The 144,179-nt window shown below is 36.9% G+C and overlaps 1 protein-coding gene across 3 annotated transcripts; it reads right to left on the reverse strand.

Moving 5' to 3' along the window:
• Positions 1 to 36,208: 36,208 nt before the first annotated feature.
• Positions 36,209 to 111,041, reverse strand: HYCC1 (hyccin PI4KA lipid kinase complex subunit 1). 3 transcript variants are annotated; one of them, XM_046670155.1, is made up of 12 exons: positions 110,860 to 111,041; positions 78,360 to 78,438; positions 71,882 to 71,983; positions 67,159 to 67,338; positions 65,990 to 66,070; positions 65,387 to 65,502; positions 64,906 to 65,001; positions 59,832 to 59,948; positions 56,793 to 56,880; positions 56,119 to 56,278; positions 41,856 to 42,151; positions 40,925 to 41,053 (listed from the first exon to the last, which is right to left on the reverse strand). In XM_046670155.1, the coding sequence occupies exons 2-11, from the start codon at positions 78,408 to 78,410 to the stop codon at positions 41,883 to 41,885; spliced, it is 1,260 nt and encodes a 419-aa protein (XP_046526111.1). In that variant the 5' UTR covers positions 78,411 to 78,438; positions 110,860 to 111,041; the 3' UTR covers positions 40,925 to 41,053; positions 41,856 to 41,882. The 3 variants fall into 3 exon arrangements, with proteins under 3 accessions (XP_046526109.1, XP_046526110.1, XP_046526111.1); XM_046670153.1 differs by lacking the exon at positions 41,856 to 42,151 and having other exon boundaries at positions 36,209 to 41,053; XM_046670154.1 differs by lacking the exons at positions 41,856 to 42,151; positions 71,882 to 71,983 and having other exon boundaries at positions 36,209 to 41,053.
• Between the last annotated feature and the right edge of the window lie 33,138 nt (positions 111,042 to 144,179).

Raw genomic sequence — 144,179 nt, forward strand, 5'->3', positions numbered from 1 at the left:
GTTATGACTATTATTTGCTATGATCAATAAATGGACTTCCATTTAAAAAGCCTAGATGTTGGGAGTATCATATTACGTCTGCCTCACACTGGTTAAGAAGAAAGTAAAAATTAGAACAGCTCCTGAAAGCTTTCAGTTTTCTATTTCTTTATCAAGTCTGATGACTCAGATTGAACTGGAGCTTTTTGTAACAGCCAGGTACATCCTTCTTGCATAAATGAGAGAACATGTGGCCCCCTATTACAGTGCCCTGCATATAGAGGACCATCCACTGCGGTTAGTAACAGGAGGAGGAGTATATATTCTATTCTGCTGCATGACGTCTACCACAATGAGAAGAATCTTTAAAAGTAAACTGTATATTGAAAGGTATTACCAAACTGGAAAGCAAAACAATAGATAGTTTTCATGTATGGTTAAAAAGTTTCTATTTCACTGGACTAAAGATAACTTGTGCCAGGAGACAAGAAACCTCAAGTCCCTTTGGGGCACTCTTGGTGTTCTGAGCACCAAATTCCAACATGGTGAGGGAGTTCACCACACCAACAAACAATTTTTGGACACTAGCAGGGTGTCCAAGAATTCAACTCAATTCTGACACTATCTGCCCAGAGATAGATCAGATTCCACAGGTTAACGGTTCAGTCCCACAACACAAGACTGCCCCCACCCCCTGCACTGCCCCACGTCTTAAAATGCCAGTCGCAAGCCCCAGCTGTTACCTTTGTTTCTGACCAACCAGCCACAGATTGGAGGGTCCAAGGAGTCCCACCTTGAACTTCAGACGCCAGTTACAAGCCCAGGCTGTTACTACACTTCTGACCCAGTGACTCTAAATCAGGGGTTCCCACGACTCCCTTCTTGGGTTTGATTGATTTGCTAGAGCAGCTCATAGAACTCAGAGCAACATTTTACTTACTAGAGCACCGGGATACTATAAAAAGATACAATGCAGGAGCAGCCAGATGGAAGACATGTATAGGGCAAGGTACATTGGAAGGGGCGCAGAGCTTTCACGCCCTCTCTGGGTGAGCCATTTGCCCTGCATCTCCACCTGTTCACCTACCTGGAAGCTCTCTAAACTTCATCCTTTTGGGGTTTTATGGAGGCTTCATTACCTAGGCATCATTGATTAACTCATTGGCCATTGGTGATTGATCCAACCTCCAGCCCCTCTCTGCGCTCCCTGGAGGTTGGGGGAAAGAGGGGACTTAAAGTCCCAACTCTCTAATCACATGGTTGGATCCGGTGGCAACTAGACCCCATCCTTAGGTGCTTTCCAAAAGTCACCTCATTAACATAGCAAATTTCTTCATCACTTAGGAAATTCCAATGGTTTTAGGAGTTCTGTGCCAGAAACGGGAAGGAAAGCCAAATATATATATCTCTTATTATAAATCACAATATCAGAGGCACCATTTACCTTTCTGATAAACAGCAACATGATATTGTGAAGAATGAGTTTTAGTTTTACTTTCGTTTAAAATCATTTCTTGGGGCCTGCCCCGTGGCCGAGTGGTTAAGCACACATGCTCCACTGCGGTGGGGCCTGGGGTTTCACTGGTTGGAATCCTGGGTGTGGACATGGCACCACTCATCAGGACATATTGAGGCGGCGTCCCACGTGCCACAACCAGAAGGACCTGCAACTAAGATATACAACTATGTACCAGGGGGATTTGGAGAGATAAAGCAGAAAAAAAAAAAATCATTTCTCTTACCTATTGAAATGGAGCAATTTCCCCTCCACAGAAAAAGGGGCATCTGTGCAGTAAATAGAAAGTAGCTGCCATATCCTCTCTTTCTTGTTAAGAGAACATCAATTTTGTTCAGGGAGACAGTGCACCCATAGCCCAAGGGGATGAATCACAATGGATGTAAGTCACTTACTGCCATGCCATTTCCCAGATCCCCTGTAGCTAAGATTGGCCTCTGACTGTTCTAGCAACTGAGATGTAAGCAGAAATCTCCTGGGGGCTTCTAGGAAAGATTTTGCTTCCAATAAAAAAGGCAAGTGCAAGAGGAGAGCTTGCTTCTGCTGTTCCCCACCCACGCCCCTGCCTTCGAATGTGGCTATGATGCCTAGAGCCACAGCAGCTGCCTTGCAATCACGAGTTGACAGTGTCAGAAGCCATTCAGCTGAGAATGACAAAGCAGATGAGCAGAACAAACCGAGGTCTTGACAGCATCACTGAGCTGCTGAACCAACCCTGACTGGATAACTTCTGGACTTCCTGTTTAGTAAGTAATGAATGTTCTCTAAGTTTCAGCCCTTGTCAGTTGAGTTTTCTTTTACTTACAGCCAGAAACATTTCCAGTTGATACACAGATGTTCAATGACTGCCCATATACCCAGCATCTAAATTTAACTATTGCTAATATTTACCATATTTGCTTTATCTCTGTGTGTATGTGTATTTTCAATATAGGTTGAAAATAAGTTGTAGACATCATTAACACTTCAGCACATATCTCCTAAAAATAAGCACATTTTCCTCCATGACCACAATGCCATTATCCCTGCAAAAAATATTACTAATTCTCTGATACTATCTGAGACCTGGTCCATACGCAGTTTCCCCTATCATCCCCCAATATCTTTTTTTTTTAAAGATTTTTTATTTTTTCCCTTTTTCTCCCCAAAGCCCCCCAGTACAGCGTTGTATATTCTTTGTTGTGGGTCCTTCTAGTTGTGGCATGTGGGACGCTGCCTCAGCGTGGTCTGATGAGCAGTGCCATGTCCGCGCCCAGGATTCGAACCAACGAAACACTGGGCCGCCTGCAGCGGAGCGCACGAACTTAACCACTCGGCCACGGGGCCAGCCCCTCCCCCAATATCTTTTTGTGTTTAGAGAAAACTTCCATTTAAACGGTACAAATGGGACTTGGGATTTGTTTTACTTTTTCTTCTTCTTTTAATCAAAAAGGAAGATTCACCACTCCCTCCTGTAACAACAAACTTTCATTCTCCAGCTCATTACGGCTTCTGAGCTCAGGAGAGTCCCTGGGAGGAGCTGAATAAAGCTTTGGAGTTAAGACTGTCACAAATCACCTGAGAGCCTCAGCCACATATCTTCCACAAGTGTTGTACGACTTCCCGTTTGGACACTTAGTTGAGATCACGCTCCTGGTGCACTAACGCGCTTCTCAAGCAGACAGAGAGGCAAAGGACTGGGAGCTGTTAGTGTGGAGCAAAGCGTCCTCTCCATGAGGAAGGCTTCTCTAGTTTGGGGACCTGCTTTATCTCTCCTCCCCAAACAACCTATACATCCCTCTCCACAACTGACATGTAACAGTGTGAAAAAATGAACAGGAGATGACTTTTTTTACCCACAGTTGTAGTAATTGTAATGCTAATTTTGTATTTGAAATAGTCAACACTTTTTATAGATATAATTAGGAAAAACTAAGATGCCCCCACCCTCTGGAAGAGAGAGAGATGAGAAAACAAAGCTAATTGTTTTGTGACATTTAAATGAGTGAGATCAATGGAGATTTATGTAGAACATTGTTATGTAAGAGGACAAATGTTGCTTGATTATCTTTGCTTGTTTTTTTAACCTCCCATTTTACTTAATTAAAACCACTATGGTCAGAGGAACTGTGCAATTTCAGACTGATGATCAGGATGCAGCAGCATGGCCTCCCCAGAGCCACCGAGGCCGTGTGCCCTCTTTCTCAAGTAGAGCTTTCCAGGGTAATGTCTAACCAGAGACTTAACCTAAACCACTCTTCTCTCTCTTTATTCACCTGGGGCTTGCGGTTTCAGACTGTTGTTTTTTTTCCTTTTTTCCATTTTCAGCATCATTTAATTCTCCCATCATTACTACACGCTAGGAGAAAAAGATTTTAAGTAATGAAAAATACATTTAAACTACTATAGTATGGTCATAAACTGGAAGAAGTCAAGGGACTTTAGCTTAATTCCAATTGGATTCCTCCAAAACCATTAATATTTCATTTATTTCAACTGCAGAAAGTTAATTGTGCAATTTATTATAAGGGCTTTATTGCATATGAATAAAGTCACAGTGTTTGCTGTTGACAGATAGAGACCTATTATTAACACTCACAACCAATTATTTTGTGGGAAACATTCAGCTAGCTATAATCAGGGACTCACAAACTTATCACCCACAAATATGGTTAAAGATAGGTTTTGACTAAATTATCTGTGTTACCATTCAATCTAAGAACAATGGTATAAGTAATTTGTCCTTCTCTAACATGTTATTTTTTGAACTTTAATTTTTCAAAAGAGTGAATTTATTAAGCTTGGCATAACTAAGGCAAGTCATAAATAAAAGCTTTGTTACATTTTCACAAACATATATCCCAGAGAAGCAAATGCTTGCTTCTGCTAAGGACTATTTTACTTCTAAATAGAGTTAAAACAAGGAATTTCTAAAACTTTCACATTTTGCTTACTGAACACAGACAACAGGAAGGTTTGAATCTTTGTATCTTTCGCTGGACTCCCGGAGGCCGTATGGAAAGATGATTTACAAAGCAATACGGGGAATGGCTTCTGAACCCCACGCGGGACACGCTGCCATGGACCACTCTGAGTGGAGAGTACTGCGGGTGCAAATGCTTCCTGTGGGCTGTCGAAAGAGAGGCCAGCAGTTTCTGCCGCCTGTGACCTCTCAGCACAATGCAGGCTCTGGTGAGGGGCTCTTCTGGGCCTGTAGGTCGCTGCACTAGGAGGAGAGGACACACCGCCTCTCTTGCCTCAATGTGGACAAGGGTAAGCGATGTCCAAAGCATCCCTGTCTTATAAAAACCTAGGACACATGCAGGAACATTCGTTAAGATTCTTAAAGAAGAAAGTTTTATTTTGCTCTTTGAAAGACATCAGAAATTGCTTAGAGGCAAACATGAGCTGGCCCTCTGCAGAGCTAAGTGGCTACAATCTCCAGGTGGCCTCCATGCTTAGAGAGTGCCCTCTTAGGACCATGGCTCCCCAGGTCTTTCCAGGGCAAGGCTGCCCAGCATCTTTCTCTTTCTCCCTCCGGGCTTTGAAGCATTGATGCTCATCTGCGGTGCCCTATTCCCTTGGCAAACGGTGCTGGCCGGGCCCTAAACAGATGAATCCTACTAAAGGTTAATGCCAAGCAAAAGTTTTGGGCTGGTCCTCCAAGGTTGATTGGCCTTCTTTCCAAGAGCAATGCTAACTTCACCAAAAGGTTTTCATTTTTTTGACAAGAATTTCAGGAATCAGTATTTTCTCTTGGGTGGAGGAGGGTAGGATTGGGGGTAGTTCCAGTTCTTGGGTTCTTAACGTAATGGATAACATTTAGCCGCATCTGTGGCCAAACAAATTTTTTTCCTTCCCAAAACCTTAGAGCATTGAGTGAAGGATCCTCAATGTCCTGATTCACTTGGTAATGACCAAAAATATTTCTCTCAGACAGGCTCGGAATCTTAAGACTGCCTCCATGTTTGGTCCATACATTGTGTCTGTAGGTAACGGCAGTGAGTTAGTTGAGAAATCTAACAGAGCTCTTACATTACAAACGTTCTGCCAAAGAAAGCCAAAAAGATACCAGGAAAGCATTCAATTTGATACATTCCAGGTAAATTATTTAAATTTTTCTGCAAATGCTTCAGCCTAAATAAATGGTTTTGTTCACAGAAATGTGTATGGTACCACATATTTGTCAAAGCTCCTCGCCCATCTGAAAGGACTGTAGTCCTGGCAACTGGGAGGCTGGCAGTGCAAAATAAGCCCATGAGGGCAGGGCCCATGTCCGCTCTATTTACCACTCTATCCAGGTTCCTGGCACAGGGCTGGGCACGGAGCAGGCACTTGAGAAATGAGCCCATTTGCTGTATACACAAATGAAAAAATATAGCAATAGCACTAGGTCTGAGCTTGTAGGGCAAAGAAAAGTACACATCTCCATTTCATCTTTGATGTACACATGTGTAATGCCATGTGGAGGAAAAAAGGAGCAGGTGAAGGTTTTCTTTTCAAAAGGAAAATATTCACAAAGCATATATTGGAAATTCCAAAATATTGAAACTACAGTTGGTTTCCCTAAGGGTGAGGCAGGAGTCAAAAATGCACTCGAATGCAGCGCTCCAGGCAGAAACTCTCTGGCACTTGGGAACGGGAGGAGAATGTTACCATACTTCATGACATGGCACACACACAGTATACTATAGATGTATCTATACACATAAATATACATATGCCCTACACACATACAGATATACGTAAGTATATGCACAGTATATATATTTAAATGAAGATTCCTGTGATCTACCTCAAACTTTGCATGATAAATCAGAGATGCTTTGGTCATGAATAGAGAAATAACGAAATAATTCCCAAAGTTTGGACGGAAGTGCAAGGTGGGGAGAACACTGTTCCTTATTTAGTATAAGATAACCAGCTTCCTAAAAAGTACCTTTCTCTACATGAACTATAAAAATCGTTTCAAAATTTACCCCTCTATGCTTTCCGTACCTTTAAGGAACAAAACTGACACATCCAAAGTCAATATCAAAAGAGGAGAAAAGGGGGGCTGGCCCCGTGGCCCAGAGGTTAAGTGCCCGCGCTCCACTGCAGGTGGCCCAGTGTTTCGTCGGTTCGAATCCTGGGTGCGGACAGGGCACTGCTCATCAAACCACGCTGAGGCAGCGTCCCACATGCCACAACTAGAAGGACCCACAATGAAGAATATACAAGTATGTACCGGGGTGCTTTGGTGAGAAAAAGGAAAAGAATAAAATCTTTAAAAAAAAAAAAAAGAAAGAGGAGAAAAGGGATTATTCAGTGGCCCCCAGAAGCCAGCTCTTCTCTCTTTTAAAAGACATTTCTTACTGTTGCTGTGGCTTTAAGTAAGAGGAATTGGTGATTGGGAAATTGTTGTGAGGTTTGTACGTAATAGCAGGTGGGTTTTTACTCTCCAAAGGAGGATAATTTTGCCCTGATACAATTACACACTTGGTTCAGTAACAAAGCAGCAATTGAAACCTTTTATTAAAAGGCTCAAAGGAGCACAAGGAGGAAGCGATGGGGAACCAGATCAGACAGGAGGTCTCCCCAAAGGTGGGCACATTCCAGTTTAGACCAGTCCTACTTTCCAGCCTGGCTGCACTCCTCCTAAGATGCTGGTGCTCAGCTTTCCTCCAAGGGCAGGAACTGCTGACACCTGGGCCCAAGCACAGACTAGCCAAACTGCCTGGGTTCAGATCCAGGCTCCTCCACCCACCAGTTGTGTGGCTGCGGTCAAGTTCATTACTCTCTTCAAGCCTCAGTTTCTCACCTCTAACGTGGGGAGCATAAGAGCACTTACCTCACAGAGTGGTTATGAGGATTAAACAGGGGTGATGTAATGCATGAAGGTGTTTAGGAGAGTGTCTGGAGTGGAGTTTATTATTCAAAAGAGCATATCTATTGCCATTTATCATTAGCAATATCGCATTTTCTATCATCATCATCACCATCATCATCATCATTATTATATTCAAAGAGTGTGGTCTGACCTGATGTAAAAGTGTGAAACGGTAATGAACAGAGGGAGAAGACAGTAAGTAGTTTGGGGAAGATAAGATTAAACCCCCAAACACTCCCTCTCTCCTTCCTCTCTAAGCCAGACCATCCCTCTAAAGCATTGGGATTAATCTAGGCATTTCCTTGGGGTTAAGGTAATAAGCTGAGTCCCTCCAAGCATGATCCATGGTGATAGGAACAAAGCCATCAGAGTGACATAGAGCATAACAAAAAATGTAGTTTTACTCTTTTAATTCTTAAATAATTAGTGCATAAATAGATTCTCCTCATAAAAATTCAAATAATATAAATAAGGACAAACTTTCCTTGACCACCATCCCAATTCTAGAGCCCTCCTCAGAGGTAAGCGCTGTTGTCAGGGTGGAATGCAACCTTCAGACCTTTCCCATAGACAATATGCATTGTTCATTTTGGTTCACATAACTGGACTCTTACTCCATAAATGGACTCATATACTATTTGGCAACTGCTTTTTTCGTTCAATAATGTCTGGAGAAGTTTTCATGTTAATATACATAAATAGTTTAACCTTATTCATTCTTTTCAATATGCGCCTATTCCTAATAATCACAATGGATTGATTCAACAGGTCTGATAAGCGTCCGTCCCTTGCCCCCTTCTGTCTGTTCTGGAAGCAGTTGCTTTGTGGGAGAAATGTCACTAGCTTGGGAGTCTGGAGATTTGTTCTTTGGTTCTAGCACTTCTAATTAGAAGTGAGATCTTGAGATAATCGTTAAGACACTCTGAATTTCAGTTCCCATATCTATTAAATGAGAGAATTAGATTACATGGTTTCTAAATCCCCTTACAGCTCTGAGCATCAGTGTTTTGAGTATTGAGACAGAAAAGCGACCCCTTCCATTTCATATTGGAATGAGGAAAGTTGTGTGAGAGGGAAAAGCTGATGATTTCTGAAGAGGTTCTTTCTGAAAATAGTTATATGCTTTCCACAAAGTTAGATCCATTTATAAAATAAAGTCTGGCTCACCTCATTCTTTTAATGTACACAGAGTATTCAATAAGATGAGGACTTTGGCATCACAAGAGTCAAGCTATTTTTGAGTAGTCACAGAAGTGCAAATTCCTCTGGCAGAATTTAGTTGAAAGTCACTGCAGCCGGGCTGTTTATTGGGGATGGAATTAGGGTGTTAGAGGGCAAATTTGGGAAAGTGAGTGCTAAAAGGGAGAGATTTGAGTGCCCTAAAAAGGTTTGTTCAATTATTTATTCAATATTTATTCAGCGCCCACTATATCCAGTGGTGAGGTTTATTAAAACAAAGAACGAAGATTGTTAGCCTTTGTGCTTCCAAAATCTCAGCCATTGCCTGTTCTCCACCCAAAGGGTGTCTGCATTACGGAGTAGTTCTCTTGCTCCCCAATCCATCTCCAAGGTACTTCGCTGCTGGAGAGTTCAGATGAAGCCTTGAAGAGCTGCTTGTCAGCATGTCTTTTTAATGATTCCCTTCAATCCCACCACTAATGTTTTAATCAGTAGAGGAGAGAGAACCATTTTATTGCTCTTGTCAGTGTTTCTGGAATGTATTTTTTAAGTTATCATTACTGACACCAAAAAAGAAATATTCTTTCTTCAGAAAACAGAACACCGGGACCTATTATGGTGTGGATGAGCAGTGATAAAGTTTGGTGTGTTGGGGGAGGTTGAATGTGAGGGTTGCACTGTTGGATGAGGTGGGGAGGGAGACCCAGCAAACTTCACCCCCCTTCCTCCCTTTACTCTCTGAACTGCAGTAGGTTGTAAAGACTTGGGGAGTCCATAGCATGACTGCTCCGCATCCTCCGGTGCTGAGCCTTCAGAGAAGCTGAGTTCCACTCTTTTGCCCCACACTCCCACATTCTGTTGGTCCAGTTCACATCCCCAACTACATTCCCACTCCCTAGAGGTAGTCCCAGAGCTCCAAGGTTTAGGGGCTCCTGAATTTATTTCTCACTTCACTCCCAGGATCAGCATTGTCTACGGGGTTAGAGACACAAGCACAGAACCTCCCAACCTCATCTGCTTCTCTAGTTGACTGAGGAAGTCGATCTTCAGCCTCTGGCCCTTAGACTCCCAGCCTACCTGCATCAAACAGAGTTATAGTACAGCCAGCATTGGAACAAACCCCAGTTTTCTTTCACAGAATGCTAAACACAAATCCATGAAAGGCTGAGCAAATCTTCCCTTGTCCCATCTCCCACCCACCCCCCCAGCCTCTTCACACTAACCACAACAGTTTAGAGCCTGCAGAGATGAAGGGTAGTGGTCTTAAGTAAAACTGTAAGGTAGTCCCATTGGGGTTTTTTGCCCCCTTCCACATATAGTGTCTCCCCCTGTGCCATCCCACTGGCCCTGGATGCTAAGGTCTTGATTCCAGACTCCCCACTTCAGGAGAACCTTCTCAGCCTCACCAGTCATCACAGTGCCCCTTCCCAGGGGCCTTGCTAATGGTCCAGACCACAAAGAAAAGGGTGGGATAGACGCCTGCATCCTCATCTCCGAGCCCTGGGAAGAGACGTCTGCCCTATACCTCCCAAGGGAGTGACACTGTAGAAGAGGGTCGGTGAAGGCAGCAAGGATTTAAAAGATTTGTCTTTAATGGTAGATGTCAAAGACTATCAGAGAAAGGGAGTGTTTTAGGTGGTAAGTTTTTCTGAAGCACCTCAAATCTCCCCACATTGCCCTGCTTATAATGAAAATTCATTTTTCTATGAGTTTTCCTAATATCTGTTTTTAGCCTCAAAACTGTAGAGCTGAAAACAGGGAATGAAATTTCCATATGCCTGCAATTCAGCCACAGAAAACAGACTGCAAGCTATAAACTGTCTTTTATGTAAGCTGAAAACAAGTTTAATTATCAGTAAATTAAAACTGAATTATATGGACACTTTGGCAAAAACACTCTGGAGTTTAAAAAGCAGTCATTAAAACCACTATGTCTGTGTTAGCTGAAATTCTCAAAAACATTCCATATAGATTGCTCCTATACACTCCTTTTCTGAAAAATCACTCGATTTATATTAATTTGACATCAGAAAAAACTTTGACTGTCCTAATCTTAAAATTTCCCTTTTAAGTGAAAATATTTAAATGATTGAAAACAAATTTCATTTTAGACAAAGAGTTAAAAATACACATATATATTATGTGTGTGTATTTAATAATTTTTTTAGAATTATATTTTGTTTCCACTATGACTAAGAGCCTTCTAGATATGACAGAAGAATACGTGAAATTGAAGAAAAAGTCTAATGTTCTTTCTTCCTCATTTTCATTCATTTGCACCCCTTTCCACATTACCAGACTCTGTTAAAATTTAGTTCTATTTGAGGCATTTGTATGTAAATGCTAGCTTGCCAAGACAACTCCAGAGGTATTGGGGAAAATTACAGAAATCTAAAAGCTATGCAAATAGTCATAGAGAAAGATCTGACAAGTTCTGAAACCCATCCCATGTCCCACTGAGAGCTGAGACCCCTGAATCCCACAGGCTTGGGGGCTGCCTCAAGTTAAAGGCCCTCCTTTCACCTTTATCCCTCCCTGTAAACTGCTTTGCGTTTTTGACTTAACTGCTATGTAACTTTCAGGCATTCTTACCACTTTTTTCCTCACGTCAACCTTATTTTGCCCCCAGCAGTGAGGTAAACAGACCTGAAAAGTTTTGGAAGTGTCATTTCCACATTGCAAGTCATCATATCGCATCTGCTGAAATCCACTCATCGCGCCTCAGCCAGCTGTTGTAATTTTATTTTCCACTCTTTCGATCTCTTGTGCACCCTGCTATTTCCCTCAATGATAACACGCAGGAAACGGCGTAGGGCAAAGATAGCAGCAAATGCCAGCAAGGCAGAGAGGCCGTTTTTATTACTGTGATTTCCTTATGTTGTACACACTGTGATATCCAGCTAGACGAGCTCTGTGGCTAATGTTATATTCGAAAAAAGAAAAGATCTCAAGTTCTTCAAAATTTGCATTCTCAAAGGCTGTCTTCTTGATTTTCTATATTTTAAAAACAATCTTCTGAAAACTAAGATCGGATTTAAATCGGCTTTGCAAATTCCAGCAAGAAACTGAATCCACATCACTTGAGGATCTATTCTGTCGACTTCCCTTGCTTCCCCCTAGCCAAAAAGATAAACCATTTAAAAATTTTTTATAGTTACTTGAAAAAAAATTTTTTTAAGTATTCAACATACGGATGGGTAGGCTCCCCAGGAGTTATGGTGCAGAGGGAGAAAGGGACAAAAAGATACAATGCCAAGAACTGGAAGAGGAAAATTCATAACTTGAATTTGACTCTAAAGAAATGGACGCAAAGTAAACATTAATGGACAGACTGCAATTCTGCTTTAGTTATTTCTGAACTAATCCTAAATTAACTTGTTCAAAATGACCCCTTCAGAGCTGTTTTAAGGGCACACGGTTCGTGGTTGCATGAATTCCTTTCATATGTCAATCAAGCAGCAAGCCTTAAAGCTTATAGCTGACTAACAACACGCGCACCCTAGGACGAGAGGTGGGCTTTGGTTTCAGTTTACCTGCAGACTCCTGACTTTATGAAGTCTCTGAGAGTGTCTGCACCTTAGTTTTGCCTTTCGTACAGTTCTCTTTGGTTACTGCATGGGTTAAAAAAAAAAAAAAATTCCACAGAGCATCCCCTGGCAGAGAGAAGAAAGGCCTTGTTCCATTCTCATCTCCATCCTAAGTTTCTCTGCCATCCGTATTTTTTTCCTTCCCAAAAAGGAGTCTTCTCTGACACTCTGGGAGTTCAGAATGCAAATCTACCCTTTATTAGCTCTGAACATTGACCAAGTGACTTAACTTCTCTAAGCCCCGCATATCCAACGAATATTGTTACCACATGCCAAGCAGTTTTCTAAGGGGTGAACAAGACAAAGCACCCACTTACTAAGCTCTCATTCTTATGAAAGGAGAAACAATGAACAGATGGACAAGGAGGCATTTAACACAATGTCAGGTGGCACTAAGTACTGTGAAGAAAAGGAAGCAGCGTGAAGGGAAGAGAGTCAGCCATCAGGAGAGCGCTCTCTGGGGTGTGAGGTTGGATCCAGACTAACTGAAGCGAGGGAGTGAGTCATATCTGAGGAGAGAACAGTGACAGATGGCAACAAGCTTGGCCTGTGCCAAGGATGGCAAGGAGCCAGTGTGGCTGGAGTGTGATCAGTGCGGGGCAGAGGAGACGTGGTCAGGGAGGTCTGTGGGTCAGGGCATACATGCCCTATGGGCCACTATGGGACTTTAGATTTTATTCAGTGACAGGAAGTAGTTGGAGAGTTTTAGCAGAGGAGTGAAATGATCTGATTTCATGTTATAAAAATGGCTCCAGTTGATTTCATGGAAAATGGACTATATGGGGGTAACCACGGAAGCAGAAAGACCAGAAAGGTGGTTATAGCAATGGTTCTGGCAAGCCATGATGACGGTGGTTCACTAACCTATAATGTGAGGAGGATGGTAGCAACAACTGTGTGGTGCTGTTGTGAGAATAAAGTGAAATAACACATGTAAGTAACTTATAGCACCTAGCACGCAGCAGTAACTCAGTGTTGGCATTATTATTGCTACCACCATGATCATTTTGGGGTGATTCTTCTACCCCAACTGGTAGCTGCTCTACTAAGCTTTGGCACTCCCCTTGCTTGAGGGATTCCAAATACTCCTTTATCTCCTCTAAACATTTCCTCCCATGTCCCACGGCAGCCTTGCGTACAAGAGGGCTTATGCGTTTGGTCAAAGATGTTCAAAATGCTCTCTCAAGACTACTTTTATTCATTGTGGTTGTAAATCCTGCCACTTCTGACAGTAGAGAGGCAGCATGGTAGAGAGCTCTGGTATGGTACCGCTTCCCAGGGGGCATCTGGTAATGTGGGGTACCATTTCTGCATGTCACAATGATGGGAGACAGTGCTTGCACTTAGTGCGAGAGGTCTGGGGATGCTAAATGGGACAATCCTGCACACTAAATGATTTTCCACCCAAACTGGCAATGCTGTCCCACTGGGAAACACTTAGGTAGCAGGAGAGTCTCCACGCACCTTGTACACAGCCCGACTCAATGAAGCTGTGCGGGAGAGTGGGGGAGCCCTGGGGATGCCAGTGTAGAGGAAAGGGCATTGAGCTGAGGGTCTGGTCTCAGCAAACATTCTAACAATAAGAGTCATGTGAATTTAGATATTCCATTCATTGTTGTTGAGCATCAACTTCCTTATTCATATAATGGGAGAGTTTTTGTTGACTACCTCCTTGCAAAGTTAAGGAAATTCAATAAGTTAGTGCCTCTGTATGCATGTATTAAATTATAAATCATCATAAGGCTGAACAACCCATCTCTCTGCACACACAATTTGCTAATGAGATAGAAAACACAGCCTCTGCCCTAGAGAATTTATAATTCAATCATCACTAACAAAGAGCTACAAGCTCCCATTAGAGAAGAAAGTAGGAAATGTGCTTTCAAAATCACAGGCCTGGTTTTCACAAACCAAATATTTTTATTTAATTAAGCTTTGCAAATGCCAATTCTTTTTTCCCATAATTTAAGCATATTTTCCCAAGTATATTCATATTATACTAAAACATATTAAGTAAAAGATATTCAAAATGCTACTTAGGCTTTTTAAAACAAAATTACAAGTAACTGTTTATGACATCTATCTTCTTGTAAAAATGGGAAAGGAAACAACTCAAAGGCACAAATTAAGCTTTTTTCTGTTTGCTTTGTTTTCGTTTTAATTATTTTGATTGTCTCCTTTATAGCAAAATAATCTCATTGCGAGAAATTCTGATCTGCTAGAATAAAACTGAACTGATCTTTAATCAAATTTCACTTTTGTAGCCAGAAAATAGCTACTTCTACGCATTCATTCATTGTTCACTCTCTCATTAATAGACTATAATTATTATCTACCACAGGCCAGTTGTGTACAAACTTTCAAAATTTATTCTAAAGGGCGCTCCTAGCCCAAGTAAACAACAAAGTGGGCATATGAAGCATGGGGCAACAGCCACTACAAGGGAGACTTGCCGTAATTCTTTGAAGGGGATATTTTTCGTTAGTAAAATAAATTATTAATAACAACAAAAAAAAAAAGGATTGTGTTAAAATGTTCTGAGGTTAAAAATTTGGCAAACTAAGTATGTTAGATAAGATTCATTACTGTGGCAGACACTAACTCTTGTTTACCTTATATTCTCTCCCCTGCTTTCCCGCTAACAAACACCAATTTATCCAGGTAGCAGGTAGAGACCTTTCTGTTTCAGTGTAGATGGATTTCTCCTCCATTTTCAGAGTATGAATCTTAATTTGTCTAACCCATGCACTACCTGTGGACAATGATTGCTATAAAGGTAGTGATAAGATTCAGCTTTAGACAATGAGATGTGAATAGACATCTGCTAGGTGAGCTTCCAGGATAGATTTTAATCCACTGCATTTAGAAGACAAACTCTGATTAGAGATGTATCTTATAATTCCTAGGGCAACCACTAAAAATAATAACAACACAAAGAGATATAGCTAAAATATCAACGGATAAATTAAAATGGAATACTAAGGAAAAAAATTTTCAAGCAAAAAAAAAGTAGGAACAGAAGAACAAAAAGCAGAAGGTACAAATGAAGCCATGATGAAATGGTAGCTCCAAATCCCACCATATCGATAATTATCTAATCATTTCATTTAAAAGGCAAAGATTATCAGAATGGATAAAAACGCAAGTCCCAACTACATGCTCCCTACAAAAGACATACTCTAAACAAAAGGACACAAATAGGTTTGAAAAAATGTATAATAAAAAAAATGCCATCAATTCTAAAACAGTGTTTAAGCAGCCCAGATGAAGTCAGAAAAAAAGAAAATAAACAAAAGCAGAGGGAACTAATAGAGAACAAAAAGTAAAATGGTAAACTTAAGTCCCAACATATCCGTACTTACATTAAATGTAAATATGCCAACTAGAAGGTAGAATACCAATTACAATGCAGAATAGAGCAGAATACAGTCCAGAAATAGATCCATACATAGATGGTTAACTAGTTTTTTTAAAGTGCCCAAGCAATTCAATGGGAAAACATATACATAACTATAGCAACATACCAACACTATTTAAGCTTATGTAGAGATGAAGTAATGTGAATGCCAAGGAATTGATTAAAATAAGAAATGTGATTTGACTAAATTTCCACTTTAAAAAAGATAAATATCTAGATTAAAAAAGAAATACAACAAATCTGATGTTTTCAAGGGGCATCTTAGAAACCAAAATAGATAAAGGAGCTAAAAATTAGGATGATCCAAATTGTAATCAATCTGAATTTTCTTGATACAAGAAAAGTAGGGATTACTATCATGATCATGAGTAGACTAGATTTCTTAGCAAAAGCATTAGGAAGTAAACGAGTTCCCTGTATGATTGTATAAGGTATATTAAAAACAGAAAATCTAACAATACTGAAATTATATGTTTCAAACAATATAGCAACAAAATACATCAACAACAAAGTGCCAGAAATGCAAGAAGAAATGGAAATAAAAATATAGTTAAAAATCTCAACACTCCATTTTCAGAATATGACAAAACACACATAAAGACAAACGTTTTCTTAAAAATTAAAAGTTGAATAAAATAGTGTATTAATAACTTAATTTGTTAAAAAACTTAACGGCAAGGCAAGAAAACATACATTCTTTTCCAGTTACCATGAGTTTTTCACAAACTGTAACCAAATTTTGGGAAACCATGATATAACTGGGAAATGCACAATGGCAGAAATTTTACAAACCATACTCAGATCACAACAAGATTGTATGTGACAAGTGTAGAACTTAAAAGTGTCCAAATGGAAGAATGCTTCAACATGCTTTTCTGATGCTTAGCTAAATCACAAAATAATACAACATACAAATACATCATGTCAAAATTTACGAGATATTTCAAAAGCAGGACATTAAGGACAATTGTACTGTTCCAGACGTTTCTAGTGCCAAGAAATAAAAAGAGAAATATCAACTGGGTTTCAACTTTAGTCTTAGGAAAAACAAACTAAATAGCAAGCCAAGAAAAAGCAGGAAAAGGGAAATAATAAAACTAAGAGTAAACATACACTAAGGAGAAGAAAAAATAAAATTAATAACACTAACATTTGATTCTGCAAAAAAATAAAAACTTTAACCAGAGACCTATTAGCTCAAATAATAAAAAGGAAAAAAGCACCAATTATTAGAATTAAGTATTGCATAAAAAATATTTGTTGAAGAATAAATTAATAAAAGCATAAAATAAAAAATATAAAAGAAAGTTAAAATAGGAGAAATATAATTTATATTTGTAATGTATATAAAGTGAACATGGCAAAATGTTAATGTGTTGATTCTAGGAATCAACATTTCTGTAAAACTGGAAAATTTTTATTATAAAATCTTGGAAGAAAAATTAGAGGAATATAATTTTCTTAGATTCTAACAAATTTTATTACTACCTAGAAGTAGACAGCTATAAAAATACTATAAATACAGTAGTAAAGCTGATAAAACAAAAACAACAAAGCAGATAACATGGTAAGACCAATAAAATATAAAATGTAAAAATTATCAAACCCTGAAGAAAATTTAGTAATTGAAATCCTAAAAGAATTTGTCTTTGGGACCCCATAATGCTTATTTCGGGACTGCAAAGTAAAATAGAACATGTTCATCATGCTTTCAAGAAGAAAAGGGTATAAGTCACCTCTTAAAAGAAAATGTTTTATGAAAGTCACCATGTTTGATTTCTTCTCATAAGAATTTAATATCTTTAAAGAAAATTTGCCAAAAATAAAAAAACTACTATAATCTCGTCTTTATTTTATATAATTCTTGCTAATATTTTCCCAAATGCACATATATTTTTACATGGCATTATGCATTCTGGTTTTTCACATAGGACATCAAATATGTTTCATTTCCAATGTTATTTAATAAAAATGAAATATATTAGTTATGGAGGATTTCTTCAACATGATTAATAATTTCTCTATCTAATAAAATGGATTTATTTACAGGAAAATGCAAAACTCTAATAGAGGGGAAAAAAGGATAAATTTATGAAGACATATGCCTTGTTCTTGTCTGAGGGGACCAAGTAAAATATTATCATGTTCACTAAGTTAGATTCCGTTAAATATCACTTATAGTCTCCAGCCTACTCTTCTGGCAAATTAATAGTGAAATCTATCTAGAAAGACTGGTGAACGAGACTATCATACAATGCCATTATTATTCGATGATGATGATGATAATGATGACTAACAGTAGTAGCAGTAATAGTAATATCCTCGTAATCTTAATGCTGGCACTCTTTTTTCAGAATGACATTTACTCCCTGACTCAGAACAATTGTTTCCTTCTCCAGTGACTCTTCAGTCAAAAAGAGAAAATTTGCACACCAATGTCAACAAAGAAGCAGTGTGAGGCAGGAATAATTCAAGAGGAGGGATGGAAGGCCTTTTAATACATCAAAATCTGCTGTACTGACTCTGAAAGTAATTTCAAACAGGTTAGCACTAAACATTAAAAATTATTCTAAAAGCTAGAAAAAAACGGATTGGTATATTTAAATTGGCTATGGAAGAATGATATATTACAAAACGGAGGCCATTTTCAGACATAATTAAAATATAAAATTTTTTAAAAGTATAAAATATTAAAAGAAAAGCAAAGAGATAAATATGTAATAAACTCCTGATAAAGTTTACTATCCAAATTATTGGACAACAATTTCAAATATATAAGATTAGTACCTTATTCTACTTGATTTATGGTCAACATGGAAAAACGATTTACACATGCAGACACCAAATTACCAAAACGAAAAATGCACAGCCTTGGTGGATTTCTTTAACAAGGAAACGGACATTTTAGGGCATGATTACACATCTATTAAAAACTAAAAATGAATCAAAGCTCAAGATTGGAAGCATGGTTGGTGGAAGCTGGGAGTGGAGGGTGAGGAAAGTAATGCGTAGATGCTAACGCATAGATGTAACACATGATTTGCAGCGATGCTAAGTTTTTATTGTTCAGAAAATCTACCTATAAATGAGCCGTAGAAGAACTAATGTCTTTAACTTGGTAATTCCACTTAGGGGACTATACAAGCAATAATTTGAACCAGTATGTTCAAAGTGTTGATATAACCCTGGACAAGTCATTCAAGTACTCTTGGTTTTGTTGCTCTAACCGGATGTGATGAGTTGGGCTGAAGCCACAGTTCTCACATTTAGTGTGCAAGTCAGTCATCTGGCCAAGACTGGTCCAAGCTTCTACTGAAGAACAGTGTGTCTAGGAGAGGTGGGGAAACTCCCCTTTTCTCCTTACTTAGTTCAGATAAGACATGCCTGGATTTTTAAAAACAAACTTTTATTATGAAACAAAGGTGAAAAATAAAAAAGCATCATCACTTGGTGACATCTAGCCAGAGAACGGCTGAGGCTGGTACATTACCTTGGTCTCTCCAGGTGACCTCAGCACAGAATCCCTCAGCCCCTTCACCTAGACCCTTGAATCTAGAAGATCTGCTAGAACAGGAGAGTCAACAACTATGCGAAAAACAGTTATTGAGGGCTTTCTAGGTGTCAGACACTTCACTGAAACAACTGTTTTCCTGGGCTTATCTAAACAAATCATCATAAGGAAATATCGCGAGTGTGTATAACATTTTGAAGCGCACACAGGTAGATCCAGACTGACGTGCTTGTTAAAATGCAGATTCCTGTGTTCCACTCTCCACACGCATTACCTGATGACCCAGAATCACTGTGGATGACTGCAGGATGAGGAGCTCTCGAATATGATGTGCAAAATCTTACTAAAATGGGTAAATTTTCATATTTTAAGTTCATAAGAAGATTTATTTTAGTAATTTGAGAACTTCGGGAAATAACATATGTCATTACATTTTCCTGGTCAACTAATTTTAGTTAAATTCTAGTGAGTTACTATAAGAAAGTATTTCAAGAATATGCTTACTCTTTCTGAAGTAGGTTCACTCAACCAAAAAGAAAAAAAACCTTGCAGAAATCCTCAAAAATTATGTTGCGGTTATTATTTCATGTTAATATTTATGTTTCACTATATTAAACTAGCTACTCAGTTAAGGCTTATCTGTTTAGACTTTTACATTTTGAGTACATGGCTTTTAGTTTAATCAAAGCCTACAGCTGATAAAATTTCAGGGAAAGGGTAAAGTAATAACCACACCAAAGTGCTCACTTACACAGGCTTTGGCTTCAGGAACAGAGGAAGAATTTCATGATCTTTTGGCTTTGTATGATAGCATCTGGGGACAATTACTGGAACTGGATCTCAGTGGTTGCCACCAAATTGGTGGCTGCTTAGAAACCCTTAACTCTAGAAGGTATCAGGTAAACAGGGTCCTCGTATGTGGCAGCAGCAGTATGTAGGTTGTTTTGTTTTGCTTTTGTTTTTTTGGCTCATTTATTAATTTTTAATCACAACCAATTGCCCTGGTATTAGAGCTCTATTTGGTTTTGTTTTTATACCAGACAATCTTTGATAATAAGTCTCTATGTTTTAAAAGAAAGTTGTAGCAATGTCTTTGGCAGCAGGATAATTTACCCCAAAAATAGTCCCTGGAGAGAAATCATTTATTGTTCTCATGTCTACATTAAAGTCCAACTTCTTTGAAATGTTTCTCCTCCTAGTACTATATCTTTGAAGTGTATTCTAGCTAAATGTTTCTGGTCATATAGCCCCAACTTAGCAAAGCAAGATATCCATCCTTTTTTCAAAAGGAATGAAGAATGAGATAAGAGGAGACAAATGTATTTGAAGATTGGCTAGTGATAATATCATAAACGTATGGTGATTGGCTCCATAAGAGGAGACTACAGAACATTTGCAAGCTGATGGCAATGTTGATGGCATTTCATCATCTAAACGTAAGTGAAGGTTCCATTTCTAGGATGGCAGCATGAGGAGCTCTGAGGACCTACTCCTCAGTATACAAGCACAGTTGGTGAAAACTATCTAAAAAACAACCATTTAAATTCTCTGCAAATTGCCCTAAGGGCATACAGAAAGTGAAGAAACATTTGTTCATGAAAATCTACTAAAACTCTGAAAAAAAACAGAAAGGGATTTGTGTTATGACACTTTCCCTCCCCTACGACTCACAGATCAGCTTGACAGAAGCTCCATTCTAGGTGGATATGGCCAAGAATATTGGGGTCCCTCTTCCCTCAGCTCCCCATCAAGGGTCAATATATCTCACCAGGAGGACTGGCCACCAGCCTTTCTCATTCCCTCCTACTCCAAATTCAAAAGGAAAAATTCCTGGAGAGTGCAGCCAAGAGGTTGGGGCTCCATTCTTCCACTCAGCACACAACCATAGCATACAGACTGTACCCTAGATGTAGCAGGGCAAGAATACGGGGGCCCCAATCACCCTTTATCCAGCTCACTCAAAGGCAGAGGTACCATGCCAGGACAGGCAAATCAGAAAGATCAGAGGCTACTGCCCCACTCAGCACCCAGAGTAGTGCTTCAGAGATTTTTTTTTCCAGAGGAGAGGGAGTTAATAAGAAAAGAGAGCTCCAAAGCTTTCCCCAAAGTAACTGATTCTATTTGAAACAGAGGGTGGGAAAGTTCAAGCTAAGAGTGGTCTAGAAAACAACAGCTCCTCTTAAGAACAACAGTGAAACCATAGGCCAGCTAATTTACCAGAGAGACCAAGGAATGTGACATGTAAGAAATGTCCTCCTGGGATCAGAAAAAACCTCAAAGACTGACCTCAAAAACTACTCCTACCTGAATTTAATTGGATCAGACTGAAGAACAATTTGTGTCCCTAGTATTGTTGAAAACAATAGAGAAATTAGCTAGTAATTCATGGAGCCTAATAGTTGGGTGTGGTACCAAATGAGGCAGACAGCTTAACAGAGAGACCAGGAGAAAGGCAGTCAAATAAAGCCCTGCTAAAACCATTGTCACCCCAACATGGCTTTGTACATGCCCAAGGCAGTACCCTCCAAGGAGTGATACCATGCAACAATGGGAGAAAACAGACTTCACTAAAATAATCTAGCCAAGTCTCACACACACACACACACACACACGACAACAACAACAATAAATAACAAAAATAAGCCCCAGAAGGAGGGGAGGGAAATCAGTATCCATAGTCACAATATATTACCTATAATGTCCAGTTTTCAACAAAAATTATGAGACATACAAAGTAACAGGAAAGTGTGGGCCATACATAGGAACAAAAGAAACCCATGAGAGGGACCAGGTGTCAGATTAACAAACAAAGACTTCAAAGTAGTCATTATAAATATGTTCAAAGAATTCAAGGAAATAATTATAAAGAAGTAAAGAAATTTATGATGACAATGTCCCATCAAATATAGAAAATCAATAGAGAAGTAGAAATTATAAAAAAGAACCAAATGGAAATTCTGGAGTTAAAAAGTGGAATAAATGAAATGAAAATTCATTAGAGGAGCTCAATGATAGATTTGAACTGATAGAAGAAAGAATCAGTAAATTTGAAGGTAGAATGATAGAGATTATAAAATCAGAGGAACAGAGAGAAAATAGAATGAAGAAAAGTGAACAGAGTCTCAGAGAAATATGGGACACATTTAACTGAGTGGTAAGGAGTGTACCAGAAGGAGAAAAAAAATGAAAGGAGAAGAAAACAATATTTGCAGAAATAATGGCTGAAAATGTCCTGAATATGTTGAAAAAACATTAATCTACACCTGCAGGAAGCTCAACAAACTCTAAGTAGCATAAATGAAGATATACAAACTTTGACATATGATAATAAAGATGCTAAAAGACAAAGACAAGAAAATCTTGAAAGCAGCAAGAGTAAAATGTCTCATCATATACAAAGGAATCCCAACAAGATTAACAACTGACTTCGCAGCAGAAAATGAAGGCCAGAAAGCAATGGGATGTCGTACTCAAAATGCTGAAAGAAAAAAAACTGTGAACCAAGAACCATATTCAGCAAAAATATCTTTCAAAAATGAAGGCAAAATAAAGACATTCCCAGATAAAGAAAACCTGAAAGAATTCACTGCTTGTAGACTCACCTTACAAGAAATACTAAAAGAAGTTCTTCAGGCTGAAAGCAAGTAAACCCAAATAGAAATTCTAATCCACATTAAAAAAACAAAGACATGGATAAGGGCAATAATGTAATTATAAAAGTATATTGCAGTATAAGTGCATGCTGCTGCTTCTTTATTCTCTGATTTGCAAAGCAATTGTATAAAACAGTATGTATATAATTGTGCTCTTGGGCCTATCACATACAGAAATGTAATGTATTTGGAAATAACACTACAAAGGGGGTGGGCTGGAGCAAAGTATTGGAGTAAGAAAATGACACCAGATGGTAAATCAAACCAACAAGAACTAGGGAAGAGTACCAAAAAGGTAAATAAGAAGTTAAAAATAACAAATGCTATATATACATACTTTCTCTCCTTTCTTTTCTCAGCTTCTTTAATAGTCATAAAATTACATAAAGTAATAGTTATAACAATGTATTCTTGGGTTGATAGCATATAAAGATTTAGTATGTATAACAATAATACCACAAAAAAGGGGGAAGGGGAAAAGGAATAACATTTCTATAGCTCAATGGAATTAAGTTAGTTTAATCTGAAACTGATTCTGACGTGTTAATATGTATTTGGTGAGCTCTAAAGCCACTACTAAGAAAAACTCAAAAGCCTATAGTGAAAAAAATAAATGAGTTAAAACATTACCCTAGGAAATGTTCACTTACTGCAAAAGAAAGCAGAAAAGAAGAAATGGAGGAGCAAAAAAGACACAAGACATGGAAAACAAAAAATAAAATGGCAGGTAAATCCAACTATATCAATAATAACATTAAATGTGAATGATTAAATGATCCAATCCAAAGGCAGAGATGGTCAGACTGGAAAAACACAAGATCCAATAATATATTGTCTACAGAGTATACATTTTAGATTCAAAGACATAAATAGGTTGAAAGTAAAAGTATGAAAAAATATGTATCATGCAAACAGCAACCATAAGAAAGCTGGAGTGGCTATACTAATATCAGACATAACAAAATTTAAAACCAAAAAAAAAAAAACTAGAGATAAACAGTGACTCTTTATAATAATAAAAGGATCAACCCATCTATAACCCATCTATAACAATTATAAACACATATGCACATAACAACAGAGCCCCCAAAATACATGAAGCAAAAGCTGGCAGAAATGAAAGAAGAAATATACATTTCAACAATAATTGTTCGAGATTGCAATAACCCACTTTCAATAATGGATTGAACAACTAGGCAGAAGATCAACAAAGTAACAGAAGACTTAATGTTTCCCATAAATCTGAGCTAACACACATCTATAGAACACTTCAGCCAACAGCAGAAAACATACTCTTCTCAAGTGCACGTGAAACAATCTCAAGGATAGACCATACATTAGGCCATAAAAAAAGCATAACGTATTTCTTATTAACATAACAAATTCTATAAAAAAGATTTTATACCTTTAACTCGTAGGCTTTATCCCAGGATTGCAAGTTGGTATTACATTCAAAAATAAATTAATGTAATACACCATATTAATAGAATAATAAAATCTATATGATCACGTCAATAGATGTAGAAAAAGCATTTTTGAGGGGCTGGCCTGGTGGTGTAGCAGTTAGGTTCACACGATCTGCTTCAGTGGCCCAGGGTTCGGATCCTGGGTGCAGACCTACACACTGCTTATCAAGCCGTGCTGTGGCAGGCATCCCACATATAAAGTAGAGGAAGATGGGCACAGATGTTAGCTCAGGGCCAATCTTCCTCAGCAAAAAGAAAAGAAAAGAAAGAAAGAAAGAAAAAGCATTTTTGACGGGGAAGGGGAATGGAGGAGGTGTTGGTCAAAGGGCACACAGTTTCACTTAAGCAAAATGAACAAGTCCTAGAGATCTACTATATAGCATGTGCATACAGTTAACAATACTGTATTAGATACTTAAAAATGTGTTAATAGGGTAGATCTTATGTTAAATGATCTTATGTAAAAAAGAAGGAGGGAGGAAACTTTTAGAGGTGATGGTTAAGTTTTTGGCATTGTAGATGGTGGTCGGTTCCATGAATGTATACTTATCTTTAAAATCATTAAATATGTACAGCTTTTTTGTATGTCACTCATATCTCAGTAAATAAATAAAAAAATAAATATCCACACTCCCCTCAAAAAAAGAAAGAAAAAATATTTGACAAAAATCCAACACATTTTCATGATAAAAACAATCAATGAACTATGAATATCAGGGAACTTCCTCAATCTTCCTTCCTCTTCCTCAAATGGCATGTATTAAAACCCCACAGCTAGCATCATAATGGTGAAAGACTAAACCTCAGAATGTGGCCTTATTTGGAGATAGGGTCTTTGCAGATGTAGTTAGTTAAGATGGGTCATACTGGATCAGGGTGGGCCCTAAATCCAAAGTCCTTCTAAGAAGGTCATGTGAACACACAGGGAAGAAGGCAATATGATGAAGAGCCAGAGATTGGAATGATGCAGCTAGAAGACAAGGAATGCCAAGGACTGCCTGGAGCCACCTGAAGTTAGGAAGAAGCAAGGAATGATTCTCCTTTGAAGCGTTTAAAGAGAGCATGGCCCTTCTGACCTGTTAAATTTAGATTTTCAGGCTCCAGGACTACGAGAAAATAAATTTCTGTTGTTTTATGGCACACGATTTGTGGTAATTTGTTAGAGTCACGCTAGGGAACTAATACAGATTTTGGTACCAGGAAGTGAGGTGCTGCCATAACAAATATCTAAAATTGTGGAAGTTGCTTGGAATTGGGTAGTGGGTATAGGCTGGAACGATTTTGAGGTGCATGACAAAAAAGCTTATATTGCATTGAAGAGATCGTTAGTAGAAATACGGATGTTAAAGGTGGTTCTGGTGAGAGCTCAGAATAAGATGGTAGCAAAAGCTTCTAACATCTTAAAGAATATATAACACCGTGAATGGATTGTTGGTAGAAATATGAAAATTAAAGATGCTTCTGATGAGGTCAGAAGGAAATGAGAAATAGGCTATTGGAAACTGAATAAGTGATCACTGTTACAAAGTAGAAGAAAACTTGGCTTAATTGTGTTCTAGTGATGGGTGAAAAGGAGAAATTGTAAGTGATAAACTTGGATTTAGTGGAGATTTGGAAACGAAGTGTGTAAGTACAACCTAATTTCTTCTTGCTGCCTATAGTGAGAGGAGAGAGATAAATTGAGAAAAGAACTGTTAAGCAAAAAAGAACCAGCACTTGATGATTTTGAAACTTCGCAGTCTATCCAGATAGAAAAAGATTAGAAAGCACAGTCTAGAGAGAACACCAAGGATGTGGCTGGATGAAATTTTGCTGAAAAGATTTGTGTGACTTGTGGATACAATAAACTATCTCCACAGAAGCCAGGAATAGAGTTGGGGTTATTCAGGAAAGACCTGTGAAGGACCCTCTTGTCTGATGTCTTGGACTCCCATGAGCTGCATGGAAAACTAACAACGTTTTTGGGGAACACTGCTAGTCTGGAGTGAAAGGGACAGAGATGGGATGAAATGGAAGAAGAATGACTCCAAGGATCAAGCCATGAATGCAGAGGGTGAGGTCTCCACTACTGCAGGCCCAGAAGATGGAGCATGAAGCTACAGAGGATTTATTCTTAGACTTTGAAACCTAACGGAATTTGGAAACCTGCTGGGTTTTGGACTGGCTGGGTATCAGTAACCCCTTTATTTCTTCCAATTTCTCCCTTTTGGAATGGGAATGTCTATCCTATGCCTGTCTCACCATTGTATTTTGGAAGCAGATAACTTGTTTTCTAGTTTCACAGGTCCACAGATAGAGAAGACGTTTGCCCCAGAATGGAACATACCAGTTCTCACTCATACCTGATTTAGATGCTGAGACGTAGGACTTTTTGAGTTGACGGTATTTAGATGAAAATTTGAACTCAGTGTTGATGCTGGAATGGACTAAGACTTTGGGGGAATGTTGGGATGGGGTAAATGTATTTTACACTTGGGATGGGTATGAATTTTGGGAGGCCACAGGGAGGACTATAAGGGGTTGAATAATGTCCCCCCAAAATTCGTGTCCACCTGGAATCTCAGAATGTGATCTTATTTGGAAACAGGGTCTTTAGAGATGTAATTAGTCAAGTTGAAGTCATACTCAATTAGGATGGACCTTAAATGCGATGACTGGTGTTCTTAAAAGAGGGCCATGTGACAAGAGAAGCAGACATTGGAGTGATGCTGCTACAAGCCAGACCTTCAGGGAGCTACCACAATTGAGTCAAAAGCAAGGAAGTATTCTTGTCTAGAGCCTTCAGAGGGGGCACGGGGCTGCTGATGCCTTGATTTCAGACTTTCAACCTCCAGAACTGAGAGAGCATAAACTTGTTGTTTTAAGCAACAGAATTTGTGATAATTTGTTACTGCAGCTCTAGGAAGTGAATACACCATCCTTGAATTACTAGGGCAAATTCTTGTTGATCTTCTGCCTCATTTTTATATCAATTATTGAAAGTGGGATATTGAAGGCTCCAACTATTATTGGATTGTCTATTTCTCCCTTCAATTCTGTCGATTTTTGCTTTATGTATTTTGGGGCTCTGTTGTTAATGCATACATAATTGTTATATCTTCATGATGGATTGACCCTTTCATCATTATAAAATGTGTCTCTTTATCTGTAGTAACATGTTTTGTTTGTTTTAAACAGTAATGGTTTGATATTAGTATAATCATTCTGGCTCTCTATCGTTGCTGTTTGCATGGTATATCTTTTCAGATCCTTTTATTTTCAACCTATTTGTGTCTTTGAATCTATAGCGTATCTTCTGTAGTCAACATATACTTTGATTTTTTTATCCAGTCTAAAAATCTCTTTTGATTGTTTAATCCATTCTCTAATCTGCTTAAACATATGTATTGAGTTCTTAATTTTAGCTAATGCATTTTTCATTTCTAGATTTTCTAATTAATTTGAGAAAAAACAGATTCTGGCTCTCATGAAGTTCTCCATCTTGATTTATTTAATCAAAACTATTTTTAAGTCCATCTCTGATAACACTAATAACTGGGTCATCTTTTGATCTGGTTTTATTGCCTTTTTCCTCTTTGGCATTCTTTGTAATTTTTGACTTAATGCTGGATATTGTAGATGATACACTGTACAGTCTCTGGATGTTATCTTCATACAGTGAGAGATCACCCTATTTCCTGGGATAGGGTGGTAGCAGGTAGATTCCATTAATTCAATCTATAATTCAGTGGATGTGAAACTAGGTTGCAATTTTTATAAGGCTGAATTTACTCTGATTCTCTCCCAGTCTTAGAGTGTAGCCCTCAGAGTTCTTGAATGAGATTCTGGGGTATGCAGTAGGCCCTCTCCCTCTTGATGGGTCCTGAAATGCAGTTTTTGCATCTTCAATGCCATGATACAATATATATTTTTTAAAAAAATACCTCGCTTTGGCTTTCAGCAGGTTTCTTTCTTTCTTTTTTAATCTTTCTGTTCCAAGCAGTCCAAAAATACAGCAAATACTCGAGGAAAACCAGCAGAGTGTCAGGCTCACTTCTCTGAACCTTCCTGTCTTAATGAGATCTCAGGTCTCCCAAGTGCTGGTTGGCTTGGTGACCCTCACCTTTTTGTCTCTCCAGGCCCATGTGGTTGCTGGGATTTGTTTGCTTCTCTGATTCTTAGCAGTAGCTCTTTTCCTGGACCTTCTACCCAGGTTTGTGTCGATTCCACAAATGGAAATTCCATAAAGGAAGAAGTAGCTGCAGAATGGTCACATCTCTGGTTACCTTCTGTGTTGAGAGCCCCTAAGACAATCCCCAAGTTCCGTGAGTCTGTGGAAGGACTCACAGGACTCAGAATACATTCATACTCATGGCTACAATTTATTAAAACAAAACAATACAAAGCAAATCACCAAAGCGAAAAAGTGCATGGAGTGAAATCCAGAGGAAACCAGGCACAAGCTTCCAAGAATCCTTTCCTTGTGGAATCACACAGGATACACTTAATTCCTCCAGTATTGAATTGTGACAACATATGTGAAATGTTTCTTCCAGGGACGCTTATTAGAGACTTACTGCTCAGGGTCTGCATTGGGAGCTGGTCACACAGGCACCATCTGCCTAGCACATATCCTAACTACACGCTCCCAGGAGGAAAGTAGGTGTTCAGCATAAACCATGTCTTTTGTATCAACAGTTTATACATAGTAAACTGCCTGATCAGTTAGAGAATGGTGGGAACATTCCTGTAATCCAAGTTCCCAGATGCCAGCCAAATGCCAACCTTGCAAACAGGGCTTTCTAAGGATAGTATCAGGCCTGTTTTTTTTTTTTTTTTTATTAAGGTTATGAAAGTTAACATCCTTGTGAAATCACAGTTGTACATCATTATTAGTCATGTTGTAGGTATGCCACTTCACCCCTAGTGCCCTCTCCCCACCCCCCTTTCCCCTGGCAACCACCGATCAGTTCTCTTTGTCCATATGTTAACTACCACCTATGAGTGGAGTCATACAGAGTTCGTCTTTCTCTGACTGGCTTATTTCACCCAACATAATACCCTCAAGGTCTATCCATGTTGTTGTGAATGGGACTTTGTTCTTTTTTATGGCTGAGTAGTATTCCATTGTATATATATATATACACCACATCTTGTTTATCCAATCATCAGTTGCTGGGCACTTAGGTTGGTTCCATGTCTTGGCTATGGTGAACAATGCTGCGATGAACATAGGGGTGCATGGAACTTTTGGAATTGCTGATTTCAGGTTCTTAGGATAGATACCCAGTAGTGGGATGGCTGGGTCATAAGGTATTTCTATTCTTAACTTTTTGAGGAATCTCCATACTGTTTTCCATAGTGGCTGCACCAGTTTGAATTCCCACCAACAGTGTATGAGGGTTCCCTTTTGTCCACAGCCTCTCCAACATTTGCCACTCTTGGTTTTGGATATTTTTGCCATTCTAACAGGTGTAAGGTGATATCTTAGTGTAGTTTTGATTTGCATTTCCCTGATGATTAGTGATGATGAGCATCTTTTCATGTGTCTATTGGCCATCCATATATCTTCTTTGGAGAAATGTCTGTTCATGTCCCCTGCCCATTTTGTAATTGGGTTGTTTGTTTTTTTTATTGTTGAGTTGTGTGAGTTCTTTGTATATTATGGAGATTAACCCTTTGTCGGATAAATAACTTGTGAATATTTTTTCCCAATTAGTGGGCTGTTTTTTTGTTTCAATCCTGTTTTCCCTTGCCTTGAAGAAGCTCTTTAGTCAGTATCAGGCCTGTTTTTAATGCTTTTTTGAGCACATACTTTCTAGGATTTTGCCTAAAAGTTCTTCAATGGTTTCAAACAGAAGTTTTAAACAATTTTACCCAGTGTGGCTAGTTGTTCTCAATGAGTGTTGCTCTGCTGTAGAAGTGTCTGGTTATTTTTTCTTCTCTGCTAGACATTTAATTTGAAAAATTGTAGAACTTGAGGCTTAAGATGATGGTTTTTTTTCCCTCCATGCAGTATTTGTTTGTTTGTTTATTACCAGGCACCTAGGGGGTTACTTTAATCCAATTTCAGAAATTGGGATGATTTGAGGCTATGCTGAATTCCCTGTGTATGTGTGGGGGGAGGGTGCATCTTCAGTTCATTTTTACTTCTCTGGTGGAGCTTTTTAGTGTCCTGAACTAAAGCATGGGAGTTTTCTAAGCCCTCCCCATGACTTGGCAGGTACCAGTATGCAGTTTTTGTCCTCCTAGCCTTCCAGGGGTAGTATAAAGCACTGCTTATCCCCTTAAGTGTTTCTGTTAGAATCAGCCAATACCTCTAGGTAAGAAGTGGCCCCAATGCTGGGCTTGCTTGTCTAGATTTTCACATTTTAAAAAGACTTTTTTTCAGATTATCAAGTTGTCCACGGAAATTTTGATGTGAATTACCTAGCCTGCCAGTACTGGAAGCAGAATTCCCTCTCTACCTTACTTCTTACACTATAAAAAAAATTCTTTAGATGCAATATTTTTGATGAAAATCATGATGGTAAATAGAGTGCTCACTGTTGCATACAGAAGCATGGCATACAGGGATGGGAGATCTAAATCCAGATTCACAGTAACTATTCTACAAGGACAAATAGCTGCCTATCCAGAGAAAAGAGATTTGATATAATCAATCAATCGAAAGTTGCCACTAAGCAACTATTTGGTCACCCTAGAGCATGATATCTTAGGGTTGGTCTCTCCTGTTGGCAGATTGGGCTCTTAGCAGTGGCAGTAATCAGGGTAGCCTTGATGAAAGGAGGGCCATATTGTTGAAGTCCATGGATAGCCCCAGTCCTTCCAGTATAGCTACTTTGTTCATAAGCTGATTGAACAAGGATTGGGATATCAAAAAAGGAGATCTACTGACATCCTCAGAATCATCTTGACTATCATCATTTAGCATCTCCTTCACAATGGGGCCCTTCTTCAGTATTTATGTGGGAAACAATTATTTCTACAATCAGAGCCCATTTTGAAAAGTCCAACCATACATTTAGCTCCCAAATTTTCTCACTCACCCTCCAAGCTTATTACTTCTATGTCCTCTACCACCTGGCCAACCATGAGTCATAAAATGGTACAAATATGGACCTTGAGACATCTCACCTTCTGTGCAGACAACTAAAATACTGCTCAGGGGGCTGGCCCCGTGGCCGAGTGGTTAAGTTCGTGTGCTCTGCCTCAGGGGCCTAGGGTTTACTGGTTTGGATCCTGGGTGCAGACCCACACACCACTCATCAGGCCATGCTGAGGCAGCATCCCACATAGAACTAGAATGACCTACAACTATGTGCTGGGGTTTTGGGGAGAAAAAAAAAAAGCAAGATTAGTAATAGATGTTAGCTCAGGCCAATCTTCCCTCACCGAAAAAATAAATAAACAAACAATAAAAATCTAAAAAAAAAAACTGTTCAGATTTATTCTTACTATAAAGAGTTTCTTTTTTTTTTTTGCTGAGCAAGATTCACGCTGAGCTAACATCTATGCCAATCTTCCTCTATTTTTCACGTGGGTCGCCGCCACAGCATGGTTGCCAATGAGTGGTGTAGAACACAACCCAGGCCGCCAAAGTGGAGCATGATGAACTTAACCACTAGGCCATGGGGCCAGCCCCAAGAGCTCCTTTCCTTACTGTCCTCCATAACTGCTGTTGACTGCGGTTACAGTACCATAGTCTGCTTCTAGCCACTACCAGTATACCATGCGGTACTGCTCGTATAACCAGGCTCAATTTTTTCCTCCTCAGTGAACTGGAGAATAAAATATCCTCTCCTATTATAAATATAGTTCATGGGTTTGCTTCCTTGCTTTCTCCTTTTTCAAACATATCCCGCCATGTTAAATTCAACTTGGTGGATATAAATGAATATTGAAACAAGTTCTACGCTAAAGTGGAATTAGAATACAAGAGGAAGCAGTGACATGTTGTTCCAGAGGGTTCCATTTCAAGAGATTTAAAGACGACAACGTTAGTAAAAATTATACAATACAGGGGGCAAGACAGAAGTAGAAGCATCTTGGCTAAATGAAGAGAGTAAAAGTTTTAAGATAAACGCAGCACAGGCCTTCACTAAGTAGCAGTGGACCTGGGATACAAAAGTTAAATATACTTGTAGCTTCTATAAAATGAAGAAAGTGAAGGAAGAAGTGAGAATTTGTAGTGTCAAAGTTAGGTCTTTCCTACTTCGTTTTCCGACAAGTCTAGATATCATTCATGTGTAACACAGATATACAGAAGAGAATACAACAGAAAATAAGAAAAAAAAAAAAAATGTCAAACACTAGCCCAGAAAAATCTTCACGCTATTCATTACATTAAGTAAAAAGAAATATGATGCATCATAATTTACTCTCAAAAAACTTTTATGCAGATACACTTTAAAGAACCAAAATAGTCAAGTTTTACATCCTTCCTCTTCTCCTGAGACATACATTAGAGAATCAAAGGAGTGTCACAGACTTCCTCTGAATGGAAGAGGAGTAACACAGTATCTCCTACGTTGCCACCCATTTCCTGGATTGGATTCACAGTCTATCTAGTAAAACAAACCTTTATTTATTGTCACATTTTAGGTAGTCTACTAAACTCCTACAGGGCAATGGTCTAGTGAGGGAGGCAGATGTGTGAAAAGACAATCACAGTACAATGTGATAAGGATTATGTTAGAGCACTCAACAAGTGTGAGCCCAGTGTGATAGGGCTCAAGAAACTTCAGAAGACATTTTTGAGATCTGTAGTAGAACCCTAAATAATTATTAAAGACATATCAATATGCTGTATTTATAATATTGACTTACAATCTTTGACTAGAGAGAGATAAACAGACTTGAAACCATCAGGGTCAATACAGCCAAGAAACTTGCCAAGGAAATATAAGACTGTAAACAAAACAAAACAAAAAAACAAACAGAACAATCTCTAATTTTTTGTTTGCATAATGAAATTCCTACAAGATGGAGCCAATAATCTGCTTACCTGGGCAAATAGCCGGCTTATCAAATAACTGTTTACTTATCAAGACTCTTCAAGGCCCTTGCTGGTTGTGTTTACCAAGCCTAAACCATTTCATTAACTTTGCCAGATCCAATTAGTTTCCTGTCTTGACAGATATGCCATAAACCAGTTGAGCACAGATCCTAAAGCTCTACAAATATCTAATTTTCCAGTTCTGAGACACAGCTAAGTATATCAAGGTAGTGCATTCTCTTACTGCAGTAAGTTTTAGTACTTAGTTTTGCTTTATTAACAGGTCATCTGATGATATTTGGGAGAGTTCAACAATAACAAACTCTCTTTTTTAAGGATTGCTCATTTAACTTGTATGTACTATACAGTAGAATCATTTTTCTGTCAGGCCCATTCATCTTTCATTAACAGGTCTATGTTGATGTTAATCAGTGCTAATTGGCTTTATCTTAGGGAGGCCCTGGTTAGAACACAAGATCTCTTCAAGAAGTCTGAGCGTTCTGAAACAAGCTAAGTGTCCATCGATGGATGAATGGATAAAGAAAATGTGGCACATATATATATACAATGGAATATTATTCAGCTATAAAAAAAGAAAGAGATTTGGCCATTAGTGACAACACGGATGGACCTTGAGGGCATTATGCTAAGTGAAATATGTCAGAGGCAGGAGAGGGGGGCAAAACGGGTAAAAAGGGATAAAAGGTACAAACTTCCAATTACAAAATACATAAGTCATGAGGATGTAATGTACAGTATGGTGACTATAGTTAATAATACTGTATTGTATATTTAAAAGTTGCTAAGAGAGTAAATCTTAAAAGCTCTTGTCACAAGAGAAAAAAATTTGCAACTATGAATGTTGACGGGTGTTGACTCAATTGTGGTGATCATTTCGGAATATAGACAAATATTGAATCATTACACTTTACGCCTGAGACTAATAAAACGTTACATGTCAATTGTACCTCAATAATAAATAAAGTAAAAAAAGATTGTCCTTTCTAAGTACAAACCACTACCAGACACACAAAGATAACCAATTCACCGCTGTCAGCTACTAGGCCAAAGGTTAAATTTGTATAAGAATCAACTGAGGAACTTCTTAGAAACCTAGGTTTCTATGCTTCACTCACAGTGATTCTAAGGGGATTAGCACAAGGCCCAGGAATCTCCACTGTATAAAGCACCAGTTTTTCCTAAACCAGGCTGTCTTTAGATCACATTTAGAGAAACAACGCTTTCCTCTCTGCATACCAGCAAACACATGTGTGTGCATGTGTATTTATATAAATATATTAAACATATATATGTATATATAAATATACATATATACACACTCATATTAAATGTTCCAAACACTTCATGTGAAAATGGGATCATACTATACACACATATATAGTTCTATGACCTACTTTTTTCAAGGAATATTATATAATCTTTCTGAATCATCACATACAGATGTGCATTGTTTTTAACGGCTACATCATATTCCACTATATGCAAGTACCATAATTTATCCAGTCCTCTATTTAGATTGCTTCTTTTTTTGTTTTTGTTTTTCGCTATTATAAGCAATGCTGCAATGAATACCTTTACACATTTGTGCTGAAGTTTCTATAGAATATAGAAAGTGGAATCAACACAGAAGAGTAGGATGGCTAGGTCAGAGGGTTATGTGCACTGTGAAGTTTGACAGATCCTGCTGAATTGCCCATCAACTTAGTTGTACCAATTTAGATTCCTGCCAATGGACTTGGAGATTAATGATTTCTCCACATCTATACCAATACTAGTATTAATCTTTTAAATCTTCATCTGACAGATTAAAAAAAAATCGTAATTTGCATTTTACCATGTTTTTAATATCAGAAAAACCAGCATTCAGTTTACCACTGAAACACAATTAGCTGACGTTCTACAAAACATATCATAATCCATTTTTGAAAAACTTTCATTTTTATCTTAAAACTTTATCACCTATAAGACAGATGGGATGAGCGAATTTCAATATATGTCCATTATGTAAGTATTTACCTAGTAACTTCTTTTGCCAAGTGATATAAAAGAAAAGTCCGAGTCATAAGACCTGTATTCAAGCCCTCGCTTTGCCACCCAGCATCTAGGTGACCTTGGGCAAGTCAACTGCTCTTTTGAGAGCTTCAGTTTCCTCTTTTGTAAAACAGGGATTCTACTCCTTTTATGGATTTTTTTTGAAGACTAAATGAGATTATAATTTTAATTATAGATATTAGCTATTATTACCACCACAATAACGATGCAAAGGAAATTACCAAATGACTACAGTTGTTTGTTAGTCTTTCTTAATAATTATAAAATAATTATGTTGGTATTACTAAAGTCAGACTCAGTTAGGTGAGTGGACTATTTATTGGGATAACTAAAGTCACTAGAAGAGTGAATATTTCATACAGCTAACATACTGGTTACAAAGTCACTGCTCTGGCTCTCTATGAATACTCTTCTAACAGTAGTTCAGAAAATATCTCCTCAATTACTTAGTTCCTTAGATGAAATGGAATTATCCAAATATACATGGAGATTTCCTAGAGCCAATAAACAAAATTCTAAAATTTTATTGTAATATAATACATTGGAGACCTTATCCTTGATTCTTTCCCCAAACTAACATCAACCTAACTTACTCATCCATTAAGTGTCTCAATACCTACCACGCACAAAGTCCCATGCTAGGTACTAGGGGCACATAATCTCTGCATTCAAGAGTTAGAGTCATATTAAAGACAAAAAGGCAAAGCATCGTTACCTAAATTTGCCTGTGCTTCTGCTGTGACAAATAATCAGCCAATGGTGTGTGACCCACGGACCTCATCTTCTTCTGGATAGACACTAATAGACTTGTCACACTTTTCATCCCCAGGCCATGTAAAACATAAAGCCAGGAATGAGACATCACTGTCCTATGGCTTACTCCCAAAAGCTCTCAATGGCTCAACTCACCTAAGTCTTCCTCCCTTACTCTCTTCCTCTGCATCATGACTTGTGCAATATTTTATGATAATTCTTTAATGAGTAAAATAATCTGGAAAAAATACTTTTTCAATTTTTATTTCAGTAAAATAAGAGGCAACACTGCTGTATACGTATTGCATGTGGAGAACACTTACGCAAATATACAAAATTTCAAAAAACTGAACTCCAGTTTATTTCCATAACCTTAAAAAGTAGAGAGCACATAAAAATATCCAAAGTCATAGTTTAGTCTTTAGGAATGTAAACTCTAGGAACACAATTAGAAGCAAGTATATCTACTATGTAAAGATCACTATCACTACATGATTAGAAGCAAAGATAAGAGGGATACAATAAACTGCATATAAGAGAAAGCAACAGTGTGCAAAAAAGGATCTTGAGTTTACCAGTAAAAACTTCATACCAAGACACAGATACTCTACAACTCTACTACAAAAAAACAAAAACATCTTCCAAAATGTTCGCTGCCAGTCTCATTAGATATGCACAAGTTACAAAGCACAGAAGACAACATATTTATGTTCTGTGATGAAGAATTTAACAATATTAAACATAAATGTGAATAACTCAAAGTACTGAATATAATTTTACTAAGGAACAAATCTAAAAGTCTAAATTCATGCTAATTAAAAGGACTAGTGAGTTCAAATTTTGTCCAAAGATTGGGAACACACTATTACATGTTAATTTCTATCTACAATGCTTAACTTAACTACCTATCAAATTACTCTTCTTTTTAAATGGATTCTTAAAAATATTTTTTCAGTTACATTATTTAACATATATATTTCCTTGATGTGCTTCCCTTTAATAAAGTGTAGGTTTATTGTGCCTATAAACTCAAATGTTAGTCTTACTTTAAACATTTGTTTAAAGTTATGTCTCAGAGTACATTTTTTCTCTATAATTTAAATGCAAAGATTTTAATACTCTTATTCTTCCAAAATAGGCAAAATCCCTTAAAACTAGGATCACTTTTATCTATTTTGGTTTAAAAAGTATATTTCCCTTTAATTCAACTTTTTGTTTTTAAATGAGCAATGTTTGTTAAACAGTTGCTTCATAATTGAAAAGGGCCATGAAATATTGCTTTTTCAAAAGACAATTTGCTGTCATTTAAGAATTGAGAATTGCTGCTCTTCAAGTCTACAGAGCGGCCTTAAAGAGTCCAGGATGGTATACGAGGGGTTCCAGGGCGCTCACTTGCCCTGGGTCCTCTGGGACACTCCCTTGAAAAGTCTACTTCGTTTCTCTTCCCACTTGGATTTCAAAAGGCAAATGGCGGGGTCTAGCTTCACTAGAATACCCCAGATAGTTGGGTATTCGAAGAGTGAGAGGTTAGGTAATCTCAAGAATCTCTAGAGATTTAAAGTGTACAATTTCTGCTCAAATCCTGTGAGCTGTGGGGTGCAAGGCTCCAATTTTGTGCAGAATCCTTCTTGTGATAAAAGAGATTATTCTGGATGTATAGGAAGTCTGTGACTGAATGGTCACATGAACATCTGCATGAGAAAATGACCTACGAAAGCTACCCCAATATTCAAATTTGGAAAGGTGAGTGGGAAGAGAGTAGTAGGGATAATTACAATTGTTACCAGAGATAGCATTATCCAAAATTTATAATTGCTATAAAAATTTTCAAATGTATAATCCTTATTTGACACAGTATCAAAGGTACTATAAAAGAATTTTACTGTTAACATAACGCCACAGAAAATCAACTGGTGTAAATTACTTGGAGCAAAAATTCTGAACTGCTCCACTTAGTAAGCCTTCAGGGTTTTTAAAGGAATATACACATACAGATTTGTTGTGCACTGTGTAAAAGGGTGGTACCCCTTTCATACTTAAAATTGTACACATTTACAGCTGATTCCACTTATGGTTGACAAGAAAAATACAAAACCTTACATTTTCGTTGTAAAAATAAATAAGAATCATTAAAAATTTAGAATTAGAGGACTTAAGAAGTCAAGTATCATTGACACTATTAAGAAATTAATTAGTTGTTAGAAACAATGAAGACTACAATGATCTAATATCTAACATTTGATCTAGGGTGGTGAGACCACTGAGAATTCTAAATATTAGGTAAGCGACTTGCTTGGACTTTGATCCTCTCTTAAACCTTAATGTGCATAAAAATCACTTGAAGATCTTGTTAAAATGCAGATTACAATTCAGCAGATCAGGGGTGGCTCTGAAATTCTGCATCTTTAACAAGATGCCAGGTGATGCCAATTACTACCTACTGGTCCTCAGACCACATGAGCAGCAATGATCTAGAATATTACCAAAATGAGGTTCCACTACAGAGGTTAAACATTAAAATCTGGTCTCTCATTTGTGCCAGCTAATGTTTCCTCATACTTATTCTACAATGTTTCCTAAGCACCTTAACTTGCGATCTTTTAAATTAATTAAGACTATTAATACTGTTAGTAGCTACGCCTAGGGGAAATTCTTTGTTAAAGAATTACAAAAAGGCAATAGGAAATTCACAGTGACATTTTACAAATATTTTAAATTGTACACAGGATTCCTACTAAATTAATACTATATCAACTTTCACTGTCTGGTTGCCTTACCTTTTTTTTTGCGACAATTTATGCTAGTAGATCTTATTCCATTTTTATTACTGGAACTAAAAAAATCAAATTCACTTACATTAAGAATCATATTCTTTTTAGGGTTGATGAATGAAAATTAGCTCATGCCTTTTGAAGAATTAGATTTAAAATGGTAGCCAAAGCAGTTATGGTCAAAACTGCATTCATAGTGTAAATGCTTTAGCACTCTTCAACACATACAAATTTTTCACATATTTGAGCTCTGCATAAGCAAGTACAAGAGGAAAACTAGCATTTTCTTTGTGTGACCACGGGTAGGGACTGTGAATAAGGAAACCACCATGTGCTATCAGTTAAAGAGACCAAGTGGACAGCCCCCAAGGCCTCCTCCCCAACCAATTTACTCTCCTCCTCAGGCCTGCTTTCTCTCTCACTCTGAGTTATTACTTATGTATTCTTGATTTACAGGGAACCTCAAACATAGCTGAGATCACCACCACTAGCAAACACCAAACTTTTACTTTGATCTAGAGGTCACACAGTTCTCTATAGCTACATACAAGTTTGTTTAGCTTTTCTGTCATGTTGCCCTTTTTATTTTTATTTTTTGATTGGGGCAACTACACTGATTATTCTTTCTCTCATAACAAGAACATTTAAAATAGGCCTGTTCACAAAACAAGAAACACATTTAGTTTTTTCCATATTTTATAATTTTAAATTTAAGAACACAAAAATAAATAACCCTAAATTAGTTAACATATACATGTCCTTTGTCCATATTTCACTATCTTTATTTTCTTTCATGACATTTTATAGATGAAAAATTACCTAATTTCCTTCATTTGCAGACCAACAATTCAATATCACATGGTTGACACTGGTATCTTGAGAGCTGTGTTGCAAGATTTACAGCGATTTCCAGGAAGTCTTCAGTGATCTGTGCTCTGAATTATAGGAATCCAAACTAACTAGGATTTCCAAAGCCAAGTGGCAGGATAAGTCAACTTTATGGTTACATGTTAGGAAGTGAAAGGGATTTTCACCTGTTAAATCCAGCTCAAACACTTCAAACAATACATCTACTGCAATCTGACTTTTGATATAAAATGTTCCAAAGATAACCACAGAAATCTGTCTGTCCATCCCCTGGAATCCTATAATAACCTAGATACTGAGTTACCAGGCACTTTCCAGTGCTTTATATAAATTGCTCTACTAATCGTAAAGATGATCTGGTTACAAATATTTTTATCGGGCACTTTTCACACACTTCATTCTTGTTTTTCACATGCCTGATTTTCAGACTGGCTTGCTGAACAGGCAGCTGTAGAGTTCCTGGGCTTGCACCTCTGCCTCATCCTTTAAAAACAGTTCCCACACATGGAGATTCCCTTTTACTCTGAAGGCCAAACATACACTACCAAAAGAGGAGGTACAAAAAAGCAAAACAAAAAACTAACCACCGCACATGAGATGTACCCAATCTGATCAGACAACCTGCCAAAACGTATTGTCACACTGACAATCTTAGGGCAACAGAAACAAAGAAAAAAGACTCAAATCAAGGGGAAATAACAAAACCATTATTTCAACTTACTGCAACCTAGACATTACTCCCTTCATAAAGTCAAGGCAGCCTTCAGACTTTTAGCCATCAGGGCTCCTGTCAGCAACAGGGATGAAAGACCCTGGGCACTTTCACAAAGAAGCAGTCGTATTCCCAGATTCACTGGTTATGTAAGAAAACGATTACAAATTAATCTGTGGTTAGAGTAATGCTAATACTAGGAGGTCTCTGCTGACCTGGTTGATTCTTCATTGGAAGTTCAATCCTTTCAGAAACATAAATAAGCTTTTCTTCTTGGAGACTACAAGCAGAAAACCTATTGGCATCTGTCCCAGCCCCACAGCCAACAGCAGATGATGGGTTATGTGGGACTGTGACACCACTGACTTGTTCAAAGGATTTACTAAATACAGTTGCGGCGGTCTTAGCCAAACCATGGCTACTAGGTTTAGGCAGGGACTGGCTGGTTGTTAACGTAAGTCTCTTCAAAGAGAGAAGCTCAAGATTCTCACTTTGGGCTCTCTGAGTTTGTTTTCGAGCAAAGTGATCCTTGCAAGACTCCCCTGTAGTTTCTTTTTCTTTTCCTCCAGTTTTGCTTCCTCCTGACCGTCTCTGAGTCTTTCCTACACTTGTCTTGTTACTAGAATTGTGATTACTGTTTGATAAACCCGACTGGCTGGTATTAGACGCAGCCCTGGAATAAAATCCCTCGTCAACTTCAGATATCTCCATCAATTCTTCTTGACCTGTTAATTCGGTATTTCCTAAACAAAGAAATAACAAAGATAAATTAACATTAAGTATTTTAAGTAATTCTTTTTTCATGTTTAATACCAAATCAATTATACTTTAAATAAATTAAACTTTAGCATAATTACATAAAGCAACAGATTATAGACCAAAATCAAAGGATAATCAAAACATTCTACAAAACGTCAAAAAACAGTTCAGTGTAATTAAATGAGCAATTTTGAGTGTATTAAACAAAAAGCATGCCATAAATCACACCCCACTGTGCTTTTAGAAAGAGTTCTCTTACTACTCATGCAAAAGATCAGAAACAATTAGGAAAAATATTACACAGTAAAACTAGGGGTAAACTCTCCCCCAGTAGCAAAGAATATACTCTCAAAGGCCTTACCAAGGAACTTATTAAAAAATGGTATTAAAATATTTTAAAGATTTCTTTTAAAAGGTTGCATTCTACCTTCCAGATTATTTTACTAAGAGAAAAAAACATAGAACATTACGTAGTCAAGCTCAAACTTGTTAAAATTCTATATACATTATCCTTCATACTAAAGATGGCAAAATACACAGATGAAAAAATAATTTTAGACCTCAAAACATGAGCAGAAAATTATTTTGGAAGCAACTTTCCACCTCAGTTTTTGTAACATTTACTCAGAGACAATATAGGTATGACCATTCCAAAGAGCATTAAGAGTCATTGAGAAATTGTGGTGCATAATTCATGCATTTTGATTATTAGGTGACATGCAAAATTTTTGTGACTGTGCAACTCTTGCTTAAAACATGCAGCAGTGGCCCTCTGCCATGAGATACCTTGGAGTGCAGCTATAAAGTGCTCTGCTAAAACTGCACTCTGCCAGGTGAGTTTATTCCATCCTCCATCATTTTTCTTACAGATTTTTGCCTCCTGATCTCTGGCAAGCCTTTGCTCTCAGTCCTAGGATCTGTGGCTGTTTCCTGCACACCCTGTATATGCTGAGCATCAATCTCTCCTAGTGTTCTGCCTTTTTCCCCATTCCCGGTTCTCTCTCCGGCCACATTTGTGACACTAATCTCAGGAATGACAAGGATGCCCAATTCAGTAGTATCATTATTGTTGTCAGGTTGCTCTAGAATTGAAGATGATAAGACAAAATGATGGCTGAAAACAAAACAAAATAAAAATGCAAAACAAGAAAAACAAAATATCTCAAACAAAAATTGGACGACTGAATGTTATGAGTTAAGCCAAATATCTGTACTGTAAAATTTCCATAAGTTACAATACTCTGACAGCACTAGGGACAATAGGGTCATGTTCTTCTATTTGAAATGACAATGAAAAAACTCACAGAGCATCAATTCGTGTTCTGCATTTTTTCACACATATATTTGACATGGACTATGAAACAGACTTTTTTTTATAAATCAAAATAGAATTTCTATTGCTTTTAAGATAATATTGTGACCACTTGAACTTAGGTCAAGCCTTAGACAAATGTTCAAGGATGTACAGCCAAATCACTAGCTCTTGTCAACATGAGGAACCAAGCCACTTAGGAATTCCCCTTGCACACTTAAAATTCTACTTTTTTATTAGATTACATTGAGGCTGACAATAAACCAAGATACTGGAAAACTGCTTATTCATGTATGACACCATGGTTAGTAATGCTACAGGTATAGTATTTGTCTCACATACCAATCATCTTGTATATTAGTAAACATTAATATGCCTGTGACATAATTAAACAGTCTATTCCTTCAGACTCATACTAATTCCATAAGTTCAGGCCAGCTTGTAACAGTTCATTACTAAACTGGAGACAAATAAAAACGTATTTGGAAAAACGAAATGGCTGTTGGTCTTTTATTGTGAAAATGGCAAACTGTAATCAAAACAAAGGAATGAAATTCCTAACTAATTAATACTTGTAGGTATTTTATTCAGTGTCTTAAGGCATGGTTTTATTTAAAGTTGTCAAGCAAATATCTGTAATAAATGGGAAAAAACAACATGAATTTATCTACCATGGGCCAGTAATGGAAAGTGAAAGTTCAAAACAACATAAGACTATGTAAAACTGTATATACTCTTAAAAACTGTAGACCAAAAATCTGCTTGAGGGACAATTACCTACTACTTTCAAATGTTTTTTCATGAAAGGATTATGGAGCTCTCACTAATGGTGCTAAAGCATGTGAAACAGAAGTGGGTGGTAACAGAATGGAGGCCAGAGCCACGTATTCCTGTGAGTCTCAAACTCTGCTGTACACTGGTATCACCTGGGCATCCTTAAGAACTAATGCCTGGCTCTCACCCTAGATATTTTAATTTAATCAGCACAAGGTATAACCTGGGCACTGGGATTTTTACAAGCTCCCCGGTGACTGACATGGAGCAAAGTTTGGGAAGCACTGCTCTATTCTGATTCTTTCAAATTTTGAAAACTTAAAACAAAAGTTAATATGGATGGCTTGGGTACTCCAGACCTTGCAGCAATATGCACTTCTAGGGTCCTCAAAGCTTCATGTTGCCCTGGGCTGGTGAACCCATGTGTTGGTATAATAATTTCCCATTTACTTAGTGTTTCATAAAGTTTTGACTTAAGAGTCTCTAAATGAAATTTTCATTTCCTAGACAGGCCAAAGCAGGTTGGTGAGATAGTATCACACCGCTGCTTCTGGGTACTCCCTAATAGGGGTTTAATGAGACTAAAAAGTTCCAACCAAGCCTATTTCCCATTGCTAACAGATGTCTTCAAAGTGAGGGCAAGTAAAATCTAATTGAGGTAAACACCAGAGGCCACTGCAACTGAGAGTAAAATCACCGTGGCACTGTTGGGTAACAACCATGACTTGGCCATTTACATTGTAAAAGCAGTTTCACAAAATCTATTAAAGGGACCATCAGTCCAAAAAAAAATGATAAACTATGGAAATTATCCAGACAAAAATCAATGAATATTAAAATTTAGCAAAACTTTAAAAGATAAGCATAAGTGGTCTAATAGAATAGAGAACAATACTACTTACATTTTTGAGCGTGTTCACATATTTTATTCAATTATATTCTCAAAACAATGTATTGGTGAGCCTCTTAAGTAGGCAATTTGACTCCCATATACAGACAAGGAAATTGAAATTCAGAAAAAGCTACACAACTATTCAGTGGGGGAGCCACACAGTAAAATCTTTTGATCTCAAATGTTCATTCTAACATACTATAAATTCTAGCTCTTCCATTCCTTAAAGTCAATTTGAGTTAAATATTCTCTGACATCCTTCAATTAGTTTAACTTATTTGCTTAGATTCCTGGTTATTTCATAGAAAGCAAATAATTTACTTTGGCTGAACAGAGGGCAATAGCAAATAAAAGTCTCTAAGAAAACCTAAATAAGTCATAACTCTCAAGGTTAGTTTATTTTTTTAAAGTTGGATTTATTTTTTAAAAGATGCCAATGAAAATCATTCATTTAAAATTGTACTGCAATGGTGAAAATGTAGAATTTTTCCGGAAAAACTAGAAAAGGACAAGAAGAATATTATGTAAAACAGGACTAGGTGATTGGATTGCTAATTACATTTACTGGCATAGTGGTAAAGATCTGCAGCCCAAGAAACAACAATATTAAATTTTTTTAAATCATGAAATTAAACGGCAAGTAGAAAAATGAGATCACGTGTTTTCCCACAAGCACAAATCTTTGACTAGTTTATGTATGTTATCACTCAAAAATGGTAAAAATGGCAAATTTTTTAATTGTTTATTAAAGTAAATTCATAAAAAGAAAAGCATGTAATTCTGTACAGAGCTAGAAAGAACAGAAATATAATTCTCAGCAAAATCATAGAATAAAGAAAATTATGCAATTCAAACAAACATTTGTTACATGATCGTGCTCTCTCGTTTCTCCAACTTCTTCAGCTATGTAAGTCTGTGATCCAATCCTCCTACACAGACCTTCTTCCTTGTCTTGCTATTCCCTAGGCCTGGAATGCTCTTCCCCACATAGCTACATGGCTGACCTCTTTACTTCCTTCAGGTCTTTTCTCAAAAATTTCTTCCTCAGTGAAGCCTTCCTTGATTATCCCATTAAGTTTCAATATCCCCATATCTCATAAACCCTCTTTCCTACTTTGTTTCTTCTTAAAGTTTAATCACTCCCTAACCTACAATTATTTATCTTGTCTCTTAGATGTAAGTTCCATGAGGGCAGGGATTTTTCCCTGATCAGTGCTGTTATACGTAGTACCTGGGAAAGTAGCTTGCATATAGTAGGCGCCCAATAAATATTTGTTTGAAGAATTGAGTGAATCTTCTGTTATGAGATGAAATTATTAAAATAAAGAGGAAAAACCATGCAGAAGACATGAGAAAGGTAAGCTGGGAATATGTTACTTCATAAAAGGACAAACAGTATACAGCCTATGCTATTAAGAATTTTTAGATGGCAGAGGAAAGCAAACGCTCTTTGTTTTGGAAACGTGAAGTAGCCACCTCTAAACGAAGGTTTAATAAAACGCTTAGTAACATCAAAAACATTTTTTTTAATCTATAGTTCTTTTATTATGTTATCTAGAGGATATGTTATCTAGCTAAGGAGAGGAAGTTAGCATTTTCTTTAAGAAAATTATAGAAGAGATGTTTTAAGAGAATATAAATGCATAAGAAAATAGAATCTATTTAAAAGCCCAGAACTTAAAAGTCTATGCAAAAGGTATCATAATTGTTCTATACCTATAAAAAATAATACTTACATTTGACTCCAAATAATTTGAAAAGTTCAAAAAAGATCCAAAGAGAAACTTCTCAGAGAATACTTTATCTGTATAACCTCTATAAATGAATAGGTAACCTTCTCTCCATATTATAAAGAAATGGGGAGTTAAAGAATACTTCTAATAGACATTTCCAAATTGGTTCTCAAAGGCACTCAAATCATTTGTCCCTACAAAATTTCTTCCAGCTTTGAGGGGAAAAAAGGTGAAACAAATTGTGAATATTATTAAAATTGATCATGAAAAGTTGTGATTTCTGTCATGTAATTTTATAATCTCAAATACCTATTTCATTATGTTACTCATGAAACTCTTTATCTTAATTTTAGCTTTTAATTTTTATAGCTGCTCTGTTTACTACGTGACAATTTAAATAAAGGAACATTTTATTTATTCATACAATTTACACAGCTCTGTACTCAGACCACTTTATAAGTCTAAAGGAGTCTGGTTATGACCCAAGGCATTTACAAATTTATTTGCAAAAATAAGTTGAAGCTCTAAAAAGATTAATCTATACCTTAAATGTCTGTATCATACAATTTTGACATTAATTATGAAAAATATTTTGGAGTAAATCCAAAAAGAAAGGCATACAAATTCCTTTACAATTTATAAGATACAAATATTTTTAAATGTCATAAAACACTTGAACACCTTCATACTCTTTAATCCAGTCAGTTTATGTTTATAATTTGTTTTATTCAATGGAAGGAAAATGCTATCTATATTCATTAAGCTATTCATTGCAGTGTTATCTATAATAGCAAAAAGTTAGAAACAAATTATTTAACATATTAAGGAAATGGTTAAGTAAATGATGGAACATCAACTCAACGCACTATTATGTAGCCATTAAAATAACTGGACTTACTAGGAGAACTTGGGAAAATGTTAGACAATGTTAACTGAACAAAAACGAAATATCAAAAAAAATTAAATAGAGCATAACTATGAAAAACATATACACATACAGAAAAAAATGTAAAACAGTAACTCTTTAAGTACTGGGATTATAAGTGACTACCCCTCTACACAGCTTCCTGTCATGCTGTTACACTGTTAATAAGAAAAGAAGGAACAAATTGTTCAGTCTACGTTATAAATTTCTTTACCATTCATTCACTCATTCATGCATTCAACTACTATTTATTCACCTCTGTTACATGCCAGACATTTTTGTAGGTGCTGGACATACAATGGCCAACCAGACAAAGACCCTGCCCTCACAAAGCTCACACTGTAGTATGAAAATTAGATAAATGGGAGAATTTTAGACAGTGGTAAATGCAAGGAAGAAATAAGAATAATGCGAAAGAGTAGGTAGGGTGGTAGAGGAGAAAGTCTACTTTAGACGGGTGGCCTGGGAAGACCTCTTTGAGGAAGGGCTATTTGAGCTGAGATTTGAATGATGAAAAAGCACTGGCTACACGAGGATGTGGAGGAAGAGAGTTCAAGCTGGCAGTTTCTCATCATTCAAATCTCAGCTCAAATAGCCCAGATTGTTAGTACAAAGCTCCTAGGCGGAAACAACTTAGTATGCTGAAGGGCTAGAAGGAAGGGTAAGAGTGGTCTTCAAGGGAGGTCGAGGTCGAGGTCGAAGCGATAGGCAAGATGTCATATCACTAGGGTCACCAGTGCCGCACTACAGAGCTTGGACTTGGTTCTCACTGCAATGAGCAGCCATTGACAGGTACACAAATAAATTATCTGCATACTTCATTAGCATTTTTTATTAATAGAAGTCATATGTGTGTAACACACAATATTGAGCATGAAGTGTGTCTTGGGTTAGAAAGAACAGCACTGTAACAATCCACAGCCTGGCAGGTAATTTGCAAGGCAGATAAGAGGAAAGTGAAGCTGCCATAGAAACACAGAATAAGGACCTGGCAGTTACAGGGCTGCACTCTGAGCAAGGACATAAACAAAGCCTAAGACTTAGAAATCTGGATCCTGAAGCCGGAAGCAGACTTTCCAGATAATAAAAGAGTATCCTGGGGCACAGAGAAAAACACAGTCTGGACGAGAACAATTTATTTATAGGCACACTGGTTAGGAGCTATTACCAGTTTCCTTAAGTAAAAAATAGTCAAATCTTTAGCTTTTGTTGTGTTTATAGTAAATGATATCATTCTCCTTATCTAAGTGGATTCAGTCACTCTCAATGACTTCTTTTATCATCTCTACTAAGTTTCAAGTAAAAAGAAAAAAATTCCTTCAAAAATTGCAATATATGGATGCTGCTGGACCAGACGAATTCTTCTAGATAACTAGATCCTCGTGACCAGGCAGACCAAAAGGAGGTAAGCAACAACAATTACAAAACTATCTATACAAGCTTACTTCTTCCTCTGTGTGCAATGTGCAACAAATGCTCCTAAAGAGGTGGTGGGGGTAGTGCTCAATAATAAATAACAATAAATAACAACTTCCTTAACTACAGCAAGAATTTGTAAGGCCTCCTTAGTAAAAAATGTGGAACACAATAATTTATAAACAAGTGTTTTTGCCTCATAAGACCAAAAATTCTGAAATATCTTGCTTCTCTGTGTCAAAAGTTATTTTGTTTTATTCTACCTAGAAATAGACTAAGATTTTTTGTTTTTTTCTAAAGTTGGCTAAGCCAGGATTCTGAGACTACTGTCTTTCCTCTTTAAACCTAATGTTCGTATGTGTCTGTTGTACCAATGTTATATTTTAGCTTTTTGGTTAATACGTCATATTTCTTTGAGTCATCTAATATTTGCTAATATTTTATTTTGTCCTCCATGAGTATAAAGTTCCATATCAAGAATGCCAGTTCTAATTCACACAGTGGTCACAAGGAAATGCTTATTTTTGGCCCAAATGTTTTATCATCTATATTGGGAAAGGAAAATGTGTTCCTCAAACAGCATTTTAGAATCTGAAAATAATGGAGCTTCTCAAAATGATACTAAAATCATTTAAGCCTTTTTATAAAACTAGCAGATAGGGGTTTTTTCCCTAAATTTCCTTAATAAGTATGGACAACTTTTAAAATAAAAGTATAAGCATTATAAATTTCTAATCGCAGATGTAAAATTCCAATAGCCAAGTGTTTAAAATTTGCTACTATTGAGTTTAAAATGACAATTTCTGCATTTTTCAAAACACTTTTGTAATTATTAGCAACTTTGTTTCTCCTCAACTAAATGCTTTATAAAGTCAGAAAATTAGATTCACAAAATAAATGTTCCATCCCAAGACTTATGACATTTATTTTCTGCAGTATCTCAAAATACTACCTTAAATGTTTTGAAATATTTATAAATGATTATTTTTAAAATACCTAACTGAAATGTATCTCTTATAATTACCCAGATTTGTGCAACAGTTAGAAAGTAATGTCCTGTTTCATTAATGTTATTATATGATAAAAATTTATTAACATTTTATAAATCAATAACCAGTTTTAAATAAATTATTTTCCAACATGAATTGCATCTTTTTATTGTTCTTTTTATTTTCTCATCTAATAAGTTAGTGCTAAATCACTCAGAAAATTGAAACAAATCACATTTTTTGTCATTTTAAAAACATAATCACAGGGCTCTGTGAACTTTGTTGTAATTGTTTTTATTTATTTAACTACCTTGGCATTGTTTAAGTAGAAACTTAATACTGAAAATGCAATAAAACTACAGTAACAACATGAAACTTCACTTTCTTTAGATTCAATCTATGTAAACTGTAGTTTGTTTGATTTTTCACTTAAATATTCCATACAATTAATTCAATACTCTAAAATTCTCAGGGTACTTACTTTGTATTACTAAGTTAGAAGACTTAAAATATATATAGCTCTTATTTTCAATTCATTTTCACTACTTAAAACTTTATACTCTTGAATCCCCTAAGTCAAAATAATGAAATGCAATGTTATACAAATAAGCCACTTAACATACGCCAGGACCAAAAGCAGTCGGCAGAATCCAAAGGACCTATGGTTTATAAGTATGGCTTTTATTATTGATACCTACATGTTACAAACAGTTGTAAGCATACATAAATGAGAAATACAAGTTCAGTTTATTCTATTTTCATGTTAATTCTGGATTAAAGTGAGACAATAGGTATTAAAACAACATTCTAAAAAATCCTGACGGTAATGGTGATATGAATGTCAGATAATAGAGTTGCAGTACCGTGCTTCAGGGATATAGAAATTACAAAAAGATCATTAAACTGACTATTATTCCTATACAACATATGTGTCCCTTTGTGTTTGATACTACACTCAAACTAAACATGTTTATATCAAATTGAGAAAATCTAAACTATAAAAAACTTATAGTTTTGCCCATCAACCAATGATTGGATAAAGAAGATGTGGAATATATATATACAATGGGATACTACTCAGCCATAAAAAAAGACAAATTCATCCCATTTGCAACAACATGGGTGGACCTGGAGGGAATTATGTTAAGCTAAATAAGTCAGACTGAGAAAGACAAACACCATACGATTTCATTCATATGTGGAATATAAACAAACACATAGACAAAGAAAACAGCTCAGTGGTTACCAGGGGAAGGCGGGTGGGGAGTAGGCACAGGGAGTGAAGGGGAGCACTTAAGTGGTGACAGACAAGAAATAATGTACAACTGAAATTTCACAATGATGTAAACTATTATGAACTCCATTAAAAAAACCTTACAGTTTAATGAAAGAACTAATCAATCACAGGACCATTCAAATAGCAAGCTAGCTAATAAAAATTTATCAAGAATACAATTATTGTGTAGCTAATAAAACAAATTAAATAGTTCTAAATTGATTAACAATCAGCCTGGTGCTTTAAAGCACACCAAAAGCTTTTCACTTATTTGTCTCATTATCTCACAAATGCCCAAGTGGAAAGAATTGTGGGCACTTAAAGAACTGAGATTTCACTAGATAACCCTTTTCATTAGATAACTAACTGAGAAAAATGATAAGCACTCATAATTTGCAACCATAACTTAATTATGGAACTTTTATAGAACAAAAGAGTGGTATTTTAACAACTATTTTAAAAGAAAGGAAACTTGGTTACATTGTTGTTATAGGTGATTTTTTAGAAAGTGGAAGAAGAGTGAGCTATAACGGTGGTGGTGGTGGGGAAACAGACAAAAAAATAGCAATTACGTTTTCTCTAGAAGAGAAGAGAAAATGGAAAAGCGCAAGGAAATAGATAAGTATAGATAGTATAATAAAATCAAAGTAGTAGAGCATCATCGAGGATTTAAGAAAAAAAGCTCTTATAGCTAAACTGGTAGGTGATGAAGATAGCTTTAGAAGCAACATTTAAGAATGACTATAGAATTGAAGCATTATTGTAAAGAAATGCTTTCTGTTTTCCTTTTAGTTATTCAGTTTATTTTTTTTAAGGAAATAAAGATTTAAGAAAATAAAATTGCATTTTTATTATTAGTGTTAAAAATTAATAGATTATTTCACTGTTTTATCTTATATTTCTTATTGGAATTTTCATTTTGATTCTTGTTATGGTCATAATCTACTCATTCTTTTCTTACCTTATTTAGTGATTTTTAATGTTTATTCTATTATCATGCTTCTCTAATTGCATTTTACTTTCAAATTATGACTTCTAAATAGCCCACAATCTGTAGGTGGTGTGAAAATTTAGGTTCAAAAAATACACACTAAGTGAAACAATATGCTTAAAAGAATTAACAATATATAAACAAAGCTATTAATTCTGAAATTATGACCTTAAAAGTCAGAGGCAGCAATTCTACATTGTGATTTTATTTTTCAAACATATGTATTGACACAGAATTATAAAGTCATTAAAATTTTCTCAAAAATTTACACACAAAGCTTAAAAAGTTTGAAAACACAACATTAAGTTAAGCCACATCGGTACAATATTAAAATAATCAAGTAAAAAGTGGAGAAAACCAGGCAAACATACTATTGTCAGACACGACTCTCCAAAATAATACCTCAGTTGAAACCAACATTTCTTTAAAAATCACCCTATTTAGTCAATATGAGGATGCACTGTCCAGTCAAAATTAAAATTACATGGCCTTAAAATGTACCTCTCTGACGTGGGATGTTGATAGTGAGAGAGGGTAGGGGCAGTCAGAGGGTATATGGGAACTCTCTGTACTTTCTACTCAATTTTGCTGTGAATCTAAAACTGCCCTAAAAAAATAGTCTATTAATTAGGAAAAAAAAAACATACAGGGCCAAGCAAATAATAAAACTGGTCAAAATACAATTCTAGACATTTGTGTTGTTATTTAACAGTAACAAGACCATGGCAAGAGATATATGTTCTGAAACATGTGGAAATGTTAAAGCTAAAGTAATTTTTTCCCTTCCAGAAGAATTCTTTCCATTAAAATATAAGCTGTGGATAATTCTTAACTTTTAAGAAAAGAATGGCAGATCTGTGACACTTCAGAGAATCCTGAAATACATTCTAGAAGGTCTCATAAAAAAATCTTTTAAATGCAAATAATTAAAACTGTTTCAAATTAATTTTAAAAAGACTAAAATATGAATGTTTGGGCTGTAAAGATAAATAGATTTTTCTGTTACAAATAAGAGAAAAGAATAAATGTGATTAATTGCTCCAATTTAATGTACTTGTTTGCATGTGTAATTTCTGGTGACTCCAGGATGCAAACACACCAATATGTTCACAGGACTTAATTATCTATATTCCTTACAGATAAAGGCAGATGGAAAGAAAAAAAGAAAATCCTGCTTGGCTATATCCATGGGAGAACCTCATTTACACCTCTCCCTCTTCTCCCCAGAAAGGCTGAAAAAAGGAGAGAGGCGATAAATAAAGACATAAATATGGAAGCAACCTAAATGTCCATTAGCGGATGAATGGATAAAGAAAATGTGGTGTGTATATATATACATACATAGTGGAATATTATTCAGCCATAAAAAGAAGGAAATCCTGTCACTTGCAACTACATGAGGGCATTATGCTAAGTGAAATAAATCAGACAGAGAAACACAAATACCATATGATCTTACTTACATGTGGAATCTAAACAAATAAACAAACAACAGGAAAACCCCAAACTCATAGATACAGAGAACAGACTTGTGGTTGCCAGAGGAAGGGGTTGGCGGGATGGGGGAAAGAGATGAAGGTGGTCAACAGGTACAAAATTCCAGTTATAAAATAAGTAAGTCCTGGGGTTATTAAGGGTACAGCATGGTGACTATAGTTAATAATACTGTATTGTATATTTGAAAGTTGCTAAGAGAATAGATCTTAAAAGTTCTCATCACAAGAAAAAAAATTTGTAACTGGTGGTGATGAATGTTAACTAGACTTGTGGTGATCCTTTCATAATATATACATACAGTGAATCATTATGTTGTACACCTGAAACTAATGTTGCTTGTCAATTATATCTCAATTTTTTAAAAAGACATAAATAAAAGAAAAAAAGAGGAAAAAAAGGCCAATTGCTTCCTTCATTCCTGGCACTGGCAGTAACAAATAAAGAGGCAAGGAGAAAAAAATAATAATATTCCTTAAAGGTCATGTTTCTTGTCCGTTCTCTTTCTCCAACCCTCATCATCACTGGTTTAAAGTTGCATATTCCATCTTCCTACTGGGTGATACAGTTTAGAGCAGCGCTGGTATGGTAAGAGAGTGGTAGGGATACAGGTGGAATGGGAAATGCACTTAGAGTTCCAACAAATAAAGAAACTCTAAATGTGTTTTCACACAGTCATAAACTAAACCTACATTCTACAGTACTCTGCTTCAGAAACATGGGATGAAAAGGTTTTTGTGGATCATCCTGGAATCAACAAGCCCTTGAACATTGTTTCTGCAATATATAAATAAATTACATTTTGTCATAATTTATATATACAATTTATATATAAATATAATAAAATTTATATATAAATAAACAATTTAAAAATCTATTTCTAACTTGAGAATTGTCTACACAGTCACGTGTCACTTAAGGACAGGGATATGTTTTGAGAAATGTGTCGTTGGGCAACTTTGTCGTTGTGTGAACATCATAGAGGGACTTACACAAACCTAGTATAGCCTACTACACACCTCAGCTATATGGTGCTAATCTTATGGGACCATATATGAGGTCCATCATTGACCAAAATGTCATTACGTGGTGCATGATTGTATATTTAAGACCTATAGCAAAGATACCTATCTTCTCCACAAGAAGCCAGTGTCAGCTAGAGAGCTCAGAATAATAATCTGTTCAAGTAGGAATCAGGACCATGAAGATGGAAAACAGAAAAGTTTTTAATTCAGCAGAACAGGGTAACAATGAAAAATATTGCTTTAGGAAGGAAAGCCAAGACTACTCTAAAAAGGGAGAAAGCAATCTAGCAATAGAGATAAAGATCTTAGACTAGAAATACTTTAGAGTCCGTTGGATAAAGGAAATTCACATTCCAGAAGAGTGGTAAACAAGACTAAGCCATATTCTGTACCTGCTCCATGCACCTAACTTGCTTTTTATAGTTCATACTTTTCTAAATCCTCATCTGTCACTTTTTTGTTACCATAATCAGGAGTTGCCCAAGTGTTAGAGTTGTGAATGTTGAATAAATGCGGGAGGGTAGACGATAAGGAAGGTTACTTTAATGAGGCTGTAGTCCTAAGATACAGTGCCAACCCCTCAAGTGGTAATCAAAACGGAATCTGGGAGATATATGAGAATCTAATAGATAGAATATATTCAAGTAGTCTTTTCTCTTGTTTTCGTAATTTATTCCTATAAAATATTTCTGAAAAATAGCTTCCATTTTATTGCAGGGTACACATCTTATTCTGTCAAATGCATACATTGACACATACACACACACTCTCTTTTTCACATACACAGGCACAAATACAATTGAACTTCAATATTTCATGTTTTTAACTCCAGCATTTATATTTCCCCCTCTAATTCCCAACATGTCCACCTAAATAGCAAGCAGAGAAAGTGAAAAGGAATTAAAATTCATTCTTGCCTTTCCTGCAGTGGTAGTTTGGGAGTAATTATGGTTACAATGACCCATATGATCTGGTTCATTGCCTCTGTGCCTATTTTTACCTATTAATGCCAAAACAGAAAGCTGATCTCTAGGGTACTAACATATATAATTGAATGACTTTCTACCTGTAATCTAGTCCAATGCAGTCGCATAATTTTCACTGAATAAACTGAAGTATGTTCAGACTCTGACTGTATATTTTAAATAGTAGTATAATTTGCCTTGCTAACGGCAAACATTATCACCTCTTTCGTGCCTTCCTAAAGGACTTCCAAGAATTGTCACACTACGTTAAAAAAGAAAAAAATTGAAAGTGATCATTAAAATGAAAAATTTCATCATCATTCTTTTCTGATATACTATCTCCTGGATTCTCTGAATAGAAACAATGGCAACAGTTCTTATCATCAACTTTCTATTTCATAATGAATAATCTCATTCTTCTCACTTTTGCATTTTCTCTGTAGAGACCATAGAGACAACTGGAATCAAATATACCAAAAGGAGCTACCATTTTCATCACAGTTGGTATGAAGAAGAAAACAGAGAATGGATTTTGTTTTACCCCTAATATATATTTGCTTGGGGCAAAAAAGTTCCTTGACACTACAATAACTTCTAGGTAGGAGGGGAGTAACAAAAGGATAAGAAATTAAACAAAAAATAATAAGTTAGAAGAGAAAGGAGAGAAATAGGAAAGCATTTGAGAAGGCCATGGTGAATAAAATGAACTTCCACTAGAATTTTTAAATAATAAAATAAAGCAGTCAAGAAGAAATATTAAAACTAACAATCTTGGAAGAAAATTAACTTTTAGAAAAGAGAAATGCCTAGAGTTGCATCACTACTATGGCATTCTTTACCAAGAAGTCCAGAATAAAACTTTAAAGTCCCTATTAGTTGTTCTGCTCCAACATGCAAGTTTACCTTAGTCGAGAAATCAGAAATGTTAAGGAACATTTGCAAATAGTTGTCAATAGAAACCTAAAATGTATAAGTACTTTTAAAATTCATTTTCTACTCTCCTACTCTATTGAAATTTAAAAGCCAATACAACGTTTAAATAAATTTTCTTTCATATATGTAACATAAGGGGCTCTATTTTCCTTATTGCTTGTCACTGATGGATAATAAGTTAGGAGTTAAAGGTGATCCAACAGCTCTTTCTTCCATGCCATTATGACACCATTTACTAACGTTAGAAGTTATAGTGTTGTAAGAACAGAGAAAAATGTGATAGCATCAACAATCTTTTAATTTGGAGAGTTTTTTATTTCTTACCGTGTCTTTTCCACCTATGACCTCTTATTGACATGCTGGTTACTGCATTTCTTGATATTCTAGAGGAAGTGGGTGTGATTTCAACTTGAATACACCTTGTGCCCTCCTTACTAGATTTCATGGCACCATGAGGCAGTGAAGCCTTTATTGCATTAGCAACCTAAGAAGGAAACATATAGTTTAAGATTGATATTAACAGATGTATTATTATACCCTTAAATAAAACAAGATGCTAAATTTTAACAGATTTTAAAAAAGAATACTTTTTCCAAAGTAATTCATAAGATGATGCATAAATCCTCTAGAATAAGGAGTAAGAGCTCAGAAGGAAACGTATGTTAAAAATAATATATGTGATAAAATTAAAAATTCCAAAATATTAAATTATATTTCCAAATATCTAATGCTAATTAAGAAATACAGCTGTAGCATGTTAAGGAGAACATTCTTAGAAGTTAAAAAGACTATTTATCAGGTGCCAAAAATTTAGCCTAATGAAATTTTCAAATTTTATTATATATACCTTTTCAAGTATAAAATTTTCCTAGTATAACAGGAGCATGACTCACTGAGTATTAATGACATATTAATGCATTATGAATGGCTACTTCTCAATTTATAGTTCTAAATTGAGAAATTTTAAATTACAAAATTTACATAAGTGAGGCACCTACCAGCAGTGGCTCTGGATATAATTCTAGCTGTGCTCTGTATATAATATCATCCAATGCTTTTTGAGCTAGATCCCATTCTCCATTATAACTGAAAATTAAATGAAGAAAGTATAATTATTTTTTATTAACTCTACATAATTGAATAAATATAATGAGAAACTGTCTTTACTGATGAAAATAATAGATCATATTAGCAGATTGTTTAGCTTTTCACCCTCCTTAAAAACATATTTAAATCTTTGAATTCTTTTCAATTGTATCTGAAAGCCTATTAATAACAAAGAAAATTTTATAGATGTACATTTTTTCTCTAAAGAACATGCCTATTTATAGAACAGATATCAAAAAAGCTAAGCAATCTCAAAGCATTTTATACTTTTTTTTTTTAACAAAGCAAGTCAGAGCATAATAAATTATACACCTCAGAATAATGTTCAGAACACTTAATCGTCAAATTACTCTATAACTCCCATGGTTTTTAATGAGAATCTGCAACTACTGTGTCTTGCAGTTTCCTAACTAGTTACTTCTTTGTAGTCTGAGAGTCATTTAGAAATGTACATGATTTACATCACAAATAGCAGAGAGATTTTAGAAAAAAAGTGTGTGTGTATATTAATTTTCAAATACATGGCCAAACTCTTCCTACAAATTGATTGATAAAAATGGATAGAGAAATAATGGCTTGGTCATCCGCCAACAAAATAAAGAAGTGTGAATTACATTGAGAGTATAAGTGAGGCCTAAAAAAAATGGAAAGAGCATTGGTTTCATTCCAGAAACAAAGTAAAGCCAGGTAATCTACAAAATCAGAACTTTTCATGAATCCAGCAAGGAGCTCTGGCCATAGGTCAACCAAGTAGCCTGAAACCTGAGGGGACAGGTGCCTCTAAGGAGAGACAGGCCACAATGCAAGTGGGTAAGAAGAATTCAGCTAAACTTTTTAACAAATTAGTAAAAGCCAAGCATGGACCAGCATGAGAGTACGGAATCTCTGGGAGTAGATACAAGGGATGCTCACACCCACTCACAAGCTCTTCTCCACAAAACTGCTTTAGACACTCACAAGAAAAACGGGGCAAGGCAAGGGACTAGAGCAATCAGAGAAAGCTGCCCTTGGTAGTCCCAGCCTGAAGGAGAAGAGTGGCTGCCTCAGCAGGAAAGGCATGAAGATGCAGCCAGACCTTCTCTCACTGGAACAGAAGTTTTAAAGCCTCTGGGGAAAGAGCAGCAAACCCTTTCACCCTGAAGGCAGAGATGAAGACAGACTGTGGCTGTTCGGGAAAGAAAAAGAAAAAAGAAAGCTCTTCCTGTGGGGAGGATCAGGAAATGGTCCTATGCTGAGACCACTAGAGATCTCTTACCACTGGAGGAGGGGCAGGACCACTGAGAAACTCCCCCTACCCACACTCCCCTGAGATTCAGGGACAAAGGGCCTGCTTAGAATGGAGGACAGACCAGGACAGAGAACACAACTTCCTCTCCCCCTGCCCTGCCCCAGCAGGCTAGTACACATCTAGACACAAGCAACAGCACTCTACTGCGGGAGGAGGGGCAAGAACAAGGAGAGAGAGTCTCTCTGAGGTACAGACACACAGGGAAAGCTGAAAGCTAAATATGAAGCAAGAGTATTGAGAAAAACCCTCCAGCAATCCAGCTCTCACCCTAAGTATGAGGTAACATGAGAGGAATTTGAAATAGGTAGTGCCATGAAGGTATGAAGGTAACCATAGAAACGACAAAATCCAACCCCAGCTCACTCTCGCCTATAACAACTCCACTAATGGCCTAGAAGAAAAAAAGCATGCCCATTTCCAGGCATAAATAATATTTACCTCAGCCTCTACTGTCCTACCTGTGAAAAAAACGATGATCAACCAAATATTACAAGGCTCACAAAAAGCAAGAAGAAAACAACCCTATGTCAAGAGACAAAGAACAATAGAACCAATTCAGAGATGATTTAGATGTTGTAGTTATCATGAAATTACAATAACTATGATTAATATATTAAAGGCCCCAGTGGAAAAGATGAACAACGTGTATGAACAGATGGAGATTTCAGCAGAGAGATGGGAACTAGAAGAAAGAGTAAAATGAAAAGGCTAGAAATAAACCACGGTAAACAGAGATGAAGAACACAATCAAGGAAAGAATGAATGAACCTGAAGACATCAACAGAAATTACTCAATCTGAAACACAAAGCAAAAAAGAGAGAAAATAAAACAGATCAGAGCATCCAAGAGATGTGGAATAATAATGGTTTAACACAGCAATCAACAAACTTTTTATTAAACAGCTAAATAAATACTTTAGGCTTGTGGGCCATACAGTCTCTATCACAACTAGTCAACTCTGTTACTGTAGCGCAAAAGCGGCCATACATAAAATATAAACAAATGCATGTGACTGTGTTTCAATAAAACTTTAAAGAAAAGGCAGCAGGCCAGACTTGGCCCAAAGATCATAAATTCTGCCTTCAGTCAAGAAGTTTATAATCTACTAGGGAAAATTAACATATCAAGTGAATATACTGCAGAGTATAGTAAGATTTTTGTAGTAAGAGAATTACCAAGTAAAAGATAGAGTGCAAAGGAAAATACTACTATCTAAAGCATTAAGTAAGACTGAGCATCAACATTAGAAACTAATAGTAAATTAATAATAAACTATTTGTGATCAAAGAGGATCTAAGATGTTTTTAAAGACTTAAAATTTCTGGAAATGCAAAAGATATTCATTGGGGACAAAAAGCTATCTGGAAATTATGGCAAAAAAAAAAGAATAATGGAGAAAGGAACTGTGAGTATATTTAGTTACTTGAATTAAAGAAAGACGATGAAGTCTTTTAGTTGATTACTTCAGAATGTGAAAAGGTATGTTTTAAATAATAAAACTATTATCAAGATCTTAATTCATATTCTTCCACAAAAATATGCTGATTTTTTATCTATTGAGATTAGAATATAGTAACAATAAAACAGACCATAATTTTTCAAAGGGATCAAAGGTTTACTTTATATGTGAAATAAACTTACAAGGCAAAATAAATCCCTGTTAACATCTGTACCATGAATCCTGAAGAAACTGGTATCCTGCTACTTATACCTTTGTATTTTCTCACATGTTGTCGGGGATATCCACAAACACAGATTCTAGAAAGACCAAAATAAACATATTGTTAAAGTTGGTAAAAATTTAGGTGATTTATTTTGCAGCATTTATAAGCCAGTAATATACTAGGTGTACTCTCATAACAAACCTAATAGCTATGAAATAAAGAATCTTTCCAAACGAAACATTTGTCTGTAACATTTTCCTGAGTAAGTTAGACCAGGAAAAAAACGTATAAAGTTAGAGGTATATTAATATATAATAAGTGAATCAGATTCTCAGAGCTGGTTCACTAATTTGGTTCACTTCAATTATTAATACCTTTTGATTACCTAAAACCAATTACATGGAACTCAGCACTACTTATCATAAATAGATCTGTGGTATGATCCTCTATTCCTGACAAAGTTCTTGCCACAAACTGCAGGCTCCAAAGAAATACTCTAAAATTAGACTCAAACTTCATACAGTACAGCTCAATAAATTTCAGATAGATTGAAAATTTTAATGTTAGAAAACCACAAGAGAAATAAAACACAAGCAAATACATATTCTTTATACGCCTAAACATGACACTAAAGGTAGAACCCCAAAGAAAGTTCAATAGATTTTACTAAATTTTTTTAAAGAAACTACTATAAGCAAAATTGAAATGCAAAGAAGTACTTATTATAGTGAACAATATTTAAAGAGTACTTAAGTTAAGGAGTATTTATTATAGCGACTAGGAAGCCACCTAAAAATCCAACTCAGGGGACCAATTATATAAATCATTCAGAGAATACTATGAAAAAATTAAACACGATGTTTTGAAAGTCTATTTAAATGACAGGAAAAAACTGCACAAAACAACACATACAACCTAATCCTACTTTGTAATAAACAAATATGTGAATGGTGTACATCACAGCAAAAAGAAGATATATACAAAGTCATAAAGTTATCTCCGAGTTGTGAGATTATAGACTCATTTTTTTCTTTATATTTACATGTATTTTCTAAATTTTCTATGATCAACACGTACTGCTTTTAAAATAAACAGTAAGTTTCTATTTTTAATAAAATGGGAAAATAGCTGTTTTTTCATAATATGTAGTGGTTGCTATAATTCAACCCTCACTTAACATAGTGCTTGTCAACAGATTGTAATTATTTACCCCTTCCTCCCATACAATTACTACCTGAAACTTAATATTTCCTCTACTCAATAAATCAAAGCCTTCACTTAAACATGCCCAAGCATACCACAGATCATTTCAAAAATATGTTCCTAGGACATCATTAATGCAAAGCAACTTTAAAGAATAAATATAAATTCATTTGATATTGAGAGGATCTTAGAACTCTTTAGAATCAAGAGTAAAAGGGAACAGGGATATTTATGGTCTGAATGTGCGTGCCCCCTACAAGTTGAAGCCTTAATGCCCCAATACGATGGTATTTTAAGGTGCGCCCTTGGGAGTAACTAGGTTTAGATGGGATCACCAGGGTGGGGCCCCTATGATGGGATTAGTGCCCTTATAATAAGGGAAAGAAAGACTAGAGCTTGCTCTCTGCCATGTGAAGATACAGCGAGAAGGCAGTCACCTGCAAGCCAGGAAGAGGGCCTTCACTAGAAACCAAATCTGCTGGCACCTTGACCATGGACTTCCCAGCCTCCAGAACTGTGAGAAATACACACCTATTGTTTAAGCCACCCAGTCTATGGTATTTTGCTATAGCACCTGAGATGACTAAGACAGAAACTGAGAAAAATTAGCTGTACATGAAATAAAACCAACTCAAATTTTGTTTCATATTACAAAAACTTATATCCAAACTAGAATAGAGACTCCTCTTACTCTTATTATCTAAGGAAGCAAACTTAGAAAAATTTTATTTTCTTACGCCTTACACCTTTATGATAGGGATGGCAGTAAATAATAGAGAACCAATATTCGATAGTATTCTTCAATTATTTCATTTATTCATTCAGCAAATACTTATTAAAGATTTATATTATTGTCAGACAGTAGGGATACAAATGAAAGATGAGTTCCCACAGGGATTCACAATCTAATCATGGAGACTGTGTTGTAAATATTCACCATGAACAAATTACAGAGGTGGCAAAAGGAGAAAGTGGTAAACTCTAGGGGAAGAAGAAGAGGGTCAGAGAAGAGTTCCCAGAAAGAGATTCTTTTGAACTGAGCCTTGAGTGGTATTTTCTAAGGGAAAATATAGGAAAGGGCATAAGCAGAGAGGGATGAAACAGCATGACATCGAGGAGACTAGGGAAATTTTAGTAGGATAGAATATGAGGACAATAGAAAATCACAGAGACGCCAGCTGGCTAGGGGTCAGATCACGGAGTGTCTTATAACCTGCTAGGCTTTATCAAGCAGGCAGTGGAAAGCAAGTAAAGGTTTTTGTTTTGTTGTTTTAAGCAAGGGAGTGACATGATCAAATTGGTCTTGGGTAGCCTGGGTAGTACTATTGGAAGAGTAGTGTATCAGTGTAAATATTGGTCTGGCTGTTTTAACAGAGGTAAATAATGGTAACTTAAAGTAGATATTTATTTTTCTTTCACATAAAAGTCCAAGCTGGCAGATGGTCTGGGGGTAGATCGGCTATGTTCCTAAGGTGTTCAGGCTCCTTCTTTCTTGGGATTCTGCCATTCTCTAGGATGTGACCCTTGTCCATATGGTGATGGATCACTACTATTACATCTGCCTTCTATCCTGCAAGGAGGGAGAAAGAGAGAGTGGAAGGCGTGGAGGTGCTTTTCAAGGGTACAACCTAGAAGTTGCACCACTTCGGTTAACAGATCATTGTTCAGAACTAGTCACATGGTTACACTTAGATGCAAGGAAAGTAGAAAACGTGGTCTCTAGCAGGTGACCATTGTTCTAGATAAAATTCTTTGGGGAGAGGTGAGGGAAGTGTATCTTATATATTATTAAAAGGAAAAAGGAAAAAATAGATATTAAGGTGGTGATCTCTTGTCACAGATAATTTTATCGGCAGCCTCACCATAATTACATGATTATACTTGATTATATAGAGGAAGATTAGTTCCTAAAGGTAAGAGAGCTAGAGGTGCTATTAATGGAAGATGTTGGGGGTGGGGAGAGAGGACACGACAGACAAAAGTGACATCTATGCCATATATCTAAAAATCAACATATCTGAAACTTAGCATCTTCCAAAACAGTATGTCTTATTTATCCAAATTCATTTAATGATACTACCATCCAGCCGGCTATTCAAACTAAATGTAGGAATAATTACACACTCCTCTTATTCCTTCAGTCTCACCCCCTGATTATACTTCCAAGATGTGACTCAATCCCACCCTTCCTCCTTCTCCCCACAACTACTTCTTTAGGTCAGGCCCCCTTTGTCTCACTTATGGGATATTTTGACCCTCCTCTCCACTTGGAATGAACTCTTCTAATATAGCCTGAATGACATGATCAAAAGACATATATATACATACACATGCATTCCTGGGTCCTACCTATCTAAGATGCTACTTCAGAGTAGGACCTGGGTTTTGCAGTGTGTTTTTAGTTCTACAGGTGAAACTTGCTGCATCAAGTTATTCCTTAAACCAACGTTTCTGAAGTATTGGTCCTTACACTCATTTTAGTCCAAAACAAAGTTTTCACTGGACCATAGTGAAACAGGAAAGAAACAAGGAAAACTAAACATCCTATTTTTAATTTATAAATTGTTGTCCTTCCCTTCCACTCTTCCCCCTTTTTGGTGCTAAAATAGTTCCCCATTTGTTAAATAATGTGGATGGCAGATATTTAAAATATAATGACTTGGCAAAATAAGAAGTTGACAACACTATGTAGATACCCTACCCGCTCCAGCTTTTTTGAAATTTTACAGATCTGTGAAATTCAAAACTCTGGGCACCTCTACCTTTAAAGGATTTAAAACAAGAAACATATTGGAAAGACTCAGTAAGCGGGAGAGACAGCACATTGGTACCATCTTCCAAGGCCTAGGAAATGTAATTATGCTCCAGTTCAGGACTCATCTGAAAGACTCTCACTTCTCTGTTGTCTCTAACAAGCCCCTTGCCTTCGTTACCTCCCTTCTCCCTCTGGTCCTGTATGGTTTTCTATCCTATTCAGTATCAATTTCTGCTTTTTTGTCTGTTCTGTCTTGATTTGATTTCTAAGTATTGCTTTATGTACCCTCTCTCTTACTAACTTTCCAAAGCTGAATTTTCTAAATAAGTTCCCCAAATCTAAATTATTCTACAAGTTTTTTATTTCTATATTTTCCCTTATTTACTTGAATTACCAAAGGCATTTTCTATGTCTTTTTTTAGTTGCTTTAAAAAGGTAACATGTTCATCATAGAAAATTTAGAGAATAAAAGAAAAACACACAGGAAAAAAATTAAGCCATATTCCACCAACTAGACATAATTTTTGTTAATATCCTGGTCATATTCAGTCAATGCTGGAATCACACTATATATACTATCATTAAATACTCTTTTTAATAGGAATTTTTAAGTGTTTGCATAGTATACCTAAGTACTACATTATTTATTTAACCAACCTCTTAGCTCAACTTTTTTAAACAAGCAAAGCTTAAAAATCAGCATCTCTTACTTATTTCTTTTACCAAATTAGAGCATAATAAAATAATAATTTTTTAAAAGCAAACAAAACAGAAACCAACCACATGCCCAAAATCAAAAGGTCATAACAGTTTTATCTTTTTAACTATATAGTATGATCATTTTCTGATTAAATATTCCATTGAAATATTATTCAGCTTTACCCTCTTCATTGTGTTTTTTGTGACTATCATTTATAGGGAGCAATTCCACCATAATCGGTGTAATTATGGATTATGTTTTGGCTAGGCTGAGCCTCATATTAATTTTATTTAATGTTTTAAACAAATGATTAAATAAAACAAAAATAACTTAGATATGTAGCAAACTAGTAATCTATATTTCAATGTTAAAAAAATTTGAATTTTAATTTACCTTGAACAAATCTGACACAGTGACTGAAGAGAAACACTGGGCATATAGGTTAAGGCAGCATTGTAACACAACAAAAGGAATGTCAACACTTCAAACCTAAAGATAAACCAAAACAATATTCACAAATCTTTAGAATTCTAAGAAGTCAACCATAACTAAGCAAGCATTGGGGAGAGAGATTATGTTACAGAACAGACATGTACAATGTAATCATACCAATAATAATATGAAAGTAAAAGGAAAAAGAAGACTTCCCAAGTAACAGTCATATGAAACTCATCTTAAAAATTCAGTGTTCCAGATAACACCTGAAGCACAGTGTAAGCGACAAATCAGGAAGACGTGTTTTTCTCTTGCATAAAATGACTCTATTTTTAAAAAATTGTTACATACAAGTCATTAAACATTATTCATAAATCTACTAAAATAATTTTTTAAAAATCAGTGCGGTAGGATAGCAGGTGGTGTCTCTACAGTATACCTATTCTGTGCTGTCAGCATCTCCCTCTGGGGGTGAGGTCCACTGTACACAACTTTTGACAAACCATGCTGGGATAGTGCACTCTCGGTCAGAGCCATGGACCCAATGCTGGAAGGCTAAAGAAAAAAAAGCCATTCTGTGGAAAATGTGATATTTAGAATATATATACCACTAAGAGTGATTGCCATAAGCATCATTTATCATAAAAATATTCAGACTGCCTACTAATTTTCTGCTCAAAGATTTAACAAATAATTAAGAATTAAATCACAAATAGAAATAGATTAACTTCAAAAATTCTACCACGGAAATATATAATTGCCATACAAAAAAATTAGACTAGTTTTATCCACCAGAAGGAAAGAAAAATATTTCAAAATGAATACTTTCAATAGATCTCTTACAATCAGGTTTTACTTCAAAGTTTAATGATTTTGATTTCCCATTTCACTTTCGGAATAGTAAATACTTTGTATGGTATTCTATACTTTTTAAGGTACTAATAAATTGATCAATATTTTTTTGCTGCAATAACCAGACCCTAATTTATAGCAACTTCAAATCTTAGAACCAATAAACTTACTTAGAAAAAATGTCACTTACTTCATGATATACAGATGGTTTAGATAAAGATGGAATCGTAAAACTCAATACTTTGCTATGTCCCTGTTTGTCAACTATTTCCTACAAAAGTGAAAGAAAATATCTTAAAATATTTATTTTTTAAACATAAATTTAAAAGCTAAATTTAAATTGTTAGTCTAAAAAAAATACCTGTGGAGAAAAGAATTTTGAAGTCAATCAAAATCCTAAACTATGATAACCCATTATCAGTTATCCATAAACACCAGGAGTTAACCGTCCACTTTTAAAGTATAAGTAACATATAGTTTTAAGGATGGCTAAAATACAGATGTAACGTCTTCATAATCACTCATTTTTCTCATGTGAAAAGTTACATTTTCTAAATCAATTAACATAGTTATGAAATACACCAAGAAAAAGGCCCTTACATATCTTTTCCATTTTAAAAAGTACAAACTTTAGGGGCCAGCCTGGTGGTGTAGCAGTTAAGTTCATGGATTCCACTTTGGTGGCCCAGGGTTCGCCAGTTCAGATCGCAGGCCCAGATGTACACACTGCTTATTAAGCCATGCTGTGGCAGGCATCCCACATATAAAGTTGAGGAAGATGGGCACAAATGTTAGCTCTGGACCAATCTTCCTCAGCAAAAAGAGGAGGATTGGCAGCAGATGTTAGCCCAGAGCTAATCTTCCTCAAAAAACATTACAAACTTTAAATAACTAAAATACCGTACAAATTAACATACAAATACAATTAGTAATACAAACTATATGTTAAATCAATGGTGTAAACCTGGAGACAGATTCCATGAAATTATTAGTGATAGATACCAGACTAGATCTTTTCTCCCAAACTTTTCGTGAAGGTCACAAACAGACAATTTATAGATAACGAATTTTTAATTTAAAAAGTTTAAAATTCAACATTGATATTTTCAGATACCTCTATAAAAGAACTGAAATGGTCTGATTTTCAGTCTTCAATCAATCCAAAAAGCTATATTTACATAATTATATGTATGTCCATCCGTACAGCCCTCAACTTCCATAAAGTTAATTTTGGGAGAAGGAGCTATGCGTCACTTGATGTATGAAAAACAAATATTAGCTTTACTAAAATGAAAAGTAGCTGCTATTATGTATTTGCTTTAGCCAAAAAACATTTTATTAACTACATTAAATACAAACCAAATTGTAAACCCCTAGAAGAAGAGCTTCAATGCATCCACTGCTATGCACATTTCGGCTGGCTGAGACCGCAAGGTAGCACCAAATCAGTTCTGGAAGAAACTGCAGAGTAAATCGAAGCAACTGCTCCTCTCCACTGCGGTAGAATTCAAAGAGCTGGTGACAGACAGGTTCTAGCAACTGGAAGAAAGACGAAACGTTAATTCAAGGATTGGACTGTATTTGAGTGACACTGATATAAGAAATACAAAAGGTTTTCCCTGATTGGTAATTACTGAAATACATAAATGTTTGCATTTTGTGGGGAGGAAAACTATTCACTGCTAAGCTATTTAGTAAACCTTCGAACTCTAGTGGAAGGCCAAATAGTGCAAAACAAGTGTATATGGAAGCACTTTGTAAACTTTAATATTCTATAACTCTAAGGTAGTATTGTAGTTAAACCCTTATCTTTTTAACTTCTTAAAATAGCTAGGTTGTAAGAAGTTTCTTCCTTAATATTCTTTCCTCTTGATAAAACATGCCAATATATAAATGATTAATTACCTACAGGGCTGGAGAAATTGAAATGGGAATCCTAGGTAGTTACTGTCATGTCATCCTCCTGAGCTTATAACTAGGCAGCACCTGACAGCAATGACTGGTGTGCAGAGTAGCTGAATAATAATAGAGCCCCTAGGTCTAGATCCCTACTGCAGCCATGGTTAGTGGCCCCTGGATAACCTAAACGTTGTTGTCATTTTGTTTTAAACATTATTTGGAGTTATCTATAACCTTTTCCTCTCCCACCACACCCCTAACATTATTTAGTTAATACAACTGACTGTATCTTTATAATAGACTTTTTTTTAAATTAGAAAGTCAAGGTAAGAGACTCTTATAGGTAAGTGTTACCTTAAAGCATATGCAATCATCACACAGTCAAACAAATATGTCAAAAAATTCACAGGGTATTGATTTTTCAAACCATCAGGATATTACATTTTCAATGAAGTGTAGTTCATTCACTTCACTAACTTAGGCAATAGATTTAAGTCAATTTACTAAATAGATTTTCTACTACCAATAGTTGTAATGAACAAAAACTAATTCACAGTGGAGGTTCTGATTTCAAATAAGTTAAATATGTAAGCTGGGTGTAATTAAAGTCAGTATTATTTATACAAGGTATAGCAAAAGTTACACTTCAATAAGTCAAACTAGTCTTAACTATTGAAAAATTATCTAACTTCTGACAAGGAATATTTTTTCCACTCTCAACATGGTGATTAGAGGGCAACAGGTGTCCACAGTGGCATGGCAAAGGTAACAGGAAACTAGAGGTTAGAGGCAAAGTAACCCCATTCACAGACAGCAAGAAAAGCATCTAGGGCAGGAATTTGGAATAATAAAGTCAGGGGTGGTAGGAAGAAAGACAGACTGCTAAGGGGATGGTTAGCTTTCAGGGTGGAGTTTTTAAAATTTCTTTGTGGCCCAGTATCAATAATCTTGTAATGTGGTGTAACATCCCTCATCTCTAAATACCTGGAAAAGCTTTGATTAAATCAGTTGATATAGTCTAACAAGCATTTGCAAAATTATGAAACCTTATGTTGAAAATTTATTCAACAGTCTGCATGAACACATAATCAATTTTAATCAAAACGCCTTCAAAAGGCCTTATAACCAGCTTAAATCCAAAACTAAAAGCATTTTTGCTTTATGAAAGCAGAACCAAATGAAGACAGATTCAAAGGGGATGTAGAAATTATATGTTGCAATGAGATTAGATGAAATTATGCATATCAAACCAATAGAGATAAATACCAGTAACTGTGCAGTGTTTTACAGCTTGCAAAGTACTTTCACGCACATGAACCTGTTCAATTCCCACAACTCTGTAGGGTAGAATATCATTATCCATACTTTCTACATAAGGAAACTGAGACAAAGAGACTATCTGCTATGATCGAAATCACACAGCTCACGAAGGTCAGAAGTAGAGCCAAGGCTTTTTGAACTCTTTATAAACATAGCTGAAAAATGTCAGGAGGGAATAAACCGACATAAAATGTTGGAAATACAGGCAGTGTTTGACTTACCTACTTTGAATATATTTGAGACAAGCAACGGAGCATTAGAACATGCTGTGTTCCTGTTGTCTGGTTTGAATTCTTGAATGTATTTTCTCATGGGAACATTGTTATATTTGGTGGGGAGGTTTTACAGTACTATTAGAGAAAACTGCACCTCAAACATATTTTCTTGTGTTAAATGGACTTTTGATGGATCTAATGAGAACCTAATCATCAGGTACCTACTTTCCATTCTAAAATACACTCTGAATTCTGAAACACCTAAGTTACAAATGAACTTTTACAACAATCCATTCATATGTAAAAAGTCTGTACCCCAAGAGATTGATTTCTACTGGTAATAGAAATGTGACATAAAAATGCCATTAAATGGGGGCTGGCCCCATGGCCGAGTGGTTAAGTTCGCGCGCTCCGCTGCAGGCGGCCCAGCGTTTTGTTAGTTCGAATCCTGGGCGCGGACAGGGCACTGCTCATCAAACCACACTGAGGCAGCGTCCCACATGCCACAACTAGAAGGACCCACAACGAAGAACACACAACTATGTACCGGAGGGCTTTGGGGAGAAAAAGGAAAAAATAAAATCTTTAAAAAAAAAAAATGCCATTAAATGGGGGGCTGGCCCTGTGGCCAAGTGGTTAAGTTCGCGCGCTCTGCTGCAGGTGGCCCAGTGTTTCGTTTGTTCAAATCCTGGGCGCGGACATGGCACTGCTCATCGAACCACACTGAGGCAGCGCCCCCCATGCCACAACTAGAAGGACCCACAACGAAGAATATACAACTATGTACCGGGGGCTTTGGGGAGAAAAAGGAAAAAAAAATAAAATCTTAAAAAAAAAAAAAAGCCATTAAATGACTAAAGCAGGGATAGAAGATGGGAAAGAGTAGCCTATCCAGAGTAGCCTAGTTAAGACAACTTCATCAGAGGCATAACTTTTAAGTCTTTCAAAATACTAAGCAGTAAATGATAAACAAGATTTAATTTGTTAAAAATACTAATAAAGCATATAAGTATACTTTATTTGGTGAAATAATTCTCAACTAAACATGGAAGACCTTAAAACAGCTTCTAACCAAATACTTTAAAAACTAAAACTCTTCAAGGAAACAAGCTACCTATACATTCTATGCAAATTAAGAAGCTTTGGGCAGGAGGAAGGGATAAGGAAAATATCATTGTTCTAGTCAGTTATTCCAGTTCAAGTTTTTGGCTTGTCAATATAATCCCTAATCTTTTCTTCAGCACCTAAAATCTATGATGCATAATCAGAAGTTGGGTTATTCCAGATTCCCACCAAAAGGGGTAAACTACTCAAACAACCAAAGACTCTGGTTTTGATAGTTTTATCCCAAAGACACATAGGTCCATATTGGACTGGACTCCAGGATACAGTTATTTTATCAGTGAATAATAATATTAGCGGTGTTAGAGCCTATCATGTCATCTACCAAACTCAAGCACAAAAAAAATTACATACCTCACATCTCTCCCTTCCGCTCCATCTCCTTCCATTCCCACTGACATTGCCCTAGTTCAGGTTCTCAGGGGCTTCCTCTCAGGCTATTTTCATAGCCCCCTAGTCTTCTTGCTTTCCACTTTTCCATTCTCCAATCTACCCTCCAAACAGCCACCTTCCTAAAACAATAATCTGATCAAGTCATCCCTTCAGTGCAAAAAACCCTCTAAACTACTTATGGAATTCAAGGCCCACCATGGTTACCACCTAAACCTGTCTTTCCAGCTTCAGTTCCTACCATTGTCTTATCCTCTCCTGTTAACTACTATATCAGCCTATTTGCTTTTTTCCAAATGCCATGTCTTTTTGTTATCCACACTATTTCCAATCCTTTTCTATTTCTACTATGAATGATGAGATTTATAAGCACTAGAATCTAAAGTACAGATCATTTTATCATTTTCAAATTAAATTTGCTATCCAAAAAGAGGAAATGAGATGGAGGGCAAAAGGAAAGAAGAAAAGATTGGGAAAAGCACCAGCTGTACCAAACTACTGGCCACTCCTTAAACGCCTTGTATTTTCTCAGGCCTCCATACACTCTCCCTATGACTTGGAATGTCCTTTTACCTGTACACCTGGAAAACTTGTGCATATCCATCTAGACTCAGTTAAACATTGCTTTGAAAGCATGTGTTTACTTATTTTCTCACCCTTTCCTCTTTCAGGATAAAGAACACGTGTTATTCATCTTTGATTTTCTGTTGCCCAGTATTGCAGCTGGCTCATACTGGGCACACAAATATCTGCTGAATGAATAAACGAATGTAGTGACCCAAACTTTCTAGGCTACCTCCAGCAAGACAGGTAGATAGATACATGAGGAGGAAGAACATGTTCAGAGACGGCTTTGGAATATGGTAATAATTCTCTTTCTTGGCCTGGGGGATGGTAAACTGGAATTCTTTTTATTATAGTTTTTTTTCACTCTGCCATTTTTTGGACATAACATAGTCTTCTCTTATACCTTCTACTTCATTTCTCAAGGGTAATGAGCTAAACACTCTACAATATATATTATAGTTCTTTAAAAATATACTTTTCTTACTTTTATATATGTTATATTGCACAATAAAAAATTAAAAATCAATCAACTTAATACTATCAGCACAATAATGTGTAAGAGCACTTACCTCACTTTGCGGTTCCTGGATAACTTTATAGAGAGATGAAACTAAAGAACTCTTGTCTTTCAAATTTGTGGCGTAATTTGGTAAAGATGTTTCTGGCAGTGTCTAAACAAATTTTAAAAAATACATCTTATTTTTGAGCAATGTCCAGAATAGGCAAATCCATAGACAGAAAATAGATTAGTTGTCGCCAGGGAGAGGAGAGGGGAGGAGGAATTAGGAGTGACTAACAGGTATAGAGTTTCTTTTGGGGGTAATAGAAATGTCCTAGAATTAGATGCTGGTGTTAGTTGCACAATATTGTGAATACACTAAAAACCACTGTGTTTTCACCTTAAAACAGTGAATTTTATGTTATGTGAATATCTCAACAAAAAAATTGCAAAAATAAAACAAAAAATATATTTAATCCTCTTATCATCAACAGGAACATAAATTAACAACACTTCATCTCTGATCACAGTTTGGGGTTAGAAATGAGAACACAAACCATATCTAAAGCCAGAGATATATTTTTTGTAGCATTATACAAGTTACAAATTTCATTAGCGCTACTGATCCTGCTTCTTAATAAATATGTTGTATAAGGATCTAGTAATGTCTCAAACCTTCAAATGTTTAAAGGCACAGATTAGCAAAGTCACTCCTGAGTTACATATTGTGACTGTTAAGTTAGGTAAGGCTCTTCTACTTTACAGAACTGGAAAATTTTAAACCTCTTAGAACTGGAGAAAAAGATAGCCATGCTACCAACAAACTAGTTTTCCTAATGCCATTTAAAATATGGAGAATTAGGGGCTGGCCCCGTGGCCGAGTGGTTAAGTTCGCGCGCTCCGCTGCAGGGGGCCCAGTGTTTCGTTGGTTAGAATCCTGGGCACGGACATGGCACTGCTCATCAAACCACGCTGAGGTGGCGTCCCACATGCCACAACTAGAAGGACCCACAACGAAGAATATACAACTATGTACCAGGGGGCTTTGGGGAGAAAAAGGAAAAAAATAAAATCTTAAAAAAAAAACCAACATGGACAATTAGTCACAGCTTGCCAGTACCACCCATTCAGAAAGGACACCATGACTGAGAGGAACGAGAAGAGGGAAAACTCCAGTCAGATCATGTTAGGTAAAAGGAGTAGAGAAATCTGAAAACAAAACAAAACACTTCATTATAACATATGATAAAAAAATCTATCCCTATAGAGTATACTTCTTAACAACATCTGTCTCCCAAGTCACTATTCTTTCTCATGTAAATTACTTCAATCAATCAATCAATCAACAAATGATAATCTCAAGATATTGTTAACAGTCAGTCTAAGATATACTCTCTTACTTACATGTCCCATATCCTAGTATTTCATGATTTAAAATGGGTTATGGTTAGTATATACAGGTGTGTGTGTGCATAAATAAACACAGAAAAGTAAATGGCATAAATTTTTATACTAAGGATATTTGATTCAGTTTTACTTTACTGCCAGCTCCTTGAGGTCAAGAACTATCTTTTTGTCTCTCCATCCACAGCACTCAGTACAAGGTCTCAATCCTTTGCTGAAGGAATTTATTATGGATGAACAGAATAAGAAATAAATACTGTCACTGTTTACACTTCAGCAGATTCTTTAAAAATAGGTCACATTTCACCTTAGGATATATAAGTGAATAGATGCTTTTTGTAATTTAATAAGATAGTTTTGTTTGTCGGAGTGGTAAGTAAATGTGAACTATCTGGGAACCTTCTACCATTATCCAGAGCAGAAAAAAAAGCTTCCACTGCAACTGCTTACATAAAGAGGAGATTAGGGCATTCTTCAATATTTCAAAAGCAGGTAACAAAAGATCCCCAGGCAACATTCCATTTCCATTATTTGATCAAGAGTAACCTAATAATAGGAGAATTTATATGTAAGGAAATCATAGTCAAATAAGCAGCAGATTTCTAATCCCCTGAATGGAAATACATCTGAATTATATATGAAACTACATTATTATATATATATGTGTGTATGTGTCTAACTGTAAAATTTAAAACTAAGTGAATTGAAATATAAATCTTAAACTATTAGTGAATAGAAAGATCATTATAACATTATATATACTATTCTAGGCTAAAACTGGAACATTAAAAACGTGAATTACAGTTTTCAGTTTATGTACCAACTAACCCTCATGAGGTAAAATATTTTCTGTGAAACAGCCAAAGGCAAAATGACAGCTCTTTTTCTGAAAAGATAAGCTGTAGAAAATATTCTAGACTTAGGCTAATACTGTTAAATGAGAGGAAGGGTCTCCCAAAAATTAGTGCAGTGAACTATTACATTTTATCACAATTCTGTCATTATTTCATTTTGTGAAGGTGGAAAAAGTTACTTTTGTCTAAAGAAGGAGAGAAAATATAACTGCTGTGTTTATGAACAGTGTTTTGAAAAACTTAAGATCTAAAAGAGCCTAATGGATTAAACATTGTTACAGCAAACCTTTAAATTTTCTTGTACTGTACCAGTTCAAAAGTACTGGCCTTCTTAAATACCAGCTAAGCTTTCTCATTTTTCAGAAGACAGAACTGGAGACAAAAAAAAAAAGTACTAATGGGAAATTAGTCTTGGCAAAATCTGAAGAAGACAGATATTTAATAAAAGTACCGTTTGGCAGATGGTTTTTAAAAACTGTAAGGAGGTTGGGGGCTGGCCCCGTGGCCGAGTGGTTAAGTTTGCGCGCTCCGCTGCAGGCGGCCCAGTGTTTCGTTGGTTCGAATCCTGGGCGCGGACATGGCACTGCTCATCAAACCATGCTGAGGCAGCGTCCCACATGCCACAACTAGAAGGACCCACAACGAAGAATATACAACTATGTACTGGGGGCTTTGGGGAGAAAAAGGAAAAATAAAATCTTTAAAAAAAAAAAATGTAAGGAGGTGATATGGGTTGGGTGGAGGAGAAGTAATGAAGACAGACAGATGGGTGGAGAACCAATAAATAAAACAGCTCTGGTTTAACAACATCACACATAAGACAGGATTTTGAGTCACATATTGAGATTCAGTGACTACCAGAAAATTGAAAAAATTAGGAGTCTGGAAATCTGCTAGATAAATCTACACATCGTATTAAGAAAAACATCTGAATAATAATAAGAAAAACAATCTGAAAGATAATATTTTACAAATAAATTTTTGAAAAGATAGAGATTGAACTATTCATGAAATCTTAAATAATGAAATCCCAGTCTAATCACTTTGTTGTTATATAAAGAGAATACTAACAAGGGCCCATAGCTAGAATAGATACTGAATAATTTTCCCAAAGGCAAAAAAAAAACCAACACTTGCACAAGCAGATTGTGTTGCCTTTGTGCAATTGAGAGAAAGTGAGTGAGGTTATGAGGAAGGGAGTTCAGACTGTGACCGTGGAACAGTGTAGAGTTAAAACCATCTTCATAGAGCATCTACTTCAATTTTTCTGATGAAGATACTGAGACTAAAGAAGCATATGATTTGTCCAACATCATAAAACCACCTAGTGGAAGAATTGTGATTAGATCAAATGGCTCTGACTTCTTAGCCCAATGTACTCCGTATCACTTTATCAATCACCATGACCTTGGCCTTATTAGCACCATAGTTATTAAATTAACCAAGCAGAGGCTTCTTAAAATATATATATACACCCCCAAACTTCCTTTCTTAAATATTTTAACCAAAATATGTAATTAACATCACAAACCATTTCAAAAGACAAGATACTCTATTTTAAAAGTATTTAAGAAATTTGTTCTCAAGAACTTTCTATCTTCTATTACATTTAGTATGTTGCTGATTTTGCCTGATAACCTTAATCTCTTTATCAAACATAAACAGAGCTGAATTCAACACACATTAACACAATTCAGAATAATGTTCTCAAAATAATTTTCAGGAATACCTACTAAATTAACCAATGAATAGGAAATAACTTCCCTTAAACTGGCTATGATATAGATGACAATAATTTAAAACATTTGCCATATCAAACTGATTGAAAATTGGGTAAATTTAATCTTCGGGAGTTAAAGAAAAATTAAATTTCTTTTTATTTTATAGGTCCCAGGATTTCACTCCCCTCCTCTCAATGGCAAAATTTCCTTACCCTTGAGTTAAATTTACGAAAATTTTTATAAAATATCACTACTCACATAATATGTTATATTGATAAAATATTACTTAGATCATACTTTGTTTATTCATATCCTAGTTTCTTTTAATAGAAGATGGTATTTAGAAAACAAGATCTGGGAGTTTGGTGTACTCATTGCTACTGGAGTGCCATTGCTTCATGGCTCTCTCAGTAAACAAAGCTAGGAAATACATGTATGCATTTATGTACAGATACACATACATAAATATATCATATACATATTTAGACCCATGAGTTCACACTGATTCCTCTGATTCTAATACAACACCTTAGGGTTCTTTCTTGTCTTTCTCCATTCTAATTCCTTTCTCAGACATGAAGAAATCTAACTCCCATTATTCTCCATGTATTTACTTATTTGCTCAAAGTAACCAAACTACCAATGTAACCAACCGCCCTGCTGAATCTTCTACATGCCACCTCTACAACCCTTTGCTCCAACCCCCACTTCTTCAAACACTAGGGCACACTGCTGTCCATACTGCTTCATTATCCCCTTCCCCTCACTACTGCACTCTCTAGGCGACTTACATATGGAAGCTAGGAAGGGAAGGAAATAAACAGATGGAAAGGGAAGGGAATCAGTCATGATTTTCAATTATTTGCCTTAATAGTTGACCCCTCCCCTATGCCCCATCCTTTAACATGCCTTCTTTCCACAACTCCCATATTAAAGAATGGCCAACTGGATATTTGCTTTGGCAAATTTGACTTCACCACTAAACTTGTCCTAGACGTGGTACTCAACTATAAACTTGACAACTTCCATCAAGTGGCTAAAAAGAAAAAAATGTGATAGAATGAACCATATTAAACATTCTTGAAGCAGAAAGAAAGAGGCTTAAAAACACCTTGAACACTTACTCACAAAGACAACACTGGCAGGAGAAAAAAGCATATATAAGATTCAATCAAACTATTAAAATACGAAGAAGACACTATATAGAGTACATTTTTATAATATTTACATCACTTTATGATGACTTAGGGGATCCACAGAAGGAGATTCAATTCGTGACTATAAAAGCTAACAAAGTAAAAATCTGCCCAGCCATTCATCAGGATGAGATAACAATGACAAATAAGGCCAGCTGCAATATTAACAGAAAACATTGCTTCTCTCAAGGGCATACTGCAGCTGAAAAGTGTCATAACAACCTCTTTTTTTGATTGACTACTGTACTCTTACTCACTGAGAAGCCTTGTTATCTAAAATCATAGATATCAAAAACTTCTCTGTTTAAACATGTATCAGTAAGAATGAAACATCCTACTCTTCCCGGAGGATCTAAGTCACCTTGAAACAGAGAAGTAGGTTGGGGATTTCCCACCTAGGTGCAGAGTTGTAGAAAAGTGGTTTCTGAACACAACATTCCACAGAGATGTTAACTTTGTGGTTTCCAAGACAACAGGAGCCTGGGTTCTCTTCACAGTCCAAAGCAGATTTTGATCCCATTACACACAGTTCTGCTTTATATTGAGCCCTTCAAAATACAAAATAAATTTCTTCTAAACTCCACCCTTCCTCCAAATCCTGTAGGAATTTTACCTTTTTCTTTGTTTGGTGAGATGCCCAAATGGTATCTGTTGTGTAGTCTCTCTCATTGAAACAAGCCAGTAAGTCTGACTTTGTCAGACTATACATTTGTCCCTAAAGATCTTGGGCTGATTGAGCTGGACAAAAAAGTGACAGTTGTAGCCCAAAACCTTCATTCCTGTCGTTCCAGATCATGAAGCTCACATAATTATGTGTAACAATGAGACTCAGAGGACAAGGAGAAGGTAATTAGCTGGTTAAAGCAACACAATTTCAGCTACCGGAGAGAAGAGTTCATGAGACAATAAAACAGAAGTTTTCTTTTCTTCGTCAACTAACCAAAGTTATACACCCCTTATATAGGCACTGGGTTAGCCAACTAGATGAAGATCCACTGGCGGAAAGCTGGGCAAATAGCTTCCCATCTTCTCCTCATTGTTGATCATGTCTACTCCCATTGCCCCTCAAATTGGGAGAAACGTTTCAACACTGAATCTTTGATGATGACTGGAGGGAGTGACATCAACATTCAGAGACTGTAACCATTCTTTGTGGTGTTGTCATGAAGAGAAGAAAACAAGCAAACTCTTTGAACTACTTGGGAGAAAAAAGGAATTGATTTCCTAGAAAAGATCATTAAGATATGTTGGAACATATTCTGCTTCCACAGATATTTAGCTTTTCAGTCATAAAAAGTAAAAAGTCACTGGAATTTAACCCCAGATAAACCTTCTTTGGAATATAATTATTATATTAAAACAGTAAATATTACCTTAAACTCTGACAACCATTCCTCCACAACCCCTTTCTCTGAAGTGAACATCTTTCCACATCTGTTCTAAACCTTCAACCTGAAAATTAACATAGAAAAATGTTAAAATTTTGAATATATTTTCTTTGTAGCCAGATCACTACAGATAGAAGTAATCCTATAAAATTTAGTTACTTATTTTGGGAAATTAAAGCAGTTTCAAACATAAATTACTGGGTTCATTTCAAAACCAATGTGCACAAACAAGCATTAAAATGCAAGAATTTTGAAAAAAGTATAAATATCATAACATGATGAAATTGGATCTGCAATTTTCATTTAGCTGTCAGGAATGCCAGCTGCAAAACACACTGGACAAGTTCCACTAGTGTCAATTAAATAATTCCACATAGATCATGCATCTTAAGAAAACTGCAGAAAATATTTTAAAACTGTGAAAATATAAAAAAGACATGCATCCAAAATTGCCTTTTAGAAAGCATTAAAGTAATTTAATTTGCTTATATTTCAGTTCTTTACAACAGTACCAATCTATCTAGGAAGCAACTTGATTCCCTGAAACCTTAATATTCACAAAACAGAAATAAAAGTGATAATATCCAAGACAATGACCATATTCAACAATAGTTATTCAGAAGAATGGGATTTACTTAAGCATTAATAAGAAAAAAAAAAAAAAGGAAGCTAAAGGAAATACAAAACAAATTTATCTCAAGCAAAACTTTTGTCAAAGCACAATGTGGTTTTCTTCACCCATCCGTCTATATGAGAGTAGACTTAGAAACTGTTGTTTTGTTTTGTTTTGTTTTTGCTGAGGAAGATTCACCCTGAGCTAATATCTGTGCCAATCTTCCTCTCTCGTTTTTTTTTTTTTTTTTGAGGAAGATTAGCCCTGATCTAACATTCAATGTGAATCCTCCTCTTTTTGCTGAGGAAGACTGGCCCTGAGCTAACATCTAGGCCCATCTTCCTCTATTTTATATGTGGGATGCCTGCCACAGCCTGGCTTGATAAGCAGTGTATAGGTCCATGCCCAGGAACCAAACTGGCAAACCCTGGGCTGCTGAAGCAGAACACACGAACTCAACTGCTATGCCACCGGCCTGCCGCCAATCTTCCTCTATTTTGTGTGTGGGTTGCCACCACAGCATGGCCACCAACAAGTGGTGTTAGGTCTGCACCTGGGAACCGAACCTGGGCCTCCAAAGCAGAGTGTGTCAAACTTAACCACTAGGCCATGGGGCCAGCCCCTATGAAACTGTTTCTTGAGGGAAAACCTTAGCTCTATCTGAATTTCCTAAGCTCCTAATTCTGGCACAAATCCTGCATTAGGCTTCTTAATTTTCATCAGCATTATCATGTAGAAACTGAGGCAGAATTGCCAGAAACTGCATCTTGATTCTATTGCTTACTTGTATATAACCTTGGGCAAGTTATTTGACTTAATTTTTTCATCTATTAAATAGGAATAACCATGGTACCCACTTTCAAGGGGTTATTGTGAGGATTAAATGAAAAAATACAAATAAATCACTTATTACAGTACCTGGCAATAAAGTATTATTACTATGCATTATTATTATTGAAGAATATCAATTCATTTAGCCTCTGTTCAGCTGTCTATCAAAGCATACAGATATGCCTTAATGAACAACACAGATTCTTGCCACAGAATACATTCTAAGGTTTCTGTTGTCTAATTCCCACAAAAAACATGGTTAAGAAAAAAATATATAAGGGCCAACATATGGGTCTAAAGGTTAAGTTCAGTGAGCTCTGCTTCAGTGGCCTGGGTTCAGTTCCCAGGCATGGACCTACACAACTCACTGGTGGTCATGCTGTGGCAGGTGATCCACATAGAAAATAGAGGAAGATTGGCACAGATGTTAGCTTAGGGCAGATCTTCCTCAGCGAAAAAAAAAAAGAAAAAAATATATGTATCTATACATTCCTTTATGAAGAATCAAGTCAGTCTATCAGAAAACCACATATCTGTACCATATTACTGATTTTCTAGAACTGCCCATTCAGATAAACTGGGCTTTGGAATTATGTCCAAAATGTTACTGAAAACACTGCTAGATCACACGTTATCCTCTTTAAAATCCAACGGAGAAGAAAATTCACATCTTCAGTTTTCAATACCAGGAAAAACTCTTCCTTAGAGTAACTGATTTGCTTTTATATTATAGATACTGTGAATCTCAAAACTGATTCTCTTTGCTTTGATTCTAATAAAATGGGAGTCAAAGTTTCTGCCCTAACTCTGTCCACAAAAAAGCAGGCCTGGATTAATCTTTTCTATTGTTTTATATTATACTCTTATTTTCTTTCTGCCTGAATCTACCTATTTTTATCCTGTTATATTATACATTTTTGTGAGGAAAAATGAAGCAAAGAAAATATAAATGCACATGAGTTTTATATTTATGCATTGTTTAGTAAATTAAAACAGAAAGTTATGACAACTAGAACCATGCTACATCAATTTACTGGAACTCAATTACATCAATTTACAGAGAACTGGAATGTAAAATTTTACAAAAATTCAAAATAACTCTCTAGTTAAATTAAGACTAATTTTTAAAAGAGTAAAAGGAATCAAGAGGGATACACAAAGGATCAAGAATAGTTAAAGCAATCTGAAGAATAATGGAGCTAGAAGACTTGGATTTCTAAATATCAAGGCTTATTATAAAACTAACTAAAACTATAGTATTTAAGCCAGTGTGGTATTATCATAAGGGTCAAAAAAAACCAGTGGAGCAGAATAAAGTGGCCAGAAACAGACCTACATACACACGGTCACCTGATCTATGACAAAATTGACACTGTAATTCAGTAGGAAAAGGATAGCCTTTATAATAAATGGGTCTGTGTCAACTAGACAGATACATGGTATAGGGTGTGGGTAGGAGAACCAGGACCTCCTAGCTCATACCATATGCAAAAATCAGTTCCAGATGGATCACAGATCCATGTGTGAAAGGTAAAACATAAAACTTTAGAAGAAAACATAAGACGATATCTTCATAACCTTGGGGTAGGTAAAGGTTTCTTAAACAATAGGCACAGAAGAACTAATCATAAGGAGGTAAAAAAAAAAAAGATAAAGTGGACTTTATTAAAAATAAGAACTTCTGTCTATTGACAGATGAATGGATAAAGAAAATGTGGGTTATACATACAATAGAATATTGTTAAGCCTTAAAAAAGAAGGAAAACCTGCCATTTGCAAGAAAATGATGAACCTGGAGGATATTATGCTAAGTGAAATAATCCAGACACAGACAAATATTGCAAGATCTCACTTATATGTGGAATCTAAAAAAGTCAAACTCATAGTTACAGAGAGTAAAATGGTGGTTTCCAGGGGTTAGGGTATGGGAGAAATGAGGAGATGTTGGTCAAAGGGTACAAACTTTCAGTTATAAGATGAATAAATTCTGGCAACCTAATGTACAGCATGGTAACTGTAGTTAATAATAATGTATCCTTGAAATTTGCTAAGACAGTAGATCTTAAGTGTTCTCACTACACACAAAGGAAATAATAACTATGCGAGGTGATGGATATGTTAATTAGCTTGATTGTGATATATCAAAATATCAAGTACACCTTAAATATACACAGTTTTCATTTGTCAATCATACCTCAATAAAGCTGGGTCAAAAAAAGGGAAGAACTTCTATTCATCAAAAGATACCTCTAAGAGAAGGAAAAGGCAAAGCCATAGAGTGGGAGAAGATACTTGCAATTCATATATTTGACAAAAGTCTCATAATCCAGTATGTATAAAGAACTCATAAATTATTAAGAAAAAGGCAGACAATCCAAAAGGAAAAACAAGCACGTTACTTATCCAAATGGAAACTTAACATATGAAAGGTACTCAACTTTGTTAGTCATCAGGGAAATGTCAATTAACACCCACAATGAAATATATCACACACATAGACACACATACACACTTGCAAATATGGCTAGAATGAAGGATAATACCAAGTGTTGAAAAAGATATGGAGCAAACAGAATATTCACACACAGCTAGTGTGGATGTAAATTGATACAACATTTTGAAAAACTCTTTGGCAACATCCTATAAACTTGAATACAGGCATACTCTATGGAAGCAACAATTCTACCTATAAAAATATACCCTACAGAAATGTGGATATATGTTCCCTGAAAGACGTGTTCAGGAATATTCACAGCAAGAGTTTCTGTAAATAGGCAAAAACTAAAAACAAACCAAATGTCCACCAAGAGTACAATGGATAAATTACAGTATACCATACATGGAGTTTTATCATATTTATTAATATTTACTGTATTCAAAAACCAAACAGAAATTTTTAAAATACAAGAACACATAATCACATATCCCACTAGTCATCACTTACTGTGTAGCCTCTGGAAAGCGCCACTGTATACTCAGAACGAGAGTGAAAAAGGCAGATAAAAGTCCCAGTATTATTATGAAAATGGTTTTGAGGTTGCAGACCACATAAAAGGGTCATGGGGACCCCCAAGAGGTCCCCAGATGATACTTACAGAACCATCACCCTTGCCCTTGTCATTACCCACTCTGATCTCTCCTATCTTTTCAGCACACCCTTTTATGCATTAGATTAGACTCTAAAATCTTTTGATCATACCAAGACCTAATGTCATCTCCCAATATTCTCCTTTCTCTCCTTACTCATTTCAAATTCTTTAGTCAATTATAATCACGATTTTGAATATACTCTCTCAATTCCTTTGCCCTTACTTGTTTTACTCCTTTGACAAAATACAATCCTGGTAAAATACAACTCTCCACCTAGTCCATGTCAGCACCCACACAGCTGTATAAGGTGGAGAAAACAACTAAAATAACACAAAATTTATCACCAAAAACCTGAAGTGGGGCCCTTAAGGTTGCCTGGCAATCACACAGTGTTCCCCTATAGTCCATTCACTTTCCCACTCTCCTACTTGTTTCATACAGTTGACCTGATCCTCAAAACTCCAAAATCTCCTCCCCATCCTTACTCTCAGCTGATGATCTTAATTCCTACTTCTCATTTCTTCTGAACAATCAGAAGAGAACTCCCAAATGGATAATTTCTATTGATGTATCCTCTTTATTCTGCTATCTCCAATCTGCTAAGTTCATTCAGGAAATTTTTCATTTATTTATTTACTCTTCAGTTCCAGAATTCCCATTTGGTTCCCTCTTTACACTTTCCATTTTTCTCTGATACTCCCTATTCATTCATTAAGATACTATTTTCCTTTAACTCTTTAAACATATTTTACTTTAATTTTTGAGCATATTTATAATAGCTGCTTTAAAATCTTTTTCTGCTACATCCAATTAATGGAGCACCTTGGGGTTGGTATCTATTGACTGTTCATTTTTCTTGAGTATCAGTCTCATCCTTCTTTGCATATCTATAAATTTTGATATATACTGGACATTGTGGATGATATATTGTAAAGACTCTGGTTTCTGTTATAATCCTCTAAAGAATGTTGACCTTTTTTTTAGTAATCAATTGAAATACTGGCTGATCACCTTAAATTAATTTAGGTTGAAACAGACTTTGGGGTCAGGAAAAGCTTCCCAAAGTAACTGACACTTGAGCTGAGATTTAAATAAGTATGAGTTAATCAGGACGAAAAGAAGAGGGGACGAGAAGGCGTGCCAGGCAGAGTGAATCTTTTAGGAAAAGGCCCTGGAAAATGAACCATCAGGTTTGTTCAAGGAAAAGAAAGAAATCTATGTGGATAGAGTGCAGAGAGTGAGGGGGAAACCAAATGTCCCAGATAAGGGCTGCTCCTTTATCCAGGGATGAGAGACATGTGGACAGAGCCACAACTAATCAACTATCACCTTCAGGTAATATAAGCAAGAAGTAAATTATTGCTGTGGAGATTTGCTGGGCAGCCTGTTTTTGCAACATATGTAAATAATATACCAACTAGACTGTATGTGCCTTAAGAGCAGGAACCAAGTCTGGGTTTGCCCGTGTTGCACTGTCAGCATCTAATCCAGTACCCATCAGATAGGAGATATTTGAGAAAGATTTCTTAAGTTAATGAATGGCTTGCATTTACATATAACTGTAAGCAATTTTTTAAAACAAATCTATCTTATTTTATACACATATATAGCTACTGTCAATATAATAAAGCTGACATACATTAGTTGAGCAACTTGAACAAGTTTTCAAAATTGCTCAGATTTCTTGACTCCAACTTGAAACCACAACTTGAAAGTTAATTCCAAAGCAAATAACTATAAGTTTTAACTTTATTCTCTGCAAAGAAGTAACAAGTTCACTAATTCACTAATGAATTACTAACAGTAATTGAGTTCAGTTCTACTTAAATCCTAATTGCACCTGCCTTACTTGCTATTCGTATCTACTTATCCTACTCTCAATATGGAAGATATTTATAAAATATCCTTTAAATTCCACTCCACCATATCATACCTACCTCTTCAATCTCCCCAAAAGGGTATTCATAAGGTGAGGCCTGAGTTAACACAAGGAAAACTGACATTGATCTTGCCAAAATGAGAGGTGAGTATGATAAGAACTAGGAAATCAAGAAAAGAATGAGAGTGAGATTTAGAGATCTTTAAATTAGGGTAATAATCTCTATCTCTTTCTTTCAATTCCTGTTGCTGTCACATTCTAAACCAAACTACTCAAGAAGGAAGAAAATATTTTCTACAGCTACAGTCTGACCACAGCCACATAGCATTTTTCTATGAATTCATCACAGTTTGTTCCCATAGAAGTTCACAGAATTTGAATAATTTTTTAAACTTTTTATTTGGAAATACTCATAGATTTATAGGAAGTTGCAAAAAATAGTATAGGAGCAATGTTACCAAAATGGAGGAATAGAGAATTCCAGAGCTCCATCTCTCCACAAACATAACTAATAAGCTGGCAAAAACTGTCAAGTCAACTCCTGTAGAACTCTGTAATCTAGTCAAAAACGTACAAAAACCAGGGGAAAGATTAGTGAAGAAAGAAGCCACTGCATTGTGGTAAGAGAGCACTGGGGCATTTTTAAATTGCCCACCTACAATCCTAAACCTCTCAGATCAGCAGTTGCCACGTAAACAGAAGCCTGCATTCTTGGTGCAGATTGCTAGCGACAGATGAAGCAACATGGACCATATTCTCAAAGAACTGGCATTGTTTCAAACTGCCTGGCTACTCGTTGAGGGACTAGTGTAAGGGGTTGCCTTTGTTTTGCCCATTACAGAGTATTCCCTAGGTGAGGGCAGCTTCCTGGGTGACATATGCTGAAAGTATTTAAAGACAAAAATATTGCCACAGCAGCGTGGGTTAGGGATAACAGTCAGCATAAGCAACAGACAGACTGAAAAGCCTGGGAAGGATAAGGTTGGAAAAAGAGATACAGGAAGTAATAAGGGCTTTTAAATGCTCCTTCTCCACTGGTGAATTCTACCAAATATTTAATATATTAACGTCAATCCATCTCAAACTCTTCTAGAAACAGAAGAGGAGGGAATACTTCCTAACTCTGTATATGAAGCCAGCATTACCCTGATACAAAGCTGGGCAAAGACGTCATAAGGAAACTATCGGTCAATATCTCTTATGAATATAGATGCAAAAGTCCTCAAAAAAACATTAACAAACCAAATACAGCAGCATTTTAAGAGGATGCTATATCATGACCAAGTAGGATTTATTCCAGGAATGCAAAGATGATTCAAAATTACAAAAATCAATCAATGTAATACAGTACATTAATAGAATGAAGGAAGGAAGAAGTAGAACTATCTCTATGTACTGAAGACATGACCCTATACTAGAAATCCACAAAGAATTCACTAGAGAATCCACAGAAAAAAATGTATTAGAGCTAATAAAGTTCAGCAAGGCTTCAGAATACAAAATCAAGATTAAAAAAATCAAAAGCATTTTCTATACACTAACAATGAACAATCTGAAACTGAAATTAAGAAAAGAATTCCATTTACAATACCATCAAAAAGAATAACATACTTAGGGATTAATTTAACAAAAGAAATTCAAGACTTGTACACTGAAAACTACAAAATATTATTGTAAGAAATTAAAGATGATCTAAATAAATGAAAAATATCCATGTTCATGGATTGGAAGACTTAATATTATTAGGATGGCAATACTTCCCAAATTGGTTTACGGATTTAATGTAATTCCTCTCAAAATCCCAGCTGCCTTTTTACAGAAATTGACACGCCAATACTACAATTCATATGGAATTGCAAGGAACCCCAAATAGTCAAAACAGTGTTCAAAAAGAAAAATGAAATTGAAAGACTCACACATCCCAATTTCAAAACTTACTATATAATGCTACAGTAACCAAACTACTGTGGTACTGGTATAACGATAGACATATAGATCAGTGGAATAGAATTGAGAGTCCAACTGATTTTCAACAAGGGTGCCAAGGTCATGCAATGGGGAATGAATAGTCTCTTCAACAAACAGTGCTGGGACAACTGGATATCCACATGAAAGAGAATGAAACTGGATCCTTACTTCACACCAAATAAAAAAGTAACTCAAAATTGATTAACGACCTAACTCTAAGAGCTAACACTATAAAACTGCTATGAAGTATTAACTATAAATTACCACCAAATCTTTTATAACTATTTGCTTTATATGTCATTATGAAAATCAAGCTTCTCTAAATCTCTAGAACAACCAAATTTCTATAAATGGACTGTGACATATTACAAAGTTTTAAACTTCGTATGAAATAAGGCCACTGCAGTAATTTAAGCACCACCAGAAGATTATCAAGATTCTTAGCTGAATTTCAGGAAAACAGAGCAGAAGAAAATGTTCAGATTATGTTACAGAATAAAATTAATTTAATCTTAGGGATTTTACTGCTTAGAAACTGGCCAATCAACTGGAGATCCTATGAAAGAGCAGGGTATCTGTGTTGTTGCTTGAAGGGAAGCGCTGCTGATTGCTCACTGCCTACCTGTGTCCTGAAGTGAATAAAGTTTCCTCTCAAGGCACAGGGGGAAGAAATATAATATGTAGGCCAGTAAGAGAGGTGTGGGAAGTCTTTCTGAAAACCAGTAACTTAGCCCTATTTTCCTCATAAATCACAAAACAAGTATTTGGCTATCAAAAATGGAGCAGAGATTTTTACTATGGAAAAAGTTTTTTGACAAAGCATCATTTGCCTACTGCAAGGACAAATAAAATTATGTTGGGATAGCAATGTGCTATGGCAACCAGGCCAGTGTGTTTCTGTTGGAAAAGCTAGGAGGATTAGAAGAAAGGTAGCAGTCCCTCTTCTCATTTCCCATTTCCATCTTACTACTCTTTTCAAATCCTCCAGGAATTCAGAATATTTTGTCTGGGGAAAGGATATCTGATCTGAACTCAATAGAAGGTAGAAAAAAGCTATTTGTCAACCACCGTTTTGATATCTGGGCTGCCCCTATAAGTCAAAAGAACTTGATCAAAAGAATGCAGTGAACACAGTGCTGTGAAACTTCTGAGGCCAGACCTTAAGAAATCTACAGCTTCCATCTTCATGCATTTGGAATCCAGCCTCCATTCTGTAAGAAGCCCAAACCATCATGGCTGCAAAGGCTGCATGGAAAAGAACCAAGGCCCCTGCTGAGCTACCAGCTGAGAGTCAGCACCAAGTACCAACTAAGTGACTGAGCCATTTTGGACACTCCAGCCAAATCAAGCCTCCAGATGACTGAAGCTTCAGCTGACAACATGGAGCACAACATCTGCCAAGCTAAACCTAGTCAATTGGGGATTTGTAAGAGATAAAAAAAATTTGCTATTTGAAGTCACCAAGTTTGGGGATGGTTTGCTAGGCAGCAATAGATAACCAAAACATTGTCTTAATCAAACATTTAGGGCATATCTTTCTAAGTGCAAGGCATTGTGTTAATTCCTATCAGAGAATATTAGATTGATCAAGACATGGTCCCTGCCATCAAGGAATTAGATTTTTCTCTGAAAACTTGTAGTAATACTTATTGTAAATAGGACATATCTATGAATGTCCAATAAATTTGATTACATTCTGCTGATGTATACTTTTTTGCCTGATTCTCTTATTAATAATGGCAGATGTTGTGAAATGGTTGGCTAGAATTCAAAGTTTGGAGAAGTCCACAGCCACAAAACAAAACAAAACTCACTAATAACCATCCTATCATAAATGCTATACTTAATCAATGGAACCAACATGCCACAGTAACCATCACAGTTTCCACTATATTATATAAAAGTTGCTTTTATTCACCAGTACATGTGGATATTCTGATTACAGCACCACAGAATTTTTCTGAGATGTCAAATGACTTCATTTTGATTTTCAGTTAAAAGAATAAAGTTTCATCTTCATTTTCTGCTTTATAGTATAAGATCTTTGCAAATTTTAAGACAACTAATATAATACCAATTTTTTAAAGTCAAACAATACTATAAGGGATTCAGATTTGATAGAATAATGAATAACTCTTACTATTGGGAGCTTCAATATAAAATATGCTACTGAGAGAAAACATACAGTTTTCAAAATTCTTTAAGACTGTGATAGATTTTTCATCTGTCTGGGATGTTTTAAGTAAAGCTCTCATGAAAATTAGGGTATAAACTAGAAGATTCTTAAAGTCCCTGCTCATCCTACATCCACATATAACAATAAATTATTCAAAAGAAAGTTTAGTAAAACGTTATTACATTGTTAGACATTTTCAGACAATGTACCATCTTAATGTTACATAAAGGGATATATGTAGAAGACCACAAAATCCCTACGTCCAATATCCATATCTCAAAGCACAAGACAAACATAGGTTGCTTTCATAGTGTTGATGCTATCCAAAGGGATGATTTTTATTAATTTGTTGGCAAAATTCAGAGCATAAATCTATATAAAATACCTTTAAACTAATCTTGAATATTGGAGCTTACAATCTCTTCCATTCTACAAAAGCTGAGGAGAAAGACAGAAAAAACAGAAATGGTAACTGCATAATAAAATCACCAAGAAACATATTTTCACTCCATCAGGAAGCCACAGGTCATAAAACCCATCACAAACCACAGTATGAAATAGAACACTTAAAAATAATGCTGAACGACTGAGGCACATGTTATGTTAATCTCAACAAGAAGTGCTCATCCCAGTGACAGAGTTCCCAGAGATCTCACCATCCTGGCTGCTCTTACCTAAAGGACATCTATCTTGTCAATAAATTACACACTATTTTAGTCAAGGCTATTTAAATGCTAGCTAAAAAAATTAGGGAGAATATTTGCAAAGGAGCTTGCAGAAATCCAAGGGCAGGAACTGTAGCACAAAAGGCACTTAAGGAAATTGAATCTAAAAACCAGAAACTAGAATTTAGATCCCTATCTTCTAAAGGCAGTCAATCTATTGTAACTTCGCTGCTTTACTCAGTGCATCTGTCTCATTCTTGATAGACTGAACGGCTTCCTGACTCACTCATCCTGCCTATGGCCCATTATGGCTATTCTAGTCCTAACTATCATGACTTTTTTGCTCTAGGCACACACTCTCCTCTGCACCAAACCTGTATTCCTCAGTTTCCCAAATCTAAATTCTTTAAGTCTTTGATTGTGCCAGTCCCTTATTTCGATCCTGACTATAACTCACTAGCCAGCGCGGAGATTGGCCATCCTTGGGACAGATATCTCCCACTGGTCCAACAGCTGAGATCAAGGATGTAGACTCATCTAAAGACAGGTTTATTTAGAAGGGGTTTTACATGGGAAGAAGTGATCAACACAACTAGTATTTAATATAAATATAATATTCTAGGAGAAATCTAACAAGCTGAATATGAAGACACAACATTTCAGTCAAGGAAATCTAAAATTTTTTACTTTCCTTCTCACAGAAAGAGCTCAGATTATGCTTGGAGTGTGCTAAACTCCAAGACCATTTTCAAACAAACTGCTTGCAAATCAGATGACTCCTATCTTGTACTTACCCAATTCATTCTTAAAAACATAAGTTACAATTTAGCCTTTTTAAATTGACTCGCACATAACAGATACATAAACATTTGCCCAGAGAATGAATAAATGAACAAACCTTTGAATCTTTGCTAGTTTGGGCCCTGAATTACATTCTGAGTTTTTAATATAACATTTACCTTACTAATTAGCCCTCCATAGTAGCTGACAATGTGGCATGCAATAAAAGTCATCCTCAATGCAAGAAACTTTGTACTAGAGAAAAAGTAAGGACTCAGAGCTAGAAATATGTTGTAAAGCCATTCATGCATAAGTAACTATTAGTGCAATAACAACAAACAACTTTTCCCAAATTGGACATAGGCTAAGTATAGGAGGCTCCAATCTAAGTAAATATCCATGGCAAAAATACATTTTTAATATGTTTAGTATAGAGAAGGAATAGGGGTCCACGCTGAGGAAGATTCCAGATAGGCCAATGAAACAGAATCTCTGAAATAGATAACAGGAGAAACATCAAGGAGGAAAGCAATAAAAATGCACAGGAAGACAAAACAGAAAACAAAACAGCTCCAATGGAGTGAAATCACTGAAAGCCAGGGCTTTCACTGGGCTCTACTGGAGAGCAAAATAAAAGCAATTAGATAGGCAGTATATTCGCAGTTAAGGCGGCAAGGGAAAAAATGCATTTTTGCTTGTTGTAAGTGAAGATAATAACATTAGGTTGAAAATTTCAAGTTTGACTTTCCCATCCACAAACGAAGGTATAAATTATTTATAGCATGATGATTTACCTCCATTGCCTCACTCTGCCCTTACACTTGTATTCCAACGTGCAAACTATTATGTATTATTAATCTTGCTTAAGAAAAATGTTCTTTTATTTTATAAGTATGATTAATGTGGCTCTCTGAGTGAATTCATACATACTTTATGTAATTGTCTTTCATCAGAGAAAGTGACCTTGAACTTAAAGTACTTTACGGTTTCTTTTAAACTAATGACCTATTTTAAGCACTGCTCGATGCAGAAACCATACTTAGAAGATGCTAAAAGTATGGCAAAAAGTGGTAGTTGGCATTACAAGACTGTAAAGAAAAGAGTTTTTATGCACTAGAACATTCTTAATCGTTCACGAATATAAATGTAAGCTTTCTTGAAAAGTAAAGCCCTTTGGTTAAGAAATGTCCATTTGCTTGCCAGAGGATTTCTCATATGTATAATTAAGTAGCTGTCTTTCAATTTGTTAAATTTGTTAATTTTGTACTTCAAATAAAGTACAAGTTATTTTGGAAGATTAAGAAAAAAATGTTTGCTCTTCATTTTAGACAGGTCTATAAGAGTAATAATTTCTAAAATTACAAATCACCAGAAAAGAGAATATTAAGAACTTCACTACCAGTTTACTTAAGTTTGAAGTTTAGAATTGTGTTGGAACTACAGGTAAAGTTCAGTCCAGATGTTAGAAGCGTAAATACATACAGTACGTATTTAATAAATACTTGTTGAACAAAGGAATAAATTTCATCCTTCATAATGCCTGTCAGATTCACCATCTGCTCTCCATCTCTAAAGCAACACCCTCAGTCTGGGCCTCTATTGTCTCTGCTCAGTTCACACAGCCTTCCCACTCCTGTTTCTTCTCCAGTGTGCCACACACATTATTGCCCGACTAATCTTCCTGAAACACTGCTTTCTCCTGGAACATACTATGACACTTTTCCACATCATTTCTATCAGATCTTCCACCTCAAGCTCCCCTTATAATATGGCGATAATTTACCTATCTAAATTTTACTTACTGCTATTCTCCAAAATACGTCATGCCATTCCAACCTCCATATCTTTGTCTACACTTTTCCTTTCTACTATATCTTCCTTTTACTCCTCAGCTTTTTACAACCTACCCAAGAAAAACTCAAGGCCCATGTTGATGAAATATATGGGCTGGGAAGGCAGACTGTCAGGAGAGAACTATGGCGCTGCATCTACGAGCCACAACAGCATCATCTGATTGATTGTTTTAAGGATGAATTGACTGACATTGGCTGAGAAAATCTCTTACTAGAATTTTATAAGAATTCTAAAGAGTTCACTTGTATTAGTTTTGCATTTCATTAAAAAATAAAAGTATCACAAATTGAATGATTTTAAATTTAATACTGGGTAGAAATCTATAAGAGCAATTATTAGCTGAAATAAGATTTTCCAAAATGTTTGTAGCATCCTTTAAAAAATATAATTATGTATATACTAAATGATTCAAGTATTACCTCAGTAAATCAAAGTTCATAAAATCCTAATAACTAAGACACAAACTGTAAAGTTTACGTTGACAGATTTTAACAGAGAAGTGAATAAGTTTCAAACTATAAAAATTATCTCAATACCACTCATTGACATGCTTATTGCACAAGTAATAAGTAGTATAGTGATTAGTAATGCTTTTTACATATTCACTAGACCAGAACCTCAAGTTAAAGATTTGTTATTCATCCCTTGTCTAGGTCACACAATGTATCTAGATGGGAGGCCAGGCAGGGCCAGAGAGGGAACAAAGAAAGAGAGAAAACAAGACTAGGCAAAAACAGACATAGGATGGTTAGTCATGTGGATAACTCACTCAATATTTTTATATATGCAAAAAGTCAATATTGTTATATATTCAAATTGCAACATTAATAATTCAACAAGTCCTTGAGTGCCTACTGAACATAATGCAAAGTGTTTCTATTAGTTTGTGCTATTAGCAAAAGAACAGTAAAATATGGTCTTTGTCCGTAGGAGCCTGTAAACCAGATGGCAAAGGGAGAGGAGGATAGATAAGGGGAAAAATTAATCAAGATAGCACTCTATATTTTCTAGAGGAATAATTACAAGTAATAGAATCATGATAAGATCATCAGACATACACAAAATCAGCAACATAGAGTGTAAAACAAGGGTTCTGCTTATTATGCAACTATAAAAAATTACAAAATTTCCATTAAGACAGAAAATAAAACAAATAGAAAATTATAAACACTTTGGCAGAACATTAAATCTCCCATCTCCACTAATTAATATTTTCTTTGTTGGAGAGTTTTTTTTAATTGCTACAATTAAATCTTTTCCACATAATTAAAAGAAGTGTTCATCCTTCTCACTGCTGCTATCTCACTCTTCAAAAGAAAGCACTGTTGTACTATTGTGTATTATTTCAAACTTTTTTCTGTACATATACTATATAATCAGAAGTTCTCAAAACTCTTTACTCTTAAAAATTGAGAACCCCAAAGAGCTTTTGTTTATGGTTTATACTTACTGATATTCATATTTGAAATTTTTAATGACAAAATTTTAAACATTTATGACAATAATAAATCCATTACATGTCAATATAACATACTTTTATTAAAAATAATTTTCCTAAACAAAAAAAATTATTGAGAAGAGTGGTTTTGTTTCACATTTTTGCAAATTTCTTTAACGTTTGGCTAATGGAACACAGCTGGATCCTCATAGCTGCTTCTGCACTCAAACTGATATGAATAGTCAATTTTGTGTTTTGATTTTTTACCAGAAGAAATGGAATCACTCTCCAACAAGACTTGATCTTTTTCCACTTACTGTATCCTGGACCTTTTTGTTCATGTGTGGCAAACTATTACTATTATATTTATAGGCTTCAAAAAAAACCCCTCCTACTATTTACACCTTTGTGTAGTCCTCTCCCACACTGATGTTGTGCTTGGCAACATGACCTGTTTTGGCCAGTGCACTTTACCAAGCATGATGCCAGCAGATGCTTAACAAGAGCTTGCACCTGGGGCACGTCCTCCTGAAATACTTCCTCTTAGAAAGTAGCCACCATGCTATAAAAGCTCAGCATAGACATCTGGATGAGAAGCCACATGGAGAAAGATTTTGGAGGATGAGAGGCCATCTTGGGGATTTCAGCTTCAGTCAAGCTCCCAGACGAAAGCAGCTGCACAAGTGATTTCAGCCAGACTGATTTTAGCTATACAAAGGCAGAACAGCCCAGTTGGACCCAGTCAACCCATAAAATCAAGAGAATAATAAATCTTTGTTATTTTTAAGCCACCAAGTTTTAGGATAATTTGTTACACAGCAACAGATAACTAAAACACCATAGAATACATATAGAGAAAGTGGTCTATTTTGAAAAAAACAAAAAACTTCTGAATATTACGATTTTAGTTAAATCTGTTAACTTATGGGTATTTATCATTTTTGAAACATTTGCTAGTCCTTTAACATGGTTATTTCTGATTTTTGCTATTTGAACAATGCTGTGACAAACTTTCTTGTATTTCTGCAAGTACTTCTATAGGATAGACTCACAGAAACAGCATTCCTGGGTCAAAGGTTACTTGTGATTGAAATTTCAATTAAAAACTGCTAAATTGCCCTCCAAAAAGATCATATCATGTTATACTTCCAGTAACATTAGATGAAGGTGCCCATTTCCCTATGCCCTAACCAACTGCAGACACTATCAATCTTTAATTAATTGGCAATTAATTATTGCCAATTTTATGGGCCAAAAAACCCACAGTGCAGACTTCTATTTGCATTTCTTTGAAAATCTTTTCAAATATTTGTTGATTATCTCTATTCATTCTTCTGTGACTTGCCTATTCACATACTTGGTCTATTTTTCTCTTTCTTTTTCTTGCCTATTTTCTTTTAAATGTATTTGTGGAGCTTATCACAGACTATTTTTTTTTAATGTTGCAAATATTTTCCCACTTTTGTCATTTGCCTTTTAACTTTGTTTTTGGTACTTTTCACTATACAGAAGTTCTAAATTTTCTTGTAATCAAGTCTGATCATCTTTTCCTTTATTAACATTGAGTTTTGTTTCATAAAATTTTTCTCCAATATTTTCCTCTACAGTTATTACAGTTTTATTTTTTATGTGATAGATCTTCAATACTTCTGGATTTATTTTACACACATACAGTGTGAAGCTAACTCATTCTCCCCAAATGAATAACCAATAATACCAACCCCATTTATTGAATCATTTCCCACTGATAAGAACTGGCACCTTTAATATACACTAAATTATTTGGGTCTATTTCTGGACTCTTTATTCTTTTTTCTTTCTTTTTTTTTTTTTTGAGGAAGATTAGCACTGAGCTAACATCTGCTGCCAATCCTCCTCTTTTATAGCTATATGTGGGACGCCTACCACAACATGGCTTGCCAAGTGGTGCCATGTCCGTACCGGGATCCAAACTGGCGAACCCCGGGCTGCCGAAGCAGAACGTGAGCATTTAACCGCTATGCCACCAGGCCGGACCCTCTTTATTCTATTTCAATGATCTTTTTTTATTATTCTTGCATCTGTACAACACTATTTTAATTACTATAATTTAAGTGCTTTATTGGTTAGGAATTTAATTAAGTGTACATTATAGCAAAATCCAAAGTAACAGTGACTTAAACAAGATAAAGTTTATTTCCTTCCCACTAAAAATGAATGGAAGAAGTTAGGAGTCCAGGGCTGGTATGGTGGCAGCTGTCTGTTTTGCTCCACTATCCCAGCAAAATGGTTTCCATCCTTAAGCTACTTCACATTTCAAGATGGCTACTGTAGCCATCCTGCCCACATTCCAGGAAAGAGGATAAGGAGGAAAAAGAATGCCCTCCTCCTTCTTTTTAAAGAGACTTCCTTCTCTAAGCCCCTTATAAACTTACATATTTATCTCATTGGCCAAATTTAGTATTAATGGCCACACAGCATTATGGGAGGCTAAGCAAAATCACCTTGAGCAGGGTGACACATAGTCAACTAAAAATTTGGCTTCTATTCCTAAAAAGTGAAAAACAAATATTTGTGAACAACCAGCAGTCTGTGCTACAAGTGCATTTTGTTATCTGATAGAGTTTAGTTTATGTTGCTATTATAAATGAACTCATCTCTTTTGTTTTATACTTTATATTTTATTCTATGTAATTATAATTGCTTATTTTAGGTATTTAGGAAGGCCATTGTTTTCCTATGTAGCCTGTTTATTTTATTTCTAACAATCTTACTGAATTATTTATTCAGAGTTTTTAATAATTCTTCAGTCTGTTATCTTGAATTTTCTAGACAATCATATTAATCATAAATAACTGTTCCATCTGACAGTTAAACTTTTTATTCCACCTCAATGTTAATCTCCAATTTAATCTTACCTATAAGAATTTTGCCATTCAGTTAGCATACCATACTTTGCATTTCAAACATTTTAAACTTACAGATCTTAAAGTTTGCTGCTATGGATATGATAATAAAGAGAAGTTGGCACAGCTGCTAAGATGAGAAAAGTTTCATATAATGTTATTTTATGAAAAGATTCCTGAATTTATAATAGATAAATAAATAATCCAATTAGAAAAAAATATTAACCTAAATAGCTAATAAAACTATCTGCTTGTTTAGTTTATAGATAAGGGAGAACTATCAGTACCACAAACAAATAACCTGTGCCAATTCATCCTCACTCCTCACACACTCACAAAGAGGCACAGACATTTTAATCATGCTGCAAACCTATACAAAGCACGTTCCTGTGACAGCTTGGTATCACACACTTAATCTTAAAAGGTAAAGCTGAATGGAAATTAAATGAAGATCATATACTTGAGTCTAAAAAATGAACTGGATAAACAAAGATGAGGGACACACGATTACATACAGAAAAAATAATTTAGGTGCTTAAGGAAACAGTAAGGATTTTCAAACGTAACACAACCCCCAAAAATGTTAATGCCTTATTGGGCTCTATTAATAGGAAATATTTAGGACAAGGAAGTTGAATGAGTGACACCTGCAATAGAACACGATATTCTAAGGATATTGAAGAAGAGCACAGGGAAAAGCTAGAACAGCAGCTCGCATCAGAGTTCTGTTTCCATCAATTCTTCCAATGTGACCAGGCAAATATGGAAACTAAGGCTCAGAAAGTTTAAGTGACTTGACTGTTAAGGGACATTGAAGTGTAAAAAATAATAGCTGTTCTACCTACTACACATAATAGTTAGTAGGAGGAAGTAAAATATGTTAAACCACTGTAAATTGTAGAATGATAAGTGAACGTAAGTTACCATTACTAGTATTGGTTTGGGAAAATGCCGTTCAACAAATGATCTATATTTGAGGATAGATTTTATTATTTGTTATTTGTTAGCTACAAACTTATCAGGATATGACAAAGTAATCTAAATTAAGACTGTAAAAAAAAACCCTCAAGTTCTTACCATACACAGAATTTGACCTGCTTAAGAAATTTTTCATAACCAGATTTCTCAAAGCTTCTGTAGTTTTGTTTGTGACTATTTCTTTAATGAATTTGTCATCAGGAACTTGATCAGGAGCACAGCTCCTATTTCTAGAACATATTTCCAAGACTGGCTGTATGACAGTTGATACCAAGGCTAAAAAAGTCAAATTTAATAAGCAAGTTTCAATGACATACATTTAATGAAACCAACTCTTTACAGTCATTTACCTCACTTAATTTGTTATGTAAAAAAAGAAGGAAAAAAATATATTCTTTGAAATCTCTATTAAGTCCACAATTTCAAATTTCAGAGTTAGAGGAAAAGAACTTTGGAGATCTAGCCCACTCACCTCACACTAGGAAATCAAGACGTATACAGAGGTTAAGTACAAGACCACTCTCCTAGTCAGTTACAGAACTACTACCAGAATACCAACTCCTGGCTCCTTCCAACTACACCTCATATGATCATTGTAGAATCAGGGAAAATAAGATCACTGTACACTGGATCTTCCTTAATGAGGGATCCCTCACTTCTGATAAGAGTCTGACTTTTAAATTCCAGCTATGTCCCGGTCCTTTGGTTCCGTGGGGAGGAGACTCTTTGGTCTCGTCGTCATTTCAGGTCAAAATTTCTTCTTCTGCACATGCTCTGGCTATGTGACTGCAAATTTTCTGAAAGGCAATTTTTAATCACTCTGCTGATAAGAGATGGAGCCAGTTGAACTGGTCCTCCAGGGCCCATGGTTACAAAAGGACTTCTCAGAGCCTTTAATATGCTAAATCTATGTTATGAATTTCCAAGAAAGGTATTTAGAATGAAATATTTTCCCACATATATTTGACTATGGCATCCCTTACTGTCCAGACACAACTGGCATCATTGGGAATACAGTCTGGAAAACACTTAGTGTGAGTCAAATGTGTCATACATAGCAATGATAGATGTTCATGGATAATATTGTGATAATGACTAACATTCCTCAAGCACTTATGTGTCTGGCACTATGCTAAGTGCTTTATGGGAATTTTCATTTAATCCTCACACCTTTCCTAACTAGCAAATTAATATAATCTCCATTTCACCAAAAAAGGAAGCTGAAGCTTAAAGAAATAACTTGTCCAAGTTCACACATAGTAAATGGTTGACCTAGGGTTAGAACCCAAGCAGCCCAGCTCCAGAGTCCCCATTCTCCATCACTATTCATGCTATCAACAATCCCTCCCCTCCAGCACACAACAGTTCAAAGTTTATGATACCCTGTCTCATGAATAATTGACTCTTTATTCTTTTCTTCTCCTAATATTTTCATTCTAAATTGAAAACTAAAATATTTTCATTCCAAAATAAATTGGTAGGGGAAAATAAATCACCTGGGTGATTCTGTTTGGCAGCCAAGTTGAGAACTACAGGGTCGTAGAAAGAACATGGGAGGTACTGGAGTGAAAGTTTCCGGTTAGACCTAGCTCTGCCACTTGTTAGCATGTGACTCAGGAAATTCCTGGTTTCAGTATTTTTCTCAACAACTGGAATGAAGGAAAAGAAGGATGAAAAGAAATGGTACTCACCACAGTGACTACAGACTGCTAACAAGGGTGCTCCAGAGCACATGGATGTGACTGAAGTTTAAATACCAAAATTAGATTAAAATTCTTACTTGCCCGTAAGCTAGAGCTTTTTGTTGCCTGTTTTGTTTAGATTTATGGCAAACACAATTTTTTTTTTTAACTCTGAGACGGAGAACTTTATTCAGTTTGCTTGTTAATTTAGTTTACCCTATTCTCAGAACTCTGGTAAACTACTTCCAAATGATGAAGGAGGAAGTGTTCCACTTTTGTATATGTTCAAAATTTTCTCTTTTAGCAAAGTTATCTCAAAACACTGTAAAAGAGTTGACTAGGATCCGGCCTCATGGCATAGTGGTTAAGTTCACATGTTCCACTTCAGCGGCCCGGGGTTCACGGGCCTGGATCACAGGTGCAGACCTACACACCACTCATCAAGCCATGCTGTGGCAGCAACCCACATACAAAATAGAGGAAGACTGCCACAGATGTTAGCACAGTGACAATCTTCCTCAAGCAAAAGGAGAAAGATTGGCAACAGATGTTTGCTCAGGACCAATCTTCCTCACCAAAAAAAGAGTTGACTAAAGACAGCACTATTTGATAAATGACCCAAATTAAAAAATGACAAGAAGAAATAAGGTAACAATTGCAAATATATTTAGCTTATGGCCAAAGCATGTAAAGAAAAAAATGTTGAAAATGGCAGTGGCAACTCAGTATGACTGGTTGATATCTGAGGGTATGGCAACTATCAAAGCAATAGGCATGAGCCAAAAGAACATTATACTGCCCCTGTTTTTTATAACACAGGCAAAGTAATGTAGCTAAGATTTTATACAAGCAATTAGTTTAAATTAACATCATATTAAAAAGTATTTTATTCAATTTTCCTCTTCCATTTTCTACTTTGAAAAAGTAACCAGGTCTATTGGCAGAGGCTCTTGAACCCTTAGGAACACAAATACCCTATAAACACTTTCTCCTTGCCAAACCAAACAAATTCAATTGATCTAAATAGCTGGCAGTCTGCTTGCCACTGACTGTACTGTTGGGGAGGTGGAAGGAGGAGAATAGTTATTACTTTCTCCATTAAGCCATCCCAATTTCTCTCTCCCATGTCTTGCCGGGGGAAAATATAAAAAGTTTTAAGGTTTGGCATTGAGCTGGGCACATTGTTCCCTGGGGATAGACAGGTTAAGGTATATGGGATTTTGCTACATCCAAGCATACAAGCCATCTGTATTAGTTTGCTAGGGTTGCCATAACAAAGTACCACAGGCTAGGTGGTCGAAACAACAGAAACTTATTTTTTCACAGTTGTAGAGGCTAGGAGTTCAAGACCAAGGTATCATCAGCAGGGTTGGTTCCTGCTGAGAGCCGTAAGGAAAGGATCTGTTCCAGGCCTTTCTCTTTGGCTTGTAGCCATCTTCTCCCTGTGTCTTCACATCGTCTTCTGTCTATACAAGTCATGTCCAAATTTCCTCTACTTATAAGGACATCAGTCATACTGGGTTAGGGCCCACCCTAATTACCTCATTTTAACTTAATTACCTCTGTCAAGACCCTGTCTCCAAATATGGTTACATTCTGAAGTACTGGAGATTAGGACTTCAACATATCAATTGAGGGGAGGCGGGGGACACCATTCAGCATACTGACACCATCAAAGCTGCAATAAACTAGGATCCCAGCAATTAATCTGATTCTCTTTTCTTGTACTAGAGGTGCTTAAGTATCATCCATTTATTCGTAAACTATTAAATGTCTATGTCCTAGATGCTCGGTTTACAAAAATAAACATGACAGTCCCTGACTTGAGAGATTAAGAGTCCATTAGGTGGGACAGGTAAACCTAAAACAGCAGAATTAAGTGTCCTTTAATCCCTTTTGAAACAAATCAAGGCAAATCAGGGTATATGCAAATAAAGTAAAATGATAAAAACAAATGCTATGAGGAAAAGGAGGGAATGTAAAAGAAAGCCCAATGTAAATATTATCTTGCAATCATTTTGCTATCATTCACCCCTCCATCCTCTCTCTTTCCCCAAAAATAATAGCATACAGAAATACACTTTCCAAAGCACAGCTCTACTTTAATTCCTTTAAAGCCTTTTGCATTCTAAGTGGCAGTTTTCCCTGCTCTAATGTTGCCAACAAAGGAAGAGAGAAATGTTAAGAGAACTAAATTCCAATTGACTTGCGGGTTGGGGTGATGTCTTAGGGTGAGTCACTGCCCTTTTGTAAATTGGAATGAGCCTCTCAACCATTAACGAAGTCTGCCAATAGAGGCTCAGATGTTCAATTAGAAAATGGTTAGGGCAGAGGGAGGGTGCAATGAGAAAATGCAAGTAAACACAGTTAATGGTGGTAATATGTACTAATAGAGCCATAATAATAAAAGTAACGGATCTTCACTGCACTACAAAACTTTTTTTGATTCTTCTCAATCAGAAACTCAGTAGATCTTATTAATATAGCTGTTTTTCTCGTTTTAAAAAATTATAGTAACCAAAGCAGAAATAAATAGTTTAGTATGATCATGTTGATTTATATTAACTGAGGTAACAGTCAATTTGTTTTAGCAGAGGCTGAATTATAAAATTATTTTTAAAATAAAGTTTTCAATAATATTGTCTTATACTAGTATAACAAAATGTAACTTAGACATTGCTTTACAGCTGAATTTGAAACCAAAATTAGTACAGCAAAAATTTCTATCTTAGTTCCTCCCAAAGCACTTGAAAGTCTTGTAAGAATGTTTAATCCCTAAAGCAGTTCAAGTATTTCTTTTTCAATTATGCATTGTTTCTGAAGAAAGTGTTTATAACAAAATTAAACATCTGTTTGAACTCTTTCATCAATAACCAATTCCTGATTGAGGGCATTCAAATTCAATAAATAACATTATATTATAATAAACTTTGGAGCTGTATAATCTGGTGACATGAAAAGCATCTGCCCTGATTACCATCTGTTATCAGCTTAATGTGATTTCTATGAAGAGGCTGTCCTTTCTGAGATGCTACCTAAAATTGTGTAATATATTTTAAGTTCTCATAGTGAAAAGAACAAGTTTTACTCTTTTCTTGGCCTTCGCCTTTCTTGACTTGTCCTTCCTTTCCCCTCAACCTATCATTATCATGGATAAAAAGAATGTTTTATCTCCAAATAAAAGTAATTGTTAAAAATTAAATATTATAGAAGAGGAGCTTATTAAAAGGAATCCTTTCATAAAACATTTTAAGTAGAGAATATAGTTAACACAAATTACAGCAAGGATAACTGAAATTTCTCTTGCACACCTTTCTATGAAGAGAGGGATTATGATTATATTCTTCCTTTTATAACCCCCCCCCCCCAGTGTCTTAACACAGCTCAATAAATAGAAGTCACAAGGCATAATAAAAAGAGTCCAAAACACTCATGTCCACTTTTCAGCAAGTTACTTAAACTTTCTAAGTCTCAGTTTCCTCAACTGTGAAAAGTAGGTGACAACATCTACATTACAGGAATGTTTTAGGAATTAAAAATAACAAAAATAAAGCACTGGCACACCGTAGATGCTCAATAATGATAGCTCTAATTATCACTAACAAAATATTTATCAACTGGACAACTGAGAACGCATGTCAGGATCTTACAGTTCCTGAAAGAGGAGATGGGGGTGGGGTGGGAGAGAGACTTCAACAGATTCCGAGGCCCTCCAGTTACTCCCCTCCTTACTCATTCTTCACTGATTAACTTTCTGATTTAGTAGCCTAATCTACTGCCACTGCCTCAAATTATTTGACCTTTGATTTATTCCTTAACCCCTTTACAGTAGTACGTATTTGGTTCTCATCATATACTCTCCATGACCTTATAAATGACAAATCTATTAGTTCTTTCTCAATACTCATTCTTTCTCTTTAACCTTACCACAAGCATCTTATTTTCTGAAACTCTACTAAGACCTCACGACTTTGATATTCTGGTTCTTTCACCTGTATAAACATTCTTGTGATTTTCTGTACTTCTCTAACAGTTTATTTGATTTGCACATTTCTACCTTCCCTACTTAGTTGATGCTTCTCTCCCTTTCCATTTCTAAAATACTTCCACCTTCCTCTCAGTTCCCTTATCAGGATCTGCTTAAAGTTTCATAATTTCCAAAAATAGTCTCTCTCTCTCTTCTAAATACTAAAGTGTCCACAGCTTTCGGGGGTATGTTGTCACTCCATCCGCCACGGTAATATCTATGGATTAACAAATCAGCAGGAACCTTGAAATTTGGATCAAAAGGGCATCGACGTGCCTGGTAAGTTTACAGAGGACAGCCTGGCAACTTTTTATGCCCTCCATGGGCGGAGGTGGGTAGTATAGTATGTGTATGTTGATTAGAACCAATACCCTAACTGAATTATTTAAATGCTAGCTACATATAAAGGGGGGGAAAACCTGAAGAGCTCAAAAAGATAAAAACAGAGTTCATAAATGCTTGCTCAATTTAAGCACTTTTAAGGTTGACAATATTCTCTTAAATTTCCAAGCCTATAAATCATACTATAAAAGTGTAAATGCAAGTCTTCCAATAGCTGAAACCTCAAATAATTTTTATAATACAGTTTAAGAACTCATATACAATGTTTTCATTAAGTCAAATGCAAATAACTGAAGGAATCCTTATACATTTATATGAGAAAGCAACTAATGTTCATCAACTAATCAAAAGACTCTTTGTCCAAGAAAACACACACCAAACAAATATCACTGAACATTTACCACTAAAAGGCCACCCTGATGCAAGCTTCCACAATGACAAATATTTAAACTAGAACGGAGAAGTACTGTTTCCAAAACTCCTTGATCTTTCATGTGTTACACTTAACATTCTTAACAAGGTACAAACAGGATTCAGGAATGCAAATTGATCTTGAACATCCAAAAAATTAAAATATGAATTATATAAACTGTATTACACAAATCTCATCCCATTCCCATTCTGGGATCTTCTCTCAACCACACTGGGCTGTATTTGTTAAAATAGCATAAGATATGATATCAACACAGAACAATCAGTAAAAATTATGATAGGGTACCAAAAACTGAAACTAATTAGCCAAAGAGGAAAACACTTAATAAGACACTCAAATAAAATGATTAAATTTACTTCTCAGTAATAGAGAATGAGGGAAGAGTCCTGATTAGGAAAAAATTAAGGTACTGATTAAAAAACATGAGTTATGGCTACAGGTAGGAATTGGGTTTAAACTTTCTCTACCTCTAACCACCTGTTGATCTTGAATAAGTATCTTAACCTTTTTGAGTCTCAGTATCTTTATCTGTAGAATAAGGATAATAATAAAGTTGTGCACAGATTAAACAAAATTAATTACGCAGAGTACTTAGGAAGTAGCACATATTAAAATGTCAATAAATTGTATTCAATCCAAAAAGACCTAGACATTTTTACAGCTAAACTATTTCAGACCTTCAAGAAAGAGATTAATTGCCAGAGCACACCAAAAGATGGAAAGCTTCTCTCTCTCTTTTTTTGTTTTTAATTTTACAAAGTTAGCATATTCAGAAACCAAAACCTAAAAAAGGTAATACAAAAGGAACAGTAAAAACCAATCTTACAGAGCAATCAAATCTAGCACTACTTTAAAGAGGTATGCTATTATCAGGTTCCTTGTATTCCAAAGAGATCAATTGTTTAGTGAAATCTACTAGGAAATCTTCTAATATAATTCATCAACCAATAGGTAAAAGAAGAAAAACTAGGGGCCGGCTCCGTGGCTGAGTGGTTAAGTTTGCACGCTCCACTGCAGCGGCCCAGGGTTTGGATCCTGGGCGCGGACATGGCACCGCTCGTCAGGCCACGTGGAGGTGGCATCCCACATCCCACAACTGGAAGGACCTGCAATTAAGATATACAACTATGTACGGGGGGTTTGGGGAGATAAAGCAGAAAGAAAAAAGAAGAAAAACTATATGATCATCTTAATGTATATTATGAGGGCATGTGATCAAATTTAATATCTTTTTTCTAATTTTATCTCAATTCCAAAAAAAGGGAACAGAAGACTATTTCCTTAATATGCGAAAAAAATTATCAAAAAGAATACACAACTGTGAAACCCTAAAGGCATTCTCATTCAAATGAGAAATGAGCCAAACATGTTCACTATTCACTACTATAATTTAATATTATTCTAGACATTCTGATCAATGTAATTTAAAAAAAGAAGTAAGGATTAAATATTGGCAGAAGGATAAAATTATCATCATTTACAAATCTACAACTGCCTTATTACAAAATCCAATAAAAATTATTAGAATTAAGGGGCCAGCCCGGTGGCACAGCAGTTAAGTTCACACCTTCCACTTCGGCAGCCTGGGGTTCACTGGTTCAGATCCCAGGTGTGGACCTACACACCGCTTGTCAAGCTATGCTGTGGCAGGCATCCCACATATAGAATAGAGGAAGATGGGCATGGATGTTAGCTCAGGGCCAGTCTTCCTCAAAAAAAAAAAAAAAACTATTAGAATTAAGAGTTTCATAAGATGACCAATTGGAAAAGAGTATACACAAATCACCTACTTTTCTATGTTCCATCAGGAAGATGTAATCCTCTTTAAAATACAATGGAAAAAGATTCCATTCACACTAGCAACAACAAGTTTTAAAATACTCAAAATTAATTTTAAAAATAGGCAGAACCACATGAAAAAAACTACAAAACTACAAAAAGATGACTTGAAAATACTGTAGTGATATCACAACTAAAAAATTAATTTAGAAATTCCAGTGGGGTTCTTTTGGGATCTTAATAAACTGAATTAAAAGTAATCTGAAAAAATATATGAGAAATGCTGAAAATGTTTTGGAAAAGATAACAGGAATTCACCCAACCATACAGTAAGATACACTGAATTGTATACAATGAAAGAAATTTTCAGAACTCTAAGAAACAATCAGACAAAAGTTTTCACTCCACCTTTGTTTATGATCAAATACAAAGTCAAATAATATTTATATATTAGCCATTCCGCTTTCAGCCCCCTGCCAAAGGTAAGAATCAAGAGCAAGGAACACACCCCGGAACTCAGAACCGGTAGGGCTCAGCTTTTACCTATATCCAAATCCTGAGCCAGAAATCTTTTTTAAAAAGTGGATGGGGGAAATATAGGTATTATTTTTCTCAGGATACAAAGTATGGGCCTTCCACAACTTCTAATCACAACTCTTCTTTGTCTCATTTGGGAGACAGAGGACTGATTTTCTCCTCCAATGTATTTAAAAGGCATATATACAAAGGGCAAGCAAGCAGGATTTCTTCTGAGCAAAGATGCTTAAAACAGGAGATTTTCGAATGTTAAATGTTCTCTTTCCTCAGTGCAGATATGCAGCCTAACTCCAAGAGGGTCAAAAAGACTCTGGCAGTACTTGGCTCTGAACAATAAGCAAGAGTCAAACTGTTAATTCCATCTGCTTCCCTCCCAAAAACGACAAAGCATAACATGCTGGTACCAGGGGTCTCAGGCTCCATTTAAGTGATTTTCCTGAGCGGCATCCATTTTTACAATATTAAGATGCTCTCCAATTTTTCTGAGTACTTAAGAGAACTAATTTTGATATTACATGATGACAACTTTTATGCTGATAACAAAGAAATATACTACCTTTAACATCACATTCTTGGTTAGTGATGTTGTTCCAGAATTGTCTTCCTTTCTGATTGGTCAAAGCTCTGAATTCCATTCACTTCTATCTCCCTAGGGACTTAGTTCCAATAAATACTTTATCTTCCCTGAATCTCTTACTTCTCACTTTCCTAATGTATGTAAAGGAACAAACAACATTCCTTCAACCTGTATCCCTCTGCAGTGGTTTTCAACCATGCTTGCACATTGGAATTACCCAGAGAACTTTAAAATACCTATGCAAATTACCCAGGGAACTTTAAAATACCTATGCAACGGCCAGCCCTGGTGCTCTAGTGGTTAAGATTCAGTACAGTCACTGCCATGGCCCAGGTTCAATTCCTAGTCTGGGAACTGCATCGCCTGTATGTTGGTTTTCATACTGTGGTGGCTGTGTGATGCTGAAAGAGATGCCAGTGGTATTTCAAGGGTCACCCATGGTGGACAGGTTTCAGAGGAGCTTCCAGACTAAAACAGACTAGGAAGAAGGATCTGGCCACCCACTTCGGAAAAAACCAATGCAATTAATCTACAGTAACAGAAAATAGATCAGAGGTTTCCCAGGGATGAGAGGAAGAGATTACAAAGTATGAAGATTACGAGGAAACTTTTGGAGGTGATGAATATGTTCAATTATTTTGATCATGGTGATGGTTTTACAAGTGTAAACATATGTCAAACATTAAATTGAATACTTTAAATATGCATAGTTTATTATATGCCAATTATACTTCAATAAAGCTGTTGAAATAAATACTGATGCCTGGGTCACATCCCACCCCTCAAATTGGTATGGAGGTTCCCCCGGAAATGAAGATTCTTAAAAGCTCCCTAGATGACTATAAATGTGCAGCTAAGATTAAGAACCACTGCTCTATAGGTATCATTCTCTCCTTTCTTCACTTCGGTTTTCTTGAAATGCCTCACTCAATCACGTCTACTTTATCATTACCTATTCTTTTTCAATCTTCCAATGACTGGTTTCTGAACCACCACTCAGCTAAAACTGTATTTGTTAAAATCACCTATGGACTCCCGACAAATTCACAGGACCTTGGAGTCCTCTACTTACTTGCCACCTCTTTACTGCATTCAAAATTGTTGACTCATTTCCCTGCCCATTTGAAAATCTCTCCAATCTTAGCATCTCTCCCAATGTTCCTCCTACCTTTCTAACTACTACTCTTCTATCTCCTTCACGTTATTCTTCTACCTATTTCTGCTCGTTGTCAGCCTGTTCTCTAGCTACTGCTTTTATCATGCTAAAGACTTTCCCTGAGTCATTTCAACATAACCAAATCAACATGGCTTCAATTCAACCCCCAGTATTCCCTCAAATCCTGATTTCTTTTATAAGTTCCACATCCATAGATCCAAACATCTATCTACACCTTCACATGAATGCTCTACAGCTTCCTCAAATTCAGAAATTCCAAAATAGAATTCATCATTTTCCCTCCATTTATGTGTTCCTCATTTCCAATCAATGCAACCAAGTCAAACCCTCAGGGTCCTTATTCCTCCTTCTTTCTTCCCAAAGGTAACAGGACCTATCAGATTCTAACACACTCTGCCAGAGTGAGGGTCTAAAACACAAATCCATTAAATGTCTTCTTATTCATCCCTGTAGGCAAGGGGATACAATGCCCTGGTCTGGCCCTCTACCACCCTCACTATACTCATCTTCCACCATTTCTCTATCTAACTTGTGCATTCAAGTCATGTCAATGACAATCTTACTGACTTTAGACTTATTATTGACAATGATTTCTCTAAACTGCCACAGTTTCTTATGCCTCCTTGCCTTCTCACTTACATTCTCCTCTTGGAAGGTTATTCACTTACCTCCTGCACTTGGCAAAACTATATCATACTTCAAAATTCTACTGTGTGCTCCTGACTCTACCTACATCCACCCTGAGTTAGCCATCTCCTACTCTGCTCCCTTACAACACTAGGCATATCTCTATTCACACTTATTACATAGTATTATAATTGTTACTTTACTCATCTATCTTAAACATTAGACAGTAAATTCCTTGATGACAAGAGCTATGACGTTCATTTCTGTACCCCTAATACCTATTCAGCCTGGGTCAGTGCAAAATAAATTTTTGTTTGGCATAATTTCAGTTATTTACAAAATGTAAACTTAATACCCCAAAAATGGTCTTGATGCTAACATTTTTTAAATTTCTTAATATTCATTATAAAATAAATACCAGGCAACAGGGTCCTGAATAAAACAGGTGACTATAAGATATATGTAAACTCTGACTATCAAAATGACACCACTCTAAAAAATGCAAGCAAGAGCAGATTTCATAAAATAGAAACATAACAAAGAAAGCATAGCAGGGATAACATACTGACCTAGCTAATGCTACATCTGGGTAGTCAGATCCAGGTACCTATTGTTAATGTTGATAACTAAGAGGGTTTATAATACCCCTATGGTAAGAACTGTAGTAAATCGAAAAAGGATAAAACAAGCCAAATTCAGAATTTGTTTTCTGAATAGGTGATGATTTTCTGCCTTGCCACTTTGTTTAAAGGAACTAATAAACTATTTGAAAAACTGACTTTGAAGCTACTTATTTATTGGCCAAGCAGATCCTAAAGATTTCTTTTCTCTCTTGCCTTTCACTGCACTTCACAAATACGGTGCTTTGTACTAATATTCATCTTGTAAACCTTAAAATGTCCTTAAAAAAAATCCTTAGAAATTGAGGGGAGGTGGAGTCTGTGGATTTAGGAGAATGTGGAAAACAAGGCCCCCAGGACTATTACATTGATGGCCTCAAGCTTACCGAGATCCTTCCGACTTTGAGCAGATAAGATTTTAAAAGCTGACAATTTCAAACTGTAAAGTGTTACATGAACCAAAGAAGTGGTATACCTGTTCCAAAAACTACTGTGTGACCCAAAGGACAAATAATTTGCAAAAGGACAACCTGGCCCTACAGCCTACAGAACGGGCTCTGAGACAAGTAGCAGCCGCCCGTGGAACAAACTCCCCCTACCTGAAGAGCGCAGCGGCTGTCCGGCGTGTGACAGTGTATCAGAGGACCGATTCTGTGCAGTACGAAACCGCCAGGGCAAAATGAAATCCTTCAGGAATGTCTGAACTCCAAGGGTACAAAGCCCACATGTGCACGCTGAAGGGCGGATACCCAGTTTTGCCAAAGCGTGCAAACTTGTGGTGTTTTAGTGCAACAATTCTTAGACAAAACCCCGACGATTCTCGAGTATTTTAAAATCAGCCTCGGGAGAAGAATAACTCATAGAAAGAAGGGGCAAGGGCTGAAGAGATCTCCAGTGTAATGAGCAGGGAAGGAATCCTGGTTGCTTTCTGAATCTCTTCGCCCTGCAGGGGACCAAAGACCGAGGAGGACGTTGCTGTCAGAGACGAGGGGGTCGACGGTGACCATTTTGGCCGCTAGACTGGACGGCGAGCGGTGGCCTCGCTGGAGTGGGAGGGAGGGGCTGGATGGGGTGGAAGAGGCCAGGCCGGAGCATCCGCCGCGGCGGGGTGGGGTTGGGGGCTCCCACCCCAGGCCGACCCCGCACAGGGGCCGCCGGTCGGGCCGAGGCGGCTGCACCCGGGTCACGCCGGAGTCTGCACCGCTCCTCGCCGGGAAGGAGAAAGCGCCAGTCCGCGCGCACAAAGCCGCCGCCGCCCAGGCACAGGCGGGCTGCGCCCAACTTCGGGGCCACCAGCCGCCGGCCGCAGCCCTCTCACCCGGCCGGCCGCTCGCGCCCCCCGGACGGCCCCCGAGCCCACCCGCGACGCCTCGCGCGGGAGCCGTTACCCCAACGAAGCCGCCGCCCCGGGGACAAAGTCCCGGTCCCCTCCCCGCCAACGCCTCGCCCCGGCTCCTCCCTGACAAAAAAAGTTATCGGTCACGGGCAGCCCTGGGGGCCCGGCGTGGGTTGCTCGGCAGGACTCACCAGAGTGACTCCTCGAGCTCCACCTCCAGAACCTCGACTTGTCTGGCTCGCAGCGACAGCGACGGCCGCTGCTCTGCCTTCCCCCGAGTGGCAGCACCAACTGCCCCCCTTCTTCCTAGCAGAACGGGTCCGGGCGAGCCATCTTCCCCCTCCGTTCACTGACTGACAAGCCAGCCCCGAGAGCCGCCACTGCCGCCAACCACTCTGACAGGCACGACCGGGGACCGGTCGCCAGGCAGCCAACCGCCACCGCCCCACGCCAGTTCGGCCTATCGCCGTGCCCCAGGGCGGGACCAGAACAACTTCTCCACCAATGAGAATCTTCCTCTGCTAGGCCTGAGGCAGAGCCGTGCGGTGGGAGGGAGTGCGCCCTCGGTGGGCGTGGTCTGAGCAATGGGCGTGGTCGGGGCGCCCAAGGGGAGAAGATTGACCGTAAGATTTTCGGCAGTGGCTAGGCGACAGTTATCAGTGAAGGTAGCTTAGACTCTAAGCCAGTAGAATTTATGGCCCTCTCAGAAGAAAGTAAGCCTTTCGGAGAGATGTTAACTATCATCACAGAGGGGAAACATTGATATTTTAATTTCTTGGTCAGGAGGATTTACTTCCCAGTATTTCAAGTCACAAGAATTTATCAAAATCTTGTCAAATCCCAGGAGGAAAAATGTACGTTTTTGCAAAATGGCGATAAAACTCTTCCCATCTTATTGTATCGTTGCTTTTGGCCTTAGCCTGGAAAAAATCAAACACAATTCTTCAATTTTCTTTCCATGGGCTCTCTTTATTTTCTCCATGTTCCCTCCCTACTCTTCTCTCAAACTCACACTGAATATTTGGTGTAACGACTGGAACCTGAGAACAGCTGAACCAGCTCCTACATATAGTCCCTCTGTTCTTTACTTTGCCAACTCTTCCTACCACATCCCTCTCGTCCAATCAGAATTAACCAGAAGAAAAATGGACCTTCGACCGGGAAGACAGGAAGTCATTCTAGATTTACACTGGAAAGGGGAAGGACTTCTCCTAAAGCACTAAGTGATCTCAAATATGCCAAACACATAAATAACAAGGACATAAATAAGAAATTACATTACCTGATATCAAAAGAGCATCAAGCAAATAGTTTCAGGTAATCATTAGGGCAGATCTATAGAACCATCAGACAGGCTTCCCCTTCCGAGAGCATAGCCAGATTTATAAGCAAATAATAACAAATGATGATAAAGGCAACAGAGGTAGGTTCAGCAAGCAAGGAGAACACAGAGGAGAAATTATTGTGTTTAGGAAAATAAGGCAACTTCACAAGGAAGGTGACGTTTGAACTGGATCTTAAAATGTAAATAGGAGTCTGCCAGAGAAGAAAGTCAAAGGGCATTTCAGGAAGAAGGACTGTTTAAAGGCATGGAGTTGTGAAAGGGCACTGAGTGGTTGGGGAACATTGAGAAAGTGGGTGGGGCTGAAAGATGAGTAGCAGCCAAAAACCAAGCTGGAGCAAAAGGTTAGGATGAGATTGTAAAAGGCCTCATGAGGTCTAAGGTATTTAGACAGCACTTTCCGATAGAGCTTTCTGCAATGATGGAAATGTTCTGTATTTGTGTTGTCCACTATGATAACCACTAGCCACATATGGTGGTCTAGTGGTTAAGATTCAGTGTTCTCATGTTGCAGTTCAGGTTCGTGTTCCGGTCATGGAACCACGCCTCCCTCTGTCGGTTGTCATACTGTGGCAGCTGCATGTTGCTGTGATACTGAAAGCTATGCCAACAGTATTTCAAACATCAGCAGGGTCACCCATGGTGGACAGGTTTCCGCGGAGCTTCCAGCCTAAGACAGACTAGGAAGAAGGACCTGGCCACTCACTTCCAAGAAAATTGGCCATGAAAACTCTATGAATAACAGCAGAGCATTGTCTGATATAGCACCAGAAAATGAGGATGGCACAAAAAAGACAAGGCAGGTTCTGCTATGATGTACACAGGCTCACTAGGAGTTGGAAACGACTCCACGGCACTCATAACAAAGCCAGACGTGGCTGTTGAGCACTTGAAATATGGCATCGCTGAGGAGCTCAATCTTTTATTTGAATTTTAATAACTCTGATATTGGACAGTTCAGGTTTAGACTTTATTCTGCAGGCAATGAGAGAACAACAGAAACTTTTAATCACGTGAATAGTACAATCAGGTTTCTTTTAAAGGGTGAGAATCCTAAAGACAGTGTAGAGAGTGTCTGTTCTCTTTGAGGGGAATGTTGACAGATCAGACCAGGGTACTGTTGGAGGATTGGCAAGATAATCTAGGTCGGCTGGGCCAGAGTCTGGCCAGGGGAAGTGTTTACCCAAAGAAATACAGACAGGAAGATCCAGAGAGTATGTTATACTCTGACACCTTAGAGAACACAAGCAATCAAAATCCGAGGAATTGAATTCTGCCATCAAGTCCTGGCAAAATAGGGAGTAGGAAAGTGAGGGGCCAGAGAGGGAAAGAAAGCCAAAAGGTCAGCTACATCATAAAATGGGGGGAGGGGCAAGAGTGAGCAGAGGAATACACACACGTAATCAGTTTTACTGTCCATTGGCAGTGTGGGCCACCAATGTATTGGCCTGATTTAAGAGCCTGAGAATCTGGTGTCAGGAAGACCCCTTAGGACCAGGGCAAGACTCCAGGAGAGATGAAGGCCTGAACCACACCTGTGGAAGTGGGGATGGAAGGGAAGGCAAATATTTATTGACTACCTGCACTGTGCAAGGCACTCAGTTTGTCAAGGATACAAAGGAACGCTGGAAGCTTACAGTGTAGGTGGCTGGATAACAAACAGGCGAAAAGTGAAGCAAAGATTAATCACTGAACACAACAATAGAAGAGATGACACAAAGCAGTACAGGATTGATTCATTGTTCAGATGATCTGCTAAGGAGTAACTGCTATGTGAGTTCAGAAGAGCAAACCCTCCAGCCAAGGGCAGTCAGGGAACGGTTCACAGAGGAGGTAAAAACTGAGCCAGATCTTGAAAAATGGACATGATTTGAATCACAAAAAAATGTGTGAGGAGGAAACTCTTGGAATGCCTAGAGAAGGAACAGAAGAGGAGAAGCACAAGCAATATACGGAGGGCATTGGAGGCCCTTTGGGCTGGCCAGAGCCTGGCAAGCTGGGCTGGGGATGGATAATAGAGTGCCTTGAATCAAAATTTGAATGTTCAGATTCTGTCCTTTTGCCTAGTGGCTTCCTGTCTCCTCATTTGAATTACTCAGGATGCCTTTCAAAAATATCAATGCGCAAACCACATCCACACCAAATAAATCAGAAAACTGGGGAGTGGGGCCTGGATATAGGGCTTATTTTAAAATCTTCCCAAGTGAATCTAGCATACACCCAGGGTTGAAAAGAAGGGGACGACATCATTGGCGTTTTACTAATGCTATATCAGGACTGGGCATAGAATGGATTGAGTGGAGAAAGACTGAAGACTGCCTATGTATATTTATATATTTGTTTCCTTTCTGCAAGAAGACAGGAAGTATTTATTACCTGACTTCACTTCCTGTTTTGCAGTGGTAAAATGATCAAGAAGGCAACTTGTCTTTCCTCTCAGTCAAAGTAAAACCAAGACACAAATTTATGTTTGCAATCTACTTTCCTTTTCATTACAATTTGTGCATGTAAAAATAATTTCCAACAATAACAGTCTGTAGTTGACTGTTACACATAACCATTTATATTTTAGCAGCAAAGCACCAGGAAAATGCCTGAGAACATTCTGTTTCAAAAGGGAAATGCTTTTAACCTACTTTATGAAAGTCAGCACATTCCAGACCTTCCTTACCCGTCTTTATTAGCCTCTGATATCTGTAGGCACAATTCCACATTAACTATTAAAATGCATTTACCTTCTTGCAAATAAGTTTATTAAAATGCCAGTTGAACATTATAAAGCTTGAACATTTTCCCTATGATATTAAATTTCAGGAACTTTAAGAAAAATTTAGCTCAATTATATTTCTATTAAAGTCAGTCGGAAAACAGCTAAATAACATGACTATTTTGTCCAACTTTATTGAAATATAATTGACACTAAGTTTAAAATGTAAACGTGATGGTTTGATATACATATATGTTATGAAATGAGTACCACAATAAGGTTAGTTAACACTTCTATCACCTTCATAGTTACCTTTTTTTCCCTTTTTTTTTGTGGTAAGAACATCTAAGATCTACTTTCTTAGCAACTTTCAAGCGTACAATACAGTACTGTTAACTATAGTCACCAGGCTGTACATAACATCCCCAGAATTTATTCATCTTATACCTGGAAGTTTGTAGACCAACATCTCCCCATTTCCCCCAACCTCCAGCCCTTGGCAACCACCAATCTATTCTTTGTTTCTATGCAACACGACTATTTTAAGTGAAAGAATAAGGAGAATTTTGTCTTGAAAAAAAACATGAAAAATATGTTACTTTAGTGGCAGTATATTAACATATAATTTTTTTAAAAATCAAAGCAAAAAGTATGTGCCTCAGAGGTCATTCTGTCTTAGTGTGCCAGAGTCTCCCTCTAAGAGAGCTGCTCCAGCCAGTGCCCCAAGCTGAGGCAGCAGCCTGAGCCATGATCTATGCCATACTACCCGCTTCATAGAACCATATAACCCAAGGGCAGCCAGGCCTAAGGTAACCTGATGGGAACACTCTATCCAAACGGGGACGGTGGTGACTACCCACACCCATTCTCTTTCAAGAATTTGAACTGGAAATAGGAAAAGAAAATCAATCATGTGATGGGAGCAGAAGCTAAAAAGTCAGGGAGTAGAAAGAAACCCTGAGAAGCCTTAAGAGGCGCAAGTTATGAAGCCATTAGGCAGGGAAGAGACATATAAGGTAGAGAATAAAGTAACTGATAACAAAGGAGAAGTAGAAGTAGAGACAGAGTAGAATAGTCATGGTAACAAAGATGAGGATCACTGAAGTCCTGCTGTCAAGGGGACAATGATATAAACCATTTCCTGCAGATGCACTGAATCACACCAGTTCTGTGTGTTTGCATCCAGCATCTGTGAGGTCCATCTGTAGCTGTTTCCAGAGTCCCATGAGATTCCCGTCTGCATCACCTATGATACTCTAGGTGAATTATACTTTTCACTCTTGTATAAGCCAGTAAATAGACTTCAAGAATTATGGACCAAGTGAAAGAAGCTGGATCAATTGCATTTTGCAAAGAGAACTTTATCCTTCAAGGTTGCTTACAGGTTTTTCTAGGAATAACATCCTGGGAAGAAGAAAACCTTCTCCACATCTTTAAAAAAGGATTCATAAATTAAAATCAAAATTTCAATATCTTTATAACATATTTTAAGGGGAAAAAAGTCTTCTTTCTCTGCAGCCAATTTTGTTCATATTTATGAGAAACCCATGTAGATAGGGGTGGAAAACCTAATGACTAACTGCTACCCTCAAGTGATTGGAAATGAAAAATATTCACATATACCTTCTAAGACAGTTTATTAGCTAATGTCTTCTAGAAGAATTATTGTTGGAAGAGTCTTGTTATGCAGCTTTTCTAAATCATGGTTTTGAAAAATATTTTATGACTTGGGGAAAAAATGAAAAAGATGGATACAAAACTGCATATATGACATGGTCACAATTTTGCAAATGTTTGTGTCTGGAGGATATATCAGCAACATGTAAGCATGGAGAAATCATGGGTGAATTTTATTTTCTTCTTCATATGTGTTTTTAACTTACCAACTGTTCTACAACAAACAGATGTTCGTTTTATAATCTAAAAAAAGTGCACACTATGCACACTATTTTTAAGTTGAAGGAACAGCAGACTGCACATCACTCATTGTTAATTCTGCCTAAGTGAACCTCAGTTAAACATTCTTCCTTTTACTTTTAGCCAATGCGTTATTCAAAATCCTTTCAAGTGCTCTCATAAATCCCACAGGAAGGTCTTATTATTGCTGACAAGCAAAAGACCTCACTAGTGAGTGTTTAGTATAAAAGCACGAACTTGTATGTAGAGTTTCTCTTCCAAATGAGGGCCCAGAGAACAGAAAAAAATATATATATAACTGTGATAAACAGTGACAACCCCTCCCCCCAGAGGAAGTGGAACTGAGTTTTGTCATCTTTGGGTCCCCTACAATAATAAAGTTCTCATAGAGGAACTTCAAAAACACAGATTTAAGGAGAACGTGAAAAGATGGCAGTTTTCTTCCTCTGTCTCGGTTTGGATTAGGAATCTTTTACAGGTTTGCACACCTATCCCAAGTCCATAGGCCAAGTGGAAACATGATTTCTCCCCCTTCTGACCACTAACTGCATTCATCAGATGCAAAGTATTTCAGCTGTATTCAGTATACCACTTAATTGTGTATCACCTTGAATATTTCCAGAATTGCTTCCCACGTGTTAACCTCTCATCTGGAGAGCATCCAAACTGCTCCTTTGTTATCAGTTACTTCATCCTCTACTTTATATGCCTCTTCTCTGCCTAATGGCTTCAGTTTACTCATAACTTGCCCCTCTTAACACTTCTCAGGGCTTCTTTCTACTGCTTAACTTTTAAGTTTCTGCTCCCACCATGTGAGGCAGCAATTGAGTCACTTGGTTTCCTTGCCGAGTGGCACCCCCAAAGCAATTCAACAAGCACGAGTGCTGGTTGAGGGTAGATGAGTCTGAGACCTTGAGGCCCAGCACAAGGAGAGGGATGAAAAGCAACGGCAGGGAGAGGCTCACTCTCAAAGAGTTTTGCCACCCCTCTGGGTTGTAACTCTGGTCTGTAATTCTTGGGTTAAGTGTCCAATGTATGAATAATACTTCCATTTTTCAATTTTGTTCTCATCTACTTAGTCATCATCACCACACCCTGATATTTATGCCAAGAAAAACTTTCAGTGAGTGAATTCAACATCATCACCAATGTTCAGTAAGGACAAGCCTGGCACCTATTTCTTCCACCAACATGTTGAAGTGACCCAGCCCATCATCAAACTGGTCTTTATTGATATCCATTACGCAGGCAGGACCAAAGAACACTTTCTCTAGACTTCTCTGCTTACCTGAGGCAAGTCCTCAGCACAGGCATGGGATACATGTCCAGCCCAGCTACCCGGTGCCATTTAAAAGGTGTCATCCCTAAAAAAACCTCTATCTCTATTGGCTGAATCATGATACTAACCCCTAAAGTCACTCATGAGGATTTTTTTCAGTTGAATTACGCCAAGAAGAGAAGTCACATCAGTCATCAAAAAATTAGCAAAGATTAATTGATCATGTCCCTAAGAAAGAGCAGGGCTTTAGGAAAGGCAATTGGGAGAGCAGAGGAAAGGAATGTAGATATCTGAGCCTGGGATAGGATAGCCTGACCTAGGGAGGTCTCCACTTGAGATACCTGGGCAATAAGACACTATTGGGTGATGAGAAGAATCAGAGGGACTGTTGAAGGAAATAAGATATGCTAAACGTGTCATGGAGGGGAAGGATACCTTGACTTGGACCAGTCCTGCCAGCTCTGCAATTGCAATTTTTTTTCTTTTTTTTTTTTTTGAGGAAGATCAGCCCTGAGCTAACATCTGCTGCCAGTCCTCCTCTTTTTGCTGAGGAAGACTGGCCCTGAGCTAACATGTGTGCCTATCTTCCTCTACTTTATATGTGGGATGCCTGCCACAGCATGGCTTGATGAGCGGTGCCACGTTCGCACCTGGGATCTAAACCGGCGAACCCCGGGCCAACAAAGCAGAACATGTGAACTTAACCGCTGCACCACCAGGCCAGCCCCATGCAACTTTTTTTCAATTGAGATCTAATGTACATATAGAAAAACAGAGAAAACAAAAATATGATTACCTCAGTGGATTGTCACAGGTGGACACTGCGACCACTGACCCAGATCAAGAAAAAGAACATTGACAACAATTGGGAATCTGCCTTGAGCCTGCTCCTGATCACCATTCCCTCCCTCCCAAAGATAACCTCTGCTTAGACTCCTAGTTCTTAAATGTATCTATGTGTATTACATTTTACATAAGTGGAATCATACAGAATATATTTTTGACTCTGGCTTTTTTCTCTCCAAATTGTTTGTGGATTCCATCCATATCTCTTGTTGTAATTATAGTTTATTCATTCTCATTGCTGTATGGCATTCTGCCATATGAATATGCCACAATGTATCTGATAATTCTACAGCTGATGGACATTGAGTTGTTTTCAGTGGAGGGCTATTACAAATAGTGCTGCTGGGAGCGTTCTTGTATGTAGATGTTAGTGCACATGTATGTGCACTTTTGGTGGAATTGCTGGGTCTAGGGTCAGCATATGCTCTTCTTTACATGATGCTGTCAAATTCTTTTCTGAAGTAATTGTATCATTTATACATCCATCAGAGGAACATGAGAGTTCCAGTTGCTCCATATCTTTGCCAATATTTGTATTACCAGTCTTTTAAATCCTATGTCTTCTGAGCCAGCCCCAGTGGCCTAGTGGTTAAATTCAGCAGGCTCCACTTTGTTGGCCCAGGTTTGGTTCCCAGGCATGGACCCACATCACTCATCTGTCAGTGGCCATGCTGTGGTGGCAGCTCACATACAAAAAGAGAAAGATTGGCAGTGGATATTATCTCAGGGTGAATCTTAGTAAAAAATAAATAAATAAATTCTAAGTATTCAGATGGATATGAAATGTTGTTTCATTGTGATTTTAATTTGCATTTCCCTCATGACTAATGCATACTTTTCATACTCTGCAATTTTAAAGTATCTCTACATGTCTGTTTCATTGCAAATCACACCTCAGCCACATTTTTTTTTTAAGATTTTATTTTTTCCTTTTCCTCCTCAAAACCCCACAGTACACAGTACATAGTTGTATATTCTTCGTTGTGGGTCCTTCTAGTTGTGGTATGTGGGACGCTGCCTCAGCGTGGTTTGATGAGCAGTGCCATGTCCACGCCCAGGATTCGAACCAATGAACACTGGGCCGCCTGCAGCGGAGCACACAAACTTAACCACTCAGCCACGGGGCCAGCCCCTCAGCCACATTTTGATTCAGAATCAGCAATAAATTTTTAAGTTGAAATGTATTTGGCATATAACATTGTGTAAATTTAAGGTGTACAACGTGTTGATTTGATACATTGATTTGATACAATATTGATTTGATACATTTACATACTGTAATATGATTGTAGTATGTAGCTATAATTAGCACCTCTATCATGTCACATAATTATCTTTTTTGTGGTTGGAATGATTAAGATCTAGACTTCTAGCAAGTTTGATGATTATAATACAAAATTGTTGTGTCTATTCACTATACTATGCATCAGATCTCCAGGACCTATTTGTCTACCAGTTGCAAGATCAACAATCATTTACTAAGCTCCTAATGTGAGTCTGAGATTATGTGTACTAGTTGCCGCTGACTGTATGGCCTGAAGGTGGTGATGAGAGATTTTTCTGGACTAGGTGATTTCTGGTCATTCCTGCTGGTTTAGCTCCAGTATGTTGTCACTGACATTGTGGAAAGAACACTACTCGGAGAAAAATGTGCCAGCAGGGGCAGAGGCAGAGGAATGGAAAAGAGAAAACCAGCTAGATTTTCAAACTTTACCACGAAAATAGTTGATGACAGTATCTACAACTAAATAATTTAACCTATCAGCTACAAAACACGATGATGATCAATACTAACACAGATAATGTTAGTCCTTATAAGAAAGGAAAAAGCGAACTTTGATAGGTGTTTGATGGTGGTGTGAAATAAAAATCTTCCAGAGAGATCTCTCTCTGAATGACTCATAGACAGAACAGGTTCTCTGAAAATGTAGGTGAACCTCTTCTAACATGATGTTCTTTGAAAGCCAAAGAAAGGTTTACCTGGCCTCAAATCCCACCTGGCAGAGTTTTTTCCAGAGCTGGCAACAGGGGCCAACAAGAAGCTCTTTTTTGTTTTAGAAAAAGACCCTGCAAATTACCTTCCTCAGCACCTCAACCGAGAAGAGGTGCTGGACAAACTTCCCCCTGCTGCCTCTGTCACTGGTTGACTAGAGTATACGTATATTCCATCCTAGGTTCTCTTTACCAGATTGAGATCTGTAAATGTGGAGACAGTGGCCAGGAATGAGAATACAGGGAGAGTGCTTGGGAAGGGTAACACATTAACACGCTAAGCAGCAACCTTGAATGGTTAGACACACCTTTGTTTAGCAGATCTGCTGAAATCTCAGAGGAAAAGGAAATACTAAGGACAGATAGGTCTCCACCAAGCAGAGAGCCAAGGACAGTCTGAAGTGCTGGGCCACATTCAAGGAGGTGGGGGGAGGAAGACCAGCTCCTGGCTAAGCTAGGAACTAGCTGTTGGTGACAGGGAATGAGGGTGAGGAAGGAATCTTGGAAAGAGGAGTGGGCATGAGGGGACTTAAGGCAAAGGTCAAGCATTTCCCAATTTTCCCTAAGGCTGGTCCTGAAGTATTGAAACCTAAAGTGCCCTGTATTCCCTGAGTAGCCAAAGCCACCACTGAATCTAACAACAGACCCAGAATTTGGCCACCTTAATTATCCACTCAGATTGCCACACAACACACCTGTGGTACATTTGGAAGGATCAAGTTGACCTCTCTTGGTGAGCCAGTTTTTTATTATCTATCCAGCTTGCCTAAAAAGATGTGGCTGGGCTCAAATATAATCACATTTTCATTTCCGTGCAATTTGCACCGTATTCAGATGAAGAGCCCAGTGCTGGTGGCGTATGTCTGCTGGAGAGGAAATCTTCATCCCTTTTTCCTTCTCTAGGAGACACAGGAGATCTGAGAAACCACATTTTGAGGCAGAAGTAAGATAAGGAGTAGACCCAGAGGGTCTAAAAGATGCAGAATGGGAGGGCAGAGAAGATGCACTGTGGAACTAGAAGTCAGGATTGGGCTGAAACCTCATGCGTTGATCTTGTAAGATGTGTGACTTTGAACAAGCCCTGTGGGTCTCAGTTTTCTCATCTATAAAATGAGAGGATTGGTCTCTGATCTAAAAGTAAAACGTTCCCTTAATTGACGTACTGGGGTTTTACTCAAAGTTTTTACCTGGAGGTTAGAAGTGTGGCTAAAGAGGCTTAGTTATTCTTCATTTCCTCCCTTAGAGCCTTGCTGGCTCTGGTTCCCACGAGGCTCTCACTACTCACACTGCATCTTCTGGGCTCCTTTGCTCTCTAGTTCTGTCTGGGTTTGGCCAGTGGGAGATACCTGCAGGAGAACTGAGTGCTGAAAGAGAGAGAGAGAGTGAAAGAGAGGGGCTGGGTGGGGGAGGGAGTTATTTCCTTCCTGCTTCCTTCCTGCTTTGGTGTACAGGTATAGCCGCTTTGAGGTGGCCCCTCCTCCTGCTGGTAGCACCTTTGTTCTCCTCGCCCCCTCAGACCTACTAATGGTATTATCTTCCCACTGTCACAAGTCCCTGGCTACCTCAACACCCTTGCTGGCTCCCTTAACCATGCCCTCATCTCCGTAAATGGCCCTTTTACTAAAACCTCTCCCATTGAGCTATTTTGAGTGGGGAATTCAGTTTCCTACCAGCATCCTGGCTGATACAAAAACTTCCTCTTCAAAAAGGAGGCTATGAATTACAAAACTCCGTAAGTTCCCCCTCTCCCCACTTGATGCTAACTATTACTTTTTCTCATTTCCAGAGAACGATGAGGTCTGAGGGATGTACTCACTTGGAGGAGGGAAATGTATACAGACTTAAGAGATTTCCCTGTTTTATTACTTACACTATCGTTTTCCAACTGGACTTCATCAGTGCAGTAACTCACAACAATACGCAGCTACACACTTCACACAAAAGAAATTCAGGTCTGGAAATGGTTAAGTTATTTGGGTAACGTAAATGCCAGACTACATGATCCAGCTTCCAAAGATCATTTCCTCCCCCTCATCACCTCCTCTGACAAGAATTATTTGATGTGACTTTCAAAAGTGACCAGATTAAGCAGGTAGTTTCCAAGTTTTCCCTTTCATTTTGCATCCAGGATATACAAGATCCATGACTTTAATTTGTATCCATTTTGATTTCAGCCAGGAGTTGGCAGTTGTTCAGAAGGGCTGTGCCAAGTTTCATTTATTTATTGAAATTTACATTTTTCTCTCTCTGGTTATAACCCTCCTCCCTGTGTTCTCTTCTTCCCTCCTCCCCCAGTCATGTGGATCGAAGCCACTATATCATCCAGGGACGAAGGGATTTGAAAGCTAAATTTCTATTAGATATCTCAAATTTGACTAGAAATGTCTGCAAGGTGTGAAAACTGGATGCGTTGAAGATGCAGAAGATTGGCAGCGAGGTGGGGAGTTTGCACTTGGGGAGAATAAAACCCAGAGCTTTTAGAGAACCAGAGAGCTTTGAAGTGGAGGGAGGAATGAAAAAACTTCAAAAAACAAAAATAGCTTGGATCAATCCTTTCTGAAATGTGTGCCATGGAACCCTAAAACAGGAGAGGGGGTTATGATCAAATAAGTTTGGGAAATAGTGCAAACTGTGGCACCTTCTTGGAGAGCCCCAAAGCATACTAAAGGCACTGAGAACTCCTGTAGTAAAGAATTCTGTTTAATGGTTGAATCCTCATGTCTCCCCTCAAAACTTTTAGTCATGGAAACTTTTAAAATAACACATATTATCATTGTCTTGTGGAAGTATCAAGGGACAAACTTGGAGAAACACAGTGTTATACTGGGAGCAGAAACTCGGGGAATAAAAAGAAGAAAACACGATTTATATCCTCTCCATATCCTACCTCCTGGACAGTATGGCTCTTGCCCTGGGATCCAAAATCAGACTGCTGCTCTTTTCCACCCTGATGAACATTCTAGCTGAAAATGGTCTATGGTACCAGACTGGCAAATATTGGTTGTTCTGAAAATGTTGGTTGAATGAATTAATGATTGAATGAAATGGGATACTTCCTATAAAGCACTTAGCACAAGGCCAGACACAGAGTAAGTGGCAACAAATGCTGCTATTGCTATTCATCATGATCTTTGGATTCGAAGAAACAGAAAAACTCAAAACTTGTTATTGGTGATTTTCAAAATAACTTAAAGACTCTGGCCTTAAGTAACATACATTTTATGAAAGAGAACTAAATGATCATGCCACAATCAAATGACCTTGCACACAGACAAATCTTACATGGAAACGTGTCAGAATCACAGACAAAAATGCCATTTGGTTACAGTCATAAACAGCGAACCCCACGTTTCTACAAGAAAGAAATGAACTGGGTAAACATATACGTATATTCCAGTTCTGCGATGCTAGAAGGAAAAGCTAATTTGTTATTTGAAAGTTTTGTTTTTTTATTTTTAATTTCCTTATCATAGTTGCAGTTACTTACAGTAACAATATAAAACATGAAAGAGGTGAATTAATGTATTTCACGTCCACTCCAACCTGGAGTTATAAAATAGAATGGACGCTCTAAGAGACGGTAACTATTAAGATTATGTGGATCAACTTCCTTAGAAGGAACGTATCCTGTCTAAGAATTTCAAGTGTTTCCTAATTTAGCAATGTACTGGAGTATGTTTCCCACTGACAACTACTAACTAATCACATTGAATCTTTTGAAAGAAAATTGTTCTTCCTGCCCACAGGTTACAATGAAAGCATTAAGAATAGGGTAATTTTTTGAGCACTTTCTGTGATTTAAAGCAAGAAATAGATTTATATATGTATTATCTCATTAACAAAAGATAAAATTGCCAGTTATTTGGAAAAGGAAAAGCTGGCATTAAATTAAAATGTTACTTATTTCAAATACATTCATTTTCATTTTATTGTGTTTTAGCAATTTATCTGACATTAAGTAGTTAAGCACAGCCCAAGCAACAGAAGCTCTGATTTGAAGTAGGTTAAACTAGGGAATTTGCACAACCTTGTATTGCAGGAGGTCCAGAAGAAGACCAAGCCTCAGGCTTGGCTGATTCAGTGGCTCACTGATGTTTTCAAAGGAGTGGGCTCTATCCTTCTCTCTGCTCTGCCATCGCTAGCACCGGCTTTTTACTGAGGCTGGTTTTCTCCTCATGACAACAAAATGGCTGCCACCAACCAATAATTGTTCATTATTCATCTACAATAGGAGAGAATAAATCTTCCAACCAAGGAATATGAATCCTGGCCTTTAGTCAGGTTGCACGACTTACTACACTTAACCATCCCTAGAACATAGGAATGATTTTGATAGTCCTAAACCAGTGATTCTCAAACTGTTGTCCCCAGATCAGCAGCTTAGGCTTCTGAGAACCTGGAAATCTGTTAGAAATTCAAATTGTTGGGCCCCACTCCAGCTCTACTGAATCAGAAATGCTGGGAGTGGAGTCCGCAAATCTGAGTTTTAACAAGTCTTCCAGGTATTTGAAAGTTTGAGGACCACTGCTTTAGACTAAAGAGAATCCATCCCTGGAGATGGGGAAGGGGTAGACCTGGACCAAATCAGGGTTATGTTAGAAAGGAGGAAGAGGCAATTATGCCCTTTGAGATACTAACAGCACTGGTTTCAAAAATTCCATTCCATGGAGTTTGTAAAGCATGGTTATCATTAAGATGACTACCTCAAAAACTCTCTTGAAATCCTATTGTGAATGTACTACACCTTAAAATGACATTTAGATCCCATCAGGACTCAAAAGAGCTGAGTTCCAATTCTAGTTCTGTCATTGATTAATTCCACATCTTTGAGAAATTCACTTAGACTCTCTGAACCCCAGCTTTTACTTCCTAAGGGTTGGAACAGAAACTCCATAAATTCCTGAAAATAAAAACAATTGCAACCAGCATTTATTGAGCACCTGCTATATGTCACGGACTGTTGAGGATTTCATTTAACACACTATCATCTAATGCTTAGAATAGCCCCTATAAGTATGTGACTTTCCCAAACTCAGTGGGCTGCTGAGGGAAGCATCTGGGATTCAGGTCTGTCTGACTCCATAGTCCATTTCCTAAGCCACTGCTATATTCTGACCTGATCTCCTCCCACCCCCATCAAAGTACTTCTTCGTGATTCTGTAGTTCATTTAGTTTCTTATGGTTCAGTTCATTATGCTTTTTAGGAAAGACGCAGTTCAGTATAATGAAAAGAACATGGACTTTGAATTCAGGCTATAATTTGAATCTTGGCTTCACCACTCTCCTGATCTATGATTTTGGGAAAGTTGCTTAGCTTCTCTGAAACTTTAATTTTCAATCTGTAAAACATTTTACATGACATTTATAAGGATTAAAGGAGATGAACCATGTAATAGGGCTTAGCACAGCACCTGGACTACAACAGGTATTCAATAAACGTCCATTTCCTCCCCTTCCTATTACCTCATGGAAAATGTTATTCGCTAAATGAGGGGGAAACATTTGAGAACATTTATTTACTTATTTATTTCCACAAATATTTTCATTCATAGGTGACCTTATAAGTAGCATCAGGAATGGAAAAATTCCATCTGCAACTTCCTGGCTAAAACTTTGTTAGGTGTAAAAACCCAGATAGAGAACTTTGTCCAGGACAATTACAACCCTAGATCTTCTGTCAGTCCCCCCATATCCCTGTTCTCCTAACAAGCTCTTCGCAGAGTTTTTTCAAGTGGGCTATGTGGGTCTACACTGGAATTTGGAAGACCATTTCCAAATTTCAGAAGCATTCTTCTTAACCTGTATTAATCTCAAAATAGAACAGTCTCTATGAGGTAAGGAGTCCACTCTCTCCTTTCACAGGCTCCTCTGCAATAGAGGGACAACAGCACCCCCAGACAGAGTTTTAGGAAAGTTATTTGGCTCATGACAACAAAGGCTAAGGTACCCAAGGAAAGAATGCTCCCTTCGAAGCAGCTATATCAAGGAGGGAAAAATTTTACCCTCTGAACTCATAAGGGTATGCATTATAAATATTTCATGATTCACTTCCATGGGGTTTAAAGGATTATTTACGATAAATTGTTTTATGGTTCTTTCATTACATCATTTTTAATAGTGAAAAGTCATAAAATAAAGAAACGCGACCCTTTCCAAACACTTGAAAAGTAAGAAGCTCCTATGTTCGCTTTAAATTTTAATGTTATAGTTGGTTGTAGGCTGTTTAATTTTGTCATCTTGAAGAATAACAGAGACTTATGGAATAAATTTATAATAAATGGCTTCTGAAGTTATTTAATGCTTGTACTTTCTTGCAATATTATTTAAGCAGAGTAGACATTTATGGCCTTGTGTTTTCCAAGACCATAACCAATACCCCTTATAGTCATATTTTGAAGCAGGTGTTTGACATCAGATAATTCATCCAGAGAACAACTCTCTAAAATGTCTTTTATTGTAACCAGGAGACAGTAATAGATCGTGAAGATGAATGTATGTTATTATCCCTCTGGTTGATATAGAAAACACAAAATGATAAAAGTTTGTTTTATAGCCTCTTTTTATCTAACACAATGCCAAGAAAACCTATGGCCATTTATCTTGTGTCTTCATGAGAACAGAGGAGAACAGAGGAGAATATAAAATTGAGAAAATATCCAAAAATATCATTATTGATAGTTACTCTTAATAATTCAACTCTATAATTATGCCATGTTTCCCTATAACGTTTTTATATATAATATACATCTATTTTATAAATGTATATTTATATAATATACAGTTGTTCTACTGTTACAATATGGATATATGTTTTTAATTACTAGCCACTAGAACTGGGTTGATAACCAAGGATCTTGAGATTCTAAGGGTGAAACCCAAGCACCAGTGTTTTTTTTAAGCTCCTTAGGTGATTACAATGTGCAAGCAGAGTTGAGAACCACTCATCCAGAGGTTCTACCAACCACACATGAACATGAACATGTATATTTTCTTAACTTCACTGGGAACACCCACTCCTAGTAATGTAGTCTCATAGTACAGACAAGTTCAAGGGCCTTGCTGCTTGCTCTCTGCCTGCTTCCTCACCCTGGTATCCGTTTTTAATTTCCCCTTGAGCAGAGTATCCAAGACAGTGGGGTGTGTGTGTGTGTGTGTGTGTGTGTAATAGCAAAGCTTTTTGTTCTTTTTCCAGATGATATTCCCTTCAGACTCAACAAATGAAACTGAACAAAGCAGAACTTACAGAATGGAAGTGGAGTGCCTCAAGTTGCTTCTGCTCTCCTACCCTTTCTTCATCATCATCGGAACCCCAGGGCTTCCTAGAGCACCATTTTAAAATCTGCCTCTCAGACACTAGAGAGCTTCGTTGTCTCACTTAGTGGCTGCCAGAAGAAGGCTTACTTCAAATGGACAGGAAGGACCCCCGAACAATCTGCTAAATTGTACAATAAGCAACTCCACCCAGGCAGGCCATTGCCCATGGCCATGCTATGAATCACCAATAACTGTGGATATTTAGAGGAGTGTTCTCCTCCAATTCCTGGTATGAATAGCTCTAAGCAGGGCCTTTTCTAACAAGTGGTGGAATAAAACAAACCAATCCATGGACTCCCCTCCCTGCTGTCCCCCTGTCTCTAAATCAGGTCTCAGGGAACATCTCAAAGGACCTGAAAAAGGACTGCCTGTCATGAAAGAACAATATGTGGCCTGAAAGGGGTGTGTGGAGTAAGCGAGGGCAGTTTTGTCTACTTTGCTTTGGCAATTTGGAAAGTAGTTGTGGGCATGTGGCATGTAAGTCATTGTCTTTATTTAAAACAAAAGAAAACAAAACAAAGAAAGGCTGTTTGACAGCATGTTCTCTCTCTGGCCACCTCTGAGTCTCCACCACTAGTCTTCACATCCACTGAGCCCTCCTCCAGGGCCTGGGAACTGAACTAATCTTTGTGATTCATCATACAAAAGACAAAGGTGCTGCCTGAAAGTTGAAGGGCACATAAATGCTTCTGTGCCTTCCGACAACCCGACAGTTAATCTCATTATTTTAAAAGTCAGCAAACCAATGCTTAGAGAAGTTAAGCAACTTGACCATGGTCACAGAGTGGTGAGGATGGGATTCCATTCCACATGTCTGACTCCAGAGTCTACGGCTTTCCACTACACTTGCTTGTCCTTGGGGAATGGGGTTTTGGTTAGAGGATGAAGTAAAAGATGGACAATTTTACAGAACAGGTGAATTTGGGGATAAACCAGGCTAATAATTTCTTTAGTAGGAGTCTCTAGGAAGACATGGGGACACATGGAGCCCAGCCACAAGGGAGCTGGAGAAGAAGGACAAGGAGAGAGAATGCACTGGAGACAAACATCACCTACTCCAAAAACACGAACACCGTTTGGATACCTGGATATTACTAGATGTTGCATAGAGTAGAAACCAAATATATACATATCATATTTTTTGTTGTGTGACATTTTAATCTGATAGAAGCATCAGTATTTTTTTAAGCTCAGTTCTGCGCTCACTTAATTCTTCATCTTGTTTCTGAAGCAGTTAGCAAAGGAAGCCAAGATAATCTTTGATTTGCCATAGATGGTCAAACATTGTGAAACTTTGCACAACATTTAAGATGCCAAAGTGATCATTTATTTCACACAGATCACCAATGGGATTGACTTCTGGCCATGTTTGTCCTGGTCTATATCAGAAATAGAGACTCACAAGGTTACTCACTAATTCAGTAGTTCATTTATAATTTGTTGTTGGGTTCCTCCTGGTTCCTGTGCATGTGGATACAATGATAGACCAAAATGAGGTGGGGTTTTAACTAATTTAAACAATGTAGGGCAAGTAAAAACCAGCTCCAATCATCCTAATTCAAACAACTGGTGTTAAAAAGAATGTGTAAGACAATCAGGGACATACGAATACTGACTATACATATTTGATGATATTAAGAAACATATTGCTTATTTTGGTGTAATAATGGTATTATGGTTAGGGGTTTTCTTTAAGAATATTTATCTTTTAAAGCTACATGCAAAAATATTTAGATAGAATGATATGATGTCTGGGATTTGCTACAAAATAATTCAGTAGTAGAGGGAGGGAGTGGAGAAAAAGTAAGTGGATAAAGGAAACAAGATTGGCTACATATTAATAATTGGAGAAGCTGGGTGATGGGTATGTGGAGGTTCATCATACTCTCCCTTCTTCTTTTGTTTATGCTTAAAATTTTCCATTATAAAGTTTTGTTTATATAGAGAGATAGATCTAATCAGTGTAACATAATGGAAATTTCAAGGGCTTTGGAGTAAGTTAGACCCAAGTACAAATACTGGTTCTTTTCACTAATCAGTTAGGGGGACTGGGGCAAGATTCTTAAACTCACAGAGCTTCTTTTTTTTTTTTTTCTTTTTTTGAGGGGGTTGGGGGAAGATAGTCCCTGAGCTAACATCTCCTGGAGCTTCTTTTTCATCTTTAAAATAATTAGACTAACTAGCACCTCATTGGGATATTGAGAATTAAAAGAAATACTCTCTCTAAAGCACCTAGCACAGTGCTTGATACATAGTAGGCACTCAGTAACTATTGTTATAATTGTACAAGATATTGAAGAAGTAGGCATTCCAAAAAAACTTGGAACAACGTGTTTTGAGATTTCAATGGAAATCTCACTGCAGAATGAAGTGAACTGAAAAGAGGAAGAGGCGGTGTTCTTTCACAGAGAGCTGAGGTTAGAACTTATCTTCCTAGGCAACAGGGCAGTTATTGAAACACAAAAGGGAACAACTTGCTTTTTATCTCATTTCTAGGGTAACCATTGTATTGCGAGTGAAGCAGTTCAGGCATAAATTTGACATGGTTTGCAAGGTCTCAGATTCCATTCCATTTCAGTATTTGAATGAGAAGAAGCAAAGAAATGTGTCCTTGACTGGAGAAGAAGAATATAGGATCCAGAATTTTTTTATATTGACATCTTTCTCTAATTTAAATTTGTCCTGTTTTTAAATCTCCTATGTCCAAAGTGGATTCTTAGTAGACAATTGCGTTTAAAATTTGCTCTTTCCTCTTTAACAACTTAAGCCAGTTAATGGTTTCACCATCCATCCACTTGAACCAGTATTCTGCTAGGAATACTCAATTCCCTTTTCTCCCTCACCGCTCCTTTCTCTACACCAAGTCCATAAGTTTTCATCTCTCAGATATCCTTTGAAAGTGTCCCTTAGTCTATATTTTCACTGTCACTGCCTAAGGTCAGCCTCAGCATCCCACACTTAAATTTCTGTAGCAATCATCAAACTGGTTTCTCTATCTGTAGTCTCTTCCTTCTTCAAATCATATTCCAGAATGCTGGCAAAACACACAAATGACATTACTCTGTCATTACTCTGGGTAAAATATTTCAGTAGCTCCCAGCTGTCTACAGGAGAACTCCAAATTCCTTACCACGGAATACAAAGACCCTCATCCACTTTTCTAACCACATCTTCTTTGTGTCTATACGTTCAAATGCACCTTGTCCCTTGCTCTCTAGCCATACTAAACAACTTGTCTTCTTCTCCAAGTGCTATGCTCTCTTCTGCTGCTGTTTGATATGTTATTCCCTCTGCCTTACAAGCTATTCATCCCTTGTCTATTTGACAAGTCTTGCTCATACTTCAAGACTCAGCTCAAATGTCCTTTATTTTTGCCAAGATTGCCTTTTCTCTAGAGTTGCTCACAGTTACCATATCAGTTAGACACTCTATTCTCTGAGTAACTTGCTTATGCAGGCACATACCCTGATTCAAAAATCTTATAACATGAATTTCTCTATGTCTGTGTTTTGTGTGTGTACTAACCCATGAGCTCCTGGAGAACAAAAATCATAGCTTGTTTATCCTTACCTCCTTAAGCCTTGCCTCATACCTGGCACAGAGTAGGTGCTCAGGATTACATAGAATGAATGAGGGGAATAAATTAAGCATAAGAAAAGTTAACAAATGTAATACAGTGAATAACTGTGCTTTGATTTTTCAAAAATACTTATCTTACCTAGAATGCACCTTATTCTCTCAAGTCGTGGTACCTTAAGCTGCTCCTTCTGTCTAGAATGCCTTTCTCCTCCGGTTTATCCTTAGCGCCTCCCTCATGAAGCTACTCAAGAGGTATCGTCATTATACCTATTAGACTTGGCCTAAACCTCCAGGCAGAGTTACCTACCTCCTCCCTTGCATGCTCATAGATCTATGTGAAAAAAATGATTATTAGGCTCTTGTTCTTTACAGTATACGCTGTAGATTCTTGATATTCCCAAGGTGTACACCCTGAGACCTCACAGATACAAATATTGAACGTGCAACTGCTTATATGAGCTTCTAGATTTCTTCTAAATTAAATTCCTAGCTTGAATCCCGGGTTTCCTCCCAGCACAAGTTAGCCAGCTTTTTGACTTTACTCAAAATCTTTTTCTTACTTTACGGCCATTTTTCAAAGTCAAGTTTTGGGGGATATAATTTATGTAGATTAAAATTCACTTTTTGGATGTATAGTTTTATGAGTTCTGACAAACACGTCCAGTGATATAACCACCACCACAATTAAGATATAAAACATTTCTACCACCCCAAAAAGTTCCCCCATATCCTTTGTGGTCAATCCCCAGCCTATGGCTGTCCTTATAGTTTTAACTTTTCCAGAGTGTCATATAAATTGAAACAGATAGCATGTAGCCTTACACATTTGGCTTCTTTCAGTTAGCATAATGCATTTGAGATTGGTCCTTTTTGTTGCTGAGTAGTATTCCATTATATGGAATTCCATTGTATGGAATGTATCACAGTATGTACCTATGCCGTATGAATATACCATAGTTTATTTATCTCTTCACAAGTTGAATTTTGGGCTGTTTGCAGGTTATTTGGTGGTTATGAATAAAACTGCTATAAACATTCATGTACAAATCTTTGTGTGGACATACATTTTTATTTTTTTGTGGTAAAAACCTAGAAGATGAGTTGGGTTGTATGGTAAGTATATGTTTAACTTTGCAAGGCGCTGTCACCCTGTTTTTTCCAAGTGGCTGCACCGTTTTACCTCTCACTCACGATGTATGATTGTTCCCGTGGCACAGCATCCTCACCAGCACTAAGAGTTCTGGAGTGATACCTCATTGTGTAATTTTTTTTTTTTCTGATGATCCAGGATGTAGCAAATTACATGAAAGACTTTTTTTTTTGGACTTTTTTTTTTAAAGATTGGTGCCTGAGCTAACAACTGTTGACAATCTTTTTTTTTTCTGCTTTATCTCCCCAAATCCCCCCAGTATATAGTTGTGTATCTTAGTTGCAGGTCCCTCTAGTTGTGGCATGTGGGACACAGCCTCAGCGTGGGCTGATGAGTGATGCCGTGTCCACATCCAGGATCTGAACCTGTGAAACCCTGGGCCACCGAAGCAGAGTGCTCGAACTTAACCACTCGACCACGATCACAGGGCTGGCCCCCTTCTTTGTGGTTTTAACTTACATTTCCTTAATGACTAATGATCTTTTCAGTGTTTATTTGTTGTCTGTATTTCTTGTTTTGTGAAATGTCTGTTCAAATATTTTGTTCGTTTTTTTTAATAGGATTATCTGTTTTCTTATCACTGAATTGTCAGAGTTTTTTCCTTATTAAGGAACTCAGTCTTTTATTAGATAGTGTTTTATAAACATTTTTCCAATCTGTGGCTTCTCTTTCATTTTCTTGACAGTGTCTTTCGAAGTGTAGTTGTTTTTAATTTTGAATAAGCCCCATTTATTAACTTTTTCTTTTCTGGTTTACACTTTGGGGATGCTATTTAAGAAATTTTTGCCTAACTCAAATTCACAAAGATTTTTGCCTGTTTTCTGCTGGAAATTTTATACTTTGGGTTTTCCAGTTAGGTCTATGACCCGTTTTGAGTTAAGTTTCTAATATGGTTGACGTATAGGTCAAGATTCATATTTTGCACGTATATGTCCAATTGTTCCAGCAGCATGTATCTAAAGTCTATATTTTCTCCATTGAATCATCTCAGGATGTTTATTTTAGGAACTGGCCAACTTGTGCTGTAAAGAGACAGATAAGAAAGAGTTTAGGCTTGCAGGTCATACAGACTGTGTTGTAACTACTCAATTCTGTCATTACAGCACAATAACAGTGATACATCATATGTAAACAAATGAGCCTGGCTATGCTTCAGTAAAACTTTATTTACAAAACAGACAGCAGGTCAGATTAGGCCTTCGGGCTGTAGTTTGACAACTCTCGCTCTAGTCTGTTGCACTGATGTGTGTCTCTATCCTTTTGCCAATACCACACTGTTTTGATCAGTGTGGCTTGTAAGTTTTGAAATCAGGTACTAACTAGTGTGATTCTTCCAACTGTTTTCTTCTTTTTCAGAATCGTTTTGACCATTCGTTTGTTTTAGTCACTCTTTCGCAGAATTGTTTTGGCTATTCTTTGCTTTTTCATGTCAGTTTAGGATACACTTAGTTTCGATAAAAGAAAAATTCTGCTGGAATTTTGATTAGGATTTCACTGAATCTATAATTAATTTGAGAATAATTGGCATCTTAACAATACTGAGTCTTCCAATCCATGCACACAAATACTTCTTTCTTTAGAGATTTTAATTCTATCATCAATGTTTTCAAGTTTTTAGCATACAAAACTTACACATATTCTGTTAGATTTAGACGTAGGTATTTAATGGTTTTAGTGCTATTGTGAAGTGATATTTTTTATTTCAATTTCCAATTGTTCATTGCTAATATATAGAAATACAACTGATTTTTGTGTATTGAGCATGTAACCTACAACCTTGCTAAATTCCCTTATTAATTCCAGGAACTATTGCATAGATTTTGTTTTGGATCTCTTATGTAGATAATCATGTCATCTATAATTAGAGACAGTGTTATTTCTACATTGCATCTCTTTGCATTTTTTTTCTTTCCTTATTGCACCCGCTATTGCCTCCAGTAAGGTGCTGAATAGCAGTGATGAGAGTGTACAATCCTCTTTTGTTTCCTACCTTGAGGGGAAAGCATTCAGTCTTTTGTCATTAAGTATGTCAGCTAGAAGGTTTTCATAGATGTCCTTTATTAAGATGAGGAAGTTCCTTCTATTGCTAATCTGCTTAAGAGTTTTTATTATGAATGAATATTGAATTTTTTTTATTTGAGGAAGATTAGCCCTGAGCTAACATCCGTGCCCCTCTTCCTCTATTTTATATGTGGGATGCCTGCCACAGCATGGCTTGATAAGTGGTGCATAGGTCTACACCTGGGAGCTGAACCAGTGAACCCTGGGCCACCAAAGTGGAGAACGCAAACTTAAGCACTGCGCCACTGGGTCGGCCCCCAATATTGAATTTTTTTTAAGGCTTTTTCTGTATCTACTGAGATGATCGTATAGTTTTTCTTCTTTAGTCTATTGATACAGTGAATTACATTGATTTAGTTTCAATATTGAGCCACTTCGCCTTTCTGGGATGAACCCCCTCGAGCAGGATGCATTATCCTTTTTATACATTCTGGATTTGATTTGCTAATATTTGCTGGGAATTTTTCAGTCTATGTTTATGCAGGATATTGGTTGGTAGTTTTCTTTTCTTGTCACAGTTTTGTCTGATTTCAGTATCAAGATAACGCTGGCCTCATAAAATGAGTTTCCCCTGTCAAGCCTCCCAGTACAAATTAGGTAGCTTTTCAATTTTCACCTGCTTATTTGATGAACATTTAAAAACAAAACAGGGGTCGGCCCAGTGGCGCAGCAGTTAAGTTAACATGTTCCACTTCGGCGGCCTGGGGTTAGCCGGTTCGGATCCTGGATGTGGACATGGCACTGCTTGGCAAGCCATGTTGTGGTAGGCGTCCCACATATAAAGTAGAGGAAGATGGGCACAGATGTTAGCTCAAGCCAGTCTTCCTCTGCAAAAAGAGGAGGATTGGCAGCAGATGTTAGCTCAGGGCTAATCTTCCTCAAAAAAAACCCAAAAATAATAAATAAAATAAAAAATAAAAACAAAACAGCCTCTTCTGAGTGATTCCCTATATGAAAAAGAGTGTGCGTTGACAAACTTCTTTAGGCTATGGATGCCAAGCAGTAAGCTAGACATACTCATTTCTTCAGTAACTGGATCCAAAGCCCACCTCGCTATTATTAAAGAGAAAATGCTAAGCCTGAGTGCAATTGTGTATTAAGTCCCTCACTGGTCTCTTATTGGCTTGGGACTAGCCAAAAAACACATGTTAAGTCCAGTTGAATCTGGGTCTATGTTGCTGCTCTAATTTTTGTTTCCAAGAGAAAAGCAAAAACAAAAACAAAATTCTGTCTCACTAGAGTATAATCTCCTTATGGATAAGGTGTATAACTTACTCATCTCTGTATTCACAATGCTAGTACAAGGCTTGGAAAATCTTGGGCATTAGTATTTAATGTATTAGTAATACATTAAATTATTATATTGTATTAATATACTTTAAATTAGTATACATTAAATTAATCTATTAATTAATGTTAAAATTAATATAATATACATTAAATTATTAATTATATTGATAATATAAATACACCATGTATTTAATGAATGAAAAAAAATTAAAACAAAGCCTTTTGATTTTTAGCTCAGCTTTCCCTTGAACAAAATTTTTCTTATTTCAGAGTAGAGTACTCTCTGAAACCACATATATGTCATAAATGCTAAAACTGAAGTCTTTCACTGCTACTAGAAGTATTCAATTTGCCTTTGGGCTTTACAGGAAAAAAGTCAGATGTTATTAAGTATGAGTAATGGTTATTGTTGGGGTTTTTTTACATGGAGGCTTTAATAAACTTCAAGATTACGTTGAAAGCTTAATAGTCACAAGTTGCCAGCTACATTATATATTCGGAGTTATAATATCGTTGTTTATATATATTCCTTTTGCAGAATTATTTTTTAGGTAGGCTTCAAAATCTCCTTTAACTTTTAAAATAACCATAATTTTATACTCATAGTAGCTCCATGTCTGTGACAGGAAGAGAAAGAAATCTACACAATGCCTTTTAATGTTTAGGTACATCTTGCGTCAAGACAAAAAAGAAAAATACATTTATGAATTCCATGCCTTCAAGGCAGCTGATCAGTTAGCTGGCCTACACTACAATGACATCTACTGGCACAACCAGGACTGAGCACCCAGAGGTAATCTTCAAAATGAAGGAGTAGTCTTTGGGTTTTCCTATACGACTACTAGCTGATAACATGAGTTACACCAGCCTGAATTTCTTAAGAACAGAGGTCGTATGGTTTTGGGCTCTACATCTCCAGTGCCTAAGATTGTTCTTGTCACGTTAAAGATGCTCCAAAGATGCGTTGGATGATGGTGAATGTAATTGCCCCTAGTATAACCTTTTAAAACTCATGGAATCCATTAAAATATTTTTGTTCAAAACTGTAAAAGCGATTTAAATTGAAAATAAAAATAATAACAATAAAATGCTTTAAAATGGAGGCTCTTCATCTTTGTGGTTGAGAAACCTCTTTTAAATTCTAACAATAAAAGTAAATCCCACATTCCAGAAAAATCATACACAATTTTACATAGAATCTCTTGAAGGGCCTAAATTCTCTCTCTCAACTCCAGGTTAAGAACCCCAGATCAGGAGATAACAATATGTTTTAAGACACTTTAAAATGCATGTGGACAAATTAAAACCACCATGAGATAGCACTGCATACCTATTAGAATGACTAAAACCCAAAACACTGACAACACCAAATAGTGGCACATATGTGGAGCAACAGGAACTCTCATTCATTGTTAATGGGAATGTAAAATGTTACAGTCACTTTGGAAGACAGTTTGGCAGCTCCTTATGTTAAACATATCTTATGTATGACCAAGAACTCATGCTCCTTGGTATTTATCCAAATGAGTTGAAACTAAGTCCACACAAAAATCTGCATACAACGTTTCCAGCAGCTTTATTCGTAATCGCACAGACTTGAAAGCAACCAAGATGTCCTTTAGTAGGTGAGTGGATAAACAAACTGTTGTACGCCCATACAACAAAATATTATTCAGCAATAAAAATAAACTGTCAAGTCATGAAAAGACATGGAAGAACCTTAAATGCATATTACTAAGGGAAAGAAACCAGTCCGAAAAGGCTACATACTATAAATTCCAACTATGCAACATCCTGGAAAAATCAAAACTATGGAGACAGAAAAGTTTCTGTAGTTGTCAGGGGTTGGGGGGAGGGAGGGATGAATAGGGATTTTTAGGACAGTTAAAGTATTCTGTACAGTATTATAATGGTGGATACATGTCATTATAAAGTTGTTCAAACCCACAGAATGTACAACACAAAGAGTGAACCCTAATATAAACTGTGGACTTTAGTTAATAATAATGGATCGATATTGGCTCATCACTTGTAACAAACGCACCACACTAATGCAAGATGTTAATAATAGAAGAAACTGTGAGGAGAGGGGAGGTACTGGGAAGGGAGAGGGGGTATAAAAGAACTCTGTACTCTCTGCTCAACTTTCCTGTAAACCTAACACTCCTCTAAAAAAATAGTCTATTAATTTAAAAAAATAAAAAGAAATAAATTTTCATCATATTGAGACATTTATAGGATTTATTTGTTTCAGTAAAAACAAAAATTGCAAGTGGTCCCATAAGGAATGAATTGCACAAGTTTACATTTCCACGTTTTTCTCTGCTACAGTTTTAAATGACACATAATCTGTGCCAGAAGTTTACTTTCTAAGTGCTCATGTAATCAAGTCTAACAGAAGGCTATTTTGCTATTATAGGCCCTAACGAGACAAAGACTTTTCACTTACTCCTTGGGTTGATGGAATTAAACACTTCATTTGCTGTGCTTTTCATCTGATGTCCCTTAGGACTGAGAATTGCCTTTCTCAGAAAGTGCTGTGAATCGACTGAATTGCTGGGGTGATAGACAGATGAAGGACGATTCTATTATGGCTTCTGCCAAGAGCTCTCAGGCACATCTAGCAAGCTGCTACCAAGAAATGTTTAATAGTAAAGTAGGGAGTTCTACTCCCTGGATCTTCGTGAAAAACCAAAAACTGCTTTTGCCCTATCAGTTCCATCGTAAAAAGTCTTAGGCTTTAAAATTGATTACCGTTTTATCTCCAAAAGCAGAATGGCAGCTCAGCCAATCAGGATTCCTGTAAGTCCTCATCTGAGTCCATGATGCTTACCAAAGCGGAAATATTTTTAGTCCATCTCCATAAAGCTCAAAGAGAAGTGGACATTTGGGTAACGGCTTGAGCAATTTCATGACAGCAATTTGTCTTTTGGCCTGAGTTATTTGAAGTTTGAGTCTATTATAATAAAAATTTCAAAAAAATAACAACTTTCTGCCTTCACTACTGAGCAGGCATAACCTTAGCTAACAGAAAAAAAATTATAAGATAAGATCATAGCCATAACTGTTCATATTATCCAGGTTAAAAGACATCATTTTGGTCTGATGCTATTAAATGTGCTTGGTTTGTGTCTAAGGAAAAGACTCTGCCCCAAATACAGACATAATCCCAAAGGAAGCGAATCTCTGCACCCCCGTTGGAGTCCTACCTTGCACTTAGCTTGCTTGGGGCATAACTTGGTGGGTATACTAAAGTCTAGTCCACCAGGACTAGAGGATCTCTCTGATGGAGAGAGCAGACCACGTGAGATGTGAGGGGCCTTAGAGCGTCTCCTACTCTAAAATCTCTACCAGCCTAGACTCTTGTTAGAAATGCATTTTTTTATCTTATTTTGCAAGTTGCAGTTCTTTCTGGTCACTCGCTGTAAACTGCAGTTACAGAGATCACTGACACCCTCGGGTGAAAGCATTTGTCAAATTTCCTTCTTCTGTAGCATCTGGCCAAGAACAGGGCCCTAAGGAAATCATAGACTCTTATGCATATATTGAAGCTAGGGAAGAGGAATAATTTTGGAAGAAGAAAGAATTGGGACAGTTGAGGGATTGCTCAAATGCCCTGTGGCAGCAGCACTTCTGCTTCAGAGTGTTTATTACAAGCAGAAACAGCAACTAATCATGTATCTTTGCCTCCTACTCAGTATCCAGATTCCTTTACTGAGAAATTCAGAGGAAAAAACACCTTGTGGATAACTGTTGCCACCTTTCCTAACACTCCCCCTTCTTTTAGTACTAAATGTTTTACTTGTGGCACTCATGTAGCCAGACATTAATTTGAGATACTGCACTGAGGTCTTGTTATCGTTAAGGTAGAGGAGCCTGAGGTGTTACACTCAAAGCAGCATCAACCTGATTTTAATAAGTCACTTGTTATCAATTAGACCTATCAAAATAGGAAGAAATGAGTATGGGGAAAGCGTAATGTTGTAGACATAATATTAAAACAGGTCATATTCTTTGAACCCACTTATTAACGCAAAACGTATGTTAGGCACAGATAGTCTAGCATTTTGGCCCAGGCCACACAGCTGTTAAGTAGCAGAGTCAGGATTCAAACCCAAGCCAATCCGATCTGAAGCTCACATTAATTCCACATCCTTTCAATAACCCATTAAGTTTCAGCCACTGTTTTCAGTGCTTTATATTCATTAACTCACATAATGTTCCCTCTAGCTCTGTGAAGTAGGTACTATTATCCCTATTTACACACGAAGACACTGAGGCAGTGACAGCTGAAATAATTTGCCCAGGGTCATGCAACTAGTAAGAGGTAAAGCTGGGATTTGACCCTGAGCAGCCTTGACAATACAATAATGCTTCTCTAAAACTATAACTCAGGATTTGCCTTCTTACAAATAAATTTGGAATTCCTCTCCCATGGTGATCAGTTTCAGCCATTAGAAAACATCTCTTTTCCCATTCGCCTTCCCCACCCTGGTTCTTCATCTGTAGCAGGTGAGGACATGAGCTTAGTGAGAGCAGCACACCACAGTCATTCCCCAGGCTCACTCTGAGTCAGTCGACAGGATTCAAAGTCTGGCTCCATGCCATGTAAAATTGGGCAAGTCCTATAACCTCTCTACCTCTTAGTTCTCTTATCTGTAAAATGAGGATATTTAACCTTATCTCACATAATTGTTATGAAGATTAAAAATATATGTGTATATAAACATTCTTAGCCCAGTGGTTGGCACCATTCAATAAATGGTGGCTATTACTATTATCATCATCATCATCATTATCATCATTACTGTTATTAATTACATTACTGTGTTACTATGATACCAGGAACACAAAACACAATGACAAGAATACTTGCCACTTTTGGTTATATATTTTCGTGCTATTTCCAAAGGGTGGTACTCACACTTCCAATCCTGTGAAAGATGACTCATCTCGTTCTTTCTTCAAAAATGTTTGAAGCAAAGTAGTAAGTATTTGGAACAATAATATGTTTTATGTTAAAACAACATGTAGCAAAGAATAGCAGTTATTTCTCACAAGTGCAAAGTCAGAAAATTGCATCCAACTTTTTGCATTAAGCCGTGGGGCAATGACGAGAGAGAGGCATTAGTTATTAAGGAGGATCTTCTCCAACACATAATCACAGTGACTCAGCACAGTGGACCTGCATGGGCAGGGCATAGAATCCCTTGATTCTATGAGCCTTGGCATAGACTCCTGTAGCACACCCTGTGGTTCCAACTACCTTTCTTCCTTTCCCCATTGCTACTAGAAAGTCAAATTTATGCAAGTATCAGGCAGCAATATGCTCAGGGAAGCTTGATTCTGCCTCTGAGAATGAATCGTAATTGGCCCAAGCCAATCATGGTATTCTCATTTCCTTTTACTTACATTGGTAATGGGGGTCAATTACATTACATTACAATGGGGGGTCAATTAATTATAATGGAAAATCAGCTGAGAGTTATTAAAAAGATTTTCTCCCCTGATAAAAGAGTCATATGAGTAGAAAATTCTTTCCTTTTGCTGGTGCTATTAGATAAGGATGTAATGTTTAGAACGGTGGCAGCTATCTTGTGACCATGAGGAGAAAGTCAAGAGAATTGCAACCTTGCTGACCATCAGTAAACTTTCTGGAACCTCCCACCTCTAGATTTCTTCTTATGTTTGATAATAGACTCCTATTGTTTAGCTCTGTTTAGTAAGATATTCTGTTACTTGCAACCAAAAGCTTTCTAATTAATTCTCACCATAATCCATTTAGTTGTAAACTAAAATTATTGATGTGTGAAGTTAAGAGAGTTCCTTACTTACTAACTTAGGCATATGTTATGGGGAAATAAGCAGTCCACAATTTAACTAGGCTCATAATAACATTATGTTGTTATATATTCCAAAATTCCCTCATACATTACTATGAAAAAAGAATGAAATGAAGATAAGCTTTAGGATGAGACAGGTATGGACTTGAATCTTGGCTCTGCCACTTATCCGCAGTGTGAGCTTAAGCAAATTATTTAACATCTCTAAGTCTCACTTTTGAAATTTGCCAAACAGAAAGAATAAAACTTACCTAGTAGCATTTGTGGTTAGGATCATATAGAAATACATAGAAAGCATACCCTCGCTTAATCTCTGTTTTGACTATGCAGACCCCAGCACATAGAACGGCCTTAATTCTGTGACAGAATAATTTGTTGTTTAAACTGGGGCTAATCTGGGCAACCAAGACATATGGTCATCCTAGGCTTAATAAATGCACTCTCTTTCCTGCCCTGGCTCTCTCTTTCTCCCTCTTTCTCACCTCTATTTCTATCTCTATCTCTGTCTCTAGATTTCTGTTTCTATCTCTATCTCTCTCCCTCACCAATTTAGAGATAATCTTATTTAAATCTTTCATTTTTACATGCAACACCAATTATGGCTGGAGGGATCCCCAGCCTCTCAAATCTTCTGCCACTTTCCTGGCTAAGAGAATTTTGAAGGCCTCTCCAAGATTTCAATGAATCACCTCCTCAGGACCCCTTATTTCCAGTCTCTGTGTCTTCTTGAGCTGCTCTAGCCCCACACCTCGTTACCTCTCATGTCAAACTTGGGACCTTCGTTAGTTTCCACAACATCAAAAACAAAATCACTCACAGCTAACATTTCAGAATAAAGCAGATTCTACTGAAGATTTCAGGGAGATGTAAGGTTTACACTCAGGTAACATAGGCACTGTCATTCTTAAAAGACCCTTTGGTCAGTCTACTACCATGGACATTCACTGGCTTTGCCTAATTCTGGCCTCTTTTAATCGTGACAGCTCCTTTCTCCACTGTCTTTCCTTTCTCTCTCTGTCTCCTAGGTTGATACAGCTTACCCCCAACCCTTAAATCTTGACCATATTCAACATCCATGCCCTTAGCAGGACTTACCTTCTCTCCCAAATGTGGCGGACAGACTCTCTAGGATGCCCTTCATGATCCCACCTCACTGTGTTCATGCCCTTGTTTAATCCCCTCCCGTTGAGTGTGGACAAGACCTGTGACTTGCTTCTAATCAATAGAATGAGGACAAGGTGATGGGATGTCTCTTCCATGATCATGTTACATTGTCTAAGACCCTGTCTTGCTAGCACACTCCCTCTAGAGCCTCTCCTTGCTGGCTTGATGAACTAAGTTGCCATATTGGGAGGTCCATGAGGCAGGGAACTATGGGCAGTCTCTATGAACTATATGGTCTCTAGAAGTTGGGGATAGCATCTAGCTGCAGCAAGAAGCTGAGGCCCTCAGTCCTACCACTGCAAAGAAATGAATTCTGCCAACAAGCTAAGTGAGCTTGGAAGCAGTTCTTCCCCAGTCAAGCCTCCCAATGAGACCACATCTTGATTGCAACTGGGTGAGGCCCTAATCAGAGGACCCAGCTAAGCTGTGCCTAGACTCCTAACCCACAGAAATTGTGAGATAATAATGTGTTATTTTAAGCTGCTAAATTTGTGGTGATCTGCTATATAGCACTAGATAACTAATACACCAACTATTGAGCAAAGTGTTTTTCCAAATGAAGATGGTTCTCTCCCTGAGAGAAATTCTGCTTAAAAGTTGTTATAATATTAAAATAATAAAAATTTCCCCATATTATAATATGCAAATTTTGAACCTCAGAAAGATTTGGTGACTATATCAAGAGGGTTAATTAAGGAGAATTTAGTAAAAGTTCTGTTTATAATAAAGCTGTGGCTAGGGCTTAGGAAAAGCAAACAGAGCCAGCATCATTGGAAAAGCTTTACCATCCCAGGTCTGAAGGAGAGAGAAAAGAGAGCAATTACTAAAACCAGGGGGGCTGTATGGGAAAGGCTACCTGACAGGAGGACCCAGCCAGCCTGTGGTCACTTGGGAGGGAGGGGCTTAGGGAATAAATACCTGACATTACTGTCCTCCCTCCTATCTCCAGCCAGTGCCCTGTTTTTGCTGAATTCAACTGAAGCAAGAGAGAAAGGGGCCCCCTAATGCAGCTCGTTCAGGCTAGCCT

This window comes from Equus quagga, chromosome 8, assembly GCF_021613505.1.
Source record: "Equus quagga isolate Etosha38 chromosome 8, UCLA_HA_Equagga_1.0, whole genome shotgun sequence".
Lineage (NCBI taxonomy): Eukaryota > Metazoa > Chordata > Mammalia > Perissodactyla > Equidae > Equus > Equus quagga.

Bases quoted from the DNA above. Each gene is read 5' to 3' on its own strand.
- HYCC1 (XM_046670153.1), bottom strand. From the start codon at position 78,410: ATGTTCACTTCAGAGAAAGGGGTTGTGGAGGAATGGTTGTCAGAGTTT. The intron at 71,984-78,359 runs GTAATATTTACT...AAATTTGTTTAG, and splicing joins AATGGTTGTCAGAGTTTAAG to ACACTGCCAGAAACATCTTT. The intron at 65,002-65,386 runs GTATACTGTAGA...GTTTATCTTTAG, and splicing joins ATGCTGACAGCACAGAATAG to GTTTGAAGTGTTGACATTCC.